The sequence below is a fragment of the Rhinoraja longicauda genome, chromosome 3 (assembly GCF_053455715.1).
Source record: "Rhinoraja longicauda isolate Sanriku21f chromosome 3, sRhiLon1.1, whole genome shotgun sequence".
In the NCBI taxonomy this organism is placed as follows: Eukaryota; Metazoa; Chordata; class Chondrichthyes; order Rajiformes; family Arhynchobatidae; genus Rhinoraja; species Rhinoraja longicauda.
Window position 1 is genome coordinate 5,383,807 of NC_135955.1, and position 129,571 is coordinate 5,513,377.

General features: G+C 46.8%; 3 protein-coding genes across 3 annotated transcripts in view; 2 read left to right on the forward strand and 1 right to left on the reverse strand.

The window, feature by feature from the left end:
- LOC144592311 (uncharacterized) overlaps window positions 1-2,785 on the forward strand; it is an 11,432-nt gene extending 8,647 nt beyond the window's left edge. The window contains exons 4-5 of the mRNA XM_078396839.1: window positions 492-591; window positions 1,456-2,785. Of these exons, the coding sequence (XP_078252965.1) occupies window positions 492-591; window positions 1,456-1,489 (134 nt within the window). The 3' untranslated portion in view covers window positions 1,490-2,785. The remainder of the gene's footprint in view (window positions 1-491; window positions 592-1,455) is intronic.
- An 18,190-nt stretch (window positions 2,786-20,975) lies between these two features.
- slc5a6a (solute carrier family 5 member 6a) lies at window positions 20,976-75,725 on the reverse strand. Its single transcript, XM_078431262.1, has 16 exons — window positions 75,636-75,725; window positions 70,999-71,678; window positions 57,652-57,717; window positions 53,706-53,757; window positions 50,633-50,700; window positions 49,569-49,723; window positions 48,140-48,280; window positions 47,044-47,173; window positions 46,148-46,236; window positions 40,469-40,581; window positions 37,372-37,439; window positions 37,196-37,282; window positions 35,357-35,538; window positions 35,149-35,252; window positions 33,140-33,261; window positions 20,976-31,791 (listed from the first exon to the last, which is right to left on the reverse strand). The coding sequence occupies exons 2-16, from the start codon at window positions 71,380-71,382 to the stop codon at window positions 31,612-31,614; spliced, it is 1,941 nt and encodes a 646-aa protein (XP_078287388.1). The 5' UTR covers window positions 71,383-71,678; window positions 75,636-75,725; the 3' UTR covers window positions 20,976-31,611.
- Window positions 75,726-106,929: 31,204 nt separating this feature from the next.
- LOC144611526 (sialic acid-binding Ig-like lectin 15) lies at window positions 106,930-120,745 on the forward strand. Its single transcript, XM_078430667.1, has 4 exons — window positions 106,930-107,293; window positions 112,092-112,454; window positions 119,415-119,801; window positions 120,384-120,745. Exons 1-4 carry the CDS (start codon window positions 106,930-106,932, stop codon window positions 120,389-120,391), a joined length of 1,122 nt encoding a protein of 373 aa, XP_078286793.1. The 3' UTR covers window positions 120,392-120,745.
- The last annotated feature ends 8,826 nt before the right edge of the window (window positions 120,746-129,571 follow it).

Consider the following 129,571-nt stretch of genomic DNA (forward strand, 5'->3'; position numbering starts at 1 on the left):
TCACCTGCAGTCGGACATTGCTCTTCTTAACTACAATAAAGCCACGATCAGTGTGGAGGGCGTGCAGTGAAGATTCCGTCACTGTTTCCCGGAAGGGCAGGTTGAGTGAAGATAAGGGGAGATTGAGTTGACCAGATACACCGGAGAATGCAGGTACGGGAACCTTGAGCAAAATAAAACGAAACTACTGGAGGAACTCGGTAGGCCAGGCAACATATCTGGAAGGAAATTGGCGGATGACAATTCAAATCGAGACCTTGCCTCAGAACTGGAAATATTCCCGGTCAATACGACGTCTGTCGATTTCCTTCTCCATTTGTCTGACGTCCTGAGCGCTGTCAGCAGTCTGTTCTTTGCTCGAGTAGATTAGACCTGTACTCTCCAGAGTGTAGATAATGACAGATGATCTCAGTGAAGCATCCACCATTTGTACATTTTCGATCGCTCCCCTTTCCCGGAGACCATTCAGACTTCTATCACTCTCTCCTCAGTCGCACAGAATTACCTGGTTGTGATCTTTTGGATCCCTTTTGGATTGAAAACCCTTGTCCTTTTAGTGATGTGTGCTATCCTCTACAGAGACAAACTCAGGTATGTAACGTTGCTTTTCAATGCCTGGAATATTAACTCAATGGCCTTTGGGGAATGGTTCAAAAATTTGAGTCTTCCCAGGCCGCGCCAACCATCGATCATCCAGGCACTAGTTCTATCCTACACTAGAAGGGAGCGTTTGTAGAGGCCAATTATCCTACAAACCCGCACGTCTTTGGGATATGGGAGGGGCGGGGGGGGGGGGGGAAACATGCGGTCACGTGGAGAAAGTGGAAACTCCGTACAGACAGCATCCGTAGCTAGGATCGAACCCCTGGCTCTGCGCCGTAAGGCGGCATCTCTTCAACTGCGCCACCGTGCTACATCTGTCGCGTTGGCAATACCTGGTTCACGTACATCATGTACGTACAGATGGAAGAGTAGCTTCTTACCCGCTCAGACGCTTTGAGAAACCCCTCAAAAGATAAGAATGTATTCCCGATCGTCAAGGTCTACCAGAGGCCCCTTGCCATCTGCCCTTTCTCTGTAAGACTATATTCTGCACGGTTTGGCTCAATGGAATAATTTATCTGGAAACAGAGTTTTTTCCACCGTGTCTGTGTCAAGGTGACGATAATAAAACAACCTTGCTGCAGGTAAGGCAATCCTCCCCACTGACAACACAACGACCAATATACGTGTCCGCTGCTCAGTCAATCACCTTCTTTGCACATTTAAGTCCACCTCAAATTTAGTTGTCCAACGCTGACATTGACAATAACGTTTCCCCTCTGGAGAATTCTGTTCAAATCTCATTCCGAATCTCTTCAGAGATTGAACTGACGGCTGTGAATGGAGATGCCAGAAAAGGTCTTGTGGTACAATTACCGAGGCTTGTTTTAATTGGTCTTGTTGTCTCCGCAGCAAGCGTGAAGACGGATCCATCGCAGGAAGCTGAGCAGACCCGTGTTCCGACTGCAATGAAACCGTCCGGCGGTCCCACCTGATTTTGCGGCCTGACAGATTTTTTTCGTCCTTTGGTTGTGAAACATTTGAATGCACCGACTCGCTTTTAATTTGTTAATGTCACACGGCCGTTTACTAATTTCTCGAGTGTATCCAGTCAGTTTCAAAGGAGCACTGGAATGTGTCCCCCCGCGGGTTTAATGGGAGTGAGGGACCTGGGGTCCGGCGAGTTTAAGTGGAGGGCGGGAACAGGAGCTCAGTTTGACAAGTCGGTGCCTGCTTCTCGAGTCATAGAACTTGCAAACAGGCCCTTCGACCGAACTCGCCGATGTTGCTCAAGATGCCCCATCTAAGCTAGACCCATTTGCCCGAGTTTGACCCATGTCCCATCTAAATACTTTTTATTCATAGACAGATCGCTGTCTCAACCTTCACTTTCCTAGTCCGCTGTGTTCCCGAGGAGATGCCGTGAGAATACACAGCCTCATTGAGTTTAAAGGGAGTGTGGGAACCCGTACCCTGGTTGATATAAGGGAAGACAGAAAGCCAGACGCCCATAATCAATCATTTCTAAAAAAGACACGAGGTTCTGGTGAAATTGAGGTGCACCAGCATGTACGACAGACGTTTAGGCGCATGAACAGGCATTTAATTAGGAAAAGGTTGGAAGGATAGACAAAGTGCTTCAAATACTCAGCTGGTTAGAAGGGAACCGGACACGAAGCCTCAGCTATCCCTGTCCTACAGAGTTGCTGCCTGACCCGCTGAGTTACTCTAGCACATTGTGTCAATCTTTGGTTTACACCGGCATCAGCAGTTCCCTCTTGTGACAAGAGAAGGACATGGATCTAATTGGGACCAACGGGATTCATGCACAAAGACAAAGATGTTCATATCGACATAGTTGTCCGATGGCCCCAATTTCCTGACACGTTGACTCCAGAAGCATGTCCAAACCTCCCTGCTGTGACAATCCCTAGATCCTGACTAACTCCTTTCTCGTCCTTTTCTTTGTAGTACTCTGCTTATAAACCTCAAATGGTGCATTGAGCACGCTGGGGAACACACCTTGACTATTAATGCAGTTTGCTTAATTTAAAATATTTACAACCTTCGAAGTAAATTTTAATGGAAGAGCGACAAATCGAAAATGCGAATTAAGTTCACGTATGCAGTACATAGAGAACATAACTTTAATTTTGAATGCAGTTTGCTTAATTTCGGAAATGCACAAATCTTTCAATGTATTTGAATGGAAGAGCAACATAGAAGAACGTCTAAAATGGTTATTAAATTCAGCAAGACAATAATTATTTGGTTTGCTTTAATTTGAGGTTTTATTTTAATTCATTAACGTTCTGAATTGCTTGTAACATTTCCACAGGACCATTCAGCCCATTGGGTCCATGGCCACACCGAGCGTTTGACCAGTTCTATTTCTTTGTTACCTGTTATCTTGCACAAATCTCTATCCATTCCCCGCCATGCCCCAGCCAATCACTGTAGCGTCACTGTAGCGCTTGATCTTAGTTTAGAGCAAAGATAATACAGCAGAGCAAGATGGACCACTCGACCCTAGAAACCATAGTATGTCATGGCGCCATTTTAGTAGGCAGAAACTTGCAGAAACATTTATAAAGACAAATAACAAAAATCTGTGAATTGATAGATGAGATATATTCTGCATTGTTATGGTATCAGAATACATACTGTTCCCCCACAACATTGATTACACTGCGAGAGGCATAGTGAACGGCGGGTTTTGCTTACTAAAATGGCGGACGTTACGCTCCTTTGCGTACTACACTTCAGTATAAGCGATTTCAATGGAGTGGTTCATCTTTCTCCTCTAGTATCTTTGGTTTAGAGATACAGCACGGGACCTCCTTCGGTTCACAGAATCCACGTCCACCATCGATCACCCGTTCACACTCGTCCGATCTTATCCCATTTTCTCATCCACTCGCCATACACTGGGTGAAATAAATAGAGGCCAATTGATCTGCAGACCCGCACGGTATTGGGATGTGGGAAGAACCGGAGCACCCGGAGAAAGTTGGTGCCTGCTTTTAGAGTCACACAACATGCAAACAGGCCTTTTATTGACGTTGCCCAAGATGCCCCACATAATTTGGACCCATTTGCCTGCATTTCACCCAAATCCTTCTCGGTCTTTTCCACCCATTGGCCCATAGATGTCTCAACCTTTCATCTGCTAGTCCTTTGTATTTCCCAGGCCGAGCAGGTGCTATGGGAATACGGAACCTTAGTGTTTAAAGGGAGTTTGGGACCCGTGTCCGGGTTAAAATAAAGGAACACACAAACCCGGGACCGCTATTTGTCAGATGTGTTACAGAAATGTGGGTCTTAGTGTGTCAACAAACTTTGACCCTTAAACTAACAAAGCAAAGTCCAATCAAACGCAAATCATTAATCCCGTGTAAATCCAGTCACCCGTGTACCCATCCCAACCAGACCTTATGCTTTAGAGATATAGCGTGGAAACAGACCCTGCGGCCCACCGCGTCTCCGCCGACCAGTGAACCCCATATTAGACTATCCTGCACATCGGAGGAAACCCACGTGGTCACAGAGAGAACATACAAAGTCCGTACTGACAGCACACACAGTCAGGATCGAACATGGGTCTCTGGCGCTATAAGACAACAACTCCTCAATGGCGCCACTGTGCCGCCCCAAACTCTTCTTCAAACCTCTGAAGATGGGGTTCAGTGACAGTTCCCCCTCTGTCACTGGATCATTCACTTTCTGACCCATGGACCACAAGCAGCGAAAATGGGCGACAAAACACCCTCCACAATAATTCTCAACACAGGTGCCCCGCAAGGATGTGCGAGCGAACTCTGCTCTAGATCACCTACCAGTTTGGAGATGACACCATTGCAGTGGGACGATCTCAAACAATGACGAGATAGTGCACAGGAAGGAGAAAGAGATCGTAGTAAAATGATGTTAAGGCGACACGCCCCCCCTTCAATGTCAGCAAGACAAATGAGCTAGTCCTGCACTTCAGGAAGCCTGGTGTTAAAGACGTCATAGACGCTGAAGTGGAAGTGGTTGAGGGCTTCCTGTTCGTTAGACGAATATCGCCTGGACCCACCATGTTGAAGCTACAGCCAAAAAAGCAAGTCGCTTACTTCTTCGGGAGATGAAGAAAGTTCAGCATGGCCCCAATAACAACCCACAGGGTGGTGGGGGCCGGGATGGTTCTGCTTGGCGTAAAGCTGGAGACAGATGCAATAAGTGGCATTCAGGAGGCGTTTGGATAGGCAGGTGGACATGCAGGGAATGGAGGGGTATGGATTAAGTGCAGTCTGGTTAGAGTTGCAAAATTTCAATTGACGGCGATCCACATCCTTCTGTGGGAACGAATTCCACAGATTTATCACCCTCTGATTAAAGAAATTCCTCCTCATCTGTTTTCTAAAGGGATGTGCTTTTATTCGGATGCGCTGGCATGTGGTCCTAGAACTCTCCCACTAGTGAAAATATCCTCTCCACATCCACTTTAATCAGGTCTTTCACAATTCGGTTGGTTTCAATGAGGTCCCCCCTCGTCCTTCTAACTTCCCGTTTTCTAATTTCCCGCTGTTTTCACATTGTTGAACTATTCTCCCACAAACTATGGTTTAGTCCCGATCTTACAACCGAGCTGAATGTGGACATACTCTCTGGAATTGTTATCCTATAATGCTCTAAATCTATATTCTGCCCTCTGGTATATTTCTCTCGACACTACCTATTGTATCTGTGTATGGCTTGATTTCACTCATGTACACTGTAGTATGATTTAGTTTGACTGGATAGCACACAGACAAAAGGCTTTTCACAGTGTCTCGGTAGACATTACAATAAAACCCAATGTCAACATCTCCAGGGCCAGTCTTCTCATTGTTTCTCTACCCCAGTCGTCCAGCCAACCGCCACCACGTTTCAGCTCATCCAAGACCCCGTCCCTACTGTCCCCATCACACTCTACCCCCATACTGTTCACTGGTCACTGCTACTTTACCCCCACTGCACCATTAACCAATCACTCCTGAAATGTCACAGAGTCCTGGAGTGACCCGGCGGCTCAGGCAGCATCTCTGGACGACGTGGATAGCTGACATTTCGGGACGGAAACCTTCATTATTCTGAATCGTCGCCTATCCATGTCTTCCAGAGATGCTGCCTGACCGGCCGTGTTACTCCAGTACTTTATGTCTTTTTTATAAACCACCATCTACAATTCATTGAGTCAGCCAATCATTCGTGTTTCAATCCCAATGTGCCATGGACTAATTACTCTTGGTTTAGTTTAGTTTAGTTTAGTTTAGTTTAATTTAGTTTAGTTTAGTTTAGATTAGTTTTGCTTTGTTTGAGATATAAGGTGTAAACAGGCCCTTCGCCCCACCGATTCCGCCCCGACCAGATATCCCTGCACTTTAACACTTTCCACGCACACTAAGAACAATTTACAATTATACCAAGCCAATTAACCTACAAACCTGTGCGTCTTTGGAGTGTGTGATGATACCGGAGAAACCCCACGCAGGTCACAGTGAGCACATACAAACTCCTTACAAACAGCACCCGTGGTCAGTATTGAACACGGGTCTCCAACGCGGCGAGGTAGTTTCTCTATCGCTGCCGAGCCAACGCTGTCTGTCTTTTTGTTATTTTAAATATGTGTTAAAAGTATGTTTTAGTGCTTCTTGGATTGTTCTTTGTGGGGGTGGGGGTTTTGGGGCAAACTTTTTCCAATCTCTTACCTCGACAGAGATGTGATTTTTTCCGTGTCGTATCTCCGTTCCCCATCGCGGCCTAACATCATGGAGCGGCGCGGCCTTTACTGGAGACCGACCCGGCGCTTCAACCACAGGTGCGGCGCGGACTTACCATCGTGGAGCTGCGACACTCTTGCCGGGGATCGACTGTGGAGAGCTCCAACCAAGGCCCTGTGGACTATAACATCGTGGACCCGGTTTAAACATCGCGGTCCCTGGTTAGAGATTGAGTCGTGGCTCCAAGACGAGGGAGTTTCAACCATCCCGACGAGGGAGTTTCACCACCCCGACGAGGGGCCTTGGATCGCCGGCTGCGGGACCCTTGATGGCCCCGACCGCGGATGGTTCGACAGCCCCGACCGCGGAGAACAAAGAGGGAGAGATTGGACTTTATTGCCTTCCATCACAGTGAGGAGTGTGGGGAGCCGCTGTGGTGGATGTTCATGTTAAATTTTATTTGATGTGCTTGTGTGTCTTATTGCTTTTCACTTGGTGTGGCCGTATGGTAACTCGAATTTCACTGTATCTTATGGTGCATGTGACAACAAATCTACCTTGAATCTTGAAAGTTGGGCTCCACCAGTCCCATTACCACTTCATTTGGCGGCACGGCGGCGCAGCGGTAGAGTTGCTGCCTCACAGCGCCAGAGACCCGGGTTCGATCCCGACTGCTCTCTGTGCTGTCTGTGCGGAGTTTGTCCGTTCTCCCCGAAGCTTCTGCGTTCTCCCCGTGACCTGCGTGCGCTTCCTCCGGGATCTCCGGTTTCCGCCAACACTCCAAAAACGTAAAACTTGTAGGCCAATTAGTTTGGTAAAAGTGTACACCGATCAGCCAAAACATTATGACCACTGACAGGCGAAGTGAATAACATTGATTACCTTGTTACAATGGCACCTGTCGAGGGGTGGGATATATTAGGCAGCAAGTGAACAGTCAGTTCCTGAAGTTGATGTGTTGGATGCAGGAGAAATGGGCAGGAGTAAAGACCTGAGTGACTTTGACAAGGGCCAAATTGTTATGGCCAGACGACTGGGTCAGAGCATCTCTGAAACAGCAAGGCTTGTGGGGTGCTCCCGGTCGGCAGTGGTGAGTACCTACCGACAGTGGTCCGAGGAGGGACAAACCACAAACCGGCGACAGACAGGGTGTTGGGTGCCCAAGGCTCATCGATGCGCGAAGGCAACGAAGGCTATCCCATCTGGTCCGAACCGACAGAAGGTCGACTGTGGCACCAGTCACAGAAAATGTTAATGGTGGTCACGGGAGGAATGTGTCACAATACACAGTGCATCGCACCCTGCTGCGTATGGGGCTGCACACGGAGGACCAACAGCATGTTAGGCAGATGGTCATAATGTTTTGGCTCATCAGGTCATAATGTTTTGACAGACCCGTGTACATACTTGAATCTGCGAATGTCTGACACCGGGAGGACAGGGAGTAGAATCCTGGAGTCAATCAGAACTGTGTTGTGTGGAGAAACAAACCAGAAGGGTGGAATTGGATGCTTAGTGAAGGAATCCAAAGAACCATTTCCGTCCGCGCTGCTGCAAAATGGCAACACATTTCCCCCCCAGAAAGTAAATTAGCAACATTATGAAAACCAACTAACCCGGGGAACAGACGCGAATTACACACCAATGAACAGTTGGTCACATCCCAGCCTGTGAACCACTCCCCCGTGTTGATATATCTGTCCCACCGACATCTGAAGACATCGCTGTGACTACACCGTAAAGTCAGTGTGGATTTGGAACTCCGCATCTGTTCCTCAGACTAACATTAACCTCTCTCTCTCTTTCTCTCTTTTTCTCTCTCTCTCTCTCTCTCTCTCTCTCTCTCTCTCTCTCTCTCTCTCTCTCTCTCTCTCTCTCTCTCTCTCTCTCTCTCTCTCTCTCTCTCTCTCTCTCTCTCTCTCTCTCTCTCCCTCTCTCTCTCTCTCCCTCCCTCCCTCCCTCCCTCCTCCCTCCCTCTCTCTCCCTCTCTCTCCTCTCTCTCTCTCTCTCTCTCTCTCTCTCTCTCTCTCTCTCTCTCTCTCTCTCTCTCTCTCTCTCTCTCTCTCTCTCTCTCTTCTCTCTCTCTCTTTCACTCTCTCTTTCTCTCTCTCTCTTTCTCTCTCTCTCTCTTTCTCTCTCTCTCTTTCTCTCTCTCTCTTTCTCTCCCTGCAGACATTTCATACAAGGGTTGGACACTATCCGGTGCTGATGAGGTGTTTGCCGTGGAAAGGGCCTCCGCTGTGTTGCCGTGTACATTCACCCACCCACCCACTGACCGCACTCTCACCGGCTCCGTGCTGTGGCATAACGTGGCACCAGGGTCTCGCAGCCTTGTGTTCAACTGCACATTTCCCGGTCCCGGCCGCCCCCGGTGCGTTGAAGTGACGCAGGAGGCCGGAGGGGTTCGGTTCAGATTCGTGGGGAACCTTAGAGAGGGGGATACGTCGATAATGGTGGAGCGACTGAGACGGGAGGACAGTCGTAGGTACCGGTGCCGCCTCGACATCAGTGTTGGGACATTTCAATCTCTGATTCCAACGCGCCTGATTGTGAAAGGTGAGAATAAACTCCAGAGAATAGAAACATAGAAACATTCGGCCCTTTCAGCAGCACCACCATTCAATATGATCATGGCTGATCATCCACAATCAGTACCCCGTTCCAGCTTGTTCCCCAAATCCCTTGATTCCGTTAGCCCTAAGAGCTACATCTAACTCTGTCTTGAAAACATCCATTGAATTGGCCTCCACTGCCTTCTATGGCAGAGAATTTCAGAGCTTCCCAACTCTCTGGGTGAAAATGATTTTCCTCATCTCAATCACAAATGGCCTGCCTATAATCCATAAACTGTGACCCCAGGTTCTAGAGTCCACCAACATCGGGAACCTTTTTCCTACATCTAGCCTGTCCAATTGCTTAAGAATTGTCTATATTTCTGTAAGATCCACTCTCATCCTTCTAAATTCCAGTGAATGCAAGCCCCGTCGACTCATTCCTCATATGTCAGTTCCGCCATCCCGGGAATTAACCTCGTGAACCTACGCTGCACTCCCTCAATAGCAAGAATGTCCTTCATCAAATAAGGAGACCAAAACTGTACACAGTACTCCAGGTATTGTCTCGCCAGGCCCCTGTACAACTGCAAATGGACCTCCTTCCTCCTATACTCAAATACTCTCGCTATGAAGCCCAACATGCCATTTGCTTTCTTCACTGCCTGCTGTACCTGCATGCTTACTTTCAGTGACTGATGTACAAGGACACCCAGGTCTCGTTGCGCCTCCCCTTTTCCTAATCTGACACCACTCAGATAGTAATCTGCCTTCTTGTACTTGCCACCAAAGTGGATAACCTCAGATTTATCCACATTATACTGCATCTGCCATGTATCTGCCCACTCACCCAACCTATCTAAGTCACCCTGCAGCCACATAGCATCCTCCTCACAGCTCACACTGCCACCCAGCTCTGTGTCATCCGCAAACTTGGAAATGTTACGTTTAATTCCCTCGTCTAAATCGTTAACGTATAATGTAAATCACTGGGGTCCCAGCACCGAGCCTTGCAGCCCAATATTCACTGCCTGCCATTCTGAAAATACACACTAATCGCTTGTGTGGGACTTTGTCAAAGGCTTTTTGAAAGTCCAGATACACTACATCCACTGGCTCTCCCTAATCCATTCTATTTGTTACATCCTCAAAAAATCCCAGAAGAATAGTCAAGCATGATTTCCCCTTCATAAATGCATGCTGACTTTGACCGATCCTGTCACTGCTTTCCAAATGCGCTGCTGAAACTTCTTTAATAATCGACTCAAGCATCTTCCCCACTACCGATGTAAGGCTAACTGGTCTATAATTCCCCGTTTTCTCTCTCCCTCCTTTCTTAAAAAATGGGGTTACATTAGCTACCCTCCAGTCCACAGGATCTGATCCAGAGTCTATAGAATATTGGTAAATGATCACCAATGTATACTTACCGGCACATCGTCACGTTCATTTACCAAACTGATGGATCCTGGGCGGCGGAGAACGGCGCAACTCGGTTCGAACTGGTCGGGGAACCCAGAGCGGGGAAACGCCTCAACCAGGATAAAACAACTGAGTGTGGAGGACAGTCAAGGTTACCTGTGTGCGGTGGCGATCAGCAAACCGGAATACTACGATCCTATAGTGAGCGTCGACAACGAGTTCAGGAAAAGTATACCCCCCTCTATGCAGATCAGTACCAGCGTGGGCTCCGGCTGCGGGTCACTCCCGGTAAGAAACCATCGCCGCATTCTGCCGTGTAGAGCGAGGGTGCAGAGGGAGGGAAGGAGGGAGGGGAGCAGGAACCCCGTCACCTAGGACTCAGCGGACGCAGCCTCGCCGCTGGAGGTCTGATTCCACTCCAGTGAAAATGGGAACCGGCCCTCACGCGGGATTCCGGACCATAAGTTCATAAGTTCTAGGAGCAGAATTAGGCCATTTGGCCCATCAAGTCTACTCAGCCATTTAATCGTGGCTGGTGGATCTTTCCTTCTCAACCCCATTCTCCTGCCTTCGCCGCAACAGGACACCCTGTACTAATCAGAAATCTGTCTATCTGCAGAAAATATCTACTGGGCTTCCACAGCCGTCTGTGCCAATGAATTTCACAGATTCACCACTATCTAATGAAATAAATGTCGCCTCGTCTACTATCTAAAGGTGCGTCTTTTGATTCTGAGGCTGTGGCCTCTTGTCCTAGCCTCTCCTGCATGTGGAAAAATCCTCTCCACATCCACATCCACTCTATCCAAGCCTTTCACTATTCCATAAGTTTCAATGAGGTCGCCCATCATCCTTCTGAAATCCAGCGAGTACAGGGCTTCAAACGCCCAATCATTCCTGGGATCATTCTTGGAAACCTCCTATGGACCCTCCCGAATGCCAGGACAGCCTTTCTCAGATATGGGGTTCAAGGCCGAGAGGGGGTGGCTGAGGTGAGAGCAAGATCTCGACTGAAGTTAAAGTTTACTTTATTTTATTGTCACGTGTATCCAAATACAGTGAAAGGCTTTTGTTGCTTGCTAACCAACCATCGTAAAGACTCTCCGTGATTACGGTCGAGCCATCCACAGTGTACAGATAAAGGGAATAACGATATATTCCAGTAAATGCTGATTGAAGATAGTCCGAGGGTCTTCAGTGAGGTATATAATAGCCCAGGACCGCTCTCTAGTGTTTGAAATGGTGGTTCAGTTGCCTAGATAGACAATAAACAATAGACAATAGGTGCAGGAGTAGGCCATTCGGACCTTAAATCCGGCACCGCCATTCAATGTGATCATGGGTGATCATCCACAATCAGTACCCCGTTCCTGCCTTCTCCCCATACCCCCCTGACTCCTCTATCATAACAGCTGGGAAGAAACAGTCCAGATTCTACCCCTTCAAGAGGCTGTTAAATATCAAAAAGGACCTCCTTTTGAATGCTGGGTAATGCTGGTCATTTTAATGAAGTAAAACGAGAACCTTGGATATTAGGCAAGGTTAAGTATAGAAGCTCGGAGGTCATGTTGCAGTTATATAAGACATTGGCATTTAGTCTTGAGTTCAATTCAGGGCACCATGTTACAGAAAAGATGTCAAGCTGGAAAGGGTACAGAGAACATTTACGAGTATGTTGCCAGAACTAGAGGATCTGAAGTATAGAGAGAGGTTGAGTAAACCGGGACACTATTCCTTGAAGCACCAGAGGATGAGCGGTGTTCATATAGAGGTGTATAACATTATGGGAGGAATAGATCGGATAGATGCGCAGAGTCTCTTGCCCAGAGTAGGGGAATCTGGGACCAGAGGACAGAGGTTTAGGGTGAAGGAAAAAAGATTGCATAGGAATCTGAGGGGTAACCATTTTCACACAAAGGGTGGTGGGTGTATGAACCGAGCTGCCAGAGGAGGTAGTTGAGGCTGGGACTATCGCAACGTTTAAGAAACAGTTAGACAGGTACACGGATTGAACAGGTTTGGATGGATATGTGCCGTACGCATGTAGCTGGGACATGTTGGTCGGTGTGGGCAATTGGGGCCGAAGGGCCGGTTTCCACGCTGCCTGACAATGGGATTCATAGGATTAAGGAGCATCAGAGTAGATTTAAGAAAGATGCGAAGAGTAGAACAGAGGAGGGAGGCCAGTGCATATGGTGCGTTGGGACTTTCAGCAGCAACATGATAAAGTCGTACACAGAGCGCTGGTCAACGAAATGAATGGCGGTGATATCAGGTGTAACGCAAAGGGGCAGCACAGAATATTTTTGCTGTTAAGTGGTACATCCATCACCACATATATCAATCCGCCTCCGTTATTGGTCTTACGGAAAGTAAGCATGCCGATACAACAGGCAGTGAAGAAAGCTCATGGCACTTTGGTCTTCAGAACGAGAGGAGTTGTGTACAGGAGCAAAAAGGTCCTTCTGCAGTTGTGCAGAGCAATGGTGAGACCAGGCCTGTAGTATTGGGTGCAGTTTTGGTCTCCTAATTTGAGGAAGGACATTCTTGCTATTGAGGGAGTGCAGCGTAGGTTCACCAGGTTAATTTCCGGGATGGAGGTACTGTCACATGCTGAAAAAATAGAGCGACTGGGTTTGTATTCACTGAAATTTAGAAGGATGAGAGGGGATCTTACAGGAACATATAAAATTACTAAGTGATTAGATACGCTAGATGCAGGAATCATGTTCCCGATGTTGGGGGAGTCCAGAACCACGGGCCACAGTTTAAGAATAAGGGTTAGGCCATTTAGAACTGAGATGAGGAAAAACGTTTTCACACAGAGAGTTGTGAATTCCTGGAATTCTCTGCCTCAGAAGGCAGTGGAGGCCGATTCATTGGATGCAATCAAAAGAGAGTTAGATAGAGCTCTAGTGGCTAACGGAATCAAGGTGTATGGGGAGAAGGCAAGAATGGGGTACTGATCAACCATGATAATATTGAATGATGGTGGTGGCTCGAATGGCAGAATAGTCTACTCCTGCATCCGTTGTCTATGTATCTATATATCGATCTCTCAACTTTCAGTCTACTTTGACCTCACTCACTCACTTCAGATACATGGATTGTCGTCATTGTGATCTTGAGCATCCCGCTGGATTGAAAAACCATTGCCCTTTTAGTGATGTGCGTCATTATCTCCAGGGACAAACTCAGGTAGGTAAAATTGTAGGCAACCCTGCCTCAAAGTGACCAAAACATGAATCACGGGGAGGCTTTTTTCTCCGCGTTGAGAAGTGATTCAAACACTCGATGGCATCCCAATTGAACTAAGGGTTATTTTCTCTTAACTAACACCTATCAGAACGTTGAAGAAACATTTCGACATGCACATGGATAGGCACGGTTTAAGAGACATATATGGGCCAAAGGCAGGCAGGTGGGACTAGAGTAGATGGGCATGTTTGTCGGCATGTGCAAGTTGGGCCGAAAGGCCTGTTTCCACGTTGCATGACCTGATCAAGAAGAATCACATTGCTGTCTATGGGAGCTTGCTGTTCAGAACTGGGTGCTTCGGTTTACACCCACATTCCAAAGACGTGCCGGTTTATAGTTTCATTGGCATCTGTAAACTATCCCTAGTGTGTAGTATATAACTAGTGTGAACGACAGATCGATGTTCCCTCTTTCCACGCTGCATCTCTATCCCAAATTAAACCACCTTCATTCACTGTCGTCTGGTTTAATCCCTGGGACTGAGCGGTCTGAGGATATTAACAAACAATTGCTTTCCCTTTGAAGTCTATTTATGACAATTATTGACAATCAGGTCCCTGTTTAATTTCCAATCTCGGTCTGCTCCTTGTCTCCAATAGTTGGCAGTTGCTTGGTATCTTGGATGTGCACACCACGACCTGCCTTATCCTCAATCCTCCCGAGGACCCTTCCATTCTTCGTGTATGTCCTACCGCGTAATGGTTCAAAATGAAGCATCTTCCATGAGCAGAATTAACCCCCATCTGCCAGAGCTCTGCCCATTTTACCATCTGCTTAATCTCGCCCTGCAACATAAGACTATCCTCCTCACTGTCAACGCCACCACCAATATTCGCATCACCTTCAAAATTACTCGCAAAATATGTACGTCCATCTCAAATTTTGAGATTTGAAATTCAGAGTGCATGCGTTCATCTCAAATTTTGTTGTCAAACACTGACATTGACAATAACATCCAGTTCCGCTTAGTTTATTATTGTCACGTTTATCGAGATACAGTAAAAACCTGTTTTGTTGCCTGTCATCCAGGCAGCTAAAAGACCATACATGGTTCCAATCGAGCTGCCCACGGTGTTCAGGCTGAAAGGAATAGCGTTTAGTGCAAGATCAAGTCCAATAAAGTCCGAATAAAAATAGTCCGAGGGTTTCCAATCAGGTAGATGGGTGGTCAGGAACGCACTCTAGTTGTTGATAGGATGGTTTAATTGCCTGATAATAGCAGGGAAGAAACTGTCCCTGAACCAGGGAGTGTGCGTTTTCACACTCCTGTAATGCTTGCCTGATGGGGGAGGGGAGAAGAGGGAGTGACCGGGATGGGACCGGTTCTTGAGAATGCCGGTGTCCTTGCCGTGGCACAACCGTCTACCGCCAGGGTAGTTCAGTTGGGGTCTTAATCTAAATCTCGTCAAAAAATGTCTGCTGGCTGTTGATGGGGAAGCTTTCTTATTGTACAATTATCTAACGTCGCTTTAATTGGTCTTGTTGTGTCCACAGAAAAAGTCAAGACTGGTCCATGGTGGGAGGCTGAGAAGACCCGTCCTCCGACCATTGTACACCTTACCCACCCTCCCCGCGATGAAAGCATCCACCGATCTAAACTGCACGTGTTTAGTACAGCTTAGCTTAGTTTATCGTCACGTGTACAGAGTGTCAGTGAAAAGCTGTTATTGTGTGCTAGTCAGCGGAAAGACCATACACGATTACATTCGAGCCATCCAGTGTGTAGATACATGATAATAAAGGGACTGGCGTTTAGTGCAAGATAAAGTCCAGTAATGTCTAATTAAAGGTAGCTCAAGGGTCTCCAATGAGGTAGATAGTAGCTCAGGACCGCTCTCTAGTTGTTGACAGGATGGTTCAGTTACCTGATAACAGTTGGGAAGTAACTGTCCCTGAATCTGGAGATGTGCGTTCTCACACTTCTGTTCCTCTTGCCTGATGGGAGAAGAGGGCGTGACGCCAGCGGGTAGAGCTGGGCTTTCCCAGGGTCCGAGGGCCAGTGCCTACATTAGTCCATTATTCTGCCTAAAGTGGAATCGGGACATTGCTGCCGGAAGCCTTCGTTGTCCAGTACAGAGAGAGTACTGAAGAAGGGTCTCGACCCGAAGCGTCACCCATTCCTTCTTTCCAGAGATGCTGCCTGACCCGCTGAGTTACTCCGGCACTCTGTGAAGCATCACCTACCCATGTTCTCCAGAGATGTTGCCTGACCCGCTGAGTTACTCCAGCATTTTCTGTGCACCCTCGACTTTTAGCAGCATCTGTAGTCCCCCCCCCCCCCCCACTACAGAGAGAAAGGGCTCAGGGCCTAGAGGAATGAGTGTAAAACTCGGTTAAAGGGTCGCAATCCAGCCTTTGATGACCGTCAGAATTTCAAATGGATTTCATTCTTATTTTAATGTCATTATTGTGATGATTTAATTCGTTTGATTAGTCGTTTCATAATTGTGTATGAAATGTTCATAAGTCATAGCAGCAGAATAGGTCATTCGGGGCATCGAGTCCTGTGAACTCGATGAGTTGTGTAAACTCATGAGATGAGGAAGGAACTGCAGATGCTGGTTTAAAAGATAGACGCAAATAGCTGGAGTAACAGCGAATCTGGCTGCATCTCTGGAGAAAAGGAATAGGTAACGTTTCGGGTCGAGACCCTTCTTCAGACTCAGGTTTCGTGGTCGAGACCCTTAAGGGTCTGAACTCGTTGAGTTTTTCATTTTTGAGGGATGGGTTACCTCGGCCACAGTGAGCATGGGAATATACGCTGTGCGATTCTTAATATGAAACATTTGCAATCATTAATTATTTTAGATTACTAAAATAATAGGGCACCGTGTCCAAAATGGTTATTAAATTGGCTTATATAGCATTTGACGGTTTGCTTTACTTGAAATATTTCAATTCATTGGCTGTTCTGAGTTACCTATGACGACACAGTGGCGGAGCTGTAGATCTGCCGCCGGACAGCGCCAGAGACGCGTGTTCGATCCTGACGAGGGATGCTGTCTGTACGGAGTTTGTACGTTTTTCCTGTAACCACATAGGTTTTCCCCGGGTGATCCAGCTCTCCCCCCCCCCCCCCCCCCCCCCACCCCCACCCCAAAGACGTACAGATGTGCAGTTAATTAGCTTCCTAGTAAGTTCTCCCTGGTATGTAGGATACTGCTAGTGTACATGGTGGTCGCTGGTTGACACGGGCTCGGTGGGCCTGTTTCCGCGCTGTTTCGCTAAAGTCTTATTACAACGGCGGCTCATTAGATCCGTGAAGCGGTCCCATCACCTGCGTGTTTCCTGGTAGCCCTTGTTATCTTTCACAAATGCCCTTCGATTGCCCTCCAAGACTTTTGTCCTTTAACTACTCTTCCACAACCATGAATCTTGATTCCACAGTCTGTAACTCTCCCTGGGACATCCATCATTCTACAATATAAAACCCGCTGACGACCACTTTCCCCACTTCAGGCTCCAGCCTGCATCCATCGCTCCTGTATAAAACAGAGCGAATGATATCTGCTGAGACCACTTGTGCTAACAAGTCATACTCGAGTTGTGAGTGCAGTTTTGCTGCCACTATGCACTATCAAAGTTGCCCCCATCGCCAATTTTAATACAGCAATGAGGCAGAGATTGGGTGGGGGGGGGGGGGGGTAAAACTACACTAACAACCCTAGTACGACTTCTTGGTAGGTTATGGGGAGAAAGCAGGAGAATGGGGTTGAGAGGGAAAGATAGATCAACCAGGATTGAATGGCGGAGTATACTCGATGGGCCGAATGCCCTAATTGCGCTCCTCTGACCCCCCCCCCCCTCCCACACACACGCACCCACATTGTGCTCCCAATCACAGTAGCTGTCCTTTATACACACGAGAACTGAAGAAAAACGCAAAATATTGGGAACGGCCGTGGAAGTTAGGCAGGTCAGACAGCGGCCGTGGAAGTTAGGCAGGTCAGACAGCGGCCGTGGAGAGAAGCAAGAATCAACATTTCAGATCAAACACAATTTCATCAGCATCAGGGAAGAGAACTAACGCGGAGGAGAAAAAGAAAAGGGGTCGCGACCCGAAATTCGCTCATCTATTTTCTAAGGTAGACACAAAAGTGCTGGAGTAACTCAGCGGGTCAGGCAACATCTCTGGAGAGAAGGAATGGGCGACGTTTCGGGTCAAGACCCAAGGGTATGCCCCAAGAATGACCCAAAACGTCACCCATTCCTTATCTCCAGTGATGCTGCCTGACCCACCACTGCGTTACTCCAGCATTTTGTGTCTACCTTCGATTTAAACCAGCATCTGCAGTTATTTTTCCTACACGTCTATTCTCTTTAGTTTTGCCTGACCCGCTGAGCAACTCCAGCACTTTTGTGTTTTGCTAACGAGAGAAAATAAGTTAGTTTCAGTTCTCTCTGCAACTGTATCTCTCCAGAGATGCTGCCCCACCTGCTGAGTGTTCCCAGCAGCTGTGTGTTCAACCCGCCGTTCACCTTCACAACTTGTCTGTTGTTCCTGTTAATTGCAGCCATATTTCTAAACACATTGAGGCCAAAGCGATGTGATCCTACAGATAATAAAATGAACATGTTGCATCGCACACAACACATTCATTCAAGGACAAAACTAACACCGCAGTGCATTAAGGACATGACTGCGACATGTTTAATAGCCAGAAAAGGGGTATTGCAGATAGTGAAGATGGCTGATGTCAAGATAATTGCATCAAGATCTCAATCGGTTGGCCAGGTGGGCTGAGGAATGGTTGATGGAATAGAATGCAGAGAAAGTGGAAGTGGTACATTTTGGAAAGTCCAACATGGGCAGGGCCTACACAGTGAATGGTAGGGCTCTGGGTAAGTGTTGTGGAACAGAGGGATCTAACCTTCCAGAGCAGCCAACGATGTGGAACTTTGTGGAAGGCTCTGAACAGAACTGTGCAATGTTCTATTTTAACTGCTCTCCTGTGCAAATCCAAGGACCATATCTCTTGATTCCATTAATATACAAAAACCGCATTACCTTTTTTTCCTGAATGTCCTCAACAGCAGGATCTCCACAGCACTGTTGGATAAAGGAATCGAATGCAGTACATTGCGTGAAGGAATTTCATCTGACCTCCATTGCCCTCTGTTTTGACAACACATCCTGTGGTTTGTGCCGGGGACACGTTGATCCGTTCCTTCCTGATAATCCCTGTAAAACCTCTTCAATAAGGACACCTCTGATGCCTAAACCCAAGAGTGAAGAATGCGGTCTGTTTGCCATGTCAAACCTAACACTGAGGTCAACCCGGTGAACTGTTACTGCACTCCCTCCATGGCTGGTCTACACTTCGGAGACACCCCCCTCCTGCCCACCCACAAGTTCCAGATGTGGTCTCACTGGATCCTTTGGCAATTGTAGCAGTCCATCCATTTTAAATCAAACATCTGTATTATCTCTGCACCAGAAAACTTCCATTTAACATTAAATTCTCCAGTTTTGTCAATTCTTCCCCACCCCATTTATTTTTCCTGCTCCCACCTGGTGCACGTTTCACCCAGTTCTGCCCCAAGCACCTTGCTCGTTTGTCCACTCATCTCCCATTCACGTGTCCCTTATTTCCCCTTTATCCCCCTCCTATCCCGTCCCTTTGCATTTCACCTTTCTCTCCTTATCCAACATCCTTTTCTCCTTTGCACATCTACCCCTTTATAACATAAGCTGTCCGTTTGCCAAACACCCTCCTCGCCTGTATTCACTTGCCAGGCTTTGCCCACCCCTGACTTCTTTTCCAGCTCTCTCCCTTCCCCATCTCAGTCAGCCTGAAGAAGGGTCCGGACCCAAAACGTCATCTGTCTATTTCCTTCCACAGGCGGAACACGAGGTGCTGGTGCTCTGGTTTACGTTTGATTTCTCTCTGACCAGAGGGGGCCCAGAATAAAAAAAGTTGATGTGGGAAAATAAACAATTTCTATTTTTTTTTTGTCCTATCAGACTATGAGAGGAATAGCTGGGGTAAATGCAGTCTTTCACCCAGAGTAGGGGAAACAAGAACCAGACCATATAGGGTTAAAAGGGGGGGGGGGGGGGGGGGGGGAAGAGAGATTTAAAAGATCCTGAGGGACTTTTTGTTTACACCACAGGGTGGTCAGTACAGGGAATGAGCTGCTGAAGGAGGTAGCTGATGTAGGTACAATCGCAATGTTTAAACCCCCCCCCCCCCCCCCCCCCCATTTAGACAGGTATATGGATAGGATAGGTTTAGAGAGGTCTGAGCCAAACGGAGGCAAGTGTGCCTCGTATAGACGGGGCAGGTTGGGCGGTGTGGGTAAGTTGGGCCGAAGGGCCTGCTTTCTTGCTGTACGATTTGGATTCTGTGACAGTATTACACAGAAACAGGCATTTTGCCCCACAATGCCTGTGCAGAACACTATGCCAAATTAAACTAATCATCTTTTGCCCACATGTGATCTATTTGGACAGCTTACGAAACAAAGCTTTTCACTGTACCGCAGTGCACGTGACAGCAATAGACCTAAATATAGAACACAGCACAGGAACAGGCCTTTCGGCCCACTATTAGTGCCGATCATGGTGCCAAATTAAACTAATCATTAATACCTGTATGTGATCCATATCCCTTTATTCCCTGCATCTCCCTGTGCCTCGACAAAAGCTTTTTAAATGACAATGTCATATCTGCGTCCATGGCAGTATGTTCCAGGCACACACCATCCCGTGTACTAAACTTCCCCCACCTCCTTTAAACATTGCTCTTCTCACCTTGAGGACATGCCCTCCAATATTCAACATTTCCACCTGGGAAACAGAATCAGGTGAGATGTTAAGGTCGGCTCCAGGGGCTGAACCAATTACTCCAGCTTCTATTTTTTGTTCTAATGTTGCTGCTCTACCAATCCAAAAGATGTTGGATGATCTTTTCACTTGTCTGTGCTGCTGTTAGATTACTGGAGTGAGCAGGTGGGATCAGCATATTACTACTCATGAGCCATGTGAAAACTGAATATCATGGTGCAAGCTGTGTCCCATGCATGAAACTGAGCTGAAGCTCTACAGATAATCTAAACCAACAGAGGTGCACCTGGCAACATTTACCAAGCACGTAGGGGGGTGAAAGGATTCCATGGAGATGCTGATCACAAAAGTTAACAAGTCTGGCTCTCTCCCTTCATCACCCAACCCCCCCCCCCCCCCCCCCCCCAATCCTTCTGCTATGGGAAGATCGATGCTTCCATTGAACTTGGAAACGGAAAGTTTGAGTTCCCTCCCATGGGTGGTAAAGGTGGCCCTGGAGAAAAGGAACAAAATGATATAATGCTCTACTCATCCCACAGCTGCTTCTCCACCCCCTTTCCCAGTGGCATGCGAATGCATGATACAGAAATTGTTGGGCACTGCAGGGAATTGTCGTAGAAAAACAGAGCCTCCAAAGATAGCTGTTTAATTTCTCCTAGGAAATCAGTGGAATGGCAGTAATCTAATTTTATTTTAAGGCATAAATTCCAAATCAGTGTTCAAAATAAAGAAATCTCGGTACACTCATTGGGCCCAGACCAATAGTTAACATTGAAGATTTCATGAAGAATCACATGGCTATGGATATTGTTACAAGACTAGACAATGATTTCCTTCAACTGAAATGCGAGACATAATTCTTTGACCATGGCGATAGAACGTTATTGGGAACAAAGTTCGTTTATCAGTGAGGAATGGTTAACAAACTAACTGGCAACATTGCAAGGACGTTTATATTTTCAGCTCCAAGGCTCAGTTTCAAAATGTTTTGTGCTGCTTGCATTCTCCCATGTGCTCCATGTATTTACTGTGAACTGAGCAGGTTCCTGTTCAGTTTATTGAAACCCAAAGCTCCAATACGACTGGCTGGGCCAAAGGCAATTGCTGCCACATTATCCAACACCACCTAATAAATCTGTTGTCAATTTGTTTCAGTGCAATTTGTGGGATCCTGCTCTGCCTCTGTTAGTAGCAAAGACCCGTGAGGGAGAATCTCCTTGGTTGGGACATGTTATTGAGATACCCCATGGTTGCAAAGATACATCTTGGAGACAGTCCCTTCGGCTCACCGAGTCCATGTCAATCATCGAACACCCGTTCGCATTAGTTCTGTTATCTTACTTTCACATCCGCTCGCTCTACACCAGGTGCAATTTAAAATGGTCAATTAACCCACAGACCAGAAAGGTTTTGGTCTATGGGAGGAAAGCGGAGCACCCGGAAGAGATGAATCCCACGATTACAGGGAAAACATGCAAACTCCGCACAGTCCCCATGACAAAATCCTTCCTTTTACATTTCTCAAACATGGGTATTTGTTGGGAATCAGGAACTGTGCTGGGAAGTTTAAAAGTTCTTGCTGTATTTTTATGGCTGGGTGGAACCAATGAAAACAATGAAAACTCATGCCGCAAACAAAAAAACTAATTTTGGATACACAAGGAATAGCAGATGCCGGAAATCTTTAGCGAAACACAAAGTGCCAGAGGAACTCAGCAGATCAGGCAGCATAATCTCTCCAATCAGTCTAAAGGGCCCAGACCTAAAACACTGCTTGTCTATTACTTCTAAAGATGCTGCCTGACCTGTTGACTCACTGCAGCACTTAATGAAGCTGACTAGTGCCCCCCCTACTTAGCTCATTCCCAACAGCCTGCACAACTCTGAACCCTGTGCCCCAGACTCCTTACTGGAACTGACAAGGCAATGGAACCACACATCAAACTAGAACTTGAAAATCCCATTTCAACCCAAAAGACCATTTTAAATCTCAAAACCAATTTCAAGGATTGCAAGGACAGTTTAGGTTAACATGGAACAGGGTATTGGCTTGTATTGACTTTCTGCTGACTGGATAGCATTCATCAAAAGCTTTTCACTGTACCTCGGTACACGTGATAATAAACTAAACGAGAACAATTCAGCGCATAACAGGCCTTTAGGCCCACACTATCTTTGCCAAACATGATGCCGTTAAACTAGTTCTTTCCGTTTGCATATGATGCACATCCCTCCATATTAATGCGCCTGTCTAAAAGCCTCAAACAGCACCATCATATCTATTTCCACCACCAGCCCTGACAGTACCTAATACTGACTGGAAAAATATGCCACGTTTATCTTTAAACTTTGGCCCCCTCACCTTATGCCTCTAGTCTTTTGACACTTCTACCCTGGGGGAAAAGGTTGTCACCCCTATCTTCTAGTCTGTTTGAAACAGTATTATCCCCAAAGGCAGAGGGAATCACGCAGCAGAGATGTGACCACTTTGAATGTGCAAGCATGCTTCATCTTGGTTCCATGCAAGCAGTGCAACTAATTCATGAGACAAGTTTGGACTGCCATTATCTTCTGATGTGTCATGGATATCTGGACCAGTGTTTTATTTCCCTTGGCGCGTCTCAAGGTTTTCCAGAACACTGGAGGGATGAGCAGAGTGACTTCCAAGGACAGCTAATGTCAACCATGTCAACCAAGGATGATTCCCTTCCCCAAAGGAATAGTCTCAAGGGTCCTGACCAAAAACGTCATCTGTCCATGTTCTTCAGGGATGCTGCCTGACCCACTGAGCTACTCCAGCACTTTGTGCCCCTTTTTGTAAAGCAGCATCTGCAGTTCCTTGTTTCTACCCAACATTAATTCAACGATGGATTTGTGAAATGATCCAACAGCTTAGTGCCTACTTTTATCAATGAATTAAAAATATTTCCCCTTTTTGGAGCTTCACCGAATTCAAATCTGGACCAATCCTCGGAATGATCAGGTCTGATGAGAAAGTCTTGCCCGACTTTAAACATCCAAGGACCTCAGAGCCAACCAATGCAACAACTGAAGCAAAGTGCTGCAACATAGGATGACAGCTTCCAATTAGCACACAGCGAGATCCCACAAACTGAATTATGATGCAGGGATAATCTGTTAGCAATGCCTCCTGAGGGAGAATGTTTGCAGAACACCACTATTCTATCTAAGCAGGCAATGGCACATGATGCACCCACAAGGGATATCCAAGCCTCAGTTTTTGCAGGACATGTGGACTGGGTGGTACGGTGCCATCTTCTTGGGCTGCTGGTGGCAGCTGGGCAGGGCAATGCCAAGATGCATGGTGTGTCTCAGCCCCAGATTTGTGTTCTTCAGTTTGACCTTGCCATTCACACTTGGAGGCAAAGGCAGGATGGGATATGGCGTAATGTCTGTACCACCTGCCGGGCTTTCACAACAGTCGGGCAGTTGCTGTGGGCATTTTTGCTCTGCCCTGGAGCAAGGCCAGATGCCACGCCATTTGGTTCCAGTTTAAAGTAGTAGTGCAGTTATCATCTAAGTACATCCTGATAAGAAATGTTGCACCCATACAAAAGGCTCCCCACTCTCTATGCGCAGCAAGAAGCAGACCAGACCAAACAGTATTAGTGGCACAGCCACGGTGAATTACATTAGCTGACCTCTACACACCTTGACAATAGTCAAGCCAAACAACATATGGTGCATAAACAGTAAGGATCACGTATCAAATACACACAGACACAGACAGTGCAATGCACTTCACACACAATACTATGTACTTTCCACAGCAGACTATCATAGTGTAGGATATACGCATCAACACCAAATGTACATCATTTACCTTGGATTTGTCAAAGACATTAATTAAATAGACTCCTGCTAAAGGTAAATTCTGAATTTAGCAAAAACTAAAATCACATTAATAGCCTACAGTAAAGCCATACTTAAAAAGATTTTGGCAAATAATTTAAACATACCATAAATTAAAATTAAATTATTTGGAGTTTGAGATAAACAGCACTTATTCAAGCTTAAGTTTGAGAAATGAGGGCAGAGTTTGGTGTCTTCTGCCAAGGATGGCATTTAAGCCTGAAAGGACATTTACTGGCCTTCCCAGCTTCCTTGGGCAGTGACACTGAACTGTCTTTGAGAGGGGGCACAGAGAATGTTTAAGATGCAGTAAAGATGCCAGAAGGCAGGAGTCACAAATGACTGCAGGTGACACACTGGGCCTCACAGCACCGGAGACCCATGTTTAATCCAGACCTCGGATGCTTGTCTGTGTGGAGTTTGTACGTTCTCCTTGTTCCCGGGTCACGTTACACATCCCTACTACATGCATGTTTGTAGCTTAATTGTGCACCATAATTTGGCCGATTGTAAGTGGGTAATAGAATTCTTGGGAATGTGGGAAGGAATCTGTGATCCTGAAAAACAGAATCAAAAACAAAAAGGCATAGGTTTAAAGATGAGAGAGAAGGATTTATTCACAAAATGCTGGAGTAACTCAGCAGGTCAGGCAGCATCTCGGGAGAGAAGGAATGGGTGACGTTTCGGGTCGAGACCTGTATTCACAAAATGCTGGAGTAACTCAGCAGGTCAGGCAGCATCTCGGGACCTGTCTCGACCCGAAACGTCACCCATTCCTTCTCTCCCGAGATGCTGCCTGACCTGCTGAGTTACTCCAGCATTTTGTGAATAAATCGATTTGTACCAGCATCTGCAGTTATTTTCTTATGAGAGAGAAGGATGTTCTAAAGGGGATCGAGCAGAAGATTTGGGTCTACACCTGGAATGTGCTGCCAGGGGTGGTGGCGCCAGATTCAATTACAACATTTAAGACGCATTTGGACAAACAGGCTAGGCATTGCATCATTATCTTAACGTGACAAATAGCATTAATGTAGATGGCAACTTCATCAGCAGGGAGGTTTAGTTTAGTTATGCAGTGTGGAAACAGGCCCTTCGGTCCACCAGGTCCGCACCGACCGGCGATCCCTGCATATTAACCCTATTATTAACACTATCCTACACACACGAGGGACAATTTTTACATTTACCAAGCCAATTAATCTATATACCTGTACGTCTTTGGAGTGTGGGAGGAAACCGAAGATCTCGGAGAAAACCCACGCAGGTCACGGGGAGAACGTACAAACTCCGTACAGACAGCACGTGATTGAACCCGGGTCTCCAGCACTGCATTCGCTGTAAGGCAGCAAGTCTATTGCTACGCTACCATGGCGGTACCGGGCCCAAAGGCCCATTTCTATGCTGTACAGCCCTATGACTTTTGCAAAGAAAGCATTTATCACCATTCCCCCCCCCCCCCATGTTAATTATGAAAATGATATTATTTCATCTAAATACAAATCTGCATTCAGCACAACCACCACAATCTGTCATGCTAACAGAGTCTGGCCTCAAGTTGATTGCCATTTAACTGCCTTCTGACATGGCTCAGGAAAATAGTCAGTTCAATAATTGTTATTGCCAGGCATTAGTCAGTCCCTCTTAGCAACTTGCAGTTCCTGAAAAATGTTGCAGTTGTACAAGACTTTGGCAAGGTTGCATTTGGAGTATAGTGTGCAATTTAGGTCATCCTGGAGGATGTCAGAGCTGGAAAGAGTGCAGAAAAGATTTACGAGGACGTTGCCAGAAGTCATGGGCCTGAGCTATGGGGAAAGTGTGGGCAGGCTAGGACTTTATTCCTTGGAGTGCAGGAGGAAGGACGAGGGATGATCTTAGAAGCGAATAAAACCACGAGAAGGATAGGGTGAATGCACAGTCTTTTAGAGGGGGGGGTGAAGAAACAAGGACAAAGGTTGAAGGTGAGAGGGACAAGATTTAATATGAACCCAAGGGGCAACTTTTTCTACTCAGTGGGTGGTGTATGCAGAACGAGCTGCCAGAGGGGGTAGTTGAGGCAGGTACTACAACAGCACTTAAAAGATACTTAAGACAGACACATGGATAGGATACATTAAAGGATATGGTCCAAAAGGAACTAGCTTAGATAGGGAATCAAGGTTGGCATGGGTGAGTTGGGCCAGAGGGCCAGTTTCCGTGCTGTATGACTATGATAATTGAAAAAAAATTAGATCTTAAAATTAAACAGATGAAAAGTGACAGCTATTCAATCTTATCCCAGCAATAAAGTCTTAATTGCGCCCACTCAGATGGTAATAATCCAGGGCAAAGGTGAAACCTAAGCCAAGTAGCAAGAGAAACTTGACAAATTTCCAATAAAAACTTCTGCTCTCTAACAGATTATCACCATCATAAATCAAAAGGAGGGGATGAAACTAAAGTCCAGAATCTCTCATTTCATATTTTGCTGTTGCTGCAAATAATTTTTCATAGGGCAGATTAAAATTAAATAATAAAGTGTGGGATATGTAGAAGCAAGGAACTGCACATGCTGGTTTAGAAAAAGTGCAATCTTTAGATTATCAACAGTTCAAAGTGGAATAATTCCCTTGCCTGTTAAACAGCTCAGGGCCTGCCCTTGCTGGAGTTTAGGCGGATGAGGGGGGGCCTCTGAAACCTATTGAATAGTGAAAGGCTGGGATAGAGTGGATGTGGAGGGAATACTTCCACTAGTGGGAGAGCCAAGGACCAGAGGGCACAGCCTCAGCCGTAGAAAGATGAGGAGGAATTTCTTAATCAAAGGTCGGTGAGATTGACAGGTTTTTGATTAGTAAGAGCGTCAAAGACTTAGGGCAGAAGGGGGTTGAGAGGGTAAGATAGATCAGGCATGATTGAATGGCAGAGTAGACTCAATGGACTGAATGGCCTAATTCTACTCCTCTAACCTATGAATGTATGAATCAAGCATGACCATTTGCAAAGGGAAAGCACATAACCTAATAAAAGTGAGTTGGCTTACAAGACAAAATAAATGTGGGATAGGTAGCCATTTGGACCGATCCCAGGTAAAGATTAATTCATCTTCATACTTTAATATTTAGGAATGAGCAACTCTCAGACTCTCTGGGGAGACATTCTTTAAAGAAAAATAATGCAGGTAAGTCAGGCTACCCACAGGAATTGCAAGCTTGATTGAAACTCGCTCTCCATTCTTCATTCAGAATCCCATTCGGAGGGTGGGAACACAGTGGCAAGGAAAAGCTGCCACGACAAAGCAGGTCACTGGATCCCAAGTTAAACATTCCTTAATTGCACAGGTGATAGGGAATAAGAAATGCAGCAGAGAATGCTGGAAAAAGACAGCAGGTTACAGCAGCATCTGTGGAAAGAGAAACACATATCGCAGGTCAAGATCTGAAGTATTAACTGGAGTTTCTCTCCCCACAGATGCTGCGTAACCCACTGTGTATTCTCTGCTTTATTTTCAATTTCCGACGTTAAGCTTCCTGAAAAAGTGAGAGGTTACAATCTTCATAGCATCGGCAGTCCGAAGTGGAATAATCCCCTGGTCTGGTAAACTGCTAAGCTTTCCTTCAATGGAGCATGAACATTTGCATAATGAAAGTACAGAAGCTGCTAAATGTGAGTTAACCGAGACTAAATAAACGTGGGATAGGTAGTCATTTGGACCGATCGCAGGTAAAGATTAATTCAGGGCCAGTATTTCAGCATTTAGTAATGAGCAGCTCTCTGGCCCTATGGGAAAAGATCCTTTTGTAAAAACATGTAGGCAGTCAGGCCACCAGTCTGAATTGCCATCTTTGGCCAGGGAGGGAGAATATATTCCCACAGCAAGCTGCTTTATCCTCTTTTATTGCAACTGGTCAAAGCTGAATTTTAAATAACTGGCAGTCCATGACTGGAGTAAACTCACTTTGTCTATGCAGAACATAATAACTTATAAGGAGAACCAATCTTAAGTGGCCCAGTGGTTGAAGGGGCTGAGGGAGCAAAGAGGGCAACGTGTGTGGGACGATTGCGGTGGGAGAAGGCAGGCTGGGAGGCAGACGCCTGTCACCGAACGAGTCAGCAAATACGGCCAACTGATTGACATGCTTAATAGGTGTGAATAGCTGTAAATAGAACGCCTTCATTTGACAGGGCAGGCAGCCTTCATCTGGCTGGAGAAATTGTCGTGATGGTTGTAACAGGAGTGGCAGTGACTCAGCAAGGACTAGCACGGGTTACTGGGAGAGACCAGGAGTGGTGCTGCTTTGGGCTCAGAGTGAACAAGGTTTATTTCTCTCTGGAAGCACTGGAATTGGCCAGTCAGGGGGGGGGGGTGCTTGTAACATTTGGAGAAAGCAGACAGGACAGAGACACAAGAGACTGGAATGTTAGGGACAAAGCAAAGTGCTGGAGGATCTCAATGGATCAGGCTGCCTCTCTAGAGTGAATTGGACAGACAACATTTCTGGGTTGGGATCCTTCCTCAGACAGAATATTGGATTAATGTCAAAGGACAACATGATAACTGCCCTGACATAGGATCCAAATCCCCAGTGTAAGGGATGACGTCCTGTCTATAGATTAGGGCAAAAACAACGTTGAGGTGAATGTTTATGAGAATACTAGAAAAGGTGAACAGGAAGGAGCCATTTACCCTGGCAGATAGGTCACTAACTCAATGATTTTAAATGAAACATAGAACACTGCAGCACACGAATAGGCCCTTCGACCCATGTTTTTTTTGCCAAACACCACCATTAAAATAATATCCTCTGCCTGCACATGACCCATATGCCTATCCAACAGTCTTTAAATGCCACTTTTGTATCTTCCTGCACCACCATCCCTAGCATGTATTCCACAACTCACTACCTTCTGTGTAAAAGAAAATCTTAGTCCCGCATATCATGCCTTATAATTTTATGTACTTCTTCAGACTTGCCCAGTCTCCGAAGCTTCACAGAAAATACTTCAGGTTTGTCCAATGTTCGCTTACAGCTAATACCCTTTAATCCAGGCAGCATTCTGGTAATCCTCTTCTGCACCCTGTCCAAAGCCTCCACATCCTTCCCATTAATTCAAATTAAATGTTACGTGTGAAGGAGTTTAGAAAAAAACCCCGTATGAGCAGCAGTGGATGTCTCGAACTCTCTTCTGGTGACGGAAGCAGAGACAAGAAGCACGCTGAGAGGTAACTGGATGAGTACTTGAACGAATAACATAAGAAAACCGCAGATGAGCTGGAAAGTGAGCAACCCAAATATTTTGGCAGGAGTGAACACAAAGGACTGAGCCACCTCTGTTCTATATATTTAGAGTCATAGCTGAAAACTAATAAATAAAATACACATCCTTCTGTTTTCACCGAAACATGAAATTCCTTTAGAAAGGAAATGAGGAGGAATTTCTTTAGTCAGAGAGAGGGTGGTGAATCTGTGGAATTCATTGCCACAGGCAGCTTTGGAGGCCAAGTCACCGGGTCTTTTTTTAGGCGGAGTTTGACAAATTCTTGATTAGTAAGGGTGTAAGGGAAAGAAAAAGGCAGGAAAATGAGGTTGAGAGAGATCAGCCATGATCGAATGGCAGAGTAGACTCGATGTGCCGAATGGCCTAATTCTGCTCCCATGATTTATGAACCATAAACTGATGAAAGAGTTGACTCCCCGCACCCTTACCTTCATCCCTTAGAACAGCAGCAGGTGTGGGAAAAGGAGACAGAAGGCAAGAGGAAGAGAGGATGTTTACCCCATGGTGTGCGTCTTGTTTTAGATTAAACAGCAGCAAGGAGAAATGGTAGAGGAGCTCAGTACGTTGTTGGTCCGAGCGATAGGGGAGAACAGAGTTACAAGGGATAATCACAAAATGCTGAAGTAACTCAGCGGGACAGGCAGCATCTCTGGAGAGAAGGAATGGGTGACGTTTCGGGTCGAGACCCTTCTTCAGACAAGAGAGGCAGAACTTATCCCCAGAGCTCGGCAGAATCATGGTTTTGAACCGAGAGCAGAGAGGTCAAGATAAAAGACTGGTCAGACCAGAACTGGAGTTCTGGCCACACTCTGGCATAGGTGTGAAGGATGTTCAAAGGACACCGTGAAGATTAAGAAAATGATTCCCGAAGGCACATGGCTTCAGAGGCATGGACTGGAGATTGGCAACAGAATAAGTTATGAAGGGGTCCAGTAGAAGCATTTCTAATTGTGAAAGGTTTGTTTAGTTTAGAGATACAGCATGGTAAACAGGCCCTTCGGCCCACCTAGTCCACGCTGTTCATCGATTACCCGTTCACACTAGTTCTGTTATCGCACATCCACTCTCTGAACACGAGGGTCAATTTACAGAGGGCAATTAAGCTACAAACCTGGATGTCTTTGAGATGTGGGAGGAAACCCATGCAGTCACGGGAGAACATGCAAACTGCACACCCATACACCACACGAGGTCAGGATCAAAGCCGGGTCACTGGTGCCACGAGGCAGCGGCTGTGCCAGCTGTGCCACCCCAAGATGTAGACAGTAGATAGTGCACGATTGCCCTCACTGCCAGCAGTGGGAACACAACCTCGTGGATATAAACAAACATGATTCACACAGGACGCAGAAGTAACACAAAGGAAAACGTCCCCATCCGCACAGAGCTGTGGTCAGGGTTTGCAATTCATGTCGATGGAGCGTAGTGGACACAGATTCATCTGTGGTGTGCAGAAGGGTGCTGAGCAAGTATCTGAAAGGAAAGTAATCTGGCAGGATGACAGACGGCGAGAGTGGAGAAAGCTGCATTTCTCTTCCATAGAGGCAATACAGACATGACTGGCCAAATGGCCTCCCCCTGTGCTGTAACCATTGCAATTGGGTGAAGCAATGGGTACCTGTGAATGGAAACAGGGCAAGGGGTGCCCAGTGCTTTAAAACCAGAGGTTATTTGTGCGATTTGATGAGCCAATTAGAAAAATAAATCAACAAGAAGCTCACCCAAAAACAGGAAATAAACTTGCTCTCACCCCACACCCCCATCTACGAATCCAACATTTCGGAACTTGATTCAGTGGCTTATTTCGGAAAAATTAAAAATCAGACACCCTGCCAGGGCGGCCAGAGGTTGCCGATGGCACTGGTCCTCTTTCGACCACTGCTGAACAAACCAGTGGTTATTGTAACTCCACCTGCTGAGCCAAGAGCAAATTTGAATGAGGTCAGATAATTTCAAATGGTCTCCACAGTCCGGTTCATCCCGCCAACCTCCCTTCTCGCTTATCACTCATCCAGCCGCGCGCTTACTCCGCGCGGGTCCAGCCTTCGCGACACCCAGTGCTGGTCTTGCAGGCTTGGGGTTATTTAACACGGGGACTTTTGGAAGACACTGTATGGAAACCTTTCAGGCGCTCGGCTACCGCGGACAGCTGGAGTGACTGGCCATGTGGGATCCGCTGTCACAGAGGCGTCTCCTGGAGGATCTCCACCTCCTGATCCTTCTTCGCCACCCCAAGCTCGACGGACAAGTCAGCGTCAAGCCCCTGCATCTGTTCTGTCCACTCTTTCGCGTCTTTGCGCAGCTCCCCGTTCGACTCCTTCTGCACCACAAGTGAGCACTGAAGGCTGGGCTCGTTGATCTGTGTGGGTGAGAGCAGCAAGATTTCAGGCAAGCCAACATTTCTGAGACAAAAAAAAAAGACAAAGTGCTGGAGTAACTCAGTGGGTCAGGCAGCATCTCTGGAGAACGTGGATAGATGACGTTTCGGGTCTCGACCCAAAACGTCACCTCACCTATACACATTCTCCAGGGAGGCTGCCTAACCCACTGAGTTACTCCAGCACTTTGTGTCATGGAGCCATATAACAGGCACTTCGGCCCAAGGTGCCCACACTGACCAACATGTTCCATCTACACCAGGGTGAAAGCTTACCGGAGATAGGCAATTAAGTTTCAGAGACTGAAGCTGCAAAAGGGCGATGGAGTATGGCACCTGTGTGCTGTGCCACGAGGATCTATTGTAATCATGTAATCAGATACAACTTGTGCCACCTGCAGAAGTTTTCAGATGACTCTGCAATTGTGGGCTTCATCAGTGAGGGGAGTTAGGCCGAATACAGAGATGTAGTCAACGACCTTGTTGAGTGGTGTGGGCTGAATCATCTGCAGCTCAACACCGACAAGACTAAGGAGTTAGTAGTGGAATTTTGGAGGAGAGGAACACACCTGTCCCCTGCCTCCATCAAGTGTGTGGATGTGCAGTTTACCAAGGAGTACAAGTACCTTGGAGTTTACCTGAACACTAAACTGGACTGGTCCAGGAACACTAAGGCACTAAAAAGAAGGGACAGAGCCATCTGTACTTTCTGATGAAGCTCCGCTCTTTCAAATCTCCGATCTGTAGGAAGATGCTGCCGATGTTCTATCAATCGGTGATGGCCAGTGCCATCTTCGTCACTTCTGTGCTGGGGCAGCAGGGCGAAGGCCGTGGACCCCAACAGAATTAACAAGCTCATCAGGAAAGCTGGCCAGAATGGAGGTGGGGGTGGAGTTGGATTCACTGGAGGTGATCTTGGAGGGGAGGATGCTCCTCAAACTGAGGAGCATCTTGGACAATACAGTTCACGCCCTCCATGACACACTGGTCAACCTTCAGCAACAGACTGGTTCCACCAAGATGCAACACAGAACGCCACATGAGATCCTTTTTCCCTGCGGCTATAAAACTATACAACTCCTCCCCCTTCTCTCGTGGGATAGACTGAATCTGGAGGTGTGCATTTTCACACTTTCATACCTTTTGCCCAATGAGAGGGGAAAAGTGGGAGTGGCCAGCGTGTGACTTATCCTTGGTTATGCTGGTGGCCTTGCCAAGGCAGCGCAAAGTGTACATGGGGTCAATGGGAGGTTGGCTTGCATGATGGCTTGGGATGCGTCCACAATTGTCTGCAATTTCTTTAGTCGAATGCCCGACTTTCTTCACTTACCGCTGGGTGATAGCGGACTCCACAGCTCAGCTTTTCCTTGTATCTTTCAGGCAAAAAGAAGAGCAAGTACCGGAGAACAGGAACCACAGTGGAAGGATTCACATTTTCCCCTTTCATTGGACCTGCAACACAATCAAGAGACCTAAAGTTACCCATTTAAAAAAATACATAGACAATGATGTATTTAGATCTGTACAAAGTTACACCCTGAAAAAAGCGTGCGCACATGCATCTAGATACAGATGCAAGTGCGCTAACCTATGCCAAAATATGCAAGTATAGAGATTCTATTGTATGGAAACGTTTGAGAAATAGATTCATGGAGTTGTACAACATAGAAACAGTCTCTTCAGTTCAACTCATCCGTGCTGAACCAGTTACCTAGCAGATTTAGTCCACGTGCTTGTATGGCCTAGATCCTTCTGAACCATTCCTATCCATGTACCCGTCTCAATTACCCTTTAAATCTTTTCCCTCTCTCCTTAAATGTACACCCTCTGGTTCTACTCCTTTACCCATGGCAAAAAGACTGACCAGTCACCTTATCTTTCCCTCTCATGATTTTATGCGTCTATAACCTGTCCCCTCAGCCTCCTACGCTCCATGAAAAAAGTCTCAGCCTATGTAGTCTCTCCTAACCTTTCAAGTCACGGACAAATCCGTGCGAATTTCTGCTGCACCTTTTCAGCTGAAAGGAGGAACACACACACCACTGTAAACTGATTGGTTCCAGTGTCACATGGTTCCTTCTTGCACCCAGTTCCAATAAAGAGCGGTCTTTGTTTATTCAGGCCCATATTGTGATTTCAGGGGTGGCACAATGGCAGAGTTAGTTGCTGCCATGACAGCGTCAGAGACCCGGATTCGATCCTGCCTACAGGTGCTGTCTGTACGAAGTTTGTACTTCTCCGTGACCTATGTGGGTTTTGTCCAGGTGCTCAGGTTTCCTCCCACATTGCAAAGAAATGCAGGTTTGTCAGTTAATTGGCTTTGGTAAAAAAAAATAATTGGCCCAAGTATGTAGGATAGAGTTCATGTACGGGGCGATCGCTGATTGGCGTGGACTCAGTGGGCCAAAGGGCCAGTTTCTGCGCTGTATCTCTAAACTCAACTAGGCTCACTGTTTGCAAGTTTGACTGGAGGTTATTTGCTAGCTGCTGTCATTGCCCTTCCAGGCATATCAGCTTGTTTACTCGTATATATTAGCGGCTTTAAATTATAGGGGATATTTATATATGCAGAGTGTACTGTAAACAAAAGAGATGGCCTTGATAGTATCAGTATTATTTTTGTAGCCACGAGCAAAGGCAGACGGTGTAATCTTGAAAGAAAAAACAAATTGCTGAAGAAATTCAGCAGGGCAGGCAGCATGCAAAGACACAAGGACGGTTGATGTTTCAGGATGAGACTCTTGCAAAAGGTATTGCAGAGGTTTGAAGCTAACATGGCCTATCATGCAAACAAACCTCCCTTCCATTAACTCCATCTTCACTTTACGAAAGGCCACCAACATAATCAAGCACCAGTCTCACCACAGTCACTCCCACTTCCATCCAGCAAGAGGTACATAACTTTGCAAAACTCATACCTCCAGATTCAGTGACAGCTTCTTCCTAGCTGTCATCCGGCAACTGAATAGTCCTCTCACCAGCTAGAGTGCGGCCCTGACCTCTTATCTACCTCACTGGGAGACCTTCAGAACTATCTTTAATTACATTTCATCTTGCACAGAATGTTATACCCTTTATCCTGTATCAGTACACTGTGGACAGCTTGATAGCAATCGCGTATAGTCGTTTCGCTGACTGAATAGCACGCATCAAAAAGCTTTTCACTGTACTTCGGTACACGTGACAATAATAATCAAAACTATTTTAATTGGGAATTAAATTGAATCCTAATGCACTGACAAGGAAGGATGTGATCTGAACTCACACTCTACAGTTTACTAGCCTTAGAAAGAAGACTCGAAATTGACCATTTTGTTTTGAGCAATCTTATACTTTTACCTGTTAGGAAACTGACCAGCAGTCCCACGACAACTACGATGGCTGCACTGTATCCACTGTACCATATATATGAGAGAGAATAGAACTTCTTCAGCCCTGTGGGACTGCAGAACAGAGGAAGCATTACGCTGGGAAATGCAAGATCAACAAAGTTATTCAGATTGTAAAGACTCCCCCACCATTGTGAAACGTGTGGGTTCACACGTACCCTGCACATGCTGCCACGCTTGTTGGGTTAGCTGTTGCCATGACGGTGGTTGCCAGGGAGAGGGTGATGTTTTCAATGCTGGTAGTGTTTACGAGCGCAAAATGTGCTTGTCGAGAAATAATGCTGCAGATTCCTATCCAAAACACCATCACCAAGCCAACCACCAAACCTGAGATTGCACCCTATAAGAAGCAAAAGATTAGCAAAGGCGGCCATTGTGGAGAACACACGTAAATTAAAGTTGACTTGAACATTATACTTTATAAAAAATATTCCCAGATATCGCCTGCAATTGCCTGGACTGGAGGTGTTGCCAGTTTACTTGGAGTTCCTGTCTTTTGCGTATGTGATCAGTCATATTGAAGCCTGAATGGTGAAGGACACTGGATTCCTTCCCCAAAGAGATGTGAATCAGACGGACTAGGAAGACACTGAGAGCTTCACTAGTTCTAGCTCTTTATTGCACGACTTCAAACAAGTTAAAACTCTTGACCTGTGTGGTGGGATTTGAATTACTGTTCATTCAGTAACATAACCACAGATGTGGCCATTCATAGAATGGAACAGGAACAAACCCTTGAGCCCACGATATCTGTGCCAAACATGATGCGAAGTTAAACTACTCTCGTCTGCCTGCATGTGCCTCCATTCTCTGCATATGCCTAATTTTATTAAGCCACTTTTTTCTACTTGCATTGCAACTTTCAGGAGCTATGGTTTGGGATCCTAAGATCCCTTGGTACATCAATGCTGTTAAGTGTCTTGTCATTACTGTATACTTTCCCTGTACATCCAACCTCCCAAAGTGCAACACCCCACATGGGCGGCAGTGGTGCAGCGGTAGAGTTGCTGCCTTACAGCTCTTGCAACGCCGGAGACCCGGGTTCCATCCCGACTACGGGTGCTGTCTGTACGTTCACCCCATGACTGCGTGGGTTTTCTCCCAGATTTTCAGTATTCGCCCATACTCCAAAGATGTACAGGTTGTAGGTTAATTGGCTTAGTATCAGTGTAAATGGTCCCTAGTGTGTGTAGGATCGTGTTAATGTGCGGGGATCGCTGGTCAGTGAAGACATGGTGGGCCGAAGGGCCTGTTTCCGCAACTAAACCGAAAAACTGAATGTTCAGATTAAAGTTCGTCTGCCATGCTACTACTTCTGTAGCTGAACTATATCCCAATATGTGCTATGACAGCCTCCCTCAGTGACTGCAATTCCACCGATTTTGGTATCATCTGCAAACGTACCAAGCAACCCATCTACATTTAGATCCATACTACACCTACATTATGTCAAAAGCAATCTATTCTCCCGATCTTTCCCTGCAACCCTTGCATCTATCTAACTCCTTTTGGGAGCGCCATCCTTGTAGATCATTACCATTCTGCAAAACAAATAGTGTCCAAAGTAGAGATTAATAGGTTCTTGATTAGTAAGGGTGTCAAAGGTTATGGGGAGAAGGCAGGAGAATGGGATTGATGGGGTGGGGGAAAAAGATCAGCCATGATTGAATTGCTGAGCAGTCTCGATGGGCTGAATGGCCTATTTCTACACCTTTGTCTTATGAACTAACATTCTACATGACCTTTTACCGTTGGATCCGTTATCTCTGATCATTGGACACTCTTTGCCCCATTAGAACCTCTCTTATCTCAAAATGCTTGGAATACTCAGCAGGTCAGGCAGCATTTGTCAAAACAAAGAAAATGGTTAATATTTAAGGTCGACGACTTTTCAACAGAATTCAACCTTCCATCAACATTCTTTAATGGGACGATACTAAGCCAATTAATGATTAGCTGATAAACCCATGTCTTTGAAAGCCATATTAAACACTCACCACAGAATTAGCCATCGGGAAAAACATTCCCAGGCAGAAGATGCCAAGTAGAGGGCCACCAATCATCCCAAATATACTCAAAGCCGCCTAGGGTTGAACAAGGATGGGCACATTAGACAAGCTCAGCATTCAGAGACCATGAAAATAGCTTAAAATGGAGTCCTTTCATACAACACCTGTAGCACTGAGCCCAACAGGGATGCGATGTATGCCATCCCGAGGCAGAGCAATCCATAGCCTAGGGCTGTAAAGACACAGGAACATTAACTGGTTGGAAGCTGCAAATAAAATAGCCCAAAAGGCAAAAAAAGAATCTCCGCACAGGGTTCAGTAGGAATACAGAATTCTAACCCCGAGGGAAAGTTTGAGCAAACAGGAAAGATACCATATAATGACTTGGGAGTATTGTACAAAACAGAGAGTGCAGGAGGAACTCAGCGGATCAGGCAGCATCCATGGAGGGAATGGACAGGTGACATTTCGGGTCAGGACCCTTCGACAGAAGTATTGTGTTCAGTATTGTTCACCCTGGTGTGGGAAAGATGCCATTACGATGGAAAGAGTGCAGAGAAAATTTACAAGGATGTTGCCAGGACTCGAGCTCTAGGGAGAGGTTGGGCAGGCTAAGACTTTATTCCTTGCAGCATAGGAGGCTGAGAGGATTGTAGAGGTGTATAAAATCATGAGGGAAATGTGCAAGAAATAGTCTTTTTCCTAGGGTAAGGGAATCAAGAACTCGAGAGCATAGGTTTAAAGTGAGAGGAAAAAGTGATACGAACACAAGAAGCAACTTTTACCACTCTGAGGGAAGTCGGTATATGGAACAAGCTGCCTGGCATAGTTGAGGCAAGTACAATAACAACTTTTAAAAGACATTTGAAGAGATCCATGGATAGGAAATGTTTAGAAGGACATGGACAAGGCGTGGATAAATGGGGCGAGCTTAAATGGGGCATCTTGGTCGCAATGGACGAGTTGGGTCGAAGTTGTATCACTCAGATGGGAATCGCGGGGAACCTTAAATGGGCGAGGAAAATTCACATTGGAATGGATCTGATGGGTTGAATGGCCCAATTACTGTTGTAATCATGTGCGCTATGATTTACCTGAATAGCATGCAAACTAAAGCGTTTCTCTGTATCTTGATGTACCTTACAAGAATAAATAACCATTTTTTTCAAGTAGGCTCCACTAATATACGATTATTACATTGAAATTCCAGACTGTGGGAATTTGCTGTGTAAATAGGCAGCCCCATTCCCGGTTACAACCCTGTGATGTGATTGAAATAGTGTTGTTTACACAAGGCAGTGATTGTTCAACATTTCATTGCTTTCATAAAAGGCAGTGGAGGTTTGAAAGAAAATGTCAAGTCTCTTTCTCTTAAGTCTCTTGCATGTCTTTCCAATCTACAGACAATGGTTCTTGGTGCCTTGAAGGCTTATAAATCGGTCACGGGAGGTGAAGAGGATTTACCACTGCCGTTACTCAGCAGCATTCCAAGACGAGATTAATTGGAGCAAATGAAGTATGTCATGAAGCAGAGGCTGATTAAAAAGTAATTAAGCCAGATTTAGCGCTCAAATATTTTGAAATGCACAAGATGGAATTGGATGCAAGATAAGTTTAGTTTAGAGACAGATACAGATACAGCACGGAAACAGGCCCTTCGGCCCACCGACACAGACTAGTGAACACCACATATTAACAAAAGCCTACACACACTAAGGGCAATTTTACATTTAGACCAAGCCAATAAACCTACAAACTTGTACGTCTTTGGAGTGTGGGAGGAAACCAATGATCTCAGCGATAACCCACGCGTTCACGGGGAGAACGTACAGACAGCACCCCTAGTCGGGATCAAACCCGGGTCTCCCGTGCTGCATTCGCTGTATGGCAACAGCTCTACTGCTGCGCCACCATGGAGTTATACTAGTTTTTCCAAGTCCTGACTGCCAGTGGACTGACAACTGCAATACTATACTCACTTCAAACATTTTTGAGATTAGCCAACTCTGATCACTGCTGCACTTATTTCAATTCTTCTGGGTCTTGCTTACACAACACACCAATGTGCTTGCAGAACTATGGTGCACATCACCTCATTTACAATTCTCACCCTTTTCTCCAATCTCTCTCTGCAACCTCCTCCAGCCACGTAAACTTGAGACATCTGAACCTCCAATTTTAAATGTTTAGTTTAGGAGACAGGTGGCGCAGCAGTAGAATTGCTGCCTTCCAGCGGCAGACACCCAGGTTTGATCCTGACCGCAGGTGCTTTCTGTACAGTTTGTACGCTCTCCCGGTGACGTTTTCCGGCGTGGGTTTTCCAGTTTCCTCCCACACTCTAAAGAGGTACAGGTTTGTAGGTTAAATGACTTCTGTCCCTTGTCTCCAGTGTGTGGGATAGTGCTAGTGCATGGGGTTATCGCTGATCGACGCAGACTCAGTGGGCCAAAGGGCGTGGTTCCACGCTGTATCTCTAAAGTCTATAGATACAGCATGAAAACAGACTCTTCAGCACACCAAGTGATCACCCGTTCACACTAGTTCGATGTTATCCCACTTTCTGATCTACTCCCTGCACACTAGAGCCAATTTACAGAGGGCCAATTAACCGACAAAGCAGCACTCCTTTAGGACGTGGGAGGTAACCGGAGCACCCGACGAAAACCGACACGGTCACAGGGAGAACGCGCAAACTCCTCAAGGACAGCACCAGAGATAAGGATGGAACCCGGGGCTCTGGTGCCGTAAGGCAGCAGCTCGACCAGTTCTGGTCTTGTGCTCGTTCACTGTTTTTTTCTTCACTTTTCATCTTTTTTTGAAATTGTGTAATTTATACACAATTTGTTCTTGTGTGCCGTCAGAGCCCATGTGTCTGTGATGCTGCAAGATTTTCAATCCAGCTTCACCTATCATACTTGGCCCTATGACAAACTGCACTTTATTTGTTGAACAATTATCCGCCAAGATGCTAAGTCCTGAAATTCCATCTCCAGGCCTATCCTCCTTTTAAAATTCTTTGATCAAGCCTTATGCCCTCATCATATCTATGTGCCATCAGCTACATATAGTCTGGTAGCACACATCTGTGTAGTACCATGGGGTCTTCCGATAAAAAGTGGTCTGATTACACAAAAGGACACAAAGTGCTGGAGTAACAGCAGCTCAGGTAGTATCTCTGAAGAACATGGACAGGTGATGTTTCAGGTCGAGACTCTTCTTCAGGCTGATTACAGAACATCATTATCTCTCACCAGTACTTACCGAGACTCTTGGATATCAGCGTGGCGCGACTCTCAGTCATGTGCGGGTAGTGAGGTTTAATAAGGTCGGCCATAGTGACAGCAGCCAGTGAATTGAATGCAGATGATATAGTGCTGAGGGGGCAAGTAGTAATTCAGCGTCAATGAGAGCTTTTGGTGACATGGCTTCCACTGAGCAAGCTTCATCCATCTTAACGAAATGTGCAAATACTAGAAACAGCACATTAGACAATTAACGACAACCATTATGCCCGGAGAGACAAGCAAGTGCAGATGCTGGTTTCCAAAAATGACACAAAGAGCTGAAGTACTTCGGCAGGTCAGGCAGCATCTTTGGAGAACAAGGATAGGTGATGTTTTGCGTTCTGAATCTGAAGGGTTCCGATCCAAAACGGCACTTATCCATGTTCTCCAGAGATGCTACCCGACCTGCTGAGTTACTCCAGCACTTTGAATTATGTATGAACACATTTAATTTCAGAAATAAAATCCTGCTGTGAAATTGGCATCAATCTCCTGTTTAGGTTGCACAAATACTTCAAACTTGTCATGACTATGGCTTGAAATTCTGTTTCTGAGCAAGTTAGCTATCAGAGGATTCCAAAAAGTGCAGGGGCAATCAATGTAATTTCCATGTTGATTGCTGTTTTATGATTTTTTGGTCAACAGATGCCCAGACAGGGTAGGCATCATCTCAGCTATCCTAACAGCTTTCTTCCTTTCCAAAGTTTCACTGTTTAAGACAGATCACGTGACTACACAAGCTATTTTGGATTTAAGGCACATACCCTCCTAAAACAGGAGGCATAATGGAATACGGGCCTAATGCAAGGAAATGGAATCAGCATAGACAGGTATGACCGTCAGCACGGACAAGACCGTTTCTGTGTCTGTGCGGTTTAATGACTCAAATAGAATGCTGGACTAACTCAGAAGGTCAGGCAGTATCTATGGAGAGAATGGATAAGTGACATTCCTTCAGATTATTGCCTGATTCGCTGAGTTACTGCAGCACTTTGTTTCACGCATGATTGCAGCATCTGCAGTTCCCCAGTGTCTCCAGTTCAATGATGGTATTCTTAAATGAATAGTCTGACAGAAAAGAGCAATGCAAAAACATGCAATTGCTGAGCAAGGCAACATAATCAACAAATTATGGATAAACCATTCAAAAGCAATGCCAAAAATCTTTCCTTCAAAGGATGGAAGTACAGAGATACTACAGTCAAAGCACTTGCAGTCACAGAGCAATTTCATTAGCAGGATGGGGCATAAAATTAATATTATAATCCTATAAGCCTATCGTCAAGCAGTGTGCTAGCAGTAGAGTTATAGACAATAGGTGCAGGAGTAGCCATTCGGCCCTTCGGGCCAGCACCGCCATTTAATAATAATAATAATAATAATGCATTACATTTATATAGCGCTTTTCAAACACTCAAAGACGCTTTACAGGGATTTCTAGAACTGTGATCATGGCTGATCATCCACAATCAGTACCCCGTTCATGTCTTCTCCCCATATCCCTTGACTCCACTACCTTTCGGAGTTCTATCTAACTCTCTTGAAAGCATCCAGAGAATCGGCCTCCACTGCATTCTGAGGCAGAGAAATCCACAGATTCACAACTCTCTGGGTGAAAACATTTTTCCTCATCTCTGTTCTAAATGGCCTACCCCTTATTCTTAAACTGTGGCCCCTGGTTCTGGACTTCCCCCAACATCGGGAACATGCTTCCTGCCTCTAGCGTGTCCAATCCCTTAATAATCTTATATGTTTCAATACGATCCCCTCTCATCCTTCCATATTCCAGTGAACACAAGCCCAGTCACTCCATTCTTTCAACATATGATAGGTCCAGCCATCCTGGGAATTAACCTGGTGAACCTACGCTGCACTTCCTCAATAGCAAGAATGTCTTTCCTCAAATTTGGAGACCAAAACTGCACACAATACTCCAGGTGTGGTCTCACCAGAGCCCTGTACAAATCGAGCCAGCAGATTTGCTACTATACTCAACTCCTCTTGTTATGAAGGCCAACATTCCATTGGCTTTCTTCACTGCCTGCTGTATCTGCATGCTTCCTTTCAGTGACTGATGTACAAGGACACCCAGACCTCATTGTACTTCCCCTTTTCCTAACTTGACCCCATTCAGATAATAATCTGCTTTCCTGTTCAAGCCACCAAAGAGGATAACCTCACATTTATCCACATTAAACTGTATCTGCCATGCATCTGCCCACTCACCCAACCTGGCCAAGTCACCCTGCATCCTCACAGCATCCTCCTCACTGCCACCCAGCTTTGTGTCATCTGCTTCCTTTACAGCGCCGGAGACCCAGAATCGATCCCGACTACGGGTGCTGACTGTACGGAGTCTGTACGTTCTCCTCGTGAGTTTTCTCCGAGATCTTCGATTTCCACACTCCACAGACGTACAGGTATGTAGGTAAATTGGCTTGGTAAATGTAAAAAATGTTCTTAGTGTGTGTAGGACAGTGTTAATATGCGGGGGCCGCTGGTCGCCACGGATCCAATGGGCCTGTTTCCGCGCTATATCTCTAAATTAAACTGTCCAATAACTGAGAAAGCAGTTAAGAATCAACACATTTTGAGAAGTGGTGGAGAGTGGTACTGTCAGGATTTATGCACATGGTAACGAAAGGTAGATTTCACTCGCTCAAAGATACTTGCGTCAGCTATTTATGACAATCCATCATTGCTGTGGTTATTGTTACTGAGATTAGACAATAGGTGCAGGAGTAGGCCATTCGGCCCTTCGAGCCAGCACCGCCATTCAATGTGATCATGGCTGATCATTCTCAATCAGTACCCCGTTCTTGCCTTCTCCCCATACCCCCTGACTCCGCTATCCTTAAGAGCTCTATCTAGCTCTCTCTTGAATGCATTCAGAGAATTGGCCTCCACTGCCTTCTGAGGCAGAGAATTCCACAGATTTACAACTCTCTGACTGAAAACGTTTTTCTTCATCTCCGTTCTAAATGGCCTGCCCCTTATTCTTAAACTGTGGCCCCTGGTTCTGGACTCCCACAACATTAGGAACATGTTTCCTGCCTCTAACGTGTCCAACCCCTTAATAATCTTATATGTTCCGATAAGATCCCCTCTCATCCTTCTAAATTCCAGTGTATACAAGCCTAGTCGCTCCAGTCTTTCAACATATGACAGTCCCGCCATTCCTGGAATTAACCTAGTAAACCTAAGCTGCACGCCCTCAATAGTAAGAATATCCTTCCTCACTGCACACAGTATTCCAGGTGCGGTCTCACTCGGGCCCTGTACAACTGCAGAAGGACCTCTTTGCTCCTATACTCAACTCCTCTTGTTATGAAGGACAACATTCCATTGGCTTTCTTCACTGCCTGCTGTACCTGCATGCTTCATTTCAGTGACTGATGCACTAGGACACCCAGATCTCGTTGTACGTCCCCTGTTCCTAACTTGACACCATTCAGATAATAATCTGCCTTCCTATTATCATATCATATATATACAGCCGGAAACAGGCCTTTTCGGCCCACCAAGTCCGTGCCGCCCAGCACCAAAGTGGATAACCTCACACATCCACATTAAACTGCATCTGCCATGCATCCGCCCACTCACACAACCTGTCCAAGTCACCCTGCAACCTCATAGCATCTTCCTCACAGTTCACACTACCACCCAGCTTTGTATCATCTGCAAATGTGCTAATTTTACTTTTAATCCCTTCATCCAAGTCATTGATGTATATTGTAAATAGCTGCAGTCCCAGCACAGAGCCTTGCGGTACCCCACTAGTCACTGCCTGCCATTCTGAAAGGGACCCATTTATCCCCACTCTTTGCTTTGTCTGTCAACCAATTTTCTATCCATGTCAGTACCCTACCTCCAATACCATGTGCTCTAAGTTTGCCCACTAATCTCCAATGTGGGAGCTTGTCAAAGGCTTTCTGAAAGTCGAGGTACACCACATCCACCGGCTCTGCCCTGTCAATTTTCCTAGTTACATCCTCAAAAAATTCCAGAAGATTAGTCAAGCATGATTCCCCCATCCTAACTCAATGGTGACTCGGAACGATCCTGTTACTGCTCTCCAAATGCTCCGCAATTACGTCTTTTATAATTGACTCCAGCATCTTCCCCACCACTGATGTCAGACTAACTGGTCTATAAATTCCCGTTTTCTCTCTCCCTTCTTTCTTAAAAAGTGGGATAACATTAGCTACCCTCCAATCCACAGGAACTGATCCTGAATCTATAGATCCTGAATCAATAGGGGTTGGACATGTTAGAGGCAGGAAACATGTTCCCAATGTTGGGGGAGTCCAGAACCAGGGGCCACAGTTTAAGAATAAGGGGTAGGCCATTTAGAACAGAGATGAGGAAAAACTTTTTTAGTCAGAGAGTTGTGAATCTGTGGAATTCTCTGCCTCAGAGGGCAGTGGAGGCCAATTCCCTGAATTCATTCAAGAGAGAGCTAGATAGAGCTCTTAAGGATAGCGGAGTCAGGGGGTATGGGGAGAAAGCAGGAACGGGGTACTGATTGAGAATGATCAGCCATGATCACATTGAATGGCGGTGCTGGCTCGAAGGGCCGAATGGCCTACTCCTGCACCTATTGTCTATTGTCTATTGTAAATGTTATTTAATAGATTTGTAAATTAATGTTTTAAACTCCAGGGATTATTTATTAAGTGGAATTTAAATTCTCCAGATGCCAAAGGTGGATTTGAACCCTTCACTTGGGATCAGTTGGCTGCCAGTCCTGTACATTAAATACTATTCTACACCAAACCACAAAGGTAGATTTTATTGTAAGAGCATTAAGGACTATGGAAGTTGGAGATCTCGATAGAGTCAGGGTCATAGAGCATGGAAACGTACTAACTCGTGTGTGTCAATGTGCCCACAATGGCCTAGATACCTCAAACCTTTCCTCTCCATGTACCTTTCCAAATGTCTAAAATTTAGTTATTGCACCTGCCTCAACTATTTTCTCTGGCAGTTTGTTCCATTTACCTACCATCAAGGTGCTCCATGTGAAATAGTTGACCCTCAAGTTTCTATTAAATCTTTCCCCTCCCATCTTAAACCTATGTCGCCTAGATCTTGATTCCCCTTCCCGTGGGAAAAGATATCGTGCATTCATCCCATGTATCTCTATAACATCACTTCACAGCCACCTGCGTCTAAAGGTCCTAGCCTGCCCAATATCTCCCTATAGTTCAGGCCCTCGAGTCCTGGCAACATTCATGTAAATCTTCTCTACACCCTTTCCAGTTTATTGGCAGACTAACTATAGCACAATGACCAGAACTGAACACAAAGACCAGATGCGATGTAACTGAAGTGAGTGAAGGGATTGCAGAGTTCACGCCAGTTTACGTGTTGCCCATTGACCAAATTACTTCATCAACAGCTTTTAGAAAATCATTTGAAGAATTCCCTCACAGCATCAGACAACTAAGGGAGTTCGGGATCCGTGGCTCATTGTTTTCTTGGCTTCTTGACTGAGATGGGCAGACACAATGCACTATACACACTAAAACCAAGGCCGTACGATGAAAATGCCAAGGTTGATTAAGATTACAATCGAGGTTCCACAAGTCTGGAGACTCTGCTGTTGCAATATCACTCCCATTAATTCATAAGCATTTTGTTTATATCAACGTACCTGAGAGCTCCACTGAACAGGCAGGCTACGAAAAGACCGGGTAAACCAGGATAATCCTGAAGCACGTCCATGACGAAATAAAGAACCATCTGTAATTCGTTCAGAGTTGACATTGTTGAATTAGATTAAATGAGCAACGGTGCACACAAAACAAAAATCACTGATAGACACAAAATGCTGGAGTAACTTAGCGGGCCAGGCAGCATCTCTGGAGAACATGGATAGGTGACGTTTCACAGAGTGCTGGAGTAACTTAGCGGGCCAGGCAGCATCTCTGGAGAACATGGATAGGTGACGTTTCACAGAGTGCTGAAGTAACTCAGCGGGTCAGGCAGCATCTCTGGAGAACATGGATAGGTGACATTTCACAGAGTGCTGGAGTAACTCAGCGGGTCAGGCAGCATCTCTGGAGTACATGGATAGGTGAAGTTTCAGAGTGCCGGAGTAACTCAGCGGGTCATGCAGCATCTCTGGGGAACGTGGATAGGTGACGTTTCACAGAGTGCTGGAGTAACTCAGCGGGTCAGGCAGCATCTCTGGAGAACATGGATAGGTGACGTTTCTGGTCGGGACACTGATCTTGCTGAAGCATTGAGAGGAAGGAGGGGGAGATGACGGCACAGATGGAGGACGAATACTGATGCTGGTCGTATGGAATGAAGATCCGTGACTGTGCTATTAATTACCAATTAATATTATTGCTTTATTTTTATTGCTTCTTATTGTGGACTGTGGGTAACGGAATTTCGTCCAAAAACATGTTTTTGGATGACGATAAGGGCTATTCTGATTCTGATTCAATGCAGCCCTTGGGATGTGCAACAGTCATGACAGGAAGCTATAGAAAGCTATTGCTTGACGTGGTGGGGCTTTTAGACAGAAGGTAGCAGTGATACCTGGTCAGAGGCGGTGACGTAACCCTTTTGCAGGGGGCCGTTCTCTCCATAGCGAGCATACATAACCAGGCCCATCAAGCATCCCAAGGCCAGGACTATCTGTTGGCAAGGAAACACTGCGTAGCACGACCTACCATTGGATAGAAGGGAGAAAACAAGCAAAGGGAGTCAGAGGCCTAAGGCAGAAAAGGCAAAATGCAATGCATTTAACCTATCACTGGTGCATTTTTATTCAGAAAGATTCCTCCCTGTGGCATAAACAAGGAAACAGGCAAGGGAGACAAACCCGACACCTGGAGCCAGAAACCGTGAGCAACTATCCACAGCTCCACTATCTCAAGGGACTTCCTAGTGCACAAACCAGTGACAAAGTATTGTCATGGCGTTGAGACGGTTGCTGACGTTAATATCTATACTAATTTTTCCTGTCACCACCTCAATAATAATAATAATAATAATGCATTTTATTTATATAGCGCTTTTCATATACGCAAAGACGCTTTGAGACTCAAGACTCTCCAAATACTGTCTAATGCAGCAAGAATTATATTTTTTACTGTCCTAAGTAATTTATGAACAATTTATGTATAAACTATGTTACTGTATGTTTGTCTGGGTCTTTGTGCCTGTGATGCTGCTACAAGGAATATTCTCATATTCTTATCGTAATTGTGCATACGACAAACTTGACTTGAAATGATCAACAGGATTGCAGCAAGCCCTTTGCACGTCACAATGGACAAGGCAAGCACCAGCAAATTGCAACATAACTGACTTAATTATCCGGCTTACGTAATGCTTGAGCAATAAATTCCCGTTATCCTATATCTGTATGCTGTGGACGGCTTGACTGTAATCAAGTAGTCTTTCCGCTGACTGACTGGATAGCATGCAACAAAAAAGCTTGCTACTGTACGTCAGTAAATATGACAATAATCTAAACTAAGAGTGGGGCAGTGGAAAATGTACAAATGATTCCACAATGTGAGCGTGGCCTTGGTTCATAAACTCTAAACTGAAGAACACAACCCCCCCCCCCCATGACATGTTTGATGCAACAGCTGACAACCTGGGCTGGCTTGGTAGATGAACTCACAGTATTGCCTGCTTCTCTGAACGCGAGCTGAGGTAGCGCTGAACCTGCGCCTGGTTCACACCGTACAGCCCCAGCATCATGAACACACCACCAAAGGCCAGCGTCCAGAAGGTGTGTCGCTCGAAGGGATCTGGGTTCAGACTGCAAACAACAAGGACAACAATTACTTCAGTGAAAAACACACTGAGCAAATCCACTCCATCCCATCAGTGCAGAATTATCCCTACCCAAACCCTCGCCTGCCCATTTCCTTCCACAGATGCTGCCTAACCCACTGAGTAACTTTTATTTTTGTACACAAAACAAATCTCACTGTCCACTGGAGGCTTTTTCTTTAGGGTAAGAGGCATTGGACATGCAAAATCTGTTGACAATAGTTATGCAAGCACAAAGCTTTTCACTGTACCTCGGAACACGTGACAATAAACTAAACCAAACAAAATGGGTCGGCATTACCCTGGAGAAACAAAGTATTTGTTTCAGTTTGATGCAAGTTTACAACGCAGTTCCACGGGTTATTTCTCTATGCACAGATGGTGAACAACTTGCCGATCCTTCCCGAAATGTTGTTTTACTGACATTCTCCTTGATATAATTTCATCTGCCTATATAGGTGCTGGAGCTTGACATTTCACGAATAAAAATGCAGCATTCTCTCCTGTCTTCTAGTCTTTAGGGTCACAATTGTTTCTTCTTTTCAGGCAACGCAGTAAGGTGAAGGTTAATATTGTCACGTGCACTGACGTACAGTAAAATGCTTGGTTATGCATTGTATCCGATCAGATCAGATATACCGAACGTAAATACAATGGTGAAACTCAAACACAATAGGTAGAGCAGAGGGAACGATACAGAGTGCGGAATACAGTTCTCAGCATTGCAGCACGCCAGTTCCATAGACGAAGCCCAATGTTCGCAGTGGGGGAGAGGTGAATCGGACAGTACCCCAGTTTATGAAAGGATTGTTCAGAAGCCTGATGAGAGTGCAAGAAACTGTTCCCGAGTCTGGTGGTGTGTGCTTTCAAGCTTCTGATCATGATCCTTTGCATAAATAAAGAAAGTTTGCAGCTCCCCCCTGGCGTTTGTTCTGGTATCTAATGCTGCGCCCTCAATTGGGTTATCGGCCGCGGGGACTCCCATCCCCTTGCAGGGACTGTGCGGGTCGGTCAGGGACGAGCTGTCTGTCCGTGGGCGTGGGGAAGAGGGTGGAAGTTTTGTTGCCTCCATCACAGTGAAGGGGTGTTTGGAGTCACTGTGATGGACGTTTGTGTTGGGGTCATGTGTCTTGGGTTCTTTTTTTTGTGTGACTGCTATGTAATTTCGTTCGGTACCTTGGTACCGAATGACAAATAAAGCTCTGTATTCTGTAAGTGAAGACACTACCTATTAAAAAAATCGGTGCATTAATTTTGTTAAATATTTCACTTACTCGATTCCAGCGATCTTGCCGCCCTTCACTGCTGCCTTCCACACTTCTCCAATCCCCCCTGCCTGCTTTGCTCCGATGATGATGACAGCCAGCTGCCCAGAAAACATCACCAGTGTCTGGAATACGTCTGTCCAGATCACAGCTTTCAGCCCCCCCTGAAAGCGACAGAAAGGAGAACGTGGAAGGGGGCAAGACATTACGTAGGATAAGAAAGGGGAAGTGAGACCCGGATTAAACTTTGGCAGTCAGTTTCATTCTCCCATTGAATCACAGAACTCCTGGCTTGCAAGCTAGTCAACAAGTGCGTCAGACAATACGGCACTGAGGAACCATCAGCAAAGTGGTCTTTCTCATCAGACATTAAAGAGGCCCAGTCTTTTTACACAAGCCGATGTAAAAGACACAGCAGCACCTTGAATGAGCAGCAATGTTCCCGCCTCATATTTCATAACAAAATTGCAACGGTTTGAGACCCAAGATTAATGATTTTTTTTTCTCCCGGGTACAGTATACAGACTAACAGTGGGTAATAATTAGGGTGCAGTTCGACATGTCCCATTGAAAGGCATAAGAAAGGCAGTATATCGAAACGTATAAAATTATTAAGGGGTTGGACACGTTAAAGGCAGGAAACATGTTCCCAATGTTGGGGGAGTCCAGAACCAGGGGCCACAGTTTAAGAATAAGGGGTAGGCCATTTAGAACAGAGATGAGGAAAAACTTTTTTAGTCAGAGAGTTGTGAATCTGTGGAATTCTCTGCCTCAGAGGGCAGTGGAGGCCAATTCTCTGAATACATTCAAGAGAGAGCTAGATAGAGCTCTTAAGGATAGCGGAGTCAGGGGGTATGGGGAGAAGGCAGGAACAGGGTACTGATTGAGAATGATCAGCCATGATCATATTGAATGGTGGTGCTGGCTCGAAGGGCCGAATGGCCTTCTCCTGCACCCATTTTCTATTGTCTATAGAACAGTCTCAACACAGGATGTTTTGGTGGTAGGCAAATTTTAGTGGGTCCACGTACTTGCTAAGGTAGTCAGGACAAGCTAGTCCACAGATTACTTACCACTGCTGTGTAGAGTGCACAGATCAGACCCATAGTTAGCACTGCTCCCCACAAGTCAAAGCCAGTAACTGCAAACACAAAAAACACACAGATCTTTTTATTACGTGAACAGCAAAGATCAAAAGCTGATTATCCACAGTCAATGGTCAGCACAAGATCTACCTGTGATACAATGACTTCATTAACAAAGCTAACTGCCCTATATTAAAAAAATCATCTTCCTACTGGATCAAAACTTTCATCTCCATCTCCCCCACAATCTCTACATTTCTTCCATTGAGCTTCACCTTTTGCTCAACATCAGATCACATCAGGGCAGTGGAGCTGCTGCTTCACAGCACCAGATACCCGGCTGTAATCCTGACCTCGGGTGCCATCTGTGTGTGCAGTTTGCACCCTCTCCCTGTGACCACGAGGGTTTTCTCCCGGTGCTCCGGTTTCGTCCTATATCCAAAAGATGTGCGGGTTTGAAGGTTAATTAGCCCTCTGTAAATTGCCCCTGGTGCGTAGGGAGAGGACAAGAAAGTGGGTTAACACAGAACTAGTGTGAACGGGTGATCGCTGGAGGGCTGGGATGTAGGGCCTGTTTCCTTGCTGCATCTCTAAACTAAAAAATTGGGTAGAGCTGCAAAGGCTGATGAAATGATTTACAGTTGGCAGAGAGCACAATTTCATTGCCATCTTACAGCCTTTGGCCCTGGACTTACTTCCTTATTAAGACTCATTTTATTCCAGAATGAAGCAAGCAGCCTCACATCATCAGCCACTTCCTGACTAACGTTCATCCAGCATCATCTAATTACAGGGCTAAGAACAAAGAGATCTTGTCCCTTTTAATGATTTAACAATCTCTGAAAGAGTCACTCCCAATTAATAAGATGAACACTGCCTCAGAGCCACACAGCTCTGCAATTAAATACTATATTTAACAGTCTTTAAGAAAAATTGTCCTGCCATAGTGATTTAACTTAACAGAAGGGATCAATCCCGAACTCAAGATAGACACAAAATGCTAGAATAACTCGGGAGGGACAGGAAATACTTGTGGTGAATTCACTCTGCGAGGTAGCTGTGGCAGAAGCAAGCTCAGACATCAGAGCATAAAAATCCATGACTTGAGCATAGCGGAGTAATAACTGTCGGAGGTAGAACATAGAACAGTAAAGCACAAGAAGAGTGTAGGGAGGAACTGCAGATGTTGGTTTACACCAAAGAGAGACACAAAGTCTCTGGAGTAACTCAGCAGGACAGGTAGCATCTCTGGAGAGAAGGAAGGGATGATGTTTTGGGTCAAGACCCTTCTTCAGGGTCCTAAACTCATATTTGTGTCACAAGCATGGTAAAGTCCACTGAACGTTATTGGGCCCTTTCTGTTCCTACTCCACATTCCCAGAATTTTTTTGATTTTGCTTTAGTTATTCCCCATTTTATTTTTTCCAAACCGCTAACATTGAATTAATTTGGCTTTCTGGTGGAAGTTAATTTTAAATGGTTGAGTTAAGTGGAAAATCCTGGCACATTGTCGGTTCAGTTTAGTTTAGAATAGCGCGCAAACAGGCCCTTCAGCCCACCGAGTCCGCACCGACTAGCGATCCCCGCACATTAACTCAACCCTGCACATACTAGGGACAATTTGCACCAAGCCAATTAACCTCCAAACCCGTACATCTTTGGCGTGTGGGAGGAAACCGAAGATCTCCGAGAAAACCCACGCAGGTCACTGGGAGAACATGCAAACTCCATACAGACAGTACCCGCAGTCACTAATTCTAGGTTATCGCACTTTCCCATCCACTCCCTACAAACCAGAAATTTACAGAGGCCAATTAACTCACAAACCCACACCTTACGAAACCAGTGTGTAGGATAGTGTTAGTGTATGGGGTGATCGCTGGTCGGCGGAGACTCGGTGGGCCAAAGGGCCTGGGTCCGTGCTGTATTTCTATAGTCTAATCAGGGAATAAATGGCTGGGAAGGTCCAGCTGATCTAACCACATACGCCTCACATTCATATGAATTTGAATATTGCCGCTGGATACCTTTCTGCCTCATGGCCCTTTGCTGCAGCTCCTCGTAACCATGGCGTGGCAGAGAGGCTAAAGATTTTGAGATCTAATGAGGAAAAAATGAATTCTGTAGAATTCCTCTGACCCATTTTCTCTCTTCTCCACCGAGCAATAAATCCATCCCGGGGCATCACATACATCATGTTACTTAGCTTTACTGGCCACGATGTGAAGCAAAACAACAGAAGTCACCCAGAGGCGACGCTCTCATTTCGCTCCTACCATCGGGAAGGTAGTACAGGACCCCGTGAATTATGACTGGCAGGATCAGGAATAGCTTCTTCCCAACAACCATCAGGATCTTGAACACTACACAACACTAACCTCAACTGTGAACTTCAATAGTGAAAGGCCTGGATAGAGTGGATGTGGAGAGGATGGTTTCACTAGTGGGAGAGTCTGGGACCAGAGGTCATAGCCTCAGAATTAAAGGATGTTCCTTTAGGAAGGAGATGAGGAGGAATTTCATTAGACAGAGGGTGGTGAATCTGCAGAATTCATTGCCACAGAAGGCTGTGGTGGCCGTCAATGGATATTTTAACGGCAGAGATAGATAGATTCAGGGGTTATGGGGAGAAGGCAGGAGAATGGGGTTAGGAGAGATAGATCAGCCATGATTGAAAAGCAGACTAGACTTGATGGGCCGAATGGCCTAGTTCTGCTCCTATCACTTGTGAACATGTATTGACTGTCTTGATTGCAACGGGTTTTTTTGCACTAATATTACAATTATAAATTTATTGAGCTTTATTATTAAACATTACTTGCGTGTGTTACATTTATAGGCTTGCAAAACTACTGGAAGCAAGAATTCCATTGCTGCATGGTCAGTACACATGACAATTAGCCACTCTTGACTCTCGAGCTTAATACAGAGTTCATGCTAGACAGATTATACCCAAGCCTCACGGTTACCCAAGCTTTAAAAGCTTACATTGCCCTTTATGGGGCTCCATTTACCCATGTGAGGTTTTGACAGATTATTGCATGAATGCATGTTAACGTACCTGCATTGAGGGCCAGAGCAGGTGTGTAGAGGACCACACCCATGTAAATAACCTGAAAAGTGAAGAAAAAAATAATTAGACAGAAACCGCTTTCCACGCAGACAGGTCTGACAAGTTAAATTCAACACACCAGTTGTAAGTACTATGATGAATCTGAGCACTGAAGCCTGAGAGCTGTACTGGAGGAAAGCTCAAAGCTTAAAATTGTGTTTTTTTAGTCAATCTTTCAGGCATGATTACACCATAGATATGGCTCCCTCAAAGACAGTGGGTAGCTTTTTATGTTGAATTATGTCAAATCATTTTCTGGAGGTCTTAACATGCATAGAAACATAGAAAAAAAAAGTGCCATTCGGCCCTTCGAGCCAGCACCACCATTCAATATGATCATGGCTGATCAACTAAAATCAGTACCCAGTTCCTGCTTTTCCCCATGTCCTTTTAGCCCATAGAGTTAAATCTAACTCGCAAAATCAAAGTATCACTTCCTCAAAAAAAGACATATTTTTAAAATTACCAGGACTGTTTGAACAGCAAGAAGAATTCAGAGATTTTTCCCTTCAGTAGCTCATCATTAAACATCTAATCTTTACACGTGTGTACATCCCCAGCACACATCTACAGCCCTTCTTTGCTTGGTTCTGCGCCTGTCTCTTCACTGAGGCCTTTCCATCCTTTGGAGGTTTTAATTCCCATTTGCAAAGAAAGTAGTTGAGGCAGCTACAATAGAAACATTTAGAAGACATTTGGACAGGTATCTGTAGGAAAAAAAAAACAGATGCTGGTTTAAATCGAAGGCAGGCACAAAATGCTGGAGTAACTCAGCGGGTCAGGCAGCATCTCGGGTGAGAAGGAATCGGGTCGAGACTCTTCTTCAGACTGATGTCAGGGGAGGGGGCGGGACAAAGATAGGATGTAGTAGGAGACAGGAAGACGAGTGGGAGAATAGGTACCTGCATAGGAAAGGTTTAGAGGGATATGGACCAAACACAGGCAAACACTAGCTGAGACTGGGCTAACCAGCAATAATTTAATCAGCAGAGTTGGGCTGAAGGGCCTGTTTCCATGCTGAATGACTCTCTGTGACTGTGCAACTCAGCAGTAGTTCATTGCAATCCTTACTGCCCTTAATCACACTGCCCCCGATCAATATTCACACATTCCCTGATTGCACACGGCCTCAGCACTTCCATTCTATCAATCTGCTCACATATTACTCTCAACGCAGGACAACCCCCCTCCCCCCCACAAAACCATTCTTCCAAATTTGCAACCATCCATCCTTTGTCATTCTATCTCAATTTGAAATCTATTAGATTGCGCTAATAGCCGCCACATCAAACGAATTGACACTGTCCTTAACTCTGCAATGCGGGTCATCACAGGGACGCTTAAGTCAACACCTTTGCAGTGGCTTCCTGTCCTCTCTCACGTCGCCCCTCCCAGCATCCCAGGATGTTGAAAGATTGGTGCACCATCGAGGCTAATCCTGACTTTCCCATCCATGCTGACTTGAGCAATCTGCCCAACATGCGCCTGAAGTCCCGTTAACCCTTCTGCTCTTCAGCCAAATCCCTGGAAGACTTTGACCCCAGAGCCTGGAAAGATGCCAACACCAACAACGGAGAGGTCATCACAGACCCCACAGTGAGACCACCGGGATTTGGCCTCCATCGCAAGCAATGGCCAACCCTGAACAGGATCCTCACCCTCCATGCAAGAACAGCCCATCACCTGCACACGTGGGGGATGACAGACAGACAGCCCTGCTTGTGACTGTGGATATCTAGACCAGACCATCCCACACACTGAGGCATCAAGGCCATCCACCCAGCAACTGATGCTGCCCTGGCCTGGCCTGGCTGTCTGCCCTTGACCTACAACTTTCGGCTGTGCACTCCATACGCACGAAGAATATGAAATCAGGGATAAACCTTTCGGTAACATTAGAAGCAACAGTGCAAAAGGGGAAAAGCAGTTGCTGATTCTCTATCCAAGGTTTGTTAAAAGTGAATGGAGCCAGCCAGCATAGTGCAGTCTAACCCAACTGGATGATGATGGAAGAGCACTGGAGGAGGAAGGAGTGGTCAGATAGCTCAAAATCATCAGATGGACCAAGAAGGTTTAATTTAGTATTTATTCACAAAATGCTGGAGTAACTCAGCAGGTCAGGCAGCATCTCGGGAGAGAATGGGTGACGTTTCGGGTCGAAACCCTTCTTCAGACTGAAGGGTCTCGACCCGAAACGTCACCCATTCCTTCTCTCCCAAGATGCTGCCTGACCTGCTGAGTTACTCCAGCATTTTGTGAATAAATACATTCGATTTGTACCAGCATCTGCAGTTATTTTCTTATACTAGGTTTAATTTAGTTGTCTGTTGTAAATCACCTCAGTATGGGAGAATGATAGAAGAACCAAAAGGGGTAAGGAGGTGTTTGTATGAGTGAAAGTAAGTTACACAGTGACAGGGAAATAGGGAGAGGGGGGGAAAGAGGACCAATAAGAATGCTCCCCTGTTGGTTGGCATGGACCTGATAGGCCAAATAGTCTCCTTCTGCAAGAAAATCAGAGTTGGAAGAACTCAGCATGCCAGGCAGCATCAATGAAGGGAATTAATAGGCAATGTTTCGGGTCAGTCCTTCTTCAAAGCCCTTTGTTGTTATAAGTGTTTCTGTTCTCAAGTTACGTGGGTTATTAACAACTTTGATCCACTGAAATCCAAAAGCAAAATGCTGCCTTTGTAATTACGTGTGTACCCACCTGCTGAGGTACAGTGAACCTTGGAAGATGTAGCAGAGACACAAATGATTCGAAGGAATCCGATTAATGCATACACTTGCGTCAACATGTTGAGTTGAGAGGATTAAGTAGCCTATGTCGGCATTGTGAATTTCATATGTGCCCCCTAATGATTTGCTGCTCCATCGTTGCCTCACCATCTGCAATATTCAGCCAACCAGCCACTACACATGACATTAAGACAATGAAGAATTTTTAATCTGGTATACTTTGTACTCCGGCTTGCATTTACTTTCCAGGGGGATATAAAATGAATTGCTTGTAGGGTGGAAATTAGTCTATTTTTCCCCAGGATGGAAAAATCAAATACAAGAGGGCAAATAAAGATGTGCTGGGCAAGTTTTTAAGTAAAAGAGTGATGAAAAAGCTTGGAAAGCACTGCACTGGTCGAGGCAGATACCATAGTTGTATTTAAGAGATAGATTATGTGCAGGCATATAAGAGTTGGTCTTGGCATCATGTTCGGCACAGACATTGTGGAGCTCTTGTTGCTGTGCTGCACTGTTCTATGTTCCAAGTGTTTATCATCATTGACCTCGCTCAGATTCTTTGTTAAACCACAAACTGATCACAACGTTTAAAGGGAAGCATAGTGGTGCAGTGAGTAAAACTGCTGTTTCACTTCTCCAGTGACTCGGGTTTGACCATGGATACTGTCTACGTTGACTTGGCACGTTCTCTCCATGATCGCACAGGTTTCCTCTGGCACTCCAGTTTCCTCCCACATCCCAACAACATGTGGACTGACAGGTTAATAGGTCACCATGATTAGCCACGGTTTGTCGGAGAGTTACAGAAACGAGAGAGTGCTGATGGGAAAGTGGGGAGAACTGGCTAAACAGGTAAATGAATGAAAGAAAGGATTGCACTGTGAACCAGCGTAGACTCAATAGGCCAAAACTGTTTCCCATGTTCTATGGAGCCATATAAATGAAGGACAATCTGACATCATCCAGTAAAGCATAAATTATGATATTGAGATAGAAACTTTACTGATTGGTTAAACAGACTGATTGATATTCTGACAACAGCAGGTTTTTTTTTTAAATACAGAAGTTTATTTTTTTGTACATGATTGTAAAATTGTACCTCAGCAACCTATAATAAAATAACCTTTAATAAATTACCTGGAGAAACCACACTCACCATTTGACAAATAAAGGTCAGTGTCCCGCAGAGTCGTGTGGCCTTGTTAAACCGCAGCTCCAGGTACTGCAACAAAAGAAATTCACAATGCAGGTTAGAGGGACAGAAAAACAATCTAACGATGTGGCAGAACTGCATAAACCAGAAACATAACACGCCTACTGTGTTCCGGCCTAAATGTCTTTAATGATCAATTAAAGTAGAAATACATGGATATAACACAAAGGACACAGTGAATAAAATTTCTCTATACGCAGATGACGTATTAATTTACATCACAAAACCAGAAATTAGTATTCCAAACCTATTAAAGCTAATAACCCAATTTGGTTCATTTTCAGGATACAGAATAAATTGGAATAAAAGCGAAATTATGCCAATAAGGGAACATAATAAACAGATAATACAACAATTTCCATTTAAAATAGTAAATGAAAAATTTAAATATCTAGGTATCTATGTAACTAAGATATATACATCATTATTTAAAGCAAATTTCCCCCCATTACTGAACAAACTACATAAGAATATTCAATATTGGAAAACACTCCCTATCTCAATGGTTGGCAAAATTAATGCCATAAAAATGATTTTTTTACCGCAAATATTATACCTTTTTCAGACAATTCCGATATATCTGACAAAAAACTTTTTTAAAAAATTGGACTCTATTGTTAATGATTTTATCTGGGATTATAAGAATCATAGGATAAACAAAAGACACTTGTGTAAATCAAAAATAAATGGAGGCCTGGCTTTACCCAATTTTTTGTTTTATTTCTGGGCAGTTAATATTAAAAATATGAATTTCTGGTTGGAAGAAATAGATCATCAACCAGACTGGTTAAAAATGGAAAAGGAAGATTGTTTACCTTTTGATATTGGTTCGATATTATTTGCTACGTCTAAATTAAACAAAAAAATTTATAGGGAAAACCCTATAATATTTAGTGCTACACGAATTTGGAAACAATTAAAAAAGACATTAAAATTAGATAATTTATCACTTTTTCTTCCAATTGTGAATAATCCTTTGTTTAAGCCTTCATGGGTAGACGGGGGTTTTACACAATGGAAGGATTATGGAATTAAAAATATGGGACAACTTTATAAGGAAGGCACCTTTCTGACATTTCAGGAGTTGCAACAGACTTATGGTCTTCGTGGAAATGATTATTTCAGATATCTTCAACTTAGAGATTATGTAAAATCGAACTCCCAAAATTTTCGAATTAGAAATTCAGAAATTCTTGATGAATGTTGGAACAAACATCCTAATACAGAAAAATTAATATCTTATATATATAATATCTTATTAGACAGTGACATTCCCTCCACGGACTTATACAGACAAAAATGGGAAAAAGAATTAAACCAAGTAATTACGAAAGATACTTGGGAAGAAAGTTTGCAACATATACATCAGTGTTCACTAAACGCCAGACATTCTCTAATACAATTTAAAGTAATACATAGGTTACACTATTCAAAAACAAAACTACATAAAATTTTCCAACATATCTCACCTAAATGTGATAAATGTCAACATTTAGAAGCTACATTATTTCATATGTTCACAAACTGTATAAAAATTAAAAAATTCTGGGTAAATATTTTTAGCATAATATCTAAAGTAACCAGCACACAATTGGACCCAGATCCAAAATTAATTATACTCGGAATATTAGAATTAAATCAAACATTTAGAACAATACAAAGAAACTTTATGGATTATAGTTTAATAACGGGAAAAAAATTAATTCTAAAATTTTGGAAAGGCCCTACGGTCCCCACAATCAAAATGTGGATTATAGAAATGACGGAGACCTTAAACGTGGAAAGAATCAGATTTTCCCTGTTGGACAAACAGGAATTATTCATTGGAATATGGTCTCCTTTTATTGATTACTTAAAGGGTCAGAATGGTTCAGCACAGGAACCTGACTAGCACTCGGACTAAAGAATGGATGAAATGCTATACTTTGAAATGTACGTATATATCTCGAATGAAATTTTTGTTATTTTAATAAATTTTTCCATTCTTCTTTAACTAACTTTTTCCTTATCTTTATAATTTGTTTTTGTTTTTGTTTTTATTTTGCTTCTCTCTCTTTTCTTTCTTTACTTCATCTATTTCTTTAGTTCTATCTAGTTTTAAAAAAAAAAGGGGGCAAAAGGTATTGGAGACAATATAATAATAATTGACAATATTATCAATTTAAAAATGTATGACTGTAAAGATGTACCTATCTCCAATAAAAAATTTATCTCAAAAAAAAAAAAAAAGTAGAAGTTTGGTAAATTGGCCAATTAAGTACTTTAGTGACTGATATAAGCAAGACTTGCACAAGGGGCGCAGCCCTGTCCGGGTGCCCTGTGAGAAAAGTGTGAGTCTTTGGCTGCGATTCTTCAGCGAGGAGGCTGAGGTGAGGAGGTTACGCTTGTTTTTGCGCCTGAATTGTTTTTGACTTCACTAAAGTAATGGCGGACAAGTTGGTGCAGTATGTTTCCTGCAGGATGTGGGAAGGTAGGGACACCGCTGGAGCTTCTGGGAGCTACACCTGCAAGAACTGTGTCCAGGTGCGGCTCCTGAATGGACATGTGGCGGAGTTGGAAAGGCAGCTGGAAGACCTCAGGGCCATCCGGGAATGCGAGAGTTTCCTGGACAGGACCTACTGCGAGGCTGTCACACCAAGGGTCCAGGTCGAGTGAAGGTGGGAGACCGTTTCAGGGGGGACTACAGGAGACTGTGCCTATTGCAAACAGGTACACCCTCTTGGGAGCTGTTGGGGCAGAAGACACTTCCAGTCCAAGCGGCGGACGTGTTGGCAGATCTAACCCAGGCAAGGAAACTCGACCGGGGAGACTGAAGTCAGGAAAAGCCATAGTAGTGGGTGACTCCATTGTCCGAGGTACGGACAGTAGATTCTGTGGCGACAGGCGGGACTTGAGGATGGTCTGTTGCCTCCCTGGTGCCAGGGTTCAAGACATCACGCGGCGGCTTCAGAACATCCTAGCGAGGGAAGGCGATCAACCGGAAGTAGTTGTGCATGTGGGCACGAATGACGTCGGGAGGAAGAGGAAGGAGATACTGCGACGTGAGTTTAGAGAGTTAAGAAGAAGACTAAGAAGTAGGACGTCGAAGGTGGTTGTCTCTGGACTGCTGCCTGTACCTCGTGCTAGTGAGGGCAGGAATAGAGAGATCGGGGATATAAATGTATGGCTGAGGGGCTGGTGCAGGTAGCAGGGATTTAGATTTCTAGACAACTGGGATCTCTTCTGGGGTAGGGCTGACCTGTACAAAAGGGACGGGTTACACCTTAACAGCAGGGGGACCAACATTCTGACATGTAGGTTTGCTAATGCTACAAGTGTGGCTTTAAACTAAGTAGTGGGGGGGAGGGGTTGACAAACTGGGAATATGGAGATGGAGTTAAAGGGGAACAAATACAGGAGAAATTGCAAAGGACTCTCGAATGAATGGGGAGGGAAGTTCTAGAAGGGATAAGAGATGGGGAGGGAAGGTCTAGAAGGTCAGGGTCAATTGTGACCGGTGTGAGAGGGGAGGTGAATACGGAAATTAAAATGTTGTATTTAAAGTGAAGTATAAGAAATAAAGTGGATGAGCTTGAGGCTCAGTTAGACATTGGCAAGTATGATGTTGCGGGAATCACTGAGACATGGCTACAAGAGGACCAGGGCTGGGAACTGAATATTCAGGGGTACACAACATATAGAAAAGACAGACAGGTGGGCAGAGGGGGCGGGGTTGCTCTGATGGTGAGGAATGGTATTCACTCCCTTGCAAGGGGTGACATAGAATCAGGAGATGTAGAATCAGTATGGGTAGAAATTAGGAATTGTAAGGGTAAAAAGACCCTGATGGGAGTTATCTACAGGCCCCCAAACAGTAGCCTCGACATAGGGTGCAAGTTGAATGAGGAGCTAAAATTGGCATGTCGCAAATGTTATGCTACGGTGGTTATGGGAGATTTCAACATGCAGGTAGACTGGGAAAATCAAGTTGGTAATGGACCCCAGGAAAGAGAGTTTGTGGAGTGCCTCCGAGATGGATTCTTCGAACAGCTTGTACTGGAGCCTACTAGGGAGAAGGCAATTCTGGATTTAGTGTTGTGTAATGAACCTGATCTGATAAGGCGACTCGAGCCATTGGGATGCAGTGATCACAATATGATAAGTTTTACTCTACAAATTGAGAGGGAGATGGGAAAATTGGAAGTGTCAGTATTACAGTATAGCAAAGGGGATTACAGAGGCATGAGGCAGGAGCTGGTCAGAATTGATTGGAAGGAGGCCCTCGCAGGGAAGACGGTGGAACAGCAATGGCAGGTATTCCTGGGAATAATGCAGAAGTTGCAGGATCAATTTATCCCAAAGAGGAGGAAAGATTCCAAGGGGAGTAAGAGACACCCGTGGCTGACAAGGGAAGTCAAGGACAGCATAAAAATAAAAGAGCAGAAGTACAACAAAGCAAAGAAAAGTGGGAAGCCAAAGGATTGGGACTCTTTTAAAGAGCAACAGAAGATGACTAAGAAGGCAATACGGGGAGAAAAGATGAGATATGAGGGTAAACTAGCCAATAACATAAAGGAGGATAGTAAAAGCTTTTTTAGATATGTAAAGAGGAAAAAAATAGTCAAGGCAAATTGAAGACAGAAGCGGGGGAATTTATTATGGGAAACGTGAAAATGGCAGACGAGTTGAACCGGTACTTTGGATCTGTCTTCACTAAGGAAGATACAAGCAATCTCCCAGATGTTCTAGTGGACAGAGGTCCTAGGGTGACGGAGGAACTGAAGGAAATCCACATTAGGCAGGAAGTGGTGTTGGGTAGACTGATGGGACTGAAGGCTGATAAATCCCCAGGGCCTGATGGTCTGCATCCCAGAGTACTTAAGGAGGTGGCGCTAGAAATTATGGACGCATTGGTGATCATTTTCCAATGTTCTATAGATTCAGGATCAGTTCCTGTGGATTGGAGGGTAGCTAATGTTGTCCCACATTTTAAGAAAGAAGGGAGAGAGAAAACGGGAAATTATAGACCAGTTAGTCTGACATCAGTGGTGGGGAAGATGCTGGAGTCGATCATAAAAGACGAAATTGCGGAGCATTTGGATAGTAGTAAGAGGATTGGTCCGAGTCAGCATGGATTTACGAAGGGGAAATCATGCTTGACTAATCTTCTGGAATTCTTTGAGGATGTAACCAGGAAAATTGACAGGGGAGAGCCGGTGGATGTGGTGTACCTTGACTTTCAGAAAGCCTTTGACAAGGTTCCATATAGGAGATTAGTGGGCAAAATTAGAGCACATGGTATTGGAGGTAGGGTACTGACATGGATAGAAAATTGGTTGACAGACAGAAAGCAAAGAGTGGGGATAAATGGGTCCCTTTCAGAATGGCAGGCAGTAACTAGTGGGGTACCGCAAGGCTCCGTGCTGGGACCGTAGCTATTTACAATATATATTAATGACTTGGATGAAGGGATTAAAAGTACCATTAGCAAATTTGCAGATGATACAAAGCTGGGTGGTAGTGTGAACTGTGAGGAAGATGCTATGAGGTTGCAGGGTGACTTGGACAGGTTGTGAGAGTGGGCGGATGCATGGCAGATGCAGTTTAATGTGGATAAGTGCGAGGTGGTAGAAAGAATAGTAAGGCAGAGTATTATCTGAATGGTGTCAAGTTAAGAACAGGGGACGTACAACAAGATCTGGGTGTCCTAGTGCATCAGTCACTGAAAGGAAGCATGCAGGTGCAGCAGGCAGTGAAGAAAGCCAATGGAATGTTGGCCTTCATAACAAGAGGAGTTGAGTAGAGGAGCAAAGAGGTCCTTCTGCAGTTGTACAGGGCCCTACCTAGTGAGACCGCACCTGGAGTACTGTGTGGAGTTTTGGTCTCCAAATTTGAGGAAGGATATTCTGGCTATTGAGGGCATGCAGCGTAGGTTTACTAGGTTAATTCCCGGAATGGCGGGACTATCATGTGTTGAAAGATTGGAGCGAGTAGGCTTGTATACACTGGAATTTAGAAGGATGAGAGGAGATCTTATCGAAACGTATAAGATTATTAAGGGGTTGGACACGTTAGAGGCAGGAAACATGTTCCAAATGTTGGGGGAGTCCAGAACAAGGGGCCCAAGGGGTAGGCCATTTAGAACTGAGATGAGGAAAAACCTTTTCAGTCAGAGAATTGTGAATCTGTGGAATTCTCTGCCTCAGAAGGCAGTGGAGGCCAATTCTCTGAATGCATTCCAGAGAGAGCTGGATAGAGCTCTTAAGGATAGCGGAGTCAGTGGGTATGGGGAGAAGGCAGGAACGGGGTACTGATTGAGAATGACCAGCCATGATCACATTGAATGGCGGTGCTGGCTCGAAGGGCCGAATGGCCTCCTCCTGCACCTATTGTCTATTGTCAGCATTACCCCAGCAAATCTGAAGAGAGAGGCCTCACCTCTCCCTTCCGACTGCAGCCAAGGATCCACAGAAGACTGCCGCAGCCTTGCCCTGCCTCAGCAAGGCCGCCGGCATAATCACAGACCAGTCGCACCCCGGTCACACCCTCTTCTCCCCTCTCCCATCAGGCAAGAGGTACAGAAGTGTGAAAGCGCATACCTCCAGATTCAGGGACAGTTTCTTCCCAGCTATTATCAAGCACAAGCAACTGATTGGCCCTCATTAGCAAAAGTGCAGTCCCGACCTCCAATCTACCTCATTGGAGACCTTTGAACTACCTTTAATAACTAAATGTTATCTCTTTGATTTAAATGTTGTGCGCTTTATCCTTTATACAGTGCCCTCCGTAATGTATGGGACAAAGACCTATCATTGATTTATTTGCCTCTGTGCTCCACAATTTGAGATTTGTACTAGAAAAAAAATCACATGTGGTTAATAGTGCACATTGTCAGATTTTAATAAAGACCATTTTTATACATTTTGGTTTCACCATTGAGAAATTATAGCAGTATTTATACATAGTCCCCCCCATTTCAGGGCACTATAATGTTTGGGACACAGCAATGTCATGGAAATGAAAGTAGTCGTGTTTAGTATTTTGTTGCATATCCTATGCATGCAATGACTCCTTCAAGTCTGCAATTCATTGACATCACCAGTTGCTGGGTGCCTTCTTGATAGGGCTTCAGTTAGGCTGTATTTGGAGTATTAGACACATCATGTTTGGCATGGACTTTGTGGGCCAAAGGGCCGGTTCCTGTACAGCACTGTCCTATGTTCTATGTATACGGTTACAAAAAATTTGGACAGATTCATAGATGGGAATGTTTATAGGGATATGCCTCCTATTCTCTATCAAGTTGCCCTCTTTGCCGTAATGTACTTATAAAATCTCCGTAATTTTATCTGTCATCGCTATCACCTGCCCTCCTGATTTCCTTTTTAAGTATACTCCTCAGACCCCCTAAACTCCTGCAGGGATACACTTGATCCCAACTGCCTACACCTGGTCCATGCCTCCTTCTTTTTCCTGACCATAGCCTTGGTTTTTTGCGCCATCCAGGCTTCCTTACTCCCAGCTGCCTTGCCCTTCACTCAAAGAGGCACACATACAGTGCCCTCCATAATGTTTGGGACAAAGACCCATCATTTATTTATTTTTTACTCTGTACTCCACAATTTGAGATTTGTAATAGAAAAAAAAATTACATGTGATTAAAACGCACAATGCCAGATTTTAATATAAGGTATTTTTATACATTTTGGTTTCACCATGTAGAAATTACAGCTGTGTTTATACATAATCCCCCCATTTCAGGGAATCATAATGTTTGGGACACAGCAATGTCATGTAAATGAAAGTAGTCATGTTTAGTATTTTGTTGCATATCCTTTGCATGCAATGACTGCTTGAAGTCTGCGATTCATAAACATCACCAGTTGCTGGGTGTCTTCTCTGGTGATGCTCTGCCAGGCCTGTATTGCAGCCATCTTTAACTTATGCTTGTTTTGGGGACTAGTCCCCTTCAGTTTTCTCTTCAGCGTATAAAAGGCATGCTCAATTGGGTCTTCAAATCCATATTACAATCTGCTTATTATCACAGAGGGGATGGCTAAACTGTGCACAAATTACTAGCATTACACTTCAAATACAAATCATTGGCTGTGACGTACTTTGGGACATTGAGATTGTGACATGCCAGGGTTCTTAAGCTTCATAGAGTCATAGAGACTCGCATTGTGGAAACAGGCCCATCAGGCCAACAGGCCACTTACCCACACTGGCCAACATGTCCCATCTACACTAGTCCCACCTGCCTGCGTTTGGCCCATATCCCTCTAAACCTGTCCCATCCATGAACCTGTCGAAATGTTTCTTAAACGTTGCAATAGTACCTGCCTCAACTACCTCCTCTGGCAGCTCATTCCATACCCCCACTACCCTTTGTGTGAAAAAGTTACCGCTCAGGTTTCTATTAAATCTTTCCCCCCTCACCTTAAACCTATGTCCTATAGCTCTTGATTCCCCTACTCTGGGTAAGAACTCTGTTCGTTCTCCCGATGTATTCCTCTCATGATTGTCTATAAATATCACCCCTCATCCTCCGGTGCTCCAAGTGTCCTAGCCTACTCAACCTCTCCCTATAACTTAGACCCTCGAGTCCTGGCAACATCTTTGTAAATCTTCTCTGCACCCTTTTCCAGCTTTCCACCTTTTTCTTCAAATCATCTTCAATTCTCAGCTCCGCAACTCGAATCAGCATTCAGTTTTCAAATGTTTTCTCACAGTGAGAATATTTGAAAGAAATATGCAGATGGCCTGGAGCGAACTTCACCTTAGTTCCATTTATCCAGACTTATTCCATCTCCCTCAGTACCATCGTGCAAGACAACAGCAACTCAAAAACTCTGACTGTCCCTCGCATCCACCATTGTCTGTGATTAAGAAAGTGTGCCTCAACATCATCTATTCCCAAAGACAGACACAAACAGCTGGAGTAACTCAGCGGGACAGGCAGCATCTCTGGAGAAGGAACGGGTGACATTTCGGGTGGAGACCCTTCTTCTCTCGCATCATCGGTCCCTGGTCTGACTTTATGATTAGGGCCCCTTCTTATTCTGGATAATCTACACCACAATAACTCAAAGGTTCCATCTCTCAATAATACTAAAACCTCAATTGGATTACCTCAATCCGCCAGTCGGTGATTGTAAGAATGCTCTGTCCAACCTGTCATTATAAATTAAGCGTTTTCATTTAGAGCCATTATAGTTCCGAGTTAATGCACAAACGTCTTTCACTACTTCATCCACAACTTCTCCAGTTGTGGATTCCACCGATTTCTTGATGCTCCCACCCAGGTTTAAGTTTAGCTTTATAATTGTCACGTGTACCAAGATAGTGAAAAGCTTTTCTTTATGTGCTATCCAAACAGATCAGATATACCAGATGTAAATTCAATCCAGGCAAACTCAAGTATAATAGGTAGAGCAAAAGGAAAGATACAGAGTGCAGAATATAGTTCTCAGCATTGTATTGCTCAAGTTCCAGAGACAACGTCCAATGTCTGCAATGGGGTAGAGGTGAATCGCACGGTCCCCTAGCTTATGGAAAGACCATTCAGAGCGGAAGAAGCTATTCCTGAGTCTGGTGGTGTGCGCTTTCAAGTTTCTGTACCACTGCACAACGGGAGCAAGTGCAATGAAGGAATGACCGGGGTGGGAAAACTCTGATTATGTTGGTTGCTTTCTGAGGCAGCGTGGTGTAAATGGAGTCAATGGCGAGGAGTCTGGTCTATGTGATTGACAGGGCTGTCTATAATTCTCTATAATTTATTGCTGCCTTGGGCAATGTTGTTGTCATTCCAAGCTGTGATACAATCCGATGTCATTCGGAAGTATGGTAAAACTGGATTGTAGTTATTCAACCAGAATAGTCACACTTTGTCGACCAATCTTATTCTATTCCTTTCCCACAAGAAATTGCAGAGAATTGAGGACGCAGTCCAGACCATCACACAAACCAACCTCCCTTCAAATGACTCCATTTACACCTCGCGTTGCCTCGGTAAGGCCACCAGCATAATAAAGGACGAGTTGCACCCCGGTCTCTCCCCTCAGGCAAGAGGTACAGAAGTGTGAAAACGCACACCTCCAAATTTCAGGGTCAGTTTCTTCCTAGCTGTTATCAGGCAACTGAACCATCATATCAACAACTAGAGAGCGGTCCTGAGCTACCGTCTACCTCATTGGAGACCTTTGGACTATCTTTAACTGGACTTTATCTTGCACTAAACATTATTCCTTTTATCATGCATCCGTACACTGTGGATGGTTCGATTGTAATCGTGTGTTGCCTTTCCACTGTCTAGCTAGCACACAACGAAAGCTTTTCACTGTACACAAGACAATAAACTAAACAAAAATTGAGTGCGGGATAGCATCTCAGAGTGGGACTGGAACTGAGTGTGTAAGAAAATAACTGCAGATGCTGGTACAAATCGAAGGTATTTATTCACAAAATGCTGTTCCTCTGTCCCTCTCTTCCCCTCCCCTTCCCAGATCTCCCACTGTCTCCACCTATATCCTTCCTTTGTCCCGCCCCCCTGACATCAGTCTGAAGAAGGGTCTCGGCCCGAAACGTCACCCATTCCTTCTCTCCTGAGATGCTGCCTGACCTGCTGAGTTACTCCAGCATTTTGTGAATAAAGGACTGGAACTGATGTGTCTCTCCCCATCTGTTGTCTCCAACTGGACAGTACTAAGCCACAGCACGGATCCAAGGTCATCAGACCATCCAGGCCTCCTCTGCTGCCCCAATCAAACCTTTAACACAGTTGCACATTCGTTGCCCAAACTATACCACTGCTCTCGACGTTCAAACTTCACGTGCGGACAATCGTGAACTGAGATAGCTGTGCGCCAGCTAAATAAAAGATCGTGATTTTAAAAAAGTTAATAACTTTTGCTTGTTCACTGCATTTGCGAACTTTAGTCTTTTGTGCATTTGTTGGCAAAATGGCAAGAATAAAAACGTTTCTTCTTCATAATTGAGTACTTTAGTTACTGAATGACAGAAGATGTTAGTCATTATGTTCATGAGTTATATTTGGAGAAACAAGGAACTGCAGATGTTGGAATCTTGAGCAAAAAACACAAAGTGCTGGAGGAACTCAGTGGGTTAGGCAAACCTCATGAAGGGAAATGGATAGGTAAAGTTTTTAGCTATGACTCTTCTTCAAACTGATTGTACTTGGATGGAGGTGGGACAAAGCTTGGCAAGTGAAAGGTAGAAGGCACAAAAAGCTGGAGTAACTCAGCGGGACAGGCAGCATCTCTGGAGAGAAGGAATGGGTAACGTTTCGATCTCAACCCGAAACGTCACCCATTACTTCTCTCCAGAGATGCTGCCGTCCCACTGAGTTACTCCAGCTTTTTGTGTCTTTCCTCCGTTTAAACCAGCATCTGCAGTTCCTTCTTACACAAGTGAAAGGCAGATACTGGTGATGGGGGAGGGGTTGCTAAGCGGATGTGTGTGAAGCTACAATGGTTAGAGATGAAAAGGAGACAAATGGGTGAAAGATCAGGAGAGAAGCAGAGTGAAATGTAAAGTCAGAGAGAGGGATATAGGTGGAATGGGACTATGGCAGACAGGTGTGGGAGGGGGGCGAGGGGGGGATTGAGGGAGAGGAAACAAGCAAGCCAATGGCTGCACAAGGGGTGGGGTAAAAAAAACGGCACAGCCAAAACCTATTTTACTGGACAGATATCGTGATCAACAAGTAAAAATTGTTTAGGGTAAAAAGCAGATCATCTGGCTCAACTGATTTTTGCCAGTCTCGACCCTCTCATTAGCCTCTTCAAACTCCTTTGATCTTATTATAGAAATAAGGAACTGCAGATGCTGATTTACGAAAAAGACGCAAAGTGCTGGAGCGACTCAGCAGGTCAGGGCAGCATCCCTGGAGAACATTGAAACTTCAAACTCAAGTTTCGGGTCGGGACCATTCTCCAGACTTCGGGGTCTGAAGAAACATCCCAACCCAAAACGTCGCCTATCCATGTTCTCCAGGCATGCTCTCTGACCTGCTAAATTACTTCAGCACTTTGTGTCTTCCTCAGATATTATTCCTTTTGTGCCTTGTATACACATCCACCTTCCCTGGGATAAGTTACCACTCACCTCAATCACTTCGTTAAAAAGTTTAGTTTAGAGATACAGTGTGGAAACAGAGCCTTCTGTCCACTGAGTCCGCGCTGACCAGCGATCACCCCGTACATTAACGTTATCCTACGCACTAGGGACAGTGCGTAGGATAACGTTCTTTACCAAAACCAATGAACCTACAAACCTTTTTGTCTTTGAAATGTGGGAGGAAACCGAAGCACCCAGGGAAACCCCACGCGGTCACGGAGAACGTATAAACTCTGTATAGATTCTGTGGGAGCAGGGGCAGTGGACACAATGGGCATTGGATGCATATTCTGTGCGGGGAATATCGTGCAGGATGTGTTGGAAGCGACAAAAATTGGAGCGGAGGATAGAATTTCAGCGCAGAGGATTCTAAAACTAGAGGGCATGCAATTAAGGTAAAATGGGAGAGATTTCAGAGGGATTTATTTATTGTTAACAGTTTTGTATATTCATGCACTAAAGGCCAAACCATTTGCCACTGTATGATGGCTGTGATCACTGTATGATCACTGACCATTCTCCCCACATACTTTGCATGGCACAGGGGCAGCCGAGCCTATTATTTTCTATTTGTATTTCAGAAGTCCAGTTTCTGCAGTTTTCTTGAAGACATAAAAGTTTGCAAATAGTGGAATGTGGAGTAATAAAACCAGCTGGAAGAACTCAGCGAGTCAGGCTGCCTCTGTGGATTCACGTCAACCAAGTTGGCATTCTGCACTATTCCCATTTGCCTGCATTTGGCCCAAATCCCTCAAAACCCTTCCGATACTTGAGCATAATTGTATCCGCTTTTATAGTTTCCTCTGGCAGACTCATTTCAGACATGGAATACCCTCCGAGTGAAAAGGTTGCCCAAGAGGTCTGTCAAATTTCTCCCCTCGCACCTTAATCCCATGCTATGGTTTTAGAACCCTCTGCTCCGGGAGAAATTAAAACAATTGCTTCTTGACTTTCAACTCAAATTTCAATAATTTCCTACATGTCCTATCCAATATTCCCTGACCAGAATATTCATCCAATGCTCATTGCTTCCACTGCCCCTGCTCCCACTGAACCAAAAAGGCTGTGGAGGCACACAATATTCCAAATGTGGCAAAACTTTTGTGGCAAAAGAACTCTAAGCTGCAAATTTTGCAAGGTTACTTTTAAAAAAAAAACATAAACTTTGCTTACCTCGTAAGTGCTGGTGAGTCCCAGCCGGTAAAACATTGGAACAAAGACGTGAGCCGGGATGAGGAGCCCTAGAAAGTAGGAGCATCCGAGGAACCAGTACTCCGTGCCATACGTGTAGATCTCAGCCGGCACGCCCAGGATTGCCACGGCGGACTGGAAAGTGGCGAGTAGGGATAGGGCCACCGGCACACAGGTCATGCTGCGTCCGGCCAGCAGGAACTCCTGGGTGGTCCTCTGTCGCCCGCCACTCAGTGCGTAGAAGAGTCCGATGACCGAGGAGACGATCAGAAGCAAGGCAAAGATGACATAGTCCGCCACGGAGAAGCGCATCAGGGCCGGAGGGGGCATTTTCCCCGCGGGAGACATGCTGCTCTCCCCTGCCATGAGTTATTCAACTCCCTGCAGTCATCAGGGCGAGGAAAGTCCCCGACTCAAATCGTCAGAGAAAACTCATCATCGTTGCAGCCGAGGGCACAGAGTTGTTGGCTGAAAGGCAGCGGAGTCACTGGCAGAGAGTGGAGCGTAGGGAAAGCAGCAGGGGCATGATTAAACCTGTGAAGTGCTGGTCTGTCAATCCAATCACCGTCTGCTTCCGCCCAACACGAGGTCGGCACACACAGAGGAACAAAGCCTCACCGTAATGGGTCAGAGTACACCGACCGGGCTTCAACCAATCGTATCTGCAGCAATAGAAAAACAGAGTCCAAGGCTGGTTAAAAGATAAGTGTCTGGAAGCCATCCATAGAGACTGAGGGTTGGAAGGGGGGGGGGGGGGGGGGGGGGGGGGGTGGAGAGAGAGAGACAGAAGTCCTCATTTAATTCTAGCAGATAAAATATTGCTCTTTCTACAACCTTGAGTGGCCAAATGTTTGCAAATGAAGTAGCAGTAAATTGAAATAAATTAAGCACTGCTAGTTTCAGCCAGATGATTTGCGTGTTGTCACCCAAGAATTCGACAACGTTGAATAAAAGCTGGCAATGCCAAATCCTCTTTAACCTTGAACTTTCTCTTTGAGGGAACTTTATCCTTCCTTCAGCAAGCCAATCTCACCAGGAAAAAGGCTATTTGAAGCCCATTCTCAGTAGACAGTCTCATCAAAGATTTTGTGTGACACATTACTGTTACACTTACATTTGAAAAATTAAACTGGAGCCCTGTATTCATTAATCATCTTCAAGAGTGCTCTGCCATGTTTCAATACTGTAAGAGGGGACACAGAGTGCTGGAATACACATACACCATTCTACACATACACCATTCTGGTATTTATGATTCACATCTCTCTCCACCACTTCGTCCACTCTTTTTATTAAACCTTTTTTATTCTTCTCGCACGAACATACTTTGCCAACTTCCCGAAAGTACATCAATGTTACTCTGTTCAACCTCGAATTGTGGTAGCAAGTCAACCACATGCTGGGTAAAATCTATCCTTGCTTGTATTACTGGTGACTGGCATACCTTCATGAGCCTGCTTCTGTTTAACAGCAATATAGTAAAGCATTACGCCCATCCAAACTATATTTCGGAAGTACGCGGGTGTGAAAGTGTGACCACAAAGACACAGACTGCAAATCAAGCAACAAACTACTCGCTTTCATTTGATCCATTGGTTAATTTTTCAATTAACCATTTTTGACACTGCCAGTTATTTTACTTTTGGGTTGACTGGATGCTTTCAAGAATCAGTCAATGAGTTGCTTCTGACTGTCAGATAAATTCCCATTGGATGGTCCAAGAGAGATATATCCCACAATCTCAAAGGACCAGCTGCCTCTTTAGCCAAACAACATGTATTAGGGAGAGGAAATGATTAATTACAGAGCAATTAATCGGTTTCCTCCCTCCCACTTTGTCCCCACCTTTCACTCCCCCACCAAATTCCACATCCACCTGCTCCCCCCACAGTTCTATCCTGTCCCGTCAGTATCTCTCCCAAATCTCAAACACCCTTCCAACTATCCATCATAATAAATGCCCCATAATACTCACTGCACCTCCTCCATTGCCCCCTAATGTTCCAGGCACCCACCACCCTCTACTCAGTCCCACACCCAGAACCACACCAACGCCCGCTACTCGCACTCCCTCTCCTCGCCCCTTCAATCCCCTCTCTCAATATTCCACATCCCCCAGCTATCAGCCACCCCAGCATCTCCTGGTGCCATTTCCTCTGCTTTCCCCTCTCCCATCAACCTCCTGCACCTTGCTCTACCGAAACCCACCTTCCCAATTTTCCTATGCCTTCACTCTCTATGCTCCTCCCTCTGCCTTCCGTCTTCTAAGCCATTTCTCCCTCTCCCACTTAACAACTCACCACTCTTCAACCTTCCAACGTGCCTCATCCTTCCTCTCCTCCACCATCTTTCCTTCTCCCACTCCTCTCCTCCCTTCCCTCTCCTCCGAAGCCAACCCCTTCCATCTCTAATAGAAACAAAGAACTGCATATCCAGGTTAAATGCACAAAAGGACACCAAGTGCTGGAGGAACTCAATGTCTGGCAGCATCTCTGGAGAACAAGGACAGGCAAGGTTTTGGGTCGGGACCCTTCCCCGGACTGGAGATATCCAACCTGCTGAGTTACTGCAGCAGTTTATGTCCCATTCAGCGCCCCCCCCCCCCCCCCCCCCCTCACTCTTTCTCCCTCCTTCCCCACCTTCCCCAAGTATCCTAAACCCTCTCTTCTCTCAGCATCCACAACCACCTCCTCTCTCCATCCCTCCTCCTCTTCCCCCAGCATCCTGGACCTCTTCCTCCCTTTCCCCAAGCATCTTGGACCCCCACCTTTCCCAAGCATCCTGAAGCCCCTACTCTCTCACGCTCCTCCTCCCCTAAACATCCTCAATCCTCCTCCTCCCTCCTCTCAACTTCCTCCGCGCATCCCTCCTCTCTCATCCCTCCCCTCAACTTCCTCCTCTCAACTCCCATCCCCCCTCCTATTAACCTCCTTTCTGATTCCTCCCCTCAACTCCCCCCTCTCGCATCTCTCTCATCCCTCCCTCAACTCCCCCCTCTCGCATCTTTCTCATCCCTCCCCTCAACTTCCTCCTCTCTCATCCCCCCCAACTCCTTGCCCTTCCCTCAACCTCCTCTCTCATCCCTCCCCTCAACAACCTCCTCTCATCCCTCCCCCCATAACCTCCTCTCTCATCCCTCCCCTCAACTACCTCCTCTCTCATCCCTCCCCTCTTGCATCCCTCCTCTCATCCCTCCCCTCCTGTCAACTCCCTCCCCTCTCATCCCTCCTCTCAACCTCCTCTCTGATCCCTCCCCTCAACTTCCTCTCCTCTCACCCTTTCCCTCAACTTCCCCTCCTGTCTCACCCCTCCCCTCCCTCCTCTGTCATCCTTCCCCTAACTCCCTCCTCTTCCACCCCTTCCCTCCTCTCAATCCTTCCATCCTCTCTCATCCCACCCCTCAACCTCCTCTCATCCCTCCCCTCAACTACCTCATCTCGCATCCCTCCCCTCCTGTCAACGTCCACCTCTCAACTCACTTCTCCCATCCCTCCCCTCAACTCCTTCCTCTCATCCCTCCCCTCACTCCCACCTCTCCATCCCTCCCTCAAATTCCTCCTCATCCCTCCCCTTAACTCCCACCTCTCTCATCCCACCCCTTAACTCCCACCTCTCATCCCTCCCCTTAACTCCCACCTCTCATCCTTCCCCTCAACTCCCTCCTCTCATCCCCCCTAACTCCCTCCTCTCATCCCTCTTCCACACTTTCCTCCTTTCCCATCCCTCCTCCACAACCCCTCTTCTCTCATCCCTCTCCTGAACTCCCTCCTCTCATCCCTCCCCTCAACTCCCTCCTCATCCGTCCCAACTCCCACCTCCTCTCATCCGTCCCCTCAACTCCACCTCCTCTCACCCCTCCCCTCAACTCCACCTCTCTCATCCCTCCCCTCAACTCCCTCCTCTCATCCCTCCCCTCAACTCCTTCCTCATCCCTCCCCTCAACTCCCACCTCCTCTCATCCCTCCCCTCAACTCCCACCTCTCTCATCCCTCCCCTCAACTCCCTCCTCTCATCCCTCTTCCACTTTCCTCCTTTCCCATCCCTCCTCCACACCCCTCTTCTCTCATCCCTCTTCTGAACTACCTCCTCTCATCCCTCCCCTCAACTCCCACCTCTCATCCCTCCCCTCAACTCCCTCCCCTCAACTCCCTCCTCATCCCTCCCCTCAACTCCCACCTCCTCTTATCCCTCCCCTCAACTCCCACCTCCTCTTATCCCTCTCCACACTTCCCTCCTCCTCATCTCTCTCTCTCTCTCTCTCTCTCTGCTTCTTCCTTCTCCTTCCCAGGCATCCACAACCCCCTCCCTCCCTCCCACCCTCCTTTCCCCGTCCCTGAGCATGCTCGCCCCCCCCACCCCCCCATCCATGTTTGTTTGTTTGTTTGTTTGTTTGTTTGTTTGTTTGTTTGTTCTCTCCCTCTCTCCCCCCCCCCCCCTCACCACGTGGTCTCCCAGCCCCGCGTGTAAAGCGGAGACGGGCCGGTGCCGGTGCCGGTGGCGGCAGCAGCAGCAGCAGCAGCAGCAGCCTCCAGGTGCGTTAAACCCCGCGTGTACACGCCGGAGAGGAAAGGTTGAGCTTTTATGGCGGCGGCCGCCTGTTTGAGGAGGGTTTTGTTTACCGTGTCCGGGGGCGCCGCGGCCATCGCTGCCGCTTCTCCTCCTCCTCCTCCTCCTCCTCCACCGTCGATCCCCCAACAGTTACTCCTCCTCTTCCTCCTCCACCGCTGCTTCTGCTCCTCCCCCGCTGTCCCTGCTGCCCCTGTTTCTCCTCCTCCTCCTCCTGCCCCTCCGCCGTTGCCGTTGCCGTTGCCGTTGCCGTTGCCGTTGCCGTTGCCGTTGCCGTTGCCGTTGCCAGCCTGAATGACAAACATGGCGGCGGCCGCAGCGAGCAACCGCCGCGCCGGTAGGCCCCGAGCCCCGCTCACCGACTCTGGGCCAATCACAGAGCGGCTTACGGAGCCCACGGCGCCTCCCCGCCAATCACAGAACCCGTCTCACCGCTCGGCGCTGCCTGACCTCCCCATCCCCTTCCCTCTGGAGAACACGGACATCAAAGGTACTAGAGGAGCAAGATAGAGCACGGACATCAAAGGTACTAGAGGAGCAAGATAGAGCACGGACATCAAAGGTACTAGAGGAGCAAGATAGAACACGGACATCAAAGGTACTAGAGGAGCAAGATAGAGCACGGACATCAAAGGTACTAGAGGAGCAAGATAGAGCACGGACATCAAAGGTACTAGAGGAGCAAGATTCAAGATATCTTTATTTTGATATCGAAATTTAGTCACCCACAGTCCAACAATAAAAGCAATAAAATAAGCAAATTACACAACCCCAACCAAATCGCAAAAAAAAAAAGAAACATCCATCACAGTGAGTCTCCTCCAGTCCCCTCCTCACTGTGATGGAAGGTCAGAATGTCTTTTCTCTTCCCCTACCGTCTTCTCCCGCGGTCAGGCTGGTGTCGTTGTCACGTTGTCATGGTGAAGGGTTCGCGGCGGGCCGACCCAAGCCCCGCGATCCGGTGCGGGCAAACACGCTGTTGCTGCACGTTGGGGCGGTCGTGGCCCCCGACATTGAAGCCCCCGCCGAGCAGAGAAAAATCCCGTGGCCCATTTCAGGCCGCGCCGGACGGTGAAATGTTCGCAGCGGGCCGACCCAAGCCCCGCGATCCAGGGCGGGCGAACACGCTGCCACTGCCGGAGCTCCCGATGTCGGCATCCACACAGCCCGAGCCTAAGGCGAATCGCAGCCGCTCCCGCAGCCTCCGAGGACGGCCGGCTCCGCTGATGGTGAGTCCGGTCCGCGGGCTCTGTGAACCAGAGCCCTGGAGGCCGCCAGCTCCAGGAGTTGGGCCGATGGTAGGCCGCAGCAGGAACGGAGACACGATCCAGAAAACAAAGGTCGGGTCTCCGAAAGAGACACATTTACAATTTTACAGTTCCCACCCAACACACACACACACACACACATAGTACACAACCACAAAAACACGACATCACATCTACAATTAAGACAAACAACAAAACACAAAGACAAACGGACCGCAGGTAAGCCGCAGCTGCTAGGGCGGCGCCGCCATTTTGGGTAATATGGTAATAGAACACGGACATCAAAGGTACTAGCGGAGCAAGATAGAACACGGACATCAAAGGTACTAGAGGAGCAAGATAGAACACGGACATCAAAGGTACTAGAGGAGCAAGATAGAACACGGACATCAAAGGTACTAGAGGAGCAAGATAGAACACGGACATCAAAGGTACTAGAGGAGCAAGATAGAACACAGACATGAAAGGTACTAGAGGAGCAAGACAGAACACGGACATCAAAGGTACTAGAGGATCAAGATAGACCACTCGACTCTGACAACCGTAGTAGAATCAGAATAACCATGATTGTCATCCAAAAAAACCAAGTCTTTTGGACGAAATTCCGTCACCCACAGTTCAACAATAAGAGCAATAAAAATAAGCAATTACACACACACAATCACAAACCAACACAAAACAAACAAAAAAAAGAAACATCCATCACAGTGAGTGTCCTCCAGTCACCTCCTCACTGTAATGGAAGGCCAGAATGTCTTTTCTCTTCCCCTGCCGTCCTCTCCCGCGGTCAGGCTGTTGAAGTTGGCACGTCGCGGCGGTCTGGACTCCTGACCTTGAGCCCCCGCCGGGCGGTGAAAATCCCGTGGCCGATTCCAGGCCGCGCCGGACGGTGAAAGGTCCGCAGCGGGCTGACCCAAGCCCCGCGATTCGTGATCGTAGGGCATGGGTACATTTCAGTGCCATTTTAGTAAGCCGATTCTGCGTGCTAGACTGGGCAGTGTTCACAACTCTGCGATTGTTTGCAAACAATTATTTTTTGTTCATCTTGGATAAGTTGATAGTTGACATTTATAACTATTTCTTGAAGAGTTGCCGCTTCGTGATCTTTAAACGTCAAGTTAAGTCAACTTCATTTGTCACATACACGATGTGCAGTGAAATGAAAGTGGCAATGCCTGTAGATTGTGCAAAAAAAATTACAATTACAGTATATAAATTTAAATTAATATAGAAAAGAAAATTTAGTTCCTGGAGTTATAATAGTTAACAGTCCTGATGGCCTGTGGGAAGAAACTCCATCTCATCCTCTCCGTTTTCACAGCATGACAGCGGAGGCGTTTGCCTGACCGTAGCAGCTGGAACAGTCCGTTGCTGGGGTGGTAGGGGTCCCTCTTAATCTTGCTTGCTCTTGATCTGCACCTCCTGATGTATAGGTCCTGCAGGGGGGGCGAGTGTAGTTCCCATGGTACGTTCTGCCGAACGCACTACTCTCTGCAGGGCCTTCCTGTCCTGGGCAGAGCTGTTCCCAAACCAGACTGTGATGTTGCCGGACAGGATGCTCTCTACAGCCCCAGAGTAGAAGCATTGAAGGATGTTTTACTGATTGAATATTTGCATTAGAGATCCACTCTGTCTGTTTCTGGCCAATTGATCATATTTAATGAACTGTTCTTCTTTGCTTTCTCTGTTAATTTTAATTTCACCTCCACGATCTGTATCTCTTTTTGTTTTAATTTAAAAAGTCATGGAAGCAGAGATTAGGCATTTGCAAACAATAGAACTCTACTGTATCCACAATATAATTGAAAAGACATTTAACTTAATACTTAGAGCGAAGAAAATTTCAAGTGGTGAATTGATTAGTTAAAAACCCTAGACTGCCATTAAAATGACCAATACTGCCTGACGTGGTACAGAAAGAAGCATGAATCCAATTCAAATAGACACAATGTTGGAGTAAATCACTGGGTCAGGTAGCATCTCTGGAGAAAAAGGATGGATGATGTTTCAGGTTGGGACCCTTCTTCAGACAAGTGAGGGGGGAGGTGAAGAGCTGGTATAAATCAAGACCTGATCTTTTCATTGGTTAGCTGATATGCGAAACAGTGCAACCCTGTATATTTCGCACACAAAATGATGTAAATCTTAACATGAATGACAGAAATAAAAAGTGCTATACTTGTTTATAAAGTTCATTTTTGAATGATGTAAAATTGAAGGGGGTTGGTGCAATATACTGCTTATCCACAAATGTGTCGTTATGAGATATTCACATTTGAAAAATCCATAAATTACGATCGTGTTAATGCATGTAACTCATTTTTCACAAAAGTGAGGGTTAGCACTATATTGCACCAACGCAATATGTGCACCAACATTATATGTTAAATTCAAAACTAAACTATGGTAGTAATGTACATTATTCATGTCTAAAGCTAGCACTGTCTCAGTGTAGGTGTGTATGCATTACATTTTATTACACTAATATAGAATTTAAAAATATCATGCGTATGTTCATAGTTATTTTATTCACATTATTAGGATTTCTGGAAATAAGTTCGATGTCACTGATTGCGAATGTATGGTAGGCTCTAATGAAATGTATGTGAGAGAACAGTGATCATGATAGGTCGAACCATGTGCTGAGAAGCGTGTGCATGACTGAATGTATATATACATAGAGAATATATATATAGGGATTAAAAGAAAAAAGGTCGAGAGAGAGAGAGAGAGAGAGAGAGAGAGAGAGGGAGGGAGGGAGGGAGGGAGGGAGGGAGGGAGAGAGAGAGAGAGAGAGAGAGAGAGAGAGAGAGAGAGAGAGAGAGAGAGAGAAAGAGAGGAAGAGAGGAAGGAGGAAGAAAGAAGAAAGAAAGAAAGAAAGAAAGAAAGAAGAAAAAAAAAAATAAAATAAAAAAAAAATAATAATAAAATAACTAGAGGAAATCACAAGAAAGAAACGATATATGTGTGTGTCCATATATATATATGCATATACATGGACCTTAAAGGTCGAATCGCCTTTATGGTTAATGTACATCACGTGAAAAATAAGATGAAGAGAGAAATAGAGCGTTACTTTAAATCAAAGTTGCTTCTGATCCTTGAGAAGGAACTTTGAGATCTATTTATCTCTATCTTGCCTCTCACACACAAACACATTGTGTGTGTGTATATATAGATATATATATAAATGTTAAATTTGTGCAGAGTGTGTTTCAGCTATACAATGGAAACTGCACAAAAGAGGGGTCTGGGGAGGAAGGATGGGAGGGAAATGGGCAAAAAAAATAAAAATAACAACAAAATGAGAGTTGATAGATGAGATATATTCTGCATTTTTATGGCATCATCACACATACTGTTCCCCCACAACACTGATTACACTGCGAGTGGCACTGCGAATGGCTGGTTTTACCTACTAAAATGGCGGCCGTTCCGCTCCTTTGCGTACTACATTTCAGTATAGGCGATTTCAACGGAGTGGATACTCTAGTATCTTTGGGTGACGTTCCACAGAGTGGTAGAGTAACTCAGTGGGTTAGGCAGCATCTCTGGAGAACATGGAGAGGTGATGTTTCAGGTCGGGACACTTCTTCTGACTGAGAGTCAGGGAGGGGGGACACCAGAGGTAAGGGAAATTACAGAACAAATCAGAGCCTGCACAAATCAATGGCTAGGGAGGCCACAATGTGTTGGAAGGAACTGCAGATGCTGGTTTACACAGAAGATAAGACACAAAATGCTGGACAGGCAGGACAGGCAGCATCTCTGGAGAGAAGCAATGGGACACTTCACCCATTTCTTCTCTCCAGAGAAGGAGCTCACAATGGTCCAGTGTTGGCTGTGGAGGTGATAACGAAGGGATGCAAACAGTGAAACTAGCAGTACGACTAGGGTCCGAGAAGGATGGAGAGAGGGAATGCAACAGTTACTTGCAGTTACTTGCAGTTAGAGAAATCAATATTCGTGCTGCTGGGTTGTCGGCCTCTTGCTAATTTCATACTTTGTATCCCTTCGTTATTACCCCATCCCCAGACAACAATGGACCCTTTTGGGCTCCTTGGCCATCGGTGCAGGCTCTGCTTTGTTCTGCACCTTCACTTACCTCTAGTGTCCCACTCCCTGACTCTCAGTCTGATGTGACATCTCAACCCATAATGTCACCCATTCCTTTTCTCCAGAGATACTGCCTGACCTGCTTACTCCAGCATTTTGGGTCTGTCTTCGATGTAAACCAGCATCTGCAGTTCCTTCTTACATATTTCCTGTTTTTACTTCAGCTTGTTGCACGTCAGGGTGAAAAGAAACAGTATTAGTACAAAAGGAAAACCTGAAGTCTAGTCTAGTTTAGTTTATAGTCGCGTGTACCGAGGTACAGTGAAAAGCTCTTTTGTTGCGTGCTATCCAGTGTTATTCCTTGATGGACTAAATCTTCTAAGGAAGTAGAGGTGCTGATGGGCTTACATTATGATTGCATCAATGGATTGGGCCGAGATCATCAGAGATATGCAGAGAGAAATAAACAATACTAGTCCAAGTGGACCCGTTGGGCCCAAACCTCTCCTGCATTGGTGCATCACCCTCTCCTCCCCCCCTCCTCCCTCCCCTCTCCCCCTTCTCCCCACCCTCCCCTTCCCCCTTTCACCCACACCCCCCTCCCCCTCCTGCCCTCTCCCTCCCCCTCCCTCCCTCACCCCCTCCCCCTCCTCCCTCCCCTCTCCCTCCTCCCCTCCCTCCTTCCCACCCCCCACTCCATCCCCCTAAAACCCCCCCTTATCCTAGTCCTCCACCTCCCCCCCTTCCCCTCCCCCTTCCCCTCCACCCACTCCATGCCCCTCAACCCCCCTTATCCTCCCTCCTCCCCCTCCCTCCCTCGTAGGAGATAGATTTAAACTTTAAAATGTGAATAACTTTAAAAATATAACACTGATTTCAATGAAACCTCTTCCATTAGCACCAAAGGGACAACGGTGTGTAAGGTGAGCCTCAAATTGTTGCGCTATCGTTTACTGTTTTGGCTGTAGTTCAGGAACAAACAAACAAACAAAAGAGGAGTCAAGAGTGTTTTGTCACATGTCCCAGATAGAAAAATGAAATTCGTACTTGCAGCAGCAAAACAGAATATGTAAACATTGTAAACGATATAATGTACGAGAAAAAAATATTTCAGTGTGTGTATATCGACAAAAGACAATAGACAATAGGTGCAGGACTAGGACATTCGGCCCTTCGAGCCAGCTCTGCCATTCAATGTGATCATGGCTGATCATTCACAATCAGTACCCCGTTCCTGCCTTCTCCCCATACCCCCTGGCTCTGCTATCTTTAAGAGCTCTATCTAGCTCTCTCTTGAATGCATTCAGAGAAATGGCCTCCACTGCCTTCTGAGGCAGAGAATTCCACAGATTTACAACTCTCTGAATGAAAAAGTTTTTCCTCATCTCTGTTCTAAATGGCCCACCCCTTATTCTTAAACTGTGGCCCCTGGTTCTGGACTTCCCCAACATTAGGAACATTGGGAAGGTATATACCTTCTTCAGACTGAGAGTCGGAGAGAAAGAAAAGCCCAAAGTCTCTAGTTAACCCAAAAAACCTCATAGTTAGGAGTTTAGTTGGTGCTCACAGTGGACAATAGCCTGATAGTTGCTGGGAAGAAGCTGCTCCTGGACCCTGGACATTCCATTTTCAGGCTCCTGTACCTTCTTCCCTTTGGCAGGTGTGAAATGAGAGCAGAGGCAGGGTTGTGCGGGACATTGATGATGCTGGCTGCCTTTTTGAGGCAGTGACTCCTGTCGATAAAGAGGAAGGAAATTGAACCCTATTTCCTTCCATCACAGTGAGGAACTTGGGGAATCCGCTGTGGTGGATGTTTACGTTAACTTTTATGTAGGTGTGTCTTGTTGCTTTTTTTTTTAGTAATGCTGTATGGTAATTCGATTTTCACTGTACCTTAATTGGTACATGTGACAATAAACTGACCTTGAAGCCTTGATGATGGGGAGGTCAGTACCCGCTTTGGCATTGGCAATGTCCACCAGTCTTTGCAATCTTCTTTGTTCCTAGGTGTTCGAGCTGCCAAACCAGCCCATGATGCAACCAATTAATATGCTTGTGTCCATACACCTGCAAATGTTCAAGAGAGTATTCTTCGACGTACCAAATTTTCTAAATCTTCTAAAGAAGTAGAGGTGTTGATGGGCTTTCTTTCTGATTGCATCAGTGGGTTGGGCTAAGGACAGATCTACAGAGATAAACAATATTATTGCAAAAGAAAAGTCCAAAGTCTCTCGTTAACCCAAGACACTTCATAGTTTGGAGTTTAGTTGGTGTTCACAGTCTGATAGCTGCTGGGAAGAAGCTGATCCTGACCCTTGGGCAGCTTGCAGGAACAGCACCTCATATTTCGCAGCCCAGTGGTATGAACATTGACTTCTCCAACTTTAGAAAGTTCCTCTGTCCCTCTCTCCCCCCCCCCCTCCCTCTTCCCAGTTCTCCCTCTGTCTTCCTGTCTCCACCTATATCCTTTCTTTGTCCCACCCCCCTGACATCAGTCTGAAGAAGGGTCTCGACCCAAAACGTCACCCATTCCCTCTCTCCTAGATGCTGCCTGACCTGCTGAGTTACTCCAGCATTTTGTGATACCTTCGATTTGTACCAGCATCTGCAGTTATTTTCCTACACTAAGGTACAGTGAAAACCTTTTTGCTGTGTGCTATCCAGTCAGCGGAAAGACTATACTATTAATGATTACAATCAAGCTGTCCACAGTTCACAAATACATAATAAAGGAAATAACATGTTGTGCAAGACAAAGTCCAATAAAGTCTGATTAAACATAGTTCTAGGATCTCTAATGTGATAGATGAGAAGTCAGAACCGCTCTCTAGCTGGTGAGAGGACAGTTCAGTTGACTGATAACAGTTGGGAAGAAACTGTCGCCTAATCCGGAGGAATGCGTCTAGTTTATTGTTACGTGTACCGAGGTGCAGTGAAAAGCTTTTGTTGCACGATAACCAGTCAGTGGAAACACCATACATGATTACAATTGAGCCATCCACAGTGTACAGATACATGATAAAGGGAATAGCATGAATAACATTTAGGTCAAGATAAAATCCAATAAAGTCTGCTCAAAGATAGTCCGAGAGTCTCCCGTAAAGTAGATAGTAGCACAGGACTGCTCTCTGGTTGTTGGTAGGATGGTTCAGTTGCCTGAAAAAGTTGCTGAAAGCGTTTACACACTCCTATATTTTGCTTAGGAAAATAACTACAGGTGCTGGTACAAATCGAAGGTATCACAAAATGCAGCAGGTCAGGCAGCATCTGGAAACAGATAAACAGGAAACAGAAACAGGATATGTTTAAGGCAATGACACTTATAAATCCCTTCAATGGTGGGGAGGTCAGTTCCCATTTTGGACTGGGCAGTGTTCCACCCCTTTTTGCAACCTTCTTCATTCCTGGGCGTTTGAGTTGCCGAACCATGTGCAACCGGTCAATATGCTCCCTGTAGAATTTCAAGAGAGTAGTTTATTTTTAGTTTAGTTTATTTTCAGGTGTTCCAAGGTACAGTAAAAAGCTCATTTGTTGTGTCCTATCCTGTGCTTTTCATCGACGTACTAAATCTTCTGTTTCTTTTTTTGTGTGTTTTTGGGGTTGGGTGGTTTGAGTGCCTGTTTGATGCTTTTATTGTTGGACTGTGTTTTTGGGGGTTTTGGGGTGTGTGATTTGAATGCCTATTTAATGCTTTTATTGTTGGACTGTGTTTTGGGGGGCTTTTGGGGTTGGGTAATTTTGGGTGCCTGTTTAGTGCTTTTATTGTTGGACTGTGGGTGATTGAATTAACATTTTGTTCAAGATGGCCGCGCCGTTGTGTTTGGCTGCCTGCCACTGTATGTTTCTTTTTTTTCCTGGTCAGATGTGCAGCACTTTGGTCAATGTGCTATACAAATAAATTGACTTGACTTCTAAGGAAGTGGAGGCATTGATGGCTTTTCTATATAAATGCATCAATGGCTTGGACCCAGGATGGAACTTCAGCCATATGCAGGAAACTGAAGTTGTTCACTCTCCCCTCCACTGACCCATTGATGGAAGACAGGTTCGTGCATCATCAGCCTTCCCCTTTGGAAGTCAACCATCAGCTCCTTGGTCTTCCTGACATTGAGTGCATGGTTGTTGTCCTGGCACCATTCGATCCGACGATTGATCTCCCTCCTATATTCTGACTCATCTTTATCCGTAATTGACCCAACAACGGGCGTGTTATCAGTGAATTTAAAGATGTAGTTGGAACTGCGTCTTGCTACAGTCATGGGAATACAACGAAGAGCCAAAACATTATGACCACTGACAGGCGAAGTGAATAACATAGATTATCTTGTTACAATGGCACCTGTCAAGGGGTGGGATAGATTTGGCAGCAAGTGGACAGGCAGTTCTTGATGTTGATGTGTTGGATGCAGGAGAAATGGGCAGGAGTAAAGACCTGAGTGACTTTGATAAGGGCCAAATTGTTCTGGCCAGACGACTGGGTCAGAGTATCTCTGAAATGGCAAGGCTTGTGGTGTGCTCCCGGTCAGCAGTGGTGAGTACCTACCGACAGTGGTCCGAGGAGGGACAAACCACAAACCGGCGACAGACAGGGTGTTGGGCGCCCAAGGCTCATCGATGCGCGAGGGCAACGAAGGCTATCCCGTCTTGTCCGAGCCTACAGAAGGTCGACTGTGGTACAAGTCACAGAAAATGTTAATGGTGGTCACGGGAGGAATGTGTCACAATATACAGTGCATCGCTCACTGCTGCGTATGGGGCTGCACACGGAGGACCAACAGCATGTTAGGCAGGTGGTCATAATGTTTTGGCTCATCAGGTAATAATGTTTTGGCTGATTGGTGTATGATCTTGTAGAGTTGTAAATATTCATGGGAGGAATAGATAGGATAACACATCATGCCCGCTCCATCTGTGACCTCCGCATAAACGTTGATCACCAGGGTGCAGGAGTAGGTGATGGACCCCACCAATGTATAGGCCGACATTTCAAGTCGGGACCCTTCTTCAAACTGGAAATTTATTTTATTATTTTTTAAATTTTATTTAGGGCGGCACGGTAGCGCAGCGGTAGAGTTGCTGCATTACAGCGAATGCAGCGCCGGAGACTCAGGTTCCATCCTGACTACGGGTGCTGCACTGTAAGGAGTTTGTACGTTCTCCCCGTGACCTGCGTGGGTTTTCTCCGAGATCTTCGGTTTCCTCCCACACTCCAAAGACGTACAGGTATGTAGGTTAATTGGCTGGGTAAAATGTAAAAATTGTCCCTAGTGGGTGTAGGATAGTGTTAATGTACGGGGATCGCTGGGCGGCACGGATTTGGAGGGCCGAAAAGGCCTGTTTCCGGCTGTATATATATGATATGATAATATTCCAAGGATAAATAAGATAAAAAAAGACATTAGTAAGATAAAAAGACAATATTAAAATAATCAACATATATGATGTGAAATGTGTTTATGAGTTCAGAAGCCTGATGGCCTGATGGTAGAAACTGTTCTTAAGTCTGGTGGTACGTGCAGCCATACTCCTGTATCGTCTGCCTGACGGTAACAATGAGAACAGCCTGCGTGCTGGGTGGCTGTGGTCCTTGATGATGCTGCGTACCTTCCGCAGGCACCGCCGGTAGAAAATGTCCTGAATGGCCAGGAGACAGTTGCCAGTGATGTGCTGTGCCATCTTCACCACTCTCTGTCGTGATTTGTGGCCGTGGGCAGAACAGTTCCCGTACCAGACTGTAATGCAGCCCGTCAGCAGGCTCTCGATGGTGCATCTGTAGAAGTTTGTGAGGATGCTGGCGTTCATGCCAAACTTCCTCAGTCTTCACAAGAAAAAGAGCCGCTGGCGGGCCTTCTTTGTTATTGTGTCCGTGTGCAGTGTCCAGGAAAGGTCCTCAGTGATGTGAAGTTGAGGCAGGTCCAAGCTTGGCAACTGGTCCCCTATCACTTGCCAGGACTTGTCCCGCCCCCACCTCTTTTCCAGCATTCTCCCCCCCTACGATCCTCTGACGTGGGGTCCAGACTCAAAATGTCACCTCTGCACACGCTGCCTGACCTGCTGAGTTACTTAATCTCTTTGTGTTTTGCTTAAGGTTCAAGCATCTGCAGTTCCTTTTGTCGCCCCTTCAGCCTCCTTTGTTCCAAAGTGAACTACCTCAGACTTCCTAACTAAAATTCAAACCTGGCCAAATCTTTGTCAATGTTACTTATCTTCCATAACACAATCACATCCTTCCTTAAATAGACACAAAATGCTGGAGTAACTCAGCGGGTCAGGCAGCCTCTCTGGAGACAATGAATAGAGGATGTTTCAGTCAAGACCCTTCTTCAGACCCTTCTTCAGACCCTTCTTCACCTATTCCTTCGGTGTAAACCAGCACCTGCAGTTCCTTTCTACACATCCTTCCTTAATATCATCTTCTCCTCAGGGCTACGTAGGTTGGGCATTCAACGTTAGGAATGCTTACAGAGTAAATGAAGAAATCAATTTTCAAAGTAAAAACGTACTGTGCTCCATTCTAAAATAGACTTGGTTAACGCCTCGCTTCTGAGTCAGGATGTGGGTTATGCAAGAATCTTGTATAAATATGCAGCAAGGAACTACACAGCTCATTAACTAACTGCTTTACCTCAACTATTCATTGGCAAACCATAGGAAATTTCTGACATACACTGAATGCTATTGAGGGCGTGCAGCGTAGGTTCACTAGGTTAATTCCCGGAATGGCGGGACTGTCGTATGTTGAAAGGCTGGAGCAATTAGGCTTGTATACACTGGAATTTAGAAGGATGAGGGGGGATCTTATTGAAACATATAAAATAATTAGAGGATTGGACACATTAGAGGCAGGAAACATGTTCCCAATGTTGGGGGAGTCCAGAACAAGGGGCCACAGTTTAAGAATAAGGGGTAGGCCATTTAGAATGGAGATGAGGAAGAACTTTTTCAGTCAGAGAGTGGTGAAGGTGTGGAATTCTCTGCCTCAGAAGGCAGTGGAGGCCAGTTCGTTGGATGCTTTCAAGAGAGAGCTGGATAGAGCTCTTAAGGATAGCGGAGTGAGGGGGTATGGGGAGAAGGCAGGAACGGGGTACTGATTGAGAGTGATCAGCCATGATTGCATTGAATGGCGGTGCTGGCTCGAAGGGCTGAATGACCTACTCCTGCACCTATTGCCTATTGTCTATTGTCTATTGAATGTAACTTGATAGAATTGGGAAATCTTTCAAATTAGTCATAGAGTCATAAGGAAGAGAAAGCAGGCCATTTGGCCCAACTTTCCCATGCCGACCAAGATACCACGTTTAAGCTCGTCCCATTTGTCTGTATTTGCCCCCTATCCCCATAAAACTTTCTTATTCATTTACTTGTCCAAGTGTCTTTTAAATGCTCTTTTAGTACCTGGCTCAACTACCCCCTCTGGTAGCTTTGTTTTGCCAACCCAGCACCTTCTGAGTGAAAATCTATAAGCTTAAGTTTTTGGCATGTCTTACTGTTTAAGTACCTATAGTTATCAGTGTATTTCAATTATGTTTTAATGTCATATATACTGAGCAGTGAAATTCTTTGTGTTTTGCTTAAAATCTGTTAAAATCATGCTGGAGATAGGCACATTCATAGATAAGTACAAAGAGTGCAACAATTGTACTGTAACAATAGTAGACTTCACCGACACAGTAGACAAAGAATCGCCACGTTTCTGGTGCTGACTTGTGCTCTTCAAGTTTCAAAGTTCTCAATAGCACAGTCTTATCTTGGCCTTAAAGCTCCGTTGTCCTGGCGGCGGCACTGGATCGATGTTGCACGGCAATCCTGTTGGGAGTATGGGGAGAGGGCAGGAATGGGGCACTGATTGGGAATGATCAGTCATGATCACATTGAATGGCGGTGCGTACAGGCTCGAAGTGCCGAATGGCCTCCTCCTGCACCTATTGTCTATTGACCTCCACCGCAGCTCTGCCTCTCCTTGCTCCCCTCATCTCCTGCAGTCACTGCTCAGCCTCCGTGCCTCCTGTAGCTGACCGCGAAACCTCAGGAGTGCCTCTGAGGTCGCGGGAGCATATTCCCGAGGTCAGTCATAGAGTGATACAGTGTGGAAACAGCCCAACTTGCCCACACCGGCCAACATGTCCCAGCTACACTAATCCCACCTGCTTGCGTTTGGTCTATATCCCTCCAAACCTGTCCTAACAATCTACTGTACCTGCCTAACTGTTTCTAAAAAAGTTGCGATAGTCCCAGCCTCAACTACCTCCTCTGGCAGCTTGTTCCATACACCCACCACCTTTTGTGTGAAAACGTTAACCCTCAGATTCCTATTAAATCTTTTCCCCTCCACCTTAAACCTATGTCCTCTGGTCCTCGAGTTACCTACACTGGGCAAGAGACTCTGCATCCGGAAAAAGAGTCTTGACCCAAAATGTCGAGTCTGAAGAAGGGTCTCGACCCAAAACATCACCCATTCCTTCATTCCACAGATGCTGCCTGTCCCACTGAGTTACTCTGGCATTTTGTGTTTGTCTTCGGTTTAAACCCGCATCTGCAGTAACTTCCTACACTTGTACAAACAAGGGATGGTTGTCAAACAAGATATATACTCCGATGAACCAAAACATATTAACCACTGACAGGTGAAGTGAATAACATGGATTACCTTGTTACAATGGCACCTGTCAAGGGGTGTGATATATAAGGCAGCAAGTGAACAGTCAGTTCTTGAAGTTGATGTGTTGGATGCAGGAGAAATGGGCAGGAGTAAAGACCTGAGCGACTTTGACAAGGGCCAAATTGTTATGGCCAGACGACTGGGTCAGAGCATCTCTGAAACGGCAAGGCTTGTGGGGTGCTCCCGGTCAGCAGTGGTGAGTACCTACCGACAGTGGTCCGAGGAGGGACAAACCACAAACCGGCGACAGGCAGGGTGTTGGGCGCCCAAGGCTCATCGATGCGCGAGGGCAACGAAGGCTATCCCATCTGAGCCGAACCGACAGAAGGTCGACTGTGGCACAAGTCACAGAAAATGTTAATGGTGGTTACGGGAGGAATGTGTCACAATACACAGTGCATCGCACCCTGCTGCGTATGGGGCTGGATAGCCGCAGACCGATCAGAGTGCCCATGATGACCCCTGTCCACCGTCGAAAGCGCCTACATTGGGCACGCGAGCATTGGAACTGGACCTTGGAGCAGTGGAAGAAGGTCGCCTGGTCCGATGAGTCCCGCTTTCTTTTAGATCACGTGGATGTACGTGTACGTGTGTGTGTGTGTGCCGTTTACCTGGGGAAGTGATGGCACCAGGATGCACTGTGGGAAGACGACAAGCCGGTGGAGGGAGCGTGATGCTCTGGGTAATGTTCTGCTGGGAAACCCTGGGTCCGGCCATTCATGTGGATGTCAATTTGACACGTGGCACTTACCTAAACATCGTTGCAGACCAGGTACACCAGTTCATGACAATGGTATTCCCTGATGGCAGTGGCCTCTTTCAGCAGGATAATGCGCCCTGCCACACTGCATACATTGTTCGGGAATGGTTTGAGGAACATGATGAAGTGTTCACGGTGTTGCCCTGGCCTCCAAATTCTCCAGATCTCAATCCTATTGAGCATCTGTGGGATGTGCTGGATCGACAAGTCCGATCCATCGTGGCTCCACCTCGCAACTTACAGGACTTGAAGGATCTGCTGCTAATGTTTTGGTGCCAGGTACCACAGGACACCTTCAGGGGTCTTGTAGAGTCCATGCCTCGGCAGGTCGGCGCGGTTTTGGCTGCACACGGAGGACCAACAGTATATCAGGCAGGTGGCCATAATGTTTTGGCTCAGCAGTGTATATATGAAGCCAGGATATCATTTAGAATAATAAGACAAAAACACCTAATATTTTGCCTCAATGTTTAGTTTATTGTTGTCAGGTGTACAGAGGTAGTGTAAAGCTTTTTTGTTGCTTGCTATACAGTTAGCAAAAAGACGAGAAATAATGACAATCAAGCCGTCCACAGTGTATAGATACAGGATAAAGGGAATAACGTTTAGTGCAAGATAAAGTCTTAGTTTATTGTTACATGAGTAGCTTGCAATGAGTCTCAGGTTGGTGCTCCGTGGTCTCGTTATGCTTAGATTGTGATCAGCAAATTTCAGCTCGAAATGTGTCGGAGGAAGGAACCGCAGATACTGGTTTATACCGAAGATGGACACAAAATGCTGGGCTAACTCAGCGGGACAGGCAGCTTCTCTGGATAGAAGGAACGGGTGACGTTTTGGGTCGAGACCCGTCTTCAGACTGTCTGCCCCATTGCGTTACTTCAGCATTTTGTGTCGAAATTGCAGCTCCCCTCTTCGTGAGCATTAAGAGTGCAGTTGGGCAGACAACGCCATCGTGTGGCAGAACAATATTATGACAGGAGCTACCAAAGTTTGTTAACACAGATAGTACGGAACTGGAACAGGCTCTTCAACCCACAATGTCCATGCCGAGCCAAGTTAAACTAATCTCCTCTGCCAGCATTTGATCCCTATCCCTCCATCCCGTTATGGAGGAGAAGGCAGGAGAATCGTGTTAGGCGAGAGAGATTAAATTAATTAAATTAATTGATCAGCTATGATTGAATGGCGGAGTAGACTTGACGAGCCGAATGGCCTAATATCTATTCCTAGCACTTTTGACCTTATGACGTGTGAATGTTTGTTGTAAACTGTTTGTGTCGGAGCGGCAGGACGTGCCTTCACCTTGAATTTGCGGCACGGTGGCGCAGCGGTAGAGTTGCTGCCTTACAGTGAATGCAGCGCCGGAGACTCAGGTTCGATCCTGACTACGGGCGCCGTCTGTACGGAGTTTGTACGTTCTCCCCGTGACCTGCGTGGGTTTTCTCCGAGATCTTCGGTTTCCTCCCACACTCCAAAGACGTGCAGGTATGTAGGTTAATTGACTGGGTAAATGTAAAAATTGTCCCTGGTGTGTGTAGGATAGTGTTAATGTGCGGGGATCGCTGGGCAGCGCGGACTCGGTGGGCCGAAGGGCCTGTTTCCGCGCTGTATCTCTAAATCTAAATCTAAACACTTTGGTCTAACGGCTGGCGAGGAACAGATTATAGGTTTATGTTAAAAAAAAATGACACAAATTGCTGGAGTAACTCGACGGGTCAGGCAGCATCTCCAGGAAAAACATGGATTGGTGACCTTTTGGGTCGGGCCCCTTCTTCAGGCTGAGAAAGCTGGAAGAGTGGAGGGGCCATGACAAAGCCTGGAAGGTAATGGGAGAGGATGGAGAGGGTGAACAGGTGAGGAGGGCTTTTGAATAGGCAGAAGGTTGGACAAAGCCAGAGGCAAAAGACAAAAGGTGTGGGTCAAAAAGATTGAAGAATTGCAAATTGTAGGTTTGCAGGGAGGAATGTAGGTTGGAGAGGAGAAGCACACACAACCACACCCTCCGGCCTGCCACCACTAGCGCAGAGCAGAAAGGACACCATGACTTCCTCAGGCCAACAGCAATCCCCATGGGACACCCCAGCATCTCAGGACCGCCACCATCTCCTCCAGCACAGCTCCACCATCTCAGGTATCACAAAATGCTGGAGTAACTCAGCGGGTCAGGCAGCATCTCAGGAGAGAAGGAATTGGTGACGTTTGGGGGCGAGACCCTTCTTCAAACGTGATGTCGGGGGAGGGGGCGGGACAAAGATAGGATGTAGTAGGAGACAGGAAGACCAGTGATAGAACTGGGAAGGGGGAGGGGAAAGAGAGAGACAGAGGAACTATCTGAAATTAGAGAAGTCAATGTTCATACCGCTGGGCTGTAAGCTGCCCAAGCGAAATATGAGATGCTGTTCCTCTAATTTGCGGTGGGCCTCACTATGACAATGGAGGAGGACCATGACAGAAAGGTCAGACTGGGAGTGGGAGGGGGAGTTGGAGTGCTGAGCCTCCGGGAGATCAGGTTGGTTAAGGTGGACTGAGTGAAGGTGTTGAGCGAAACGATCGCCAAGCCTGCGTTTGGTCTTGCCGATGTAGAGAAGTTGACATCTGGATCCACCATCTCAAGGCAACTTGACCCATCCACCAACCTTCTTGGATCGAAACGCATCACGAACAATGACGAGACAGAATACAGGAAGGAGATAGAGAAATTAGTGACATGATGTGTGGGAAGGAACTGCAGAAGCTGGTTTACACCGAAGATGGACACAAAATGCTGTAGTAACTCAGTGGGACAGGCAGCATCTCTGGAGAGAAGGAACAATGGGTGATGTTTTGGGTCGAGACCCTTCTTCAGGATTAGTGACGTGGTGACCTGACGTCAGGTTAACAACCTTTCCCTCAATGTCAGCAGTAGTCAAAGGTAGTAGTAATCGACTTCTGGAAGCTTGTTGGAGTACATGCCCCAATCAGCAACAATGGTGCCAAAGTGGAAGTGGTAGCGAGCTTCAAGTTGCTTGGTGTTAATATTGCCAATGATCCATCGTGCTCCAACCTTTCCTCGGGAAACTGAGGAAATTTGCCATGTATCCAACGACTCTTACAAACCACAACAGAAGTAATGCAGAAACCACGCTGTCGGGTTACGTCACAATTTGGTTTCAGAACACCTCTGCCCAAGACCACAAGGAATTGCAGAGAGTTGGGGATGAAGCCCAGTCCATCACATGACTTCTCGTTGACTTTACACCACCTTTCCCCAGAAAAGCAGCCAACCTAATTCCTACTCTGATCACACAGAATGGAGATGAGGAGGAATGCATTTATCCGGCGGGAGGTGAATCTGGAGAATTGATTATCGCAGATGGCCGAGGAGGTCAAGTCATGGGTATTTTTAAAGCAGAGATTCATAGATTCTTGATTAGCAAGGGTGGTCAAAGTTTCTGCGGACAAGGCAAAAGAATGGGGATGAGAGGGAAAAATAGATCAGCCACGATTGAATGGCAGAGTAGACTCGATGGGCTGAATGGCCTAATTCTGCTCCGATATCTTACGGCCTTATTCCTTCTTCCCCCTGCTTCCGTCAGGCAGAAGGTATAGAAGCCTGAGAGTATACAGCACTAAACTCGGGAACATGCTGTGAAAACGGAGAGGATGAGACGGAGTTTCTTCCCGCAGGCCATCAGGACTGTTAACTATTATAACTCCAGGGACTACATTTTCTTTTCTGTATTAATTTTAATTTATATGCTGTAATTGTAACTTTTTTTTGCACATTCCGCAGGCATTGCCACTTTCTTTTCACTGCACATCGTGTATGTGTATGTGACAAATAAACTTGACTTGACTTGAGCTTCTCCCCCTCTGTTATCAGGCTTCTGAATGGTCCTTCCATAAGCTCGGGCACTGTCCGATTCTCCAACCTACCTCATTGCAGACTTTGGACATTTGTCTCTGGAACTATAACGTTCTCTGGCATCCGTCCATCTGCGGGAGATGATGGTGCGGCTTGGCGCTGTCCTGCTTGGAGAGGGGGGTTTTTTCATCTGCGGTTACATTTCCTTGTGTGACTGACTGGGCCTATCCGTGACAGGCAGACCATTGCACAGTTTCCACAGGTGAGGTCGTCTCTGGTCGCTGTTCTGGGGAGTCCGTGACTGCTATCTTTGACCATGTTGCCGCGTTGGCGCCTGTGCTCCAGGGTCTTGAACCGCATGCTCTTATCATGTTTCATGCCAGCTGGAGGTCCTTCCTCCACCTGCCACGGTCCCCAGCAGCCGATTCCCAGTCGTCACTGTCGATATGGACGTTGTATTGATGTTGTGACTACAACGTTACAATGCTGAGCACTATATTCTATTCATGTATGGTGTAATCTGATTTGATTAGACAGTGCGCAAATAAAAACTTTCTACTGTACCTCGCTACACGTGACAGTAATAAACCTAAACCTAAGTTGGGTCTTGGCCGTTCGGTTCTTCTGAGGAATGGTGCTTTTCCTTCGAGTTGGAGTTGGAGTGCCAGTTTGTGGACAACCCAGCAAATTCCCTCCTTGGGGTTCAAGCGAAATAGTTATTGGGATTTTGGGCCTGCAGATTATTAGAGTGCTGGGTCCTGGAAGTTTACTTGATTGAGATTAGGGTTTAGTTTAGTTCAGAGGCACAGCATGTAAACAGGCTCAATGGCTCACCGAATCTACACCGACCACCTGTTCACACTATGTAGAAACAAAGAACAGCGGATGCTGGTTTATACCAAAGATAGATGCAAAACGCTGGAGTGTCTCAGCGGGTCAGGCTGCATCTCTGGTGAAAAAAGATGGGTGATGTTTCGTTCGGGAACGTGTGCGAGGAGGTAGGTTGCAGAATCGAACAGTACCCTAGCTTATGGAAGGACCATTCAGAAGCCTGACAACAGAGGGGAAGAAGCTGTTCCTGGGTTTAGTGCTGCATACTCTCAGGCTTCTATACCTTCTGCCTGCCGGGAGCAGGGGAAGAAGGAATAAGGCCGTAAGATATAGGAGCAGAATTAGGCCATTCAGCCTATCGAATCTAGCCTGCCATTCAATCATGGCTGATCTATTTTTCCCTCTCATCCTGAAATGGCACCCATCCTTTATCTGCACAGATGCTGCCAGACCCACTGAGTTACTCCAGCAAATTGTGTCTACCTGATTGCATAAGTGCTATGTTATTCCACTTTCCCGTCCACTCCCCCAAGCACCAGGGTCAACTTTTACAAAGGCCAATTAACCTGCAAATCTGCACGTCTTTCTATTCTTGCTATTGAGGACGTGCAGCGTAGGTTTACTAGGTTAATTCCCGGAATGGCGGGACTGTCGTATGTTGAAAGACTGGAGCAACTAGGCTTGTATACACTGGAATTTAGTAGGATGAGAGGAGATCTTATCGAAACGTATAACATTATTAAGGGTTTGGACACGTCAGAGGCAGGAAACATGTTCCCAATGTTGGGGGAGTCCAGAACAAGGGGCCACACAGTTTAAGAATAAGGGGTAGGCCATTTAGAACTGAGATGAGGAAAAACTTTTTCAGTCAGAGAGTTGTGAATCTGTGGAATTCTCTGCCTCAGAGGGCAGTGGAGGCCAAATCTCTGAATGCATCCAAGAGAGAGCTAGATAGAGCTCTTAAGGATAGCGGAGTCAGGGGGTATGGGGAGAAGGCAGGAACGGGGAACTGATTGAGAATGATCAGCCATGATCACATTGAATGGCGGTGCTGGCTCGAAGGGCCGAATGGCCTCCTCCTGCACCTATTGTCTATTGTCTTTGGGATGCGGGAGCACCCGGATGAAATCCATGCATTGGCAGGGAAAATGTGCAGACTCCACACAGACAGCCCCAGAGGTTCAAGTTCAAATCTGGGTCTCTGGCACTGTGGCAGCATCTGTATCAGCTGTGCAGCCAAACAAACACACAGAATTATTTCAGTATTGGCGATGTAAAGTTCTTCCTTGGCTTCAGCACACCACGGATGAACTGAATAGGAACATTGGTGCGCACGTCATTTGTTTCCGAGCTGCATTTCACTGGGAATCCAATCCATAAATCGGATGGTGCCACGGTGCAAGTGATCTCAGCTGAAATTATGCCATCCCCGTGTGCCTTTTATTAGAGCTAATTAAATGAAATGGTGCAGTAAGCCGTGTGCTGATGCCTGATAAAACGACCACAAGAGGCTGCGGCATTGTTGTAAAAGTGCAACTGGTTCTCGGATGTCCTTTGGGGAAGGTGACTTGTTAACACTGCCCTCGCCTGAGCTGTGACTCGAGGGTCGCACCTACAATTGGTCATTGCAACACAGCTTGGTTTGGGAACAGCTCCATCCCACACCACAAGAAGTTGTGGACACAGCCCAGACCATCACACAAACCAACCTCCCTTCCATTGACTCCATCTGCACTTCACGCTGCCTCGGCAAGGCCAGAAGCATAATCAAGTATGATTCCCACCCCGGTCACTCCCTCTTCTCCCCTCTCCCATCAGTCAAGAGGTACTGAAAAACGTTTTCAGTCAGAGAGTTGTGAATCTGTGGAATTCTCTGCTCAGAAGGCAGTGGAGGCCAATTCTCTGAATGCATTCAAGAGAGAGCTAGATAGAGCTCTTAAGGATAGCAGAGTCAGGGGGTATGGGGAGAAGGCAGGAACGGGGTACTGATTGAGAATGAACAGCATGGCGGCACGGTAGCGCAGCGGTAGAGTTGCTGCTTTACAGCGAATGCAGCGCCGGAGACTCAGGTTCGATCCTGACTACGGGTGCTGCACTGTAAGGAGTTTGTACGTTCTCCCCGTGACCTGCGTGGGTTTTCTCCGAGATCTTCGGTTTCCTCCCACACTCCAAAGACGTACAGGTATGTAGGTTAATTGGCTGGGTAAATGTAAAAAATTGTCCCTAGTGGGTGTAGGATAGTGTTAATGTACGGGGATCACTGGGCGGCACGGACTTGGTGGGCCGAAAAGGCCTGTTTCCGGCTGTATATATATATGATGATATGATATGATCACATTGAATGGCGGTGCTGGCTCGAAGGGCCGAATGGCCTCCTCCTGCACCTATTGTCTATAGAAGTGTGAAAACGCACACCTCCAGATTCAGAGATAGTTTCTTCCCAGCTGTTATCAGGCAACGGAACCATCCCACCACCAACTAGAGAGTGGTCCTGTGCAACTATCTACCTCATTGGAGACCCTTGGACTATCTTTAATCAGACTTTACAGTACTTTATCTTGCACTAAACATTATTTCCTTTATCCTGTATCTGTACACCTTGGATGACTATTGTAATCGTGTATAGTCTTTCCGCTGACTGGTTAGGACGCAACAAAGGAGGGACTTTCATATGAGGAAAGATTGAAAAGCCTCGGCTTGTATTCACTTGAGTTTAGAAGGATGAGAGGGGATCTTATAGAGACATATAAAGTTATAAGAGGACTGGATAGGCTGGATGCAGGAAAAATGTTCCCAATGTTGGGGGAGTGCAGAACCAGGGGACACAGTCTAAGAATAAAGGGGAGGCCATTTAAAACCGTGAGAAGATACCTTTTCACCCAGAGATTTGTGAATTTATGGACTTCACTGCCACAGAAGGCAGTGGAGGCTAATTCACTGGATGAATTTAAAAGAGTGTTAGATGGAGCTCTAGGGGCTAGTGGAATCAAGGGTATATGGGGAGAAGGCAGGCACTGGTTACTGATTGTGGATGATTAGCCATGATCACAATGAATGGCGGTGCTGGCTCGATGCGGGGCAAATGGCCTCCTCCTGCACCTATTTTCTATGTTTCTATGTTTCTAAAAGCTTTTTACTATACCTCAGTACGCGTGACAATAAACTAAATTAAAGTCGCGTGAGCAAATAAAGAACTACAGCGACACTTGCAATATGACCAATCTGTACTTTTCTCCCACCATTATATATCACTCATCTATTAAGAATGATATAGAAATTTGATTTTTAGCTTTGGACATTTGGATACAAATATAATTTCAGATGAATGTTTGTGCCTGCTACCATGTAAGTGTTTATATGTACATCTACATGCAATGTGTGTTATGTGCACAACCATGAGTATGGCCCCATTGTGTTCTTGGACACTGAGGATCTTCTGGCAGAAGAAGTGTATGAAGGAACTGCAGGTGCTGGTTTACACCGAAAATAGGAACAAAATGTTGGTGTAACTCAGCGGGTCAGGCAGCATCTCGGTAGAGAAGGAATGGGTGGCGTTTCGGATTGAGACCCTTCTTCAGACTGTGTCTGGCTTCGAAAAAAAAAAATCTGCAGTCCCTCCTTACACATTTCGTCTGCTCCACTGCGAAATCTCTTCAAGGTATGCCTACTTTGAAGAAGGTCTCCTCCTCTCTCCGACGTGATTTCTGTACCGGTCTGAAAAAGAGTCTCGAACCAAAGCGTCACCCATTGTTTCTCTCCAGATTTGCTGCTTGTCTCACTGAGTTACTCCACATTTTGTGTCTATCTTTGAAGAAAAGGTTCTGACTGTCTATAACTCTCATAGTTTTCTTTATTTATATCAGGAAGATACCATCCATGCAAAATACCTACAAAGAGGCTCTTGTGTAATGACAATCCCTGTCCCTGTACCTCCCCTGTCCCTTTGTCTTTCCACCGATTCAAGAACAGCTTCTTCCCCGCTGTTATTGGACTACTGAGGAGTCATCCCACAAGATGGTCACAATCTCCCAACCTACCTCATTGCAGAACTTACACTCTTTTAAATCTGCACCTTTTCTGTAACTATCATCATCATCATCATCGGCGGTCACTCAATGCAAGTATGACTGTCCTCTCCATACGGGACGCCTGTGCGTGATTTTGTTTAACATGGGGAGGCTGGCGCACAGACAGCCACCACACGGTCCGTGACAGATCCGGGTCAGGATCCAGTGGCATGGAGTCCAAGACGACCGTGGACCCTTTCCTGCTGCAGCCTTCATCCATCCGCCTTCCCAGCCATTGTGATGCTCCACTAAAGTCAGCTGTCATCCTCCGCCTGTTCCACCGTTGAGGTTTTGGTTGGATTGCTCTTTGTCAGGGACCTCCCCCTTGACCTTACCACCATGGGTGACCCTACCAGGAGCGTAGCTCCAGACGGCATCGCTCTCTGGATCTCAGGACCACACAAGCTTCTCCACCACAACAAGGTGACAATCCACGGAGAAGTTTGTAACTATAACACTACACCACTGTATTCTACACTCTGGTATTTTTCGCTTGACGCTACTTGTTCTTGTATCAGGCTTGATTCTACTCATGTTTCGTATGATTTCGTTGCATAACATGCAAACAAAGCTTTTCACTGTATCTCGGTACAAGTGACAATAATAAACTATTACCAATGCCTCCTTCACGTACAATGTATCAGAGGACAGACTCTTCTGGAATTTCCGCGTGAAATTTAATTAGTTCATGTTTATAGACATTGAAATGAGGCATTGTGCAGGCTCCTAGGCCACAAAAATATAAAATGTATAGGAGTGTGTGGGAAGGAACTGCAGATGCTGGTTTACACCGAAGATAGACACAAAATGCTGGAGTAACTCAGTGGGTCGGGCAGCATCTCTGGAGAAAAACAATAGGTGACTTTTCAGATCGAGACCATTCTTCAGATGACATACTTCAAAGTGCAGCCGATGGTTAAGTTATCTGCGCATGGAATATTTTCCTGTGGAAATGATTGATTTTTGTGTGAGACAATATACTGTAAAATAAATATGACTGGAGTTTACAGGGTTGTGAAAGGTTGAGTGGAATGTTTATGTTAACCCCAGTTATGCTGCTTTCCTACCACTGTTTCACCTGCTGCTGCTGCAGAACGCATTAAACGGCTGCCACTTACAGGCAGGGGGCTGAGGTTAGTGTCACTGAGGTCCACTGTTCCTTGTCTTGTTGCTGCCTTTCTTAAACAACGATACAACACTAGCCACCTACCACCCACCTGAACTTGTTCAGGGGGGAGATTTAAGCAGTTTATTATTGTCACGTGTATCGAGGTACAATGAGAAGCTTTGTTTTGCATTCTATCCAAACAGATCAGATATACCACTAATAGATACAATCAAGTCAAACTCAGTAGTGTAAGAAAATAACTGCAGATGCTGGTACAAATCAAAGGTATTTATTCACAAAATGCTGGAGTAACTCAGCAGGTCAGGCAGCATCTCAGGAGAGAAGGAATGGGTGACGTTTCGGGTCTCGACATTCTTTATCTCAGAGGACTGTGGAGATTCCATCACTGTGTTCATTCAAACCAGGCTCAGTGCAGTTTAGTGATACGATGTGGAAACAAGCTCTTCAACCCAACTGGTCCACGCCGACAAACTTGAGACAGTTTGCAGAAGGCAACAAACAAACCTGCACGTCTTTGGAATGTGGAAGGAAACCGAAGCATCCGGAGAAAACCCACAGGGTCCCAAGGAGAAGGTACAAACTCCGTACAGACACCACCCATAGCCGGGATCGAACCCGGGTTCCTGTCGCTCTAAAGCAGCCACTCTACCGCTGTGCCACCGTGCTGCCCTTATATCTGTACGTTATATGAAGCAAAGTAAAGGGGGATGATGTTTGTAAATGGCGCGAAGGTAGAATATCCCCATCTTCCTCTGAACGAGGCCTGGATCCTGAGGTATATTTCATTGAGGATGTCCAGACGGAATCACGGGGCTTCACGAGGTATTCCATACGGCTGAGGTGAGATTTCTCTTTGGAGACTGGGCAGGTAGAACCTGCTTTTGAGACCCCCTCGTCCCCTTGCTCCCCTGGCACTTCATACATCTCTTTGACCCTCTCCTTATGAATGGTTCCCAATGCACTCAGACCCAGGAGGTAGTGGATAATGTGGGAAACCAGGCAGTGAATGCATTAAAATGTGCCCCACAGATCTCAACCACAGATCTCAACCAACAGATCCCCAGAGGCAGTAGAATTGGAAGACACTTCCACCCTGGGTTGCTCGCTCATCCGTTTGAGACGAGGATACAATACTAGTCACAGAATCATATAGCACGGAAACTGGCCCCTCGGCCCAACTTGTCGCTGCTGACCAAGAATGGATGAGTTTTTAATATTCTTGACTGGAACACAAATCTCTACTGCCCTTAAAATTGGTGCTACAAGTGGATTTACCTCACAACCCACCCACCCTAAATGTTTCTTGCGGGTTTAGTTTAGAGATGCAGCTCGGAAACAGGCCCTTCAGCCCATCGAGTCCGTGCTGACCATCAAGTCCGCGCTGACCATTAACACTATCCCACACATGCTAGGGACAATTTACATTTACACCAAGCCAATTAACCTACAAACCTGTACGTCTTTAGAGTGTTAGAGGCTCACAAACTGATACGTTCCCGAAACCTTCGTCACCCATTCCTTCTCCAGAGATGCTGCCTGACCCGCTGAGTTAGAGTTACTCCAGCATTTTGTGTCTATCTTCGAAATCAAACCAGCATCTGTAGTTTTCTTTCATACACACGTTTCCAAATATGGCAGCCGGGTTGAATAAGATTATTAAGATTATTAAGGGGTTGGACACATTAGAGGCAGGAAACATGTTCCCAATGTTGGGGGAGTCCATAACCAGGGGCCACAGTTTAAGAATAAGGGGTAGGACATTTAGAACTGAGATGATGAAAAACTTTTTCAGTCAGATAGTTGTGAATCTGTGGAATTTTCTGCCTCAGAAGGCAGTGGAGGCCAATTCTCTGAATGCATTCAAGAGAGAGCTAGATAGAGCTCTTAAGGATAGCGGAGTCAGGGGGTACGGGGAGAAGGCAGGAACGGGGTACTGATTGAGAATGATCAGCCATGTTCACATTGAATGGCGGTGCTGGCTCGAAGGGCCGAATGGCCTCCTCCTGCACCTGTTGTCTATTGTCTATTGCAAGGCAAACATACCCACGCACAGTGAGTGAGTGCATCTTGGAGCCAACTCACCCGCAAAGAAGAAAAGGTGCTGGCTGGGGTTGTTGGGTTTTGCATTCAGCTACATTTAGGTCACACACGTCAGCCCGGCAGTCACGGGGTTAAGGAAAGCCCAGCTTGGGGTTGGGGAGCCGACCGCCAGTGCAGCTCAGGGAGAAGCAGAGGGGAAAGTTGCCGAGGTCTGAATCCTCACTGTGCCGCCGGACAAAGCATTGTGCCGGGCAATGTTGGGTGCCCTGCTCTACCTAACTAGCCAGCTTCTCTCCACTGAGGGTGAGTAACACAGTAGAGTGTGAAGCCCAAACTAATCCTGTTCCCGAGTACATTTGGTCAGAGTTTGCCACTGAGATTCGATAGTTTAGTTTTTAGATACAGCGTGGCCCCTTCCTTCGGGATCCCCGCATATTAACACTATCCTACACACACTAGGGACATCTTTTTACATTTACCAAGCCAATTAACGGAAGGAAGCCGAAGATTCGCGGAGAAAACCCACTGGGAGAAGAACGTACAAACTCCGTACAGGCAGCGTCCGTAGTCGGGATCGAACCCGGGTCTCCGGCGCTGCATTCGCTGGAAAGGCATCAACTCTATCGCTGCGCCACCGTGGATGTTAGCAGTGCATTGGAAAAATCCGTGCACCAGTTAGAAGCTCACCCGCTCGGGTAAGACCTTCCTGCGTTCGAGACCGACCGAGCCCCTCACTGAGCTGGACAATGCTTTTATTGTGTCTTGAGTACAATGCTGAGATTTGTAAGCTGTTTGCCTTTCTAATGCAAAGGTAGAGTGGAGAACTGTGAGATGGTGCAGGGAACAGCTACAAGCTACAAGGATATCAACATCAAAGGTCATTCGGGACCGAGATGAAAGAAATGAAATCACTCGAAATTAGTAACGCAATTTATTACAGACACAAAAATGCTGGAGTAACTCAGCAGGACAGGCAGCATCTGTAGATAGAGGTTCTACTGGGTGACGTTTGGGGATAGGAAGAAGGGTCTCAACCCGAAACATCACCTTTTTCCTTCTACCCAGAGGTGCTACCTGTCCCTCTGAGTTACTCCAGCATTTTGTGTCTATACTTCAATGTAAACCAGCATCTGGGGTTCCTTTCTACACAAAGATTTTTTTATTTAATCCTCTACAGCAGAGGGCGTGGGGATTCAGATAATGAGTTTGTTCAAAAGAGGTGATATACATTTGAATACTAAATAAATTAGAGATATGGAGCTGGAAATCAGGCTGAGGTAAAAGATAAACTGTGATTATTACTGATTGGGAGACCAGATTTAAGTGGTCAAATACCCTACTCTTACTCCTGTCTTTTTCTCATGTTCTTTTGTTTGATAGCATTCTACTTACAAAGCTGGGAGCCAGTTATTGATTGCTCTGGTAACCAGGCGAGCTGTACAGCCCCGAATGGTTTGGCTCCAAGGGTCGAGGGACCAGGGAACACACACAATACTGAAAACAGGACACTCAGTGAATTCTCCACCAATTTCCTCTCACCCCAACACATAATCTTTCCTTTTCCCCCTTGAAGTACGAGCTCAACATCCCCCTGAGTGGAAGCACAAGGAACTGCAGATGCAGGAATCTTGAGCAAAAAAAATAAAGTTCTATAGATAATAGGTGTAGGAGGAGGCCATTCGGCCCTTCGAGCCAGCACCGTCATTCAATGTGATCATGGCTGATCATTCTCAATCAGTACCCCTTTCCTGCCTTCTCCCCATACCCCGTGACTCCACTATCCTTAAGAGCTCTATCCAGCTCTCTCTTGAATGCAGCAACGACGTGCAGCAACAGCGGCAGCAGCAGCGTGTTCGCCCGCCCCGGATCGGACATATCATCGGCGGTGCCGGCCGTCTTCGGAGGCTGCGGGAGCGGCTGCGACTCGCCTTAGGCTCGGCCCGCTGCGGACCGTCCGGCGCGGCCTGCAACCACAACAACCTGACCGCGGGAGAAGACGGCAGGAGAAGGGAAAGACATTGTGGCCTTCCATCACAGTGAGGAGAGGATTGGAGGAGACTCACTGTGATGGATGTTTTCCTGATGGATGTTTCTTTTGTGTGTTTTGGGGGTTGTGTAATTTTAATGCCTATTTTGATGCTTTTGTTGTTGGACTGTGGGTGACTGAATTTCGTCCAATTTGGATGACAATAAAGCTATCTTGAATCTTGAATCAGAGAATTGGCCTCCACTGCCTTCTGAGGCAGAGAATTCTGGAGGAACTCTGCAGCATCTGTGGAGGGAGTGGATATTTATCAGTCTGAAGGAGGATTTCCGACCTGAAACGTTGTCTGTCCATTCTCTCCACAGAGTGCTGGAGTAACTCAGTGGGTCAGGCAGCATCTCTAGAGAAAAATAACTGGTGACATTTCGGGTCGGGAACCTTCTTCTGACTGATGCTGTCTGATCCGTTGAGTTCCTCCAACACTTTGTGGGGTTTCTTTCACCCTCAATGCATGGTTGCCATTCAAAGGAAGTCTGTCACTGGGTTCCACACTTGCCTCTGACCCTGAATGTTGCCAGTTCAGGTCAGGTCCCCATCGACAAACCAGAGCACAATTATTTTGAGGTGAACTGTAGTAAATGTTATAACGGAGAACTGGTTGGAATTGTAAGTGAATGCAAACATTCCCATGGCACTACTTTGAAGGGAGATAGAGTCTTAGAGTCATACTGCGTTGAAACAGGCCCTTCGGCCCAACTCGTCCATGCCAGCCCACAAGGCCCAACTAAGCTTGTCAGTGTACTTCAGTACACGTGACAATAAATTAAGCTGATCTAAAGCCCATCACATTTGCTCGCATTTGGTTCATCTATCTATACACTAAAACCCTCTTTTGTTTGTTTGTTTGTTCCTGAACGTCAACCAAAACAGTACAAGATAGCGTGAAATTTGTAGGCCCACCTTACTCACCGTTGTCCCTTTGGTGCTAATGGAAGAAGTTTTATTGAAATCAGTGTTATATTTTTTAAGTTATTCACATTTTAAAGTTTAAATCTATCTTCTGGGGTGAGGGGGGAGGAAGGGGGGAATGGAGGGAGGGGGAATGGAGGGAGGGGGAATGTAGGGAGGGGGGAATGGAGGGAGGGGAGGGAGGGGGAATGGAGGGGAGGAGGGAGGATAAGGGGGGTTGAGGGGGATGGAGTGGGGGGGATGGGGAAGGGGGGAGGTGGAGGTGGAGGAAGGGGGAGGGGGTAGGGGAGGGGGCGAGGGGGGGGGGAGCGGGGAGGGGGGGAGAGGGTGCTGCAACAATGCAGGAGAGGATTGGGTCTAGTATCCCTCTAAATCTTTCCTATCAATGTACCTGTCGAAATGTCTTTTAAATGCTTGTCATTGTCAGGAAAAATGTTCCCAATGTTGGGGGAGTCCAGAACCAGGGTTCACAGTCTAAGAATAAAGGGAGGCCATTTAAAACTGAGATGGGAGAAAACCTTTTCACCCAGAGTATTGTAAATTTGTGGAACTCTGCCACAGAATTTGTGGAACTCTCTGCCAATTCACTGGATGGATTTAAAAGAGAGCTCGATGGAGCTCCAGGGGCTAGTGGAATCAAGGGATATGGGGAGAAGGCAGGCATGGGTTACTGATTGTGGATGATCAGCCATGATCACAATGAATGGCGGTGCTGGCTCGAAGGGCCGAATGGCCTCATCCTGCACCTATTATCTATGTTTCTGGTATATCTTCCTCAACAGGTGTATCTGAAAGGCTTAGAAAGGGTAGACAGTCATAACCTTTTTCCCAGGGTGGAAATGTCCAACTGTAGAGGACGTAGTTGTAAGGTGAGAGGGGGAACGTGTAATGGGGATGTGTGGGGCAAGTGTTTTTACACAGAGAATAGTGGGGGGCCTGGATCGCATTGCCAGGGGTGGTGGTGGAGGCAGATACAATAGTTGCGTTTTAGAGGCTTTTGGATAGGCACGTAGAAGTGCAGGAAATAGAGGGATTTGGATCAGTAACAGGCAGATGAGATCAGTTTAACTTGGCAAACATTGAGGACCGGAGGACACTTTCCTGTGCTGCACTGTTCCATGATCTATAAGTGGTACAGAAACCACTTGAGATTTGACTCGAGAGTCTGAATATCTATATACTAAAACTCTCGTTTGTTTGTTTGTTTGTTCCTGAACTACAGCCAAAACGGTACATGATAGCGCGACAAGTTTAGGCCCACCTTACTCACCGTCGTCCCTTTGGTGCTAATGGAAGAGGTTTCAATGAAATCGGTGTTATATTTTTAAAGTTATTCACATTTTAAAGTTTAAATCTGCCTCCTAGGGGGGAGGCAGGGAGGGGGGAGAGGGAGGGAGGATAGGAGGGGAGGGGAAGGGGGTGGGAGGGAGGGAGGATAGGAGGGGAGGGGGGAGGGGGAGGGGGAGAGGAGGAGGGGGGAGGGGGAGGGGGGAGGATAAGGGGGGTAGGGAAGGGGGAGGGGGATGGGGATGGGGAGGGAGTGAAGGCGGGAGGGAAGGGGGGAGGGAAGGAAGGAGGGAGGGGAGGGGAGAGGGAGGGGAGGGGAGGGGAGAGGGAGGGGAGGGGGGAGGGTGCTGCACTAATGCAGGAGAGGTTTGGGCCCAACGGGTCCACTTGGTTGAGTTGTTACTAATTCTCTGTTTCTGTCTTACCGAAGGCCTCCATCAGAATGGCTGGGCTATGGAGGCGCCGGACATTGTGGTGGGGAGGGAAGGGAAGCCTGTGGTTCTCTTCTGCAAGTTCACTCACCGTCACGGTGGATACGGAGGGAACATCACTGTCAGCTGGAGGGAAGATCAGACGGGCAAGTGGATCCTCAATTACACCAATTTTCCATCGAACAGCGGGTTTGCGAACGAGATACGTGAGAACGCAGGGGAGCGTTACCAGCCGATGGGGAACCCCCGGCAGAACGATGCTTCCATTATCATCAAAAGGCTGAGACCACGCGATCACCACAGGCGGTATGTTTGTCTTGTGCATCTGCAGGAAGATGGGAATCAAACCACTCAAAGCGTCTCTCAAACCCTCCTTGTGGTGTCAGGTGAGAACTTGGTTAAAGGTGGAAAAATTGCCTTGTAGACCAAACAGAGATTCAACTCCCCCTCCCACTCCCAGTCTGGCCTTTCTGTCATGGGCCTCCACCAGTGCCATAGTGAGGCCCACCGGAAATTGGAGGAGCAGCACCTCATATTTCGCCTGGGCAGCTTGCAGCCCAGTGGTATGAACATTGACCTCTCCAACTTTAGATAGTTCCTCTGTCCCTCTCTTCCCCTCCCCCCTTCCCAGATCTCCCTCTATCTTGCTGTCTCCACCAATATCCTTCCTTTGTCCCGCCCCCCCTGACATCAGTCTGAAGAAGGTTCTCGACCCGAAACGTCACCCATTCCTTCTCTCCTGAGATGCTGCCTGACCTGCTGAGTTACTCCAGCATTTTGTGAAATAAATGAGATACAAACAATATCACTCTACATAGACATTTCACCTGTGCTGAGTTTTAGTTTAGAGATGCAGCATGGGAACGGGCACTTCGGTCCATCGTGACTACGCCAACCATCGACCACACCTTTACACTAGTTCTATATGATGCAACTTTTGCATCCACTCCCTGCACATTAGAGGGAACTTAAAGAGGCCAATTAACCTACAAATCCGTACGTCTTCGGGCTGTGGGAGGAAACTGGAGCACACGGAAGAAATCCACACTGCCACAAAGAGAACATGCAAACTCCATACAGACAGCACCCGAGGTTGGGATCGGACCCGGGTCCTAGCGCCGTGAGGCAGCAGCTCGACCAGCTATGGAATTGTTGGAACTACAATGAGTTGCCAACTCCTATCGTCCGTCCCTGGATTTGAACCATATCCAAATCCGAGATCCACCTCAGGAAATACTTTAACAAGATATTGGCCTCCTGTCTTATAGCTATCTCCTTGTCCAGCTCAGTGTGATATTTCATTGGTAATTTTAGACTTTAAACCATAGACTCTGGACTTTAGACTTCAGAGATACAATGTGGAAGCAGGGCCTTTGGCCCACCAAGTCCACGCTGACCAGCGATCACCCCATACACTAGTACTGTCCATACAGATATGTGCGGCACGGTGGCGCAGCGGTAGAGTTGCTGCCTTACAGCGAATGCAGCGCTGAAGACTCAGGTTCGATCCTGACTACGGGTGCTGTACTGTACGGAGTTTGTACGTTCTCCCCGTGACCTGCGTGGGTTTTCTCAGAGATCTTCGGTTTCCTCCCACACTCCAAAGACGTACAGGTTTGTAGGTTAATTGGCTGGGCAAATGTAAAAATTGTCCCTAGTGTGTGTAGGATAGTGCCAGTGTGCGGGGATCGCTGGGCGGCGCGGACCCGGTGGGCCGAAGGGTCTGTTTCTGCGCTGTATCTCTAAATCTAAAAATCTAAAATCTATCCTACATATAAGATTTTAGATTTAGATTTAGAGATACAGCGCAGAAACAGGCCCTTCGGCCCACCGGGTCCGCACCGCCCAGCGATCCCCACACACTGACACTATCCTACACCCACGAGGGATAATTTTTACATTTACCCAGCCAATAAACTTACATACCTGTACTTCTTTGGAGTGTGGGAGAAAACCGAAGATCTCGGAAAAAACCCACGCATGTCACGGGGAGAACGTACAAACTCCGTACAGACGGCGCCCATAGTCAGGATCGAACCTGAGTCTCCGGCGCTGCATTCGCTGTAAGGCAGCGACTCTACCGCTGCACCACTGTGCCGCAGGGCCAGAAGGGGCAGATATAAGGGACAGAAGCCAATAATCCTACAAACTTGTACGTCTTTGGAGTGTAGGAGGAAACTGGAGCTGCCGGGGAAAACCCACGCAGTCACAGGGAGAACGTACAAACTCCATGCAAACAGTGCCTGTGGTCAGGATCAAACCCGGGCCTCTGGCACTGTGAGGCAGCAACTCTACCGCCGTGCCAACCCATGTAAAACCACGTGATGTTCAATTACATTAAATATGCTTCTGCAGAGGTGAAAGTTTTCAATGAGATAGCTCCCACTGATGTTACAAAGCCGAAAGGTTTTAACCCGTTACGTTCCATTCGGGACAGTTACAACAGCAGCTGTACTTCCAAAGATGTCTTGGTGCTGTTTACAGATGTGGGATCTTTCGGTAGAGCTGCCGCCTCATAGCGCCATAGACCCGGGTTCGATCCTCACCTCGGGCGCTGTCTGTGTGGAGTTTGCACGATCTCCCTGTGACCACGTGGGTTTTCTCCGGGTGCTCCGGTTTCCACCCACATCCCAAAGACGTGCAAGTTTGTAGGTTAATCGGCCTCTGTAAATGCCACCAGTATGTCGGATGTGAAAGTGGGTGCAGGTGATCAATGGTTGGCTTAAATACACTGGACCAAATGGCTTGTTTCCACACTGTATTTCTAAGCTAAATGAAAGACCTTCCGAGTGACTGCAGCCCTTTCTGCTCAGTGCGATGTTGCCTCACTTGTTCCATCACACAAGAAAAAACATTGATTCAGATCTTTTGGTCTGTGGTGAAGATTAGTGGCCTCAACCAGAGCTACCCTCAAAGATGTAGTGATATTTATGGAGACAACTTCCCCAGTTCTCCTATTCCTTCATCAGACTGATTCCTAGATGGCAGGACTGCCATGGGAAGTGAGATTGAGGTCAATTTGATAGCTAGTTAATTAAGTAAAATGAGAAGGGTTCTGCAGAATTCAGGGCTTTTAACAAAAAGGTGGGTATATGGAACGAGTTGCCGGAGGAGATAGTTAAGACAGGTACTATCGTAACATTTAAGTATAAGAAAATAACTGCAGATACTGGTACAAATTGAAGATATTTATTCACAAAATGCTGGAGTAACTCAGCAGGTCAGGCAGCATCTCAGGAGAGAAGGAATGGGCGATGTTTTGCTCAGGAAAGAAGGAATGGGCGAAGTTTCGTCTCAGGAGAGAAGGAATGGGCAACGTTTTGTCTCAGGTGGGAAGGAATGGGCGACGTTTCGTCTCAGGAGAGAAGAAACGTCGCCCATTCCTTCTCTCCTGAGATGCTGCCTGACTTGCTGAGTTTCTCCAGCATCATAACATTTAAGAGACATTTGGACAGGTACATGGATAGGATGGGTTTAAGACGGTTATGGGCCAAGCATGGCCAGGTGTAGATGGAGCATGTTGGTCAGCATGGGCAAGTTTGGCCTCAGGGCCTGTTTCCATGCTGTATGACTCTATGGCTTGACACACTACATGAGCGGAGGATGTTTCTCGTGGGTGGGTATCTCGAATGAAGGGTCACAGTCTTGTGTTGCAGGGCAAGACATTTAGGACTGATACTGTTTTAGACTGTTTTCTTTGGAACAGACAGGGCTGAGGGTTGACCAGATAGAAGTTTTCAAAATTATGAGAGGCGTTGAGAGTGCAGAAAGTAAGAATCATTTCCTCATGGTAGAGATGTCTCAGACCTGAAGGCATAGGTTTAAGGTAAAGAGTTAGTGGTTTAGCAGGGATACCAATTAGATATCTTTTTCATGCAGAAGATTGTTGCAATCTGGAATAAACCTCCTGGGGAGATGGTGGAAGCAGACTTTGAAGAGTCAAAAGAAGGGTCTCGACCCGGAAACGTCACCCATTCCTTCTCTCCTGACATGCTGCTTGACCCGCTGAGTTACTCCAGCATTTTGTGTCTACCTTTGAAGAGTCAAAAGTGATTTATTGTTACATATCCTGAAACAGTACAATGAAATTCTTACTTACTTGCAGCAGCAAAACAGACATGTAAACATAGTACTATGAAAACAATATGATAATTAAAAAATAATAAATATATATATATAAACATAGCACAAAAAGTAAGGACATTTGTGTTTGGTAGATTATTTCTTTGTTGTAACAATGCTTCTTGGCAATAAATCTTATACCGTTGGAAAGCCTGTTTATTTCCCTTTTAAATGGTGCCTCATTTGTAAGGAACATGCATTTGTGGGATGAGCAGCAGAGCTGAGTATATGGGTTGCGCCCATGAAAAATTTGCCAAATCTTCTATGCCAATGCCAAACAGCTTATTCTGCTGTTGCTATTGACTCTTGTTTTGAGCTTCTGGTACCCCCAGGTGCTGACAAGAATGGGATGCCATCCCACAACAGTGTGTGACCAGGCTGGTGACCAGCATGAGGAGGAGGTGCCAGGCTGTTATGGCTGTGTATGGTTCTTCCACACGCTACTGTGGCTCCTGTTTATTAAATGAATAAATTGTTAAATTGCCAATATGTCTTGTTTCTTCAGATTTCAATCATCCAATCCACCAAACAACACCGAACAAGAGTCAATGGCAGAATAAGCTGTTTGGCATTGGCAGAGATTTGGCAAATCTTTCATGGGCGCAACCCATATACTCAGCTCTGCTGCTCATCCCACAAATGCATGTTCCTTACAAATGTGGCACCATTTAAAAGGGAAATAAACAGGCTTTCCAACGGTAAAAGATTTATTGCCAAGAAGCATTGTTACAACAAAGAAATAATCTACCAAACACAAATTTCCTTACTTTTTGTGCTATGTTTATATGAAAACAATCGAGAATAGTGCAAAAAGCCAAAACCAATGCCCCCATGATTATGTAGTTCAGAGTTTATTTGGAGGTTGCAGTATTTGTAGGAGAATGGACTGTTTACCTATTCCTTTTCTCCAGAGATGCTGTCTGACCCGCTGAGCTTTTTGTGTCTTTTTGTGTATTATTTAATGTAATGTTCTGTGCAATCATTTTACCGTCCTTTTTACAACAAAGGCAACACAGAGAGTGACCGACTAATATTCATTCTTTAAACCTTTTTTTAACCGAGGTGATGACGTCTCTGCATCCATGGTGATTGGGAAGAAGGGTGGTTCAGCCACACTGCCCTGCTCCTTCAGCCCCTTGAACAGGAACCCCAGCTCCATCACCATCCGCTGGATGAAGGGGAATCCACGGGAAGAGTCCACTGTCTTCATTCACACTCGTCCCCACACTGAGGGCCCTCCTGACTCTGCCACTGTGAATGGAGGAGGTCGATATGAGCTGGTGGGAAAACTAGACCAGGGAGACGCCTCAATCAGAGTGAAGGGACTCGGAATGGACGACGGCAGCGACTATTTCTGTCACGTTTGGGTCAAGAATTCCACACAGCAGACAGTGACTCAGGATGGGACGAAACTGGAGGTCGTGGGTAAGGAAAACCTCTCTGGTAACACGAAACAGGAAACGCAACTCTTGAGCTTTGACATAGAACATAGAACAGTACAGCACAGGACCAGGCCCATCTACCCACAATGTCTGTGCCAAACAAGATGCCAACACCAACTCTCATCAACCTGCACATAACCCATATCCCTCCATTTCCTGTATATCTACATGCAGATATACTTTGGCCTGGAATGGATGAAATTGTCCTTTCGTTTAGTTAACCATTATTGACATTTACAGCAGAGATAGATAGATTTTAGATTAATACGGGTGTCAGAGGTTATGGGGAGAAGGCAGGAGAATGGGGTTAGGAGGGAGAGATGGATCAGCCATGATTGAATGGCAGAGTAGACTTGATGGGCCGAATGGCCTAATTCTACTCCGATCATTTATGACCTTATGTTGATCGAATGCAATGAAAACCATTTTTGTTGCGTGTTATCCAGTCAATGAAAAGACTGTACACGATTACAATCAAGCCGTCCAGAGTGTATAGATACAGGATAAAAGTTATGTTATTTAGGGTAAGATAAAATACGATTCAAGAGAGTTTGAAGGCCCCCACTGAGGTAGATGGGAGGTTGAGACTGCGTTCTAGCTGGTGAGAGGACGGTTCAGTAGCCTGATAACAGCGCCCATCCATTCCTTCGCTTACTGCAACCAGTCTCAACGTTCATCGCCCACCCTTTGTTCGATCCGTTCGGGAAGGTGGTGGTGATAATATCTCTGCATGTTGGTGTCGTAATCAAGTCAAGTCAAGTCAATTTTATTTCTATAGCACATTTAAAAACAACCCACGTTGACCAAAGTGCTGTACATCTGATTAGGTACTAAGGAAAAAAATGAAACCTACAGTAGCACGCAAACATAACAGCACATACAAAACAGTTCACAGCGCCTCCTCAATGAGCCTCAAACGCTAGGGAGTAGAAATAGGTTTTGAGCCTGGACTTAAAGGAGTCGATGGAGGGGGCAGTTCTGATGGGGAGAGGGATGCTGTTCCACAGTCTAGGAGCTGCAACCGCAAAAGCGCGGTCACCCCTGAGCTTAAGCCTAGACCGCGGGATAGTGAGTAGCCCCAAGTCGGCCGACCTGAGGGACCTGGAGTTAGAGAGGTGGGTTAGAAGATTTTTGATGTAGGGGGGGGGATGTCCATTTAGGGCTGGTATGGTAGGGCAGTAATGGTACACCTCTTGTACTTGTGAGCTGAAGTTTCACCTGTGTTTAGACCCGGTAATGATGAAGGTTCAGCATTGTGTTTCCAAGTCAGGCTGGTTGGGAACTTGGAGGTGCTGGTGTTTCTCTGTGCCTGCCACCCCCTTCATTGAATGCCATGCAGGTCACAGAGTCATACAGCTTGGAAACAGGCCCTTCGGCCCAACATGCCCACACCAACCAACATGCTCCATCTTATCTAGTCCCACCTGCCTGCCTTTCCCTATATCCCTCCCAAACTATCCTATCCATGTACCTGTCCAGGTGTTTCTTAAACACCTATTGCAGAGGAAATTGTGGGTGAAGTGGACTGCAGCCACTGTAATGGCAACTTCCAGACTTTTCCGATGAATTCTTTTCCAATTGCCATTACTACACAGGGAGTCGGAGTGATCTTCCACAAACCCAGCAGAACAGATCTTCCGGTCGTTTTTCCAGTTTAATTAGTTGTTTATTGAAGTAGTTGTACAAACAAGGAGGTGAACATACCAGGCTTTACTTATTTCGCATACAAGTCGTAGCTGGCTGTTCTGCCCCTAGTCTGGTCCCAGGTCTCAGGTCTTTCCAGTCGATGGTCTGTCCAGGTCTGGTGCGAGGCCTAGTCGCAGGTCTGGTAAGAACTGTATGCTCTCCCTCCCTGTATCTGACCACTCCCAGTCCCTTATGCCCATATATTTATACACCACCCTGTACATCTAACGACCGTCCCCAAATGTCCAAAGTAACACGGCAAGCTATATCTAGACAAAATAATATAATATGCCAACAGTAGCTAGCCTCAACATAAATGGCTCCTACAGCCACAATGCTTTACAACATCAGACAGTAGAGCACAGAAACAGGCCCTTCGGCCCACCGTGTCCGTGCCGAATATGAAACCAAAATGAACTATTCTCCGTTGCCTGCACATGATCCATATCCTTCCATTCCTGGTACTGCATATCCATGAGCCGGTCGGAAAGTTCTCCGACTCCCTCTGAAGGAATGAGTGATTGATACTTTATTTTGACATGTGGCGTCACAGTGAGATTCTGTGTTTGGTGTATACAAATATGCAAAGAGTCGCCACCTATAGGGCGCTGACAAAGTTACAACGTATTCCATTTAGTCCCTGATGGTCCCTCTTCTGTTCTCCCCCCCCCCACGCTGGGTCCCCCTTTGTTCTCGGTGTCCTCCCCAACGAGGCCGGGTCCCTCTCTGTTCTCGGCAGTGTGTTCGGCCCCCACACGGATCTCTCCGACCTCCGGCACCCAATCATTCCATCCATTCCAAACTCTGACCACTTGCTGCAAGTAAAAAGTTCTCTTGCTAGTCCTGATTCCTTTACCAATCACCTTCACTCCATGTCCCTCAGTTCTTGTCCACATTTGCCACTGGGAACAGTTTCTCCCCGCCTACGCCAGTCATAACTTTAAAAACTGCTCACAACCTCCTCGGTTGCAAGGACAATATCTCCAGCTTCTCTCGCCTGTCCAAATAACTAAAGTCCCTTTAATCCTGGAATCACTTCAGAGAATCTCTTCAACCTCAGTAAAGGGGATCTTGTCGAAACATATAAAATTATTAAGGGGTTGGACACGTTAGAGGCAGGAAACATGTTCCCAATGTTGGGGGAGTCCAGAACAAGGGGCCACAGTTTAAGAATAAGGGGTAGGCCATTTAGAACGGAGATGAGGAAAAACTTTTTCAGTCAGAGTTGTGAATCTGTGGAATTCTCTGCCTCAGAAGGCAGTAGAGGCCAATTCTCTGAATGCATTCAAGAGAGAGCTAGATAGAGCTCTTAAGGATAGCGGAGTCGAGGTATGGGGAGAAGGCAGGAACGGGATACTGATTGAATGCAACATCTCTAAGTTTGCGGATGACACGAAGCTGGGTGGCAGTGTTAGCTGCGAGGAGGATGCTAGGAGGCTGCAGAGTGACTTGGATAGATTAGGCGAGTGGGCAAATGCATGGCAGATGCAATATAATGTGGATAAATGTGAGGTTATCCACTTTGGCGGCAAGAACAGGAAAGCAGAGTATTACCTGAATGGTGACCGATTGGGAGAAGGGGAGATGCAACGTGACCTGGGTGTCATGGTGCACCAGTCATTGAAAGCAAGCATGCAGGTGCAGCAGGCAGTGAAGAAAGCGAATGGTATGTTGGCATTCATAGCAAGAGGATTTGAGTTTAGGAGTAGGGAGGTTCTGCTGCAGTTTTACAGGGCCTTGGTGAGACCGCACCTGGAGTATTGTGTGCAGTTTTGGCTCCTAACCTGAGGAAAGACGTTCTTGCCTTAGAGGGAGTACAGAGAAGGTTCACCAGATTGATCCCTGGGATGGCGGGACTTACATATGAGGAAAGACTAGATAGACTGGGCTTGTACTCGCTGGAATTTAGAAGACTGAGGGGGGATCTTATAGAAACATATAAAATTCTTAAGGGGTTGGAGAGGCTAGATGCGGGAAGATTGTTCCCGATGTTGGGGGAGTCCAGAACCAGGGGTCACAGCTTAAGGATAAGGGGGAAGTCTTTTAGGACCGAGATGAGAAAACATTTCTTCACACAGAGAGTGGTGAGTCTGTGGAATTCTCTGCCACAGAAGGTAGTTGAGGCCAGTTCATTGGCTATATTTAAGAGGGAGTTAGATGTGGCCCTTTTTGCTAAAGGGATCAGGGGGTATTGGAGAGAAGGCAGGTACAGGCTACTGAGCTGAATGATCAGCCATGATCATATTGAATGGCGGTGCAGGCTCGAAGGGCCGAATGGCCTACCCCTGCACCTATTTTCTATGTTTCTATGTTTCTAAAATGATCAGCCATGATCACATTGAATGCTGGTGGTGGCTCAAAGGGCCGAATGGCCTCCTCCTGCACCTATTGTCTATTGTCTATTCTATTGTCTAAAGCCACCGCATCATATATGCACTGTAATTGCCTAGAAGTGGACATCGGCTGAACCAGCATTTAATGAAAGAAAATAACTGCAGATGCTGGTACAAATCGAATGTATTTATTTCAGTCTGAAGAAGGATCTCGACCCGAAACATCACCCATTCCTTCTCTCCTGAGATGCTGCCTGACCTGCTGAGTTACTCTAGCATTTCGTGAAATAAATACCAGTGTTTAATGAAGATTCTTTTACTCTGTGCCTCCACATAAGCCTACAATTTAACGTTTTTTTAATCATTTTCTCAACCTGTCTCATTTTCAGTAAGGTAGACACAAAATGCTGGAGTAATTCAGCGGGTCAGGCAGCATCTCTGGAGAGAAGGAATGGGTGACGTTTTGGGTCGAGACCCTTCTTCAGACTGATGTCAGGGGAGGGGGCGGGACAAAGATAGGATGTAGTCGGAGACTGGAAGACTAGTGGGAGAACTAGGAAGGGGGAGGGGATTGAGAGGGAAAGCAGGGACTACCTGAAGTTAGAGACGTCAATGTTCATACCGCTGGGGTGTAAACTACCCAAGCGAAATATGAGGTGCTGTTCCTCCAATTTGCGCTGGACCTCACTCTGACAATGGAGGAGGCCCAGGACAGAAAGGTCAGATTAGGAATGGGAGGGGGAGTTGAAATGCTGAGCCACCGGGAGATCAGGTTGGTTAAGACGGACTGAGCGGAGGTGTTGAGCGAAAAGATCGCCGAGCCTGCGCTTGGTCTCGCCGATGCAGAGAAGTTTACGCCTGGAACAGCAGATACAGCAGATGAGGTTGGAGGAGGTGCAGGTGAATCTCTGCCTCACCTGGAAAGACTGTTTGGGTCCTTGGATGGAGTCGAGGGAGGAGGTAAAGGGACAGGTGTTGCATCTCCAGCGGTTGTAGGGGAAAGTACCTGGGGAGGGGGTAATCGTTGTGTCTAGCTATAAGGTCATAGAGTCATAGAGTCCTACAGCACAGAAAGAGGCCCTTCGGCCCATCGTGTCCGTGCCGCCCGTTACCAAACACAGTCTAATTTTAATCCCATTTTCCCACATTTGGACCGTAGCCCTGAATGTTGTAGCATTTCAAGTGCCCATCCAAATGCCTCTTAAACGTTGTGAGTGTTCCCGCCTCCACCACCACCCCAGGCAGCGAGTTCCAGACTCCAACCACCCTCTGGGTGAAAAAGTTCTTTCTCACATCCCCCCGAAACCTCCCCGAAACCTCCCTCCCCTTACCCTGTATCTATGTCCCCTCGTTGTTGAACCTTCTGTCCCTCAGAATCTTTTCTAGCAGCTTCCCCACCACCGATGTCAGACTCACCGGCCTGTAGTTCCCAGGTTTATCTCTACTGCCCTTTTTAAATAATGGCACCACATTAGCTATCCTCCAGTCCTCCGGTACATCCCCTGTTGCAAGAGAGGCTCTGAACATTTGTGCCAGAGCCCCCGCAATCTCCCCCCTTGCCTCTCTCAGCATCCTGGGATACATCTCGTCAGGGCCCGGAGACTTATCCAGGTGAGAGGGGACCATTTACCTGCCAGTTCCAGTTACCCGCTGGGGAAAGAGAGCAAGTTTCATATAATCTGAACCTCCACACACATCCCTCCCCAATACCACACGACCGTGCGGCACGGTGGCGCAGCGGTAGAGTTGCTGCCTTACAGCGAATGCAGCGCCGGAGACTCGGGTTCGATACTGACTACAGGCGCCGTCTGTACGGAGTTTGTACGTTCTCCCCGTGACCTGCGTGGGTTTTCTCCGAGATCTTCAGTTTCCTCCCACACTCCAAAGAAGTACAGGTATGTAGGTTAATTGGCTGGGCAAATGTAAAAACAATTGTCCCTAGTGGGTGTAGGATAGTGTTAGTGTGCGGGGATCGCTGGGCGGCGCGGACCCGGTGGGCCGAAGGGCCTGTTTCTGTGCTGAATCCCTAAATCTAAATCTAAATCTAAAAATTAACCCATTGAATGAAGGTTGATGCAACCAATTTCAATGGTCCAGTGGTACTTATGGTCACATAAGTTCTTACGTTCCAGGGGCAGAATTAGGCCATTTGGCCCATCAAGTCTATGCCGCCATTCCATCGTGGCTCATCTATCTTTCCCTCTCAACCCCATTCTCCTTCCTTCTCCCCACTGCCCCCGATGGTGACTAATCACGAATCTATCTATCTCCGCCTTAAAAATATCCATTGAGTGGCCTCCACAGCCTTCTGTGACAATGATTTCCACACAGATTCGCCACCCTCTGGCCAAATAAATTCCTCCTCATCTCCTTTCCAAAGGCATGTTCTTTTATTCTGAGGCTGTGGCCTCTGGTCCTTGACTCTCCCACTAGTGGAAACATCCACTCTATCCAGGCCTTTCACATGTACTGAGGTACAGTGAGGTTCATTTTTTGTGTACAAATGTCATATGTTATATATATATTCAGTACAAATATCACCATACGTAAGCACTGAGATAGCTCTTACAGATACCTGTACAGTACGTGAATAGCAGTAGTGCACAGTGATACTGTACAGAGTCGACAGTTTTATGGCACAATTTAATTGTGTACGAAAATAACTGCAGATGCTGGTACAAATCGAAGGTATCACAAAAAGCTGGAGTAACTCAACCTGTCAGGCAGCATCTCAGGAGAAATCGAGCAGATGTGGCTGTGGTAGCGAGTCTGGGTCCAGATGTGGTCGTAGAGTAGGAGGGCAGGAGAAATCACAGAGGGGGAGCAACGACAGAGCATGAGCATCTCAGGAGAGAAGGAATGGGTGACATTTCGGGCCGAGACCCTTCTTCAGACTGATTAATTGATTCCCTTTTCTCCCCAAGTCCCTGCCACCATCCTGGAGCTGTCTGTAGTGAGCGACAATGTAACTGGAGAAGACACCCTGGTGTGCAGGGCTGAAGGGACGCCCCCTGCAAACATCACATGGATCGGCCCTGGGGGCGAAGCACTGGCCGTGAACAGCAGTGAGATGCGGGTCACGCACGACCCAGAGAAGCTCCAGACCGTGGGCGAGCTGCTTCACCCCGGGCTGAGAAAGTGCTACATGTGCGTGGCTGTGAATGAACACGGGAGAGACACCAGTGAGGTCAACGTATCCGCCAAGGACAACGGTCGGGCAAATTTCATCATTGGAATGCTGTGCCTGCTTCCTCTGATTAAGTTCCTCCTCCTCCTGATAACAGGGATCATTCTCTTCATAAAGATAAAAGGTACGTCAAACTTTGTCTCTGTGGCGCAGCTGGTGGAGGTGCTGCCTTACGTCGCCAGATACCCAGGTTCGATCTTGCCCTGAGGCGCTGTCTGTGTGGAGGTTGCACTTTCTCCCTGCGATCACGCGTAGTTCCTCCGGGTGCTCCGGTTTCCTCCCACATCCCAAAGACATGCGTTAGTCGGCCTTCTGCAAATTGCCCTGAATGTGTAAGGAGTGGATGCGACAGTGAGATACAGTAGCATTGAACTAGTGTAAGATAGTCTCAGGAGAGAAGGAATGGGTGACGTTTCGGGTCGAGACCCTTCTTCAGACTGATTAATTAATTCCTTTTTGATTGAAGGATGATTGATAGTCGGCATGGACTCGGTGGGCCAAAGGGCCTGTTTCCCTGCTGCCTCCCTAAGAGTTTACCTCTCTAAACTCTAAAATGAAATTTCAAAGCATGATGGAGATCTGGATAAGTTCTTCCCACTGGTTTTACATGAATGTTGAAAATCACAATCACATCTCGTTTTGAGTGATTGATTCACTGGTGCTTATTTCACTGATTAACCCTTGCTCTTCCTTGTTTTCTTGCCAGACAACTGAAAGATTCATCCATTGCCACAAAGCCCCATTCACTGTGTGTCTGAGGATCCAGGGAGCTTGCATCTGATCGTGCTTTTGGAAATCCATTTCTTGTACATTGAAGGAATATCCCTGCTTATTGTTGGGTCTGAATTTAGGCTGTTTTAATGGGCATGGCAGTTCTGGACTATGGAAGACACAGTGTGCACTGGAACACAAGCTATTCCTTGGCAACACTCACATTTTTACCAATATTATTTGTGGTGTAAATAATTTCATTGGGTGGCGCCTCCATGGCAGCCTCGCCTACAGTCTGTCTGTCCTTTTCATCTTCTGTTGGTATTTTTAGTGAGTTTTAAAAGTATGTGTTAATGTTCTCTGGTTTGTTTTATGTGGGGAGTGTAGGGGGGGGAGGGGGTCAGGGGAAACATTTTTTCAATGTCTTACCTTGCCGGAGATGCGATTGTTTTGTGGATTGTATCTCCGGTCGCTCTGCGGCCTAACATCGTGGAGCTGGCGGCCTTGCCCGGGAGTGACTTTGAGCCTCACCGCGGGACCGTGGACTTGCCATCAGAGCGTGTGATCCCTTGCCTGGGATCGACGCTCCAACCGCGGCCTGCGGACTTCAACATCGCGGAGCTCGCCGTCTCGGGTTGACACCAACGTCGGGAAGCTCCAGAAGCCGCACGAGGTTCGACAAGCCCCGACCCGGGGTAGATCGCCCGGCACGGGGGAGCTGAGACACCTCCCGATGCAGGAGCTTGATCGCCCCGACGAGGAAGGCTCGCCACCGGCTACGGGAGTCAAGATCGTCCCGTCAACGGAAGGTTCGAGGCCCCCAACCGCTGGAGGACAAAGAAGGGAGATCTTGAACTTTTTTTCGCCTTCCATCACAGTGAGGAATGTAGAGGAGTCACTGTGGGGGATGTTCATGTTTAAATGTACTTTGTGTGTCCTGTTGCTTTTTATTGTTATGACTGTGTGGCAAATAAAATTCCTCGTATGTTGCAAAACACACTTGGGTGATAAAGTATGATTATGATTATGATTATAATAAACTTGATTCTTCTAGAGTATATTGTGGGGAGTGTAATGTTTTCTAAATGATGCTCTGTTTGTGTTTTCTACTCAAAGATTCAATAGTGTCCTCACATATGAGCAATGTCTGTGCAAATGAACATCTCCTCGCAAGCATACCCGGGTTATGAACTCCTGACTAATACACAACCCTACATATGAACAAGCCCCCATGATGAAGCATCTCGACCCAAAACATTACCTATCCATGTTCTCCAGGGATGCTGCCTGGCCCACTGAGTTACTCCAGCACTCTGTGAAACGTCACCTATCCATGTTCTCCAGAGATGTGCTGTGATATTGCAGGGACTACTTTGTTGAATCACAAGGACTACTTTATTTGCCTGTGTAGTAATGTCTATATAAGAGATTGGTGTGATTAGGTGGTCACTCTGGTTCCAGGTGGCCGTGGAATAAACAGCCTGGATTTAAGCTCCAGCATTATAACCTTTTTAAACACGTGTACTTGTGGTCCGTCCAGAGTCTCAACAAAGGTACAACAGATACCGGACCACGAAGTACAACATGGTGGCAGCGGTTTGGTGCTTAGCCTAGAAAGGTAAAGAAAAAACCCAAGCAAAAAGGTTAACAAGAAAAGAAAATAGAGCCCTAAAGGAAAAAAAAAGGTTTCCAGCTCGGTAAGGGATGCTAGGATTGCAACTCGACAGGGCCAATATATGTATGTATAATTACCTGATCAGTAGTCAGCGCCGAGCTGCCGACGGGACGCTGCAAGCTGCTGAGGGAGGTGCGTGAAAGCCCACATCACGCCCCAGCACCTGTGCAGGCCCGCGTTCGGTAACCAGAGACTGCTTCTCGGTGAGCCCAACACCCGCGGAGGCGCGGTGAATGGAGAGTCCAACCACCCACAGGGGAGTGTGGCGACCGGAGAGACCGACACCGCGGGGTAGTGCGGCGACCGGAGGGACCGACAGTGCGGGGTAGTGCGGCGACCGGAGGGACCGACACCACGTGGTAGTGCGGCGACCGGAGAGACCGACAGTGCGGCGACCGGAGGGACCGACAGTGCGGGGTAGTGCGGCGACCGGAGAGACCGACACCGCGGGGTAGTGCGGCGACCGGAGAGACCGACACCGCGGGGTAGTGCGGCGACCGGAGAGACCGACACCGCGGGGTAGTGCGGCGACCGGAGAGACCGACACCGCGGGGGAATGCGGCGACCGGAGAGACCGACACCGCGGGGTAGTGCGGCGACCGGAGGGACCGACACCGCGGGGTAGTGCGGCGACCGGAGGGACCGACGGTGCGGGGTAGTGCGGCGGCCGGAGGGACCGACACCGCGGGGTAGTGCGGCGGCCGGAGGGACCGACACCGCGGGGTAGTGCGGCGGCCGGAGGGACCGACACCGCGGCGGAGTGCGGCGACCGGAGGGACCGACAGTGCGGGGTAGTGCGGCAACCGGAGGGACCGACACCGCGGGGTAGTGCGGCGACCGGAGGGACCGACACCGTGGGGTAGTGCGGCGACCGGAGGGACCGACCACCCACAGCGGCGCGACGACCGGTAAGGCCGAGAAAATGAGTACTCGCGCAGGCACGGCGACCGGAGACTCAGGACGGCACTGGGCCCGCGGCAGCGCGTAACGACAGTGAGCGGCAGCGGCCGGGAGCACCTGTGGGTGGGGCCAGCGCGCACCGCAGCCGAGGCCCGATCGCACCGCGGTTACAGCAGCTGGGAGCTGCATAGTGCGAGCCCAGCAGTGCCAGCCCAGCAGTGCCAGCCTACAGTGCGAGCCCAGCGTTGCCAGCCCAGCAGTGCCAGCCCAGCAGATCCAGCCCAACAGTGCCAGCCCAGCAGTGCCAGCCCAGCAGTGCCAGCCTACAGTGCGAGCCCAGCAGTGCCAGCCCAACAGTGCCAGCCTACAGTGCGAGCCCAGCAGTGCCAGCCTACAGTGCGAGCCCAGCGTTGCGAGCCCAGCAGTGCCAGCCCAGCAGCGCGAGCCCAGCGGTGCGAGCCAAATCATGGCGGTGGAGCAACAACCTTCACTCATCTAGAGCCTACACTACGCTGATCTACACAGCAAGTCTGCTTCTTGAAGGGAAGATATGGACTAAAAATGAATAATATGTGTCATTATCCGTGTAATACTCTGTGTGTATTCCTAAAAGCTTAATGTTTTGCATTGGAAGCTCTGATATATAGATGTACATATATGTGGATTGCATACAGTTTATACATGTATGTACCTGATAAGAAGTCAGCGCCGAGCTACCGACGGGACGCTGCAAGCAGCTGAGGGGGGTGAGTGAAGGCCCACATCGCGTACCAGCCCTGTGCAGGCCCGAGTTCGGAAACTGGATGGACTGGCTTCACACAGAGGCGCGGCGACCGGAGAGACCGGCCACACACGGAGGCGCGGCGACCGGTAAGAGCGAACGAGAGACTGAGCACTTACCAAGGCACGACGCGACAACCCGGAGATGAGTGACCACCCGATTAGGTGACCACCCTGAGATGAGTGACCACCCGGAGATGAGAGACCACCCGGAGATGAGTGACCACCCGGAGATGAGTGACCACCCGGAGATGAATGACCACCCAGAGATGAGTGACCACCCGGAGATGAGTGACCACCCGGAGATGAGTGACCGCCCGGAGATGAGTGACCACCATGAAGGCGCAAAAAGCAATTGTGTTTTTGGTTTTGTTTGTTAAATATATTTTAGCCCTAGGAATGGTAAAGAAAAAAAAAAGAAAAAAAAAAGTAGACAAAACAACGATTTTATATAAGACAAGGGGGATGTTGTGTTATTGCAGGGACTACTTTGTTGTATCACAAGGACTACTTTGTTTGCCTGTGTAGTAACGTCTATATAAGAGAATGAGGTGATTAGGTGGCCACTCTGGTTCCAGGTGGCCGTGGAATAAACAGCCTGGATTTAAGATCCAGCATTATAACCTTTTTAAACACGTGTACTTGTGGTCCGTCCAGAGTCTCAACAAAGGTACAACATATACCGGACCACGAAGTACAACAAGATGCTGCCTGACCCGCTGAGTTACTCCAGCACTCTGTGAAACGTCACCTATCCATGTTCTCCAGAGATGCTGCCTGACCCGCTGAGTTACTCCAGCACTCTGTGAAACATCACCAATCCATGTTCTCCAGAGATGTTGCCTGACCCACTGAGTTACTCCAGCACTCTGTGAAACGTCACCTATCCATGTTCTTCAGAGATGCTGCCTGACCCGCTGAGTTACTCCAGCACTCTGTGAAACGTCACCTATCCATGTTCTCCAAAGATGTTGCCTGACCCGCTGAGTTACTCCAGCACTTTGCGGCCTCCCATAATATTGTTAAGTTTCAAATGTCCAATCTACTTTGGTTATGAATGATTTGACTTATGGAAATACAACTTACCCAAATTCTTCTATATAATTTTTAAACCATCCATAGGATAGAACTTTTTCCCAAGACCTGGAGTTGCACCTATTTCTCCCCTCCTCCTCCCCCTCTTCCTATATTCCTTCCTCTGACTTCACAATTTGTAACTCATCAATCCTTTTATCTTACACCTTGCACTTTAACTTCTGGCCTTTGTTCCAACCATCTGCCTATCTAAACCCACCCTGGCCTATGTCCACCTGTTACCTGCCGCATTTTGTCCTGCCTTTCCACTCTTCCAGCTTTTCTTCCTCATCTCCTACAACCAGTCTGAAGAAGGGTCCCAATCCTCAACGTCACCTATCCAAGTGTTGCACAGTTGCTTTGTGAACCGCTGAGTTACTCCAGCATTTTGTGTCCTCTTGTGGAGGAATTTAGTGGGTCAGGCAGCATCTGTGGATCTTGAAGAAGGGTCCTGACCCAAAATCTTGTTAGTCCATTCCCTCCGCTGTGTCCACCACTTTTCTTGGTAATATGTTGTTATTACATCAGTAAAGAGGGGTCAAGGAAAGAGCGATCACATCGCGGCCCTGTTTCCAGCAATCCTTCCACCACTACGCACAAGATGCACAAGGCGCCATTGTAAGCGGATGTTGAGAAGTGTGTTCAGCTCTGGCTGAACAATTTCTCATCTTGTGTTGCGGTCTCGATAAGAAGATCAGTAAAGAGCATCAAAGAAAATCTGTTCATCGGTGAGCAAAGAAATGTTTCCAAGACCAGGACCAGAAAGAGATTTGCCCAAAGGGGAACTGAGAATTTCACTTTTTAAACCAAGGGTTTGGTGGGGAAGTGGAAGTTAGCTACACAGGAAGTGACTGAGGTAAACAGAAGTGTAAGAAAATAACTGCAGATGCTGGTACAAATCGAAGGTATTTATTCACAAAATGCTGGAGTAACTCAGCAGGTCAGGCAGCATCTCAGGAGAGAAGGAATGGGCAGCGTTTCGGGTCGAGACCCTTCTTCAGACTGATGTCAGGGGAGCGGGACAAAGGAAGGATATAGGTGGAGACAGGAGCGAGTCTGGGTCAAAATGTGGTCGTAGACGAGTCTGGGTCAAAATGTGGCCATAGACGAGCTGCCCAAGCAAAAGATGAGATGCTGTTCCTCCAATTTGCGTTTAGCCTCACTCTGAAAATGGAGGAGACTGAGGACAGAAAAATCTGTGTGAGAATGGGAAAGAGAATTAAAGTGTCCAGCAACCGGGAGATCAGGTTGGTTCATGCGGGCTGAGCGAAGGTGTTCAGTGAAACGATCGCCCAGTCTGCGTCTGATCTCGCCGAAAATATAAGTCCACATTTTTTGCATACCTTTCATTCATTGTTCTTTATCTCTCCATATCACCGTCCATATCTCTCATTTCCCTTATCCCTAACCAGTCTGATGAAAGGTCTTGACCCTAAACATCACCCATCTCACAAGAGATGCTGCTTGTGCCGCTGAGTTACTCCAGCTTTTTGTGTCTATCCCCATAGTTGCTGCCAGTGCTGGGTCGCTGAGTTACTCCAGCTTTTTGTGTCTATCCCCATAGTTGCTGCCAGTGCTGGGTCGCTGAGTTACTCCAGCTTTTTGTGTCTATCTCCAGAGATGCTGCCTGTGCTGTGTCGTTGAGTTACTCCAGCTTTTTGTGCAAGGATACTGGAGGAGCAAGATAGACCACTCGACTCTAAAAACCGTAGTAGGTCATGGGTAAATTTCAGCGCCATTTTAGTCGGCAGGTTCTACGTGCCAGACTGGGCAGTGTTCACAACTCTGTGATTTCTTCGTGTATAAAATGTTTGCAAACAATTATTTTTGTTCAACTTCTTGGATAAGTTGATAGTTGACATTTATAACTATTTCTTGAAGAATTGCTGCTTTGTGATCTTTAAACTTGGAATGTTACTGATTGAATATTTGCACAAGAGATCCTCTCTGTATCAGGCCAATTGATCATATTTAATGAACTGTTCTTCTTTGCTTTCTCTGTTAATTTTAATTTAACCTCCACGAACTGTATCTCTTTTTAGTTTTATTTAAAAAAGTCATGGAAGCAGAGATTAGGCATTTGCAAACAATAGAACTCTACTGTATCCACAATAAAATTGAAAAGACATTTAACTTTATACTTAGAGCCAAGAAAATTTGAACTGGTGAATTGATTAGTTAAAAACCCTTGACAGCCACTAAAATGACCAATGCTGCCTGACGTGGTACAGAAGCATGAATCCAATTCAAATAGACACAGTGGTGGAGTAATCACCGGGTCAGGCAGCATCTCTGGAGAAAAAGGATGGGTTATGGCGAGTCGTAGGTGAAGTACGTTGAGGTAGACGTTTATTATAACATTAACAACCGTGACAATCAACGCACCAAACGATAGACAACCATAAATCTTACTGTCTCCTTCGGAGGACTAAACGAGACTCTCTACTTCCTTTACCTGCGCACCACCTCACCTCTTCTACCAATCAGAGGGTTTGATGGTCTGCACCAATCCCTGTGTCCCTACATGACCCCCCCCAGAACCCTCGGTGTGGTACCGGGCAGGTGCCCGGACCACCCGACCGGAGCGGGTGCGGAGAGGGGAGGGGGGCCCTGCCGGGGGTGGGGGCGGGGAGACCGGCACTGCGGGAGGAGGGGAAATTGCCGGAGCCGGAGGCGGCAGTGGCAAGGAGACCGGGGGAAGTGGGGTCCCGAACGGGGGCAGCGAGAGGGAAAACTGTTGTACGGGAGCCGCGGCCGGAGGGCGGCCCCGGCGAGGAGGGTGAGCCGCTGTGACGGGCTGGTTTGGGTCCAGATAGGTGGGCTTGAGGCGGGACACCGAGACGACCTCTTGTCGTGTACCCACTTCTAACGTGAAGGTGACTGTGCCTCTCTTCACTACCCTGAACGAACCCTGGTAAACTGGCCGAAAAGGGGGGCGGTGGGCATCGATGCGCCGGAAAACGAACTCGCAGTCGCCCAAAGCCGGCGGGACGTGTGAAGGGGGATCCCCGTGACAAGAAGTAGGGACCCGCGCTCGGAGTGCGGCTAAGAGTGCTGGCGTGGAGGGAGGGGGGGTGAACATCGCCTGGTACTCGTAGGAGCGAGTCATAGACAAAGTCTGCCGAGGAAGCTCCGAGATCGTGCTTTGGAGCCGTGCGGATACCTAGGAGAACCCATGGGAGCTGGTCGGCCCAGTCGGGTCCGGACAGGCGGGCAGTGAGTGAGGCTTTAAGCTGCCTGTGGAACCGTTCCACCATCCCGTTGGCCTGGGGGTGATAGGCGGTGGTTTGTTGTAACCGGGACCCGCACAGCTGAGTCAGAGCCACCCACAGGGATGAGGTGAATTGGGCGCCCCGGTCGGTAGTGATGACGTCCGGGACGCCGAAACGGGCAATCCAATTTAGCGCCAGAGCCCGCGCGCAGGAGGCTGCTGAGATGTCGGACAACGGGAGCGCCTCTGGCCACCGGGTGAATCGCTCGACTACCGTGAGGAGGTGGGTGTAGCCCCTGGAGTGGGGTAACGGGCCGACGAGATCCACATGGATGTGGAGGAATCGGGCTACTGGGACCGTGAACTGCTGGACGGGAGGCCGAGTGTGCCGGTGGACCTTGGAGGTTTGGCACGGAATGCAGGAGCGGGCCCAGGCAGCCACCTGCTTCCGCAGGCCGTGCCAGACAAATCGAGCCGCAATCAGAGCCGAAGTGGCCCGTATGGACGGATGTGCTAGGCCGTGGATAGTGTCAAAAACCTGGCGCCGCATGCAAGTGGGTACTACAGGTCGGGTGCGCGGTAGGGAAACGTCGCACCAGAGTTTGGTACGCGTGGGACCACAGGCTACCTGTGCCAACCGCAACCCCGAGGTGGTGTGGGGGTACAGGGAGGGGGTGTCTTCCAGGCGCTGAGCCTCCGCGAGCTCCTGGAAATCCACCCCGGAACTTACCTCGGCAACTCGGGAAACCGCCGGTCTGGACAGGGCATCCGCGACGGCGTTTAGTTTTCCCGCAATGTGCCGAACGTCGGTAGTAAATTCCGAAACGTAAGTGAGGTGTCTCTGCTGGCGGGCCGACCACGGATCGGAAACTTTTGAAAAAGCAAACGTCAGTTGCTTGTGGTCAGAGAACGCCACGAAAAAGCGGCCCTCTAAAAAATAGCGAAAATGACGGATCGCCAGGTAGAGGGCCAGGAGTTCCCGATCAAAGGCACTGTAAGCTATCTCGGGGCGAGTAAGCTGGCGGCTGAAAAAGGCCAAAGGGTGTCAGAGGCCGTTAACCTGCTGTTCTAAGACGCCCCCCACCGCCACGCCGGAGGCATCGACAGTGAGGGCAGTGGGGGCAGAGGAGCGCGGGTGGACGAGCATGGTGGCGTTCGCGAGGGCCAGCTTGGCTGCTGCGAAAGCTGCGTCGGCAGCAGGGGACCACACGAGCTCGGTGGGGTTACCCGCGAGGCATTGGAAAAGGGGGCGCATGATCCGGGCTGCTGCTGGGACGAAGCGGTGGTAAAAGTTTACCATCCCTACAAATTCTTGTAACCCTTTGATAGTGTCAGGGCGGGGGAAGGAGCAGATAGCAGCCACCTTCTCGGGCAAGGGAACGGCACCTGCCTGTGTGATCCGATGGCCCAGGAAACCGACTGCGGATAGTCCGAATTGGCATTTGGACGGGTGTAGGATCAGGCCGTGGTCCTGCAACCTTTGGAATATGGAGCGCAGGTGGGACCGGTGTTCGTGAGCCGACCGACTTGCCACGAGAATATC

Excerpts from the sequence above, each read along its gene's own strand:
- slc5a6a (XM_078431262.1), bottom strand. The coding sequence starts at position 71,382 with ATGGCAGGGGAGAGCAGCATGTCTCCCGCGGGGAAAATGCCCCCTCCG. Across the intron at positions 49,724-50,632 it reads GTGCACTCTACACAGCAGTG|GGGGGGCTGAAAGCTGTGAT; the intron begins GTAAGTAATCTG and ends TGTCGCTTTCAG. Across the intron at positions 35,253-35,356 it reads AGCGTGGCAGCATGTGCAGG|TCCCACAGGGCTGAAGAAGT; the intron begins GTACGTGTGAAC and ends TCTGTTCTGCAG.
- LOC144611526 (XM_078430667.1), top strand. The coding sequence starts at position 106,930 with ATGGAGGCGCCGGACATTGTGGTGGGGAGGGAAGGGAAGCCTGTGGTT. Across the intron at positions 107,294-112,091 it reads AACCCTCCTTGTGGTGTCAG|GTGATGACGTCTCTGCATCC; the intron begins GTGAGAACTTGG and ends TTTTTAACCGAG. Across the intron at positions 112,455-119,414 it reads GACGAAACTGGAGGTCGTGG|TCCCTGCCACCATCCTGGAG; the intron begins GTAAGGAAAACC and ends TTTCTCCCCAAG.